The sequence below is a fragment of the Ailuropoda melanoleuca genome, chromosome 15 (assembly GCF_002007445.2).
Source record: "Ailuropoda melanoleuca isolate Jingjing chromosome 15, ASM200744v2, whole genome shotgun sequence".
Lineage (NCBI taxonomy): Eukaryota > Metazoa > Chordata > Mammalia > Carnivora > Ursidae > Ailuropoda > Ailuropoda melanoleuca.
The window spans coordinates 70,835,439-70,963,219 of NC_048232.1; the positions used below are offsets into that span (position 1 = coordinate 70,835,439).

General features: G+C 38.6%; 3 protein-coding genes across 8 annotated transcripts; 1 reads left to right on the plus strand and 2 right to left on the minus strand.

Moving 5' to 3' along the window:
* The first annotated feature begins 7,008 nt into the window (after positions 1–7,008).
* CHPT1 (choline phosphotransferase 1) lies at positions 7,009–27,661 on the plus strand. The gene is made up of 9 exons (XM_019808208.2): positions 7,009–7,110; positions 11,576–11,723; positions 12,007–12,148; positions 16,052–16,136; positions 18,682–18,813; positions 21,712–21,870; positions 22,319–22,444; positions 24,679–24,878; positions 27,492–27,661. Exons 1-8 carry the CDS (start codon positions 7,009–7,011, stop codon positions 24,808–24,810), a joined length of 1,026 nt encoding a protein of 341 aa, XP_019663767.1. The 3' UTR covers positions 24,811–24,878; positions 27,492–27,661.
* SYCP3 (synaptonemal complex protein 3) lies at positions 27,215–38,682 on the minus strand. Of its 6 annotated transcripts, none has more exons than XM_019808212.2 (10): positions 38,594–38,680; positions 38,438–38,503; positions 37,603–37,752; positions 37,007–37,073; positions 36,824–36,858; positions 34,264–34,381; positions 33,340–33,439; positions 30,003–30,101; positions 27,699–27,803; positions 27,215–27,571 (listed from the first exon to the last, which is right to left on the minus strand). In XM_019808212.2, exons 3-10 carry the CDS (start codon positions 37,733–37,735, stop codon positions 27,518–27,520), a joined length of 711 nt encoding a protein of 236 aa, XP_019663771.1. In that variant the 5' UTR covers positions 37,736–37,752; positions 38,438–38,503; positions 38,594–38,680; the 3' UTR covers positions 27,215–27,517. The 6 variants fall into 6 exon arrangements, with proteins under 6 accessions (XP_019663771.1, XP_019663770.1, XP_019663769.1 ...); XM_019808211.2 differs by having other exon boundaries at positions 37,603–37,777; XM_019808210.2 differs by having other exon boundaries at positions 37,603–37,780.
* Positions 38,683–51,222: 12,540 nt separating this feature from the next.
* GNPTAB (N-acetylglucosamine-1-phosphate transferase subunits alpha and beta) lies at positions 51,223–117,961 on the minus strand. Its single transcript, XM_034644297.1, has 21 exons — positions 117,923–117,961; positions 104,403–104,488; positions 97,063–97,182; positions 95,946–95,987; positions 93,667–93,872; positions 81,260–81,324; positions 80,893–81,027; positions 73,218–73,379; positions 72,651–72,830; positions 72,268–72,438; positions 70,659–70,782; positions 69,340–69,543; positions 67,583–68,688; positions 65,206–65,405; positions 64,738–64,957; positions 63,962–64,075; positions 62,694–62,779; positions 62,345–62,443; positions 57,668–57,835; positions 54,644–54,734; positions 51,223–52,668 (listed from the first exon to the last, which is right to left on the minus strand). The coding sequence occupies exons 1-21, from the start codon at positions 117,944–117,946 to the stop codon at positions 52,591–52,593; spliced, it is 3,681 nt and encodes a 1,226-aa protein (XP_034500188.1). The 5' UTR covers positions 117,947–117,961; the 3' UTR covers positions 51,223–52,590.
* Positions 117,962–127,781: the final 9,820 nt, after the last annotated feature.

Consider the following 127,781-nt stretch of genomic DNA (forward strand, 5'->3'; position numbering starts at 1 on the left):
GGGGGGGGGCAGGAATCTCAGACACTTAAAAAAAAAAAAGTGAAAAAATCAGAATGGCCCCAAAAGGTGGAATAAGAGTTAAACTAATAAGATGAAACTGAGAAGAATTTCTGAAATGTATGTCATTAGATGCGCCTGCACATGGTTCTAAGTAGCTGAAGCAGTGAGGGGACAAGCCATTACAGGATTCATAGTGCCTGTTTGATAAAATCGCAGCAACTGCAGGAAAGAAGTGTGGCAGTTCAAGCTCCTTTGCTTTCAGGTCACAGAGCTAGTAAATGACAGGACCCGACAGGACTCAGATCTAAGTCGGTCTGACCCCAAAGCCTGTGTGTGTGTGTACAGCACATCACCACCTTCTGGTCCAGAGTTCCTGCCTTTGTCTATGTTGTATGCAGGAAAAATTCCTTGTGTTTTAAAAGATTTATTGGGTATGTAAAGTGCTTTCACATCCATTGTTGCCTTTGTGTTTTATATCCACGCAAGGAGGTTGGCAAGTTTTTTCCCTTCCTAGAATGGCCTTTCTACCATTTTAGTATTTCTTCTATCCATCCGTCCTGAAGTAATAGTAGTATATATGTTTTTATTAAAAGGAAATTGAGGCACGGAGGTTAAGTGACTTTAACCTGGATTGGAATGTGTTTTCTGATTCTTAGACTTAAGAATTCTTAGTGCTTTTTCAAACTTGACAGATTGCTTCCAGAAAGGGTTAGGAAGAATACAAAAGGTTGCATAAGGTTTTTGAATTTAGATGTTTAGGCTTGTGTACCCATATAGGATGTAATCCTACCCATATAGGATTACATATATGCAATCCTGACTATATATCTATATGAATAATAACACGATCTATTTTTTTAACTACTATGTAACTTCTAGGATATAAATGGGGATGATGGGAAGTTAATAGAAAAAAATCAAATGATTTATATTAAGTTCTACAATGGGTGTGTTCCTTTTTTTTTTTTTTTCTTTTTCTTTTTTTCTACAATGGTGTTCTGAACTGCATGTCATGCTACCGTTTCTGTTAGGGAAATTTCCACTCCAGCCAAATTGAACTACTTGCTATAGCAAGGATTTCTTTTTGTCCCTCTCTTTTCTCCTTCCCCTTCCTTTGTCCTGTCCTGCTTCCATCTCTCAATGCCCAGTTCTAACATGACTTCCTTATATAATTTTTCTTCCTTCTCCAGTGTCAGTCCTCTAAACTCCAGTAAAAAATAACAATATCAACCAACATTTACTGGGTAGTAACTATGTACCAGGCATTATTTTAAGGTGCTTTAGCCTATTGTCACGTTTAATATTCTCAACAACTTTATGAGGTGGTATTATTATTATCCCCTTTTTATAGATTAGGAAACTGAAGAGAAATTAACCTCTTCCAGGGTCCATAGCTTTAAATGGAGACCAGGATTCCAAGCCAGGACACTATGCTTCAGGCATGGGGCTTTGTAGGTCTCCTGTGGAACTCCTCCATTTTATTTTGGTTACGTGTGTCCTTACTGAGCAGGACAACCTACCAACTCTTCAGTTCAGACAGAGATTGCCCATTTGTACATTCGGGTACTGCGCAGCGCCTTGCATAACACAGGCTTAGTAAATATTTACTGAATTATTGCCTGCATGAATGAAATGTCATCTTGGGAGATGATGTTTTTCCACCCTTACTCAGTTTAAGCTGGTCTTGAATTAAATATTTATTGGTTGGTTGGCCTGGGAATTTTAACAAGAGTAAGCAAGTGTTAGGGCTACTAGAGAAAAGAGGAACTGAGTTGCCCTCCCCCTCCCCTGGAAGAAGCGGTTCTCTCTGAATGCTACTGCGTGTGGAGTCGTAGGCACCGCATTCCCTGCTGCCTAATCGTGAAGTAGAATCACAGACTTCTACAGTTTGAAGGACTTTAGAGCTTATTTAACGCAATTCCTAAATTTGTGTACGAGAAAACCCAATGATTCGATTCTAATTCTTTAGCGTCCAGCCTAAAGACATCCTCAGTGACACATCAGTGTCATTGATTATAGCAAATAGGCACCTGGCATAGGGTCAGGTCAGAGGGCATTAACATTTTTATTTTGTTAATGATGATAGAAAGTTGAACCAAAAAGGAGGTTTTTCTGAGGAAGTCAGAAAGACCTTAAGAAATGGTTTGTTCCCTGTCGAAATAATTCAGATTATAGTTGCCTTTGCACTATGAAGTAAAGGGTTATTTGTTGGGGAATAATAAGAAAAGGCAATAATCTTTAGATTCCTACTCAGATTGTTTTCCTTTGGATGGTTTCTTCAAAATATTGTATTTCCGTTTTTATTACCTATCTCCGTCTTTTTTTTCTTTTAACCAGCTCAGTAATTTATCAAGCATCGTTTATTAAGGTAGGACTCTTGTAAGGGAGTAGCCTCTCTTAATGAAACAAAATATAAACTCCCAACTCCATTCCAGAGGTGAAAATTCTAGAAAGCGGGGCAGGGAAGGCACTAAAGTGAGGCAACCAGGCACTCAGCCCTCAGGACTTGAGGCACATGCAGGACGCTGACCCTGAGGGTAAATGCAGCCTCATCATCATCTTCTTCTTTTTTTTTTTTTAATTATGATATGTCAGTCACCGTACAGTACATCATTAATTTTTGATGTAGTGTTCCATGATTCACTGTTTGTATATGACACCCAGTGTTCCATGGAATACGTGCCCTCCTTAATACCCATCACTGGCCTAGCCCATCCCCCCACTCCCCTCCCCTCTGAAACCGTCAGTTTGTTTCCCAGAGTCCACAGTCTCTCGTGGTTCATTTCCCCTTCTGTTTACCCCCGTTCATTTTTCCCTTCCTTCTACGGATATCCCTGCTATTCCTTATGTTCCACAAATGAGTGAAACCATATGATAATTGTCTTTCAATGTTATTTTACTTAGCATAATCTCCAATTCCATCCATGTTGATGCAAATGTTGGGTAATCGTTCTTTCTGATGGCTGAGTAATATTGCATTGTGTATATACGGACCACATCTTCTTTATCCATTCATCGGTTGAAGGGTGCCTCGGCTCCTTCCACAGTTTGGCTATTGTGGATAATGCTGCTATGAACATTGGGGTGCATATGGCCCTTCTCTTCACTACGTCTGTATCTTTGGGGTAAATACCCAGTAGTGCAATTGCTGGGTCATAGGGTAGTTCTATTTTTAACTTTTTTTTTTTAAAGATTTTATTTATTTATTTGACAGAGAGACAGCCGGCGAGAGAGGAAACACAAGCAGAGGGAGTGGGAGAGGAAGAAGCAGGCTCCCAGTGGAGAAACCTGATGTGGGGCTCGATCCCAGAACGCCAGGATCACGCCCTGAGCCAAAGGCAGATGCTTAATGACTGAGCTACCCAGGCGCCCCTATTTTTAACTTTTTGAGGGACCTCCACACTGTTTTCCAAAGTGGCTCTACCAACTTGCATTCCCACCAACAGTGTAAGAGGGTTCCCCTTTCTCCACATCCTCTCCACCATTTGTTGTTGCAGCTTCAGCTTCTGAAGCCGAGGTGCTCACTGGCCTCACCGCAGTCCCAGGCCTGTCTGGAAGGAGCTTCTGCACTAACTGCTGTGGGGCTTGTCCCTTTGGTTCCTATGGTTTTCCTATACTTTACTGTATAGGCTGTTCCTCCTTAGACTTTTGACCCAGGCCTAGGCTCTGACCACTTGGGTTTTGCAACATTAAAGAGCAGAGCAGATGTGAAAGCACCCAGTACAGTTGACGTTGATGATGGAACTGGCCCAGGGATTCTCTTAGTAGCCCTCTCCCTTCTTGTTCCCTTGAGCACAGTGAGAGACTGGCATTTTCAACAAGAAATCTAGTAAGTACTAAAAAAGGTTTGGGGGGGGGGAAGGACTATTCCCCAAAATATAAAAAGAAAGAAAGCCACCTTTCAAAGTACAGATTTCTAAAGTCAAGAGAGAGCCCTATTGGTCCTGAATTGCCGGTCAAACTGCATTTGTATAAACTGCGCGCTTTCCTTCCCCCAGCGGCTTGTAACCTGCTTCATTTCGTGGAAATGGGTTTGCTCTTCTCGAGTGCTGGCCGGTAACCAGAGCTGAAGCCTGAAGGTCCTAGTTGAAACCAGTAAGCCGCTAGGCCCCTTCCTGATTGGTGACTGAGAATGACCTTACCCTTCCTGACCACCAACTGCTCTTGGAGCCTTCCAGGCCTCTGGTGGGAACCCTCCCTCTGCAAACAAGGAAGTGCCCTATCAGCCTCAGGCGCACAACCTCTTAATTATACCACAGGGCTAGACCAGTGTCAGATTTGTTGTTGATTAAAAACGCCGTGAATTTTCTTTTAAAAATCCACTTTTTAACACCACATAGCATTAGTTTTTCACATAGGCAGGATCCGTCTTCTAATTTTCTTTCTTCCTATCTCTTGTAAATGCACTTCCTGTTTTTAGGGAGAAAGAAGTCAATTGCTGTTTTGATAATTGAAATCTCCCTGTTAGCAGCTGACCCAGTTGTTACTGGTTATATAATACCTTTTGCATATGTGTCAGCTCACACCTAAGGCCATTTAAAGCAGAGATAATTTTTTTAAGTATAAAAATTTATATAAATAGGCATTATACAGTTCCAGTATTTCCTAGATTTTAATTTGGGGAGATTTTTTTTTAAAAGATTTTATTTATTTATTTGACAGAGACAGCCAGCGAGAGAGGGAACACAAGCAGGGGGAGTGGGAGAGGAAGAAGCAGGCTCCCAGCGGACGAGCCTGATATGGGGCTTGATCCCAGAATGCTGGGATCACGCCCTGAGCGGAAGGCAGACGCTTAACGACTGCACCACCCAGGCGCCCCTGGGGAGATTTTTACTTTTGTGTATTACCTATATATACACACTATTTTTTATTTACTATTTTTCTTTATATTAGCTTTAAATCTCTTCCTTTTTAAGGATGTGGACTCAGGGACACCTGGGTGGCGTTTGCCTTCAGCTCAGTTCATGATCTCAGGACCCTGGGATTGAGTCCCATATCTGGCTCCTTGCTCAGCAGGGAGCCTGCTTCTCCCTCTGCCTGCCACTCCCCCTGCTTGTGCTCTCTCTCTCTGACAAATAAATAAATAAAATCTTAAAAAATAAAGATGTGGACTCTTTCTCAGCCTTAATATCTATAAAGTCATAGATGTGATAGCTATGCTAGCTTTTTTTATGCTAGCTCTTTTGTAAATATGTTAAAATATTTCCAAAATATATTAAAATAAAGACATAATTATTAAAATGAAAAGTTGACCCATGAATCATCTAAAATTGTCCTTGTGGTTTCAGTAATAACAATAACAATAACTAAAACTGAGCTCCTTCCACATGCTGGGCACTTTTCTCAACACTTTCTGTGTAATACTTTGAATTTCACAGTGAGACAGGAACAGTGATTATTTTCATGTTTGGTAAAAGGAGACTGTGGCACTGGGAGGTTAAGTAACTCATCCATACTCAGCTAGTGAAGAAAGCAAGGATCCAAGGATCTGGGAGCAGATAGAGTCCAGATTGCACACTTTTTTTTTTTTTAAGATTTTATTTATTTATTCATGAGAGACAGAGAAGCAGAGGGAGCCCAATGCAGGACTCAATCCCAGGACCTTGAGACCACAACCTGAGCTGAAGGCAGACCCTTAACCAGCTGAGTCACCCAGGCGTCCCAGACGGCACAATTCTAACCTCTCTGCAGGAACAACCCAGGGCATGAATTCTTCCCTTTGGAAACCATTTTACCTGATAAGGTAATTAGATCATCTAGTAATTTAGCTTCTGTGGTATGTACATTTTAAAAACAGACAACATGTCTCATACCCTTGAGAGAATTATATTCTAATATGAAAGATGGGACCTTGGAGACTATCTAGTCTAGCATTTTCATTTACAGAAGACCTAAGTATGTGTTCCAGAAAATTGAGTATTTTAAGGTCCAAGCTTGTAAATGAAGTTTGTCCAGTGAGCAGAAATGTGCTCACTGATCATTTTCTAAGTCTTTTCTTCCTTTTCCTGATGTATGTGTGCTCATTCAGACCCACGTATAAAAAAGAGGATAAATAATTTGTTTATATGTGAGTGTTTTCTCTGACCCAGAGTTACTTTTAATCAGAACAATTGCCATATGGTCTGGTTCAGAATTCTGGTTACCTATAATTCAAGTAACCAAAAAAGAAAAATTTCCACAAAACTTACTTTTATACAGCTCTTTTTTAATGGTGTAACTGAAAAGCAATTTAAATTTATTCGTGTTTTTTTTAAATGACTAGGGGTTATGATTGATTCTTAGTAATAATTTTGTTTTCTAGAATAAACTTACATAATAATTTTTCAAGAAGAAATGCAAGATTCATCATTAGTGAAGTTACTACTTAATTGTGATATAGCCACATAATTGAATACTGTGTCATCATTTAAAAGATTGGTGGTTGTCCTGGAAAGCGTCCTATGACTTATTCTTAAATTCTGATTCTAAAAGATACAGTAGATATTACGAAGATTATGTGAATTAAAACTTTAACTGTTAGGAATCTGATATTACGTGGAGAAGTTCTACTTTTTGGATTAGGTTCCTTCTGTAGTAGTATTTTGATAAATTGCTTATGACTTTGTAATGCATAATCCAAGCCTGACTGTTCCATGCTTATGTTTACAATATTTGAAAATAAGTTCACATGAGAAGATGAAATGGGTTGGGGTGGCTTTTGTAGATCCTTCTTCTACCCGGAGTCTCTTCTGTAATTACCCCTGTTTTGAGAAGACTCCTGGAAGGAAGGCTCCTGTGGTTCCTGGCTGGTGGATCTCCAACCTGGAGCCGGTTTTGCAGAGATGTAGGATAGAAAAAGAAGATGACAATTTTCAGGCTACTGAATAGCTTTCAGGAGGGGGTAGAGGTGATGACAGCAGGGAAAAGAAGAGATAGGTTTGGCCCCTGTGGCCTTGGGAAGACTGGGAAGGAGTGAACTGGGTTCTGGGGACCCGTGGGCCTTCCTGGGTGTAAAAGGAAGTAAGCATCATGTGGCTCACGGCCATTTCTTCAGGCTCACTACACTTGAAATTGGACTGTGTGAGCAGGAGAGGGCTTCTCAGCAGGTTTGAAGGAAAAGCAGTCTGTGAAGTAAGAATCCAGGTCTCTGCAGCCTGTGGCATGATGGATCCCTTTTCCTAGGGCAGGGCAGAAGACCTGGGTCTGATTACCTTGCCCGGTCTAGCCACTAGTCTCAATGGGATGTCATCACCCCTTCTTTAAGTTTTACTTTCAACTTTAATAAAAAGAACATGATAACTGCCCTGTCTCTGTGGATTGCCATAACAAATAAAATAATGCTGAAAAATGCCCTTTGTTGTACTGTTTAGGATAATGTTATTACCTTTACAGTCTGATCTCTGTAATTGCCTGTTAATCTTCAGTTCCTGAAACAGGGATCTGGTCACTGACTCATGAATAAACCTTGCATTTTCCAGGCCTCAGCCTTCATTTTGGCCGAGACCTCCTCTCTGTTTTTCTCGTTCAAATTCCCTGCACTCTTTAGCTATTTAAGCTCTAAATCTTAGCTCCTCTAGTATCCTAATGAAGTAGTTTTAAACTAGTGAACCAGTCTTCCTTTCCTTTTTCCAAACCCACAACGGTGGTGTCCAGGAGTGACCTGATTTATTTCAGTATGGATTTCCATTAACACCTTGACCTTTCAACTTGCCTGCAGCCAGTCTCCCAAATCAGAGGTCAGAATTAAGCTTTTAACATGGACCTTGGCTCCAGTGTCTCAGTATAAGAAGGTTCTGTGCATGGAAAGGAGAAACGGAATACCTGTCAGATAGATGTAGTTTTAGAAGTCTGTCATGTAGAGGGAAGATACTTGATGGAAAATAGATAAGAAAAGTGACTTTATAACATTCCAGAAATTTTAATAACTTCAATTTCCAATTTTACATAGTTTGAAATACAGCTTTGCTCTTCTTTAGTTATCAAAATTAAAACAATATGGTTTTTCATATTAGGAAAAAATGGGTAAGAACTTACTAGTTTGAAAAGAGTCACGGGAATTGTTCTCTGCAAAACACTTTGGTATTCTTTCAAAAAAGATTTGTTTTGTTTTGTTCTGCTTTTTCGACTTTTGTACTGTCATAATAATTATCAATTCTGTTTTTTAGTCCCCTCTTGTTTCATAGTTTGCAGATAAGCCTTTAAAAACATGCTAATCAGATTTGAATGTGACATTTAAGTTTTTCATTTTTTATTAAGTTTTTTATTTTAATTGCAACATACAGTCTTATATTAGTTTCAGGTGTACAATATAATGATTCAGCCATTCTATACCTTACCCAGTGCTCATCACAAGTGCACTCCTTCATCCCTATCACCTATTTCACCCATCCCCTCAACCCCCTCCCCTCTGGTAACCCTCTGTTTGCTCTCCACAGTTAAGAGTCCATTTTTGGGGTTGTCTCTTTTCCCCCCTTGTTCATTTATTTTGATTCTTAAATTCCACATATGAGTGAAATCATATGGTGTTTGTCTTTCTCAGATTATTTCACTTAGCATTGTACTCTCTAGCTCCATCCATGTTGTTGCAAATGGCAAGATTTCATTCTTTATATGGCTGAATAATATTCCCTTGTATATGAGCCACATCTTCATTCATTCATTCATCTACCAGTGGACACTTGAGCTGCTTCCATAATTTGGCTATTGTAAATAATGCTGCAAGAAACATACAGGTGCATATATATTTTAAAATTAGTGTTTTCATATTCTTTGGGTAAATACCCATAGTGTGTTTACTGGATCGTGTAGGGTAGTTCTATTTTTAATTTTCTGAGGAACCTCCAGACTGTTTTCCACAGTGGCTGCACCAGTTTGCATTCCTACCCACAGTGCACGAGTGTTCCTTCTTCCCCACATCCTCACCAACACTTATTGTTTCTTCGACTATGTGCATATTCATAACTCAGGTTGCTTCTGTTCTTCAATTATTTCTAACTTATACTGCTTGTCTTTTAACTGGAAGAGACTCAATAAGTCCTTTTAAGCAATTAGTAACCTAATCATTAATACTGGGCATCTAATATTAAAAAATGATGAAACTTTTATTAAAGTTCGTTCAGAGTAAACGTCTATTTACTTAGAAAAGTTGAGGAACAAGATAGCAGATTGATTGGATATTTGTAGAATTCCCCCATAAACCATACATAGATTGGTATTTTAAAAATGATATTTGCCTGAAAATATACAAAACAATTTAGTGAGAATAGCTAGCCTTTACTGAGCGCTTACTGTGCGCCAGGCTCTGTGTAAAGAACTAAGAATCTTCATCTGATACAACTATAAGTATTTATATCTTACAGGTGAGTAACCACAGTTTAGAGAGGTTAAGTGACTTGCCCAAGGTCCCTTGGCTATTAAATGACAGAGCCAAGGACTCAAACACAGATCTAATTTCAAAACCCTACTTCTTAATAATTTTGCTGTACTTCCTCTCTATGACATAGAAATCTGGGTCGACCATTCCTATTATCACATAGGTGAGGAAGAAGAGTATATTTACAAAGTGCTTAAAGAAAAGAATGATCATTTTAAAATCTTTTTCTCTCTCTTGTTCAAATTGCATCATTTCTATTCACCTGTCTTCAAGTTTACAGACTCTTTCCTCTGTCAGTATTATCTACACTTCTGTATATAATGTTTCTCTTTTCTTCTGGCTTCTGATTATGATGTGCCTTGGTGGGTTTTTTAAAAATATTTATTTTGTTTGGTGTTTGTTGAGCTTCTTGGATATGTGAGTTTATAAATTTCATCAAATTTGGAAATCGTTCAGCTATTATTTCTAATATTTTTCTCTTCTCTCGCCTGAGACTCCAATAAAAATGTTAGACTGCTTCTGTTGTCCCACCAGTCACTGATACCCAGATCAATTATCAGTAGTCTTTTTTCTTTCTGGGCAGCATTTTAGTTTCCATCAGTAGTCTGCATGTTTGTTGATCTTTTCTTCTGCGTTGTCCAATTTCATCTAGAATATTTTACATTTCAAGTACTGTTTTTTAATATCTGTGGGTTTCACTTTAGTCTTTCATGTTTTCCTTCACCTTCTTGAACATGTGAAGCATATTTATAATAACTTTGAATGGCCTCATCTAATTCCATCTAATTCCATTTTTTCCTGTCATTCCTGGGTCTGATTGTATTGATTGATTTTACTTCTAGTTGTAGATCATATTCTGCCTCTTTGCATGACTGGTAATTTTTTATTAGATGCCACACATTGTGAATTTTATATCTTAGGGTACTAGATTTTTTTTTTAAATCCCTTTAGGATATCGTAGTTTGGGGGCGCCTGGGTGGCACAGCGGTTAAGCGTCTGCCTTCGGCTCAGGGCGTGATCCCGGTGTTATGGGATCAAGCCCCACATCAGGCTCTTCCGCTATGAGCCTGCTTCTTCCTCTCCCACTCCCCCTGCTTGTGTTCCCTCTCTCGATGGCTGTCTGTATCTCTGTCGAATAAATAAATAAAATCTTTAAAAAAAAAAAAAAGGATATCGTAGTTTGTGTTGGCTATAGTTGAGTTAAGTAGGATCAGTTGGGTTCTTTTGAGGCTGGACTTTATGTCTGTTAGGACTCTTTCAAGAGGGCTTTAGTCTCAGGCTATTTTCTCCCCACTGCTAAGGCAATACATTTCTGAGAACTCTACCCAGTGTCCTAGGTATTACAAAGTCTTTCTGCTATGCCTAGTGGGAACATGAAAAATTCCTAGCTTTGTGTGGCCTTCAAGAATTACGTGGCCTTGTGCTGTTCAGTGTTTCTTTCCCTGGCCTTGGTTAATAGTTTTAGCTCATTCAGGCACAGGTCACTTCTCAGTCAAAGACTCAAAGGTACCCTTCCATAAATCTTGTGTCCTCTTTTCTCTGGTCCTGTGCTCCACAAATTCTAGGTGCTTTGACCTTCCTGAATTCTGCTACGTTTCTCCTCAACATAGGAAGATGACTGGGCTCTGTTCAGGTTCCCCATTCCTATACTGTGGTCTGAAAACTGCCTGTAGGTATAAAGCTGTACTAGTTATAGGGCTCACCTCATTTGTTTCCCTCTGTCAGGGATCACAGTGCTGCACTGCCTGCAATGTCTGAAAACTTGTTTCATTGATTTTATTGCTTTTCTGGTTATATAAGGTGGGAAAATAGAGCCAGTCCCCTGATACTCCATCATGAATGGAAGCAGAGGTCTGTGATTTGTCTCTAAGATCTTTTTTCATTGCAAATTCTAACTGAATAATTTCAAAGCTAGTGCCATATGTAAATAATATATTGAAAGAGCTGTGGATTAGGAACTAAAATCATGATCCTAATCCTTGCTCATTTAATTTTGTGCTTCTCACAATATGGACCTCTTTGTCCCTCTACCCAGATGACTTAGAATGGTTCATTTGATTTCTCAGTTTAGTTCTCATCTGTAAAAGGAGGGTTAGGTGTAACACTCTGAGGTGATACAAGGTGAGAACACAAGAAAATATGTCAATTGGCTTGGGTTGAACTATTTTAAAACAAGCTAGTTGTTGTCATTTAACAGTATTTATTATTTACACTTATTTTTAGGCACCATACTGGACATACCTTTTATGTGCACTGGGACTCTTTATCTACCAGTCACTGGATGCTATTGATGGGAAACAAGCCAGAAGAACAAATTCTTGCTCTCCTTTAGGGGAACTTTTTGACCATGGTTGTGACTCTCTTTCAACAGGTAAGTTAGTGAAAGTTTTTTTTCTTTCTGTCTTTTTTTTTTCTGATGGCTCAAAAACTAAAATGAACCGAGCTGTTTGAATGGTCAATTTTTTGGGTAGGTGTACATTGGGAGCAAATTTGCATGATATGTTTTGAAAGTATGTTCAAAAATTAATTTTGTTTAGTGTACCTTGTTGTAATGCCAAGATTATGTACTTTAAAACTATTTCTAAACAGTACATGGCAATTATTTCATTAATTATTTTTAATTCTTAATGGCTCTTAAACCTGGTTTCTTTCAGTATTTATGGCAGTTGGAGCTTCAATTGCTGTGCGCTTAGGAACTCATCCTGACTGGTTGTTCTTCTGCTCTTTTATTGGGATGTTCATGTTTTATTGTGCTCATTGGCAGACTTACGTTTCAGGCGTGTTGAGGTTTGGAAAGTAAGTATGTTTTTTAAGTTGTACATTTTAAAATATAATTCGGTTTATTTTCACAATCTTTTGTATTTTATTTCTCCCTAAGGAGCACAAAGCTTCAATCAGGAATTTAAATTATCTTTTAATTTATTGGAGCATCCATAAATGCTACACCTTAAGTCTTATAGGTATTCTGTATGTTATAAATAGCTACATATTTGATAATAATTTTTTCTCCCTTTCTCCACTTTTGAATAGCTTACTAACCCAGGCTTACATTATACAGGAGAAAGAGAAATAAGGGACCTGAATAATATAGAAAAAGAATGTGCAGTACTTAAGAAAACAGCATTTGATTTATATAATAAAATAATGAAATAAAGAATCTAAAGGTCCTTTTTGGTCAAATCTTCATGTGCCCAAAAAAGGGTACCCATTACATCAGGCACCAAAAATAGGTAATTTTGAGACTCTTCAGTTGTGGTAGGCAATTGGTGAGATAATGTAAAAGCACCTTGAAAATGTTAAAGCTAAACATTAGATGATATATATCTTAAATTCAACATATGAGTGAAACTCTATGGTATTTGTCTTTCTCTGACTCACCTCTCACTTAGCATTTTACCCTCTAGCTCTATCCATGTTGTTGCAAATGTCAAGATTTTGTTCTTTTTTATGGCTGAGTAATATTCCTATGTGTGTGTGTCTCTCATATCTTCTTTATTTGTTCATCTGTCGAGAGGCTTAATTTTTATAGTATTTATATTATTGGAATACAGAAGAGAAATAGAAATACTATTCTCTTTTACTTGTGGATATTTTCATTGTTATATGTTTTATCTTTTGAAAATAATGTGGATTTCAGTGCAAATATGAATTTGTTACCTTGAATTAGATCATTTAAACTATAAAATATTAATAAGTATTTTTATTTTTATTATTTTTTATTTTTTTATTTTTATTTTTTTTAAAGATTTTATTTATTTATTCGACAGAGATAGAGACAGCCAGCGAGAGAGGGCACAAGCAGGGGGAGTGGGAGAGGAAGAAGCAGGCTCATAGCGGAAGAGCCTGATGTGGGGCTCGATCCCATAACGCCGGGATCACGCCCTGAGCCGAAGGCAGACGCTTAACCGCCGTGCCACCCAGGCGCCCCTAATAAGTATTTTTAACTACAATTTTCAACTGTTAAAGATTTTTTTTAGTTAATCAGTGACACATTAATTAATATTTTCCTTAGCACGGTATAGGATTACAGTTAAAATCTGTCTCTATATTACTGTTTGTCATGTGAGATAAGGCATATCTTATTTATAGCATGTTTGCTCTCCTGTAGCAAGTACCTTGTGCAATTCTATAAAGCAGTGCTTAAAGCTTAATCTTAAAACCTAAACCAAGGCCAATGTTTACTTGTATTATATGCTATTTTGTTACTTATGTGTGAACATTTAGACTTGGCGTTAATTTTCTTTTATTTCAAAAGCATGAGAATTTCCATATGGTATTAGGTTCATTTCTCAAAAAACATTATGATAAAGGACTAGTTTCTGCCCCTACCCTCAATCCATGGTGGACTAATAATTTGCAGTTTAAAAATAAAAAACAAAAACCAACTGACAAAATACAGTCCTCAGTATTTAATACAACAAATACAAAATTACTCTGTCACATTACCATAAAAATTTGAAATGCTTACTCTCAATTTCTGTACCTATCTCATTGCAAACTGGTTACAAACCTTGTACCACATTTTGAACAACACTGTTGTAGATCGTCCTCCATAATAACAGTTTGGGGATTAAGGATATACTTGCACAATATCCCCAGTACCCTTTAAAATCTTTTTTGGATCCGAACTTTAAAAACTTGGACCCATTATTGAGTTCTCTAAGTTTGTAAATTGTTATACAGAATATTCTTTTATTTGTCTAATATATTTTTCAAGCTTCAGCTGTTTCTTCACAGTTCAGATGTTTAAGTATTTGGTGAGTGATTGTATTTTTTTTATCATATTCTTTCAGCTTTTTTTTTTCCAGAGTCAAGAATTGTCATTTATTTAGTTTATCCTTAAAAGGCAGAGAGGGAGAATGAAGCTTTGATTAATTTAAAATCTGTGGTATGAATGATGCATATGTGAAACCAAGGTTCCTAGCTCAGTCCTCATTTGGATCATTTAGTTCATTGAAAGAGAGCTTGTTCTGTAATCCCTACCAGCCTTCCTAGTTGCTTCTGGTCACTAGTCATAACCTAGGAAAATTATGGATAATTTAATGTAATTCTACTCTTGTTACTGTAAAAAGAGCACAAAACTTTGATAATGACTCATAAGTGTAGTAGGAAGAGTGCTGGCTCTGAGTCATTTTCCTGTGGCAATATTCAGCTGTTCCACTATAGGCATGGAAAAATCATTTCAGTTTCCCTTTCCAAAAAATAATTTATTGGGATAATTTATAGCTAATAAGATTCATAATAGATGCTCAGTAAATGTTAGTACCTTTCTTCCTTTTTCTGTACAAAGTATTACATGTTACTTTATTGTATTTACCTTTTTCAACTAACTTGCAGCCTGGAGGCCTCGGTTTGCCTGCCACTGATCTTACAAATACTGGATATCATTTTTTGTATTTTCCTTCTATTTGTGGGTTAATATTCAGTTCACCTTCTCCTACTAACTGCCCCCAGAGCAACTTAGTCTGTAAGTCTTTTCTTCCCTGTCTGGTTTTATTTTGTCATATAATTGCTACATATCTTATATTTGCAGAGCAGTAAGTATTCCTCTAGCATCTGAAGACTCCAGGGCATCCAAGCAGAGGTGTCAAATGGATGTAAAAATCTGGAGCTCAGCAGAAAAAAAAAGATGTGGATTTGGAGATAGGGATTTTGAGGTCCTTAGCCTGTAGATGGTAATTTAAGTACGGATATAGTTGTTCAGAAAATCTAAAAGGAGAGAAAATGGAATTCTGGAAATAGGAGCATTTAAGATGTGGAAGAAGCAGCAGTCTAGGAAGGAGCCTGAGAAGAGCTTCCAGCAAGGTAGAATCAGGAGAGAGCATGGAATAAATAAGAACATAGCAAAACATTTTACAAAAGAGGGAATGATCAGCATTTTAAATATTGCAGAGAAGTTACCTGAGGTATTAACTGAAATGTATCCCTTAGATTTGATAAGTTGAAAGTCATAGTTTACCTTAAACAATTTTAGTAGAATGGGGCCAAAGACCAGACTGCAGTGGATTAAGTAGCAAACATGAGAGGAGGAAATTACAAATATAGACTGCTTTTCAGTTAGCCTGTCTATGGAGCAAAGGAGAAGAGTCATAGCTTCAGGGAGTGCAGACTAGAGACTGATGTTGGTTGGTTTAGTGGGTTTTTTTTAAAAAGAAACTTAAGCATGTTCATATATTAGGGGGAAAATGTCTGTGGAAACCAAAAACTGTAGTGACTGTTAGTAACCTGATAAGGAAAGCTGCTTGAATTTTCCCTACTTTTTAAGTGAAATTCACTTGGGAGTATTTAAGAATTTGTCTTAAGTCATCTGGTTATTTTTATATTATTATAATTTCTCCTCATCACAAGAGTAATACATGATTATTATTTAAAAATTCAAACTTTAAAGAAGTACATAAAGTAGAAAGTAAAATCCTTCTGTAATCTCAATGATAACTGCTCTCAGCAATTTTATACATGCTATACAAGCTTTTCCCCCCCGTGCATATCCTAATGTTTACCTATGTGTGAGCACATGTTGTTCAGTGGGCTTTTCGCTTAATGTGTAAATTGATAATTCAGTGATGGAACTAAAGGTCAATATAAGCTAAGCCTATAAAGATTCTTACATCATTGATATTTAACATGTGGTTAACTGACTTTCACATTCAGGAATTTTATTTACAAATAACTTTTCTATTCTTTGTCCTTTCTCTTTAGAGTGGATGTAACTGAAATTCAGTTAGCTTTAGTGATGGTCTTTGTGTTGTCTACATTTGGAGGAGCAACAATGTGGGACTATACGGTAAAGGCGAATATTTAAATTTATATTTAAGTACTTTACCAATATTTAGAATTGGCATTGTATTTAATAGTCATACCACTTCTTAACCTTTTTTCTTCATTTTAAAATTTTACTATCCTATATACCTTATTTTGGCATTTTCCCCTATGCATGAATGTATTACTGCATAGAAGAAAATGACCCCATTACCCTAATACAAAATTTAAACACACTATTGAACTACCTTTTCCAGACTAAAATTTATCTCATAAAATAGATATATAAAATAGTAAATTCAGTAAAATATTTTATGTTTAAAACTTGTCACTCAATATAGGGAAGAAAAGTTAATAATTTGTATTTTTTTATAATCTGCTATGAGGTAAAGTTTCCCATATTAGGGAGTTTTTATTTTCTGCTTGATTGGCCTCAGTATTCTGAAAAAAGTTAACTCTCAGGAGGCCACTGTCACAAATCCATGCTTTGCATAGAAAGAGAATTTATGAAGAAATAAATTACTCTGTCTCTACAACCCAAGTCCATAACACTGGCTGACTCACAACCTTATGCCCATAGGGTTAAGAATTATAAGGATAATATCAACAGCCAACAACTAACATTTATTGAACACCTTATGTTCCAACAATTTACTATCACTGTTTTATCTGACCCTCAGACCCTATGAAATAGATACTATCATTATTCTGTTTTATAAGTAAGTCTTAGAATAATTAAGTAATTTGTCCAAGAACACATAGCTAGTAAGTACTGGAATTAAGAAGACTGATTCCAAACTCTATGTTTTTAATCACTCAGATATATACCTCCAGTAAAAATAGTAAGAGATACAAAGCTAAACATACTCTTACCATAGGATCCAGCGACCGTGCTCCTTGATATTTACCTAAATAAGCGGAAAACTTATGTCCACACAAAAACCTGAACTCGGATGTTTACAGCGGCTTTATTCATAATTGCCAAAACTTGGAAGCAACCAAGATGTCCTTCAGTAGGTGAATGGATAAATTATGGTACATGCAGGCAATGGAATATTATTCAGTGTTAAAAAGAAAGCACTATCAAGACATGAAAAGACATGGAGGGACCTTAAATGCATATTACTTAGTGAAAGAAACCAATTTGAAAAGGCGGCTACATATTGTATGATTTCAACTATACGACATTCTAGAAAAGGCAAAATAATGGAGACAGTGAAAAGATCAGCAGTGCCAGAGGTTACGGGGGAAGGGGATAATAGAGAAAGCCCAGGGGATTTTTAGGGCAGTGAATCTATTCTGTATGATACTACAGTGGATATTTGTCATTATGCATTTGTCCAAACTCATAGAATGTATATATCACCAAGAGTAAACTGTAATGTAAACTATGGCTTTCGGGTGATAATGATGTATTAGTGTAGGTTCATGTAGTATAACGAATATAACTCTCTGGTGGGAAATGTTGATAGCAGGGAGTATATGGGGACTTTATGTATTTTCCATATAATTTTGTCATGAATCTAAAATTGTTCTAAAAATTAAGTCTACTAAAAAATAGTAAAATTTCTCTGGCATTAGTTTCAGAATTGCCAATTACAGTCCATATCACTGGCTGAGACTTGGAGTATATTGTTAAGTAGTAGTACATTTCCTGAGCCATTCATATTCCTTCTCATCCTGGAAGAATAACAGAATCAAAGATACGCTACTGCGGGCCTCTAAAATGTACTAGAGAGATGTGATGTGTCTTCTATGTTAGCTGCTCAGCTGGTTCCCATAAAAAGGTGAATGTTGACCTAGAGGCAGTTAGGTTTTATTAAGTTAGATGTGGTGGTCTTAAATTTAGTTATAATGGGGAAGAATTCAATTTAATCTTAAAATCATTTCATTCAGTGTTTTGGCAATACCATAGGAAGAAAGCACACCTGCTTATTCTTACCAACAAGAATACTTATTTTAGATGTAGATTTTCTAAATTTGTTAATCTGTAGTTTCCACAAATGTTGGTACAATATTTCAAAGTCTATTTTCAAAACACATTAGCCTATAGCTTTTGGCAATTTATTGTTACTGTTTTTTAACTCCTTTGCTGCCTTTGGAAGTTTTCTTGAACAGCAAATTGACCAACAGGTAAATATACTGCTAGAAATTTAATCCTGGATATTAACTACACAAAATTCTTGCATGCACACACATTGTGATACTTGTCACATTCATGATGCAGATCATGGTGTCTGACTTTTCCTGTGATGCTGCCTTTTAGAGGTACTAAATTCAAGTGAACTATCCTTTTTCATGTTTAAGTCAGATGAAGTCTTGTGAGATTAAATATTTCATCCCAGTTATGTAAGTAGACTTCACTGAATTTGGTGGATTCATTTTTCACTTAATGAATAAAACCATTAAAAGAAAAATTGCCACTATAGGCTATATCCAGGAGTTAAGGTTTGATTATAAGAAAAAGGATAGCTTATCATATAGGGTCATATCATAATGTTTCTTTACTATTTAATAGGAAAAGAAATTCTATTTTCTTAATGATTTGTTTCTTTCCTCTACCCCTAAAGATACCCATTCTAGAAATAAAATTGAAGATCTTTCCAGTTCTCGGAGTAGTAGGTGGAGCAATATTTTCCTGTTCAAATTATTTCCATGTTATCCTCCATGGTGGTGTTGGCAAGAATGGATCCACTATAGCAGTAAGACATTAATTTCATCATCTAGTTTTAATATTATCATAAGTTTTATTATTATGAGATAGAGATACTAAAAATATGCCAATGTTCCAAGAACGGGGAAGGGAACCAAATACCTTTTTAGGCATGTAATACAAAAAGTATTTTAAAAAGTTGTTACTGGGGGTGTCTGGGTGGCTCAGTTGGTTAAACGGCTGCCTTCAGCTCAGGTCATGATCCCGGGGTCCTGGGATTGAGCCCCATATTGGGTTCCCTGCTCACTAGGGAGTCTGCTTCTCCCTCTTCCTCTGCTGCTCCCCCTGCTTGTGCTCTCTCCCTTGCACACTTTCAAATAAATAAAATCTTAAAAAAAAAGTTTTGACTGATAAAGCATTTTTCCTCTTTCTTTGGCCTTTGTCGTAGTAGACTTTTCTGACATCCTATTTAATAATCCACTGTCTCATTACTGTACATAGTTGAGTTGCCATTTGTTTTCTTGCATATTATGCCTTACGCTAATGGGGGAGAGGATGAGAAGGAAATGAGTTCCTGATTTAATAGCAGGAAAGTTTGCCAAAGGTCATGGTTTCGCATATAGGGCAATTTATTACTCATGAAGTAAATTTTATTGAAATTTCACTGGAATATATTTTAAAAATTATTCTTATAATTTTAAAAGGTAAAATTTTAAACCTTAATTCTTAGTTGAATAGGTACACCTTGTGTTTTTGGTTTTTTTTACTGTGCTCATGCTGTAATTTTTTTTGTATTTATTCATATTTATTTTTTTAAAACTTCTTCAGTACTTTTATGTGGGAAAGAGTCATAATTCCTTCCAACTTTTATACAAATATCTATGTTTTTAAAAACCGTATTGTCATCTTTAAGATGAACATAAGAAGATAAGTACTTAGTCCAGTGATGTCATTTCTTACCAAAACACTATTGGGGGTGCCTGGGTGGCTCAGTTGGTTGAGCATCCCAACTCAGGTCTTGATCTCAGGGTGGTGAGATCAAGCCCCATGTTGGGCTCCATGCCCCGGAGCCCACTTAAAAAGAAAAACAAAATTTAAAACATTGTTGGAATGTCTTTTTAAAAATCATCTGGGCTATGGCTTACTCTCTTGATTTCTTTGGTGCTGTGGTTCAAAATTTCTGTTCTTTAATAGTAGATTTGAAAAATCCAAAGTCATATGGAGCCAGGTTGAATAAAAGTAATAAACATGAAATATGGCATTTTTAGTAAAAAAAAAAAAAAGGCTTATTCTCTTAAATGACATAAATTGGCTCTCAAGACAGTTTCAAAGGAATCCACGTAATTCATAAATTATCAGTCCTTCTGAATATATTTTTTATACATAATTCTAAAGCAAAGTGTAAAACTTATTTAGATACAGAAGCCCTGATATATTTGGAAAAATTAGTCATTTTCTGAGGTGTTTTGTCAGTTGACCTCGGTATAGTACTATGCATGAGGTACTTGGGAATACTTCTTGCTTGACCATGGATGATAAACCAGAGTACCGGGAACATGAATTTTACTAAAGAAAATAAGACTTAGTGAGGATCAGTATCCACTTTAGAGAATATTTTATTAAGAAATAATGGATAAATGTTTGAAGGAAGACAAAAAAATCAAACACTATGGTTAAGAAGTAGTTTATTTCTACTCTTAAACTGGTGATTTTCCAATGATTTTAGCAGCAGATTTTTTTAAAAGATTTTATTTACTTGAGAGAGAGAAAGCAAGCGAGAGAGAGAGGGCACAAGCAGGGGAGAGGGGCAAAGTGAGGGAGAAGCAGATTCCCTGCTGAGCAGGGAGCCCGATGCAGGGCTTGATCCCAGGACCCTAGGACCATGACTTGAGCCAAAGGCAGATGCTCAGCCAACTGAGCCACTCGGGCACCCCAGCTTGAATAAAATCTGCAGAACCATAATACCAATAAAAGCACTATTTTATTTGTCTAAATTTTTATAACTTATTAATATATATTATACATATTTTATTATATATATAATACATACATTTATTATATACATATGTATACTATATATGTATTACACATATTTTATTATGCATACAGTATGTATAATAGTATTTATAATATTACTATAATTTTATAGTAAATTCTAACTGAAAACATATAAACAATAAACAGGAATAATGGTGTTTTAATGAATATATTAAAATTGGTAGTTATGGATTTAGTAAACCTTAATACCAAATTTATTTCAATATTTTGTTTAGGATAAGCAGTACTGAGAGAATCCTGATTCACATAGATAAAAATGTAATGAATTGGATTTAGTGAGAGCATCTGCAGTCAAAACTCAAAAAAAGGCAGGGGTGGAGGGTGTTGGTATATAGAGAGACCAGGGCAGAATTAAACTTTTCCTAATCAGTGGTTAAGATATTTTATAAAATTGGCAGGTTGGGTTGCCTGGCTGGCTTAGTCGATAGAGCATGTGACTCTTGATTTTGGGGGTTATAAATTCAAGCCCCATGTTGGGTGTAGAGATTAAAAATAAAATTTTAAAAAATAAGTAGAAAATAAAATAAAATTGGCAGGTTAAGCTTTATCTGCACAAAAATATGTTAACTTGGCAATTGAATGTTGATGGCCTTTAGCATAGTAAAATTCAGTGTAGAATAAATCATATTTTTTAGTGGTAGTTTGAAATGTGTGTATTTATAAAATTGAAATCACACATCTGTGGCACTGTATTACCTCTGTGTAGCCCTAGGGTTCTGTGGAAGTTTGAAGGCATGGTTAAGGTCTACATACTCCTTTAGGCCATATACTACATTATATTCTTCTTTAGGTGTTTAGTTCCTGACACATAATAGATGTTCAGAAAATGTTTGCACTGTGATAAATGCAATGTTAAAATATGATGCTGATTTTCTGATTTATCCCTTAGGGCACTAGTGTCTTGTCACCTGGACTCCACATAGGAATAATTATTATATTGGCAATAATGATCTATAAAAAGTCAGCAACTAATGTGTTTGAAAAGCATCCTTGTCTTTATACCCTTATGTTTGGATGTGTCTTTGCTAAAGTTTCACAAAAATTGGTGGTAAGAAATTCTTTTACTTATTTTTCATGGTATAAATAATGTACTTGGTCCTCAAATACAAGGCTGGAAATTATTTCATACAATGGGTAGGTTTTTAATGGCGTTATCATTATAATAAATAGTTAGCTATTTGTGCTCCAAGTAGAACTGTGAATGGGTTAATGTTATATTCAGGGAGATAGTTTCCTTTCTGTATGCTAAGTTCTTTTAATCATCTGTTTAGCTATAGTTATCAACTTTCTGATATCAAGGAATTTAAATATCAGGAACTTTAATGAGCTACCTGTCATGAATTTGAGAAGTTTTAGAATTAGTATTTCCATATTAAATGTGAGGTAAATGGTCTCTTTGTCTTAGTAGTGAATTAAAGTTGTAGTTCTTTCCTGAAAAATAAAAGCTAAAATATTTAAAATTTAATAGTGAAATTATTTTGTTTACTTTTTTATAGATAGCTCACATGACCAAAAGTGAACTGTATCTTCAAGACACTGTCTTTTTTGGCCCAGGTCTTTTATTTTTAGACCAGTACTTTAATAATTTTGTAGACGAATATATTGTTCTCTGGATAGCAATGGTAAGTTCTTTTCTGCTAAGATTTTTATTTATTTTTAATAGACGTCAGAGAACCCTATGCTGAAGAGTCATTTCAGTGAGATAGCAGATAGTCTTACTATCTAGTCTACACTGTAAATGTTTCTGAATATTTAAAATTAACTCCTTTTAAGCTGTGAATCGTGTTTTGTGTGTGTTGTGTGTGTGTATAGAAATGGCCCAGATTATCTGCAGATCTGGCTTCCAACAACTTAAATCCTTAAAACCCAATTGTGTACCTTAAAAATATAGCTTTCTCCCCCACCAAAAACAATACAAAGATCTCAAAAATCACTTCACTCTGCCCAGAGAAATGCAAATACTTATTAGAAGTCTTTTACTTAATCAAGCTTGTTAGAATTATTCCGAGCTGATAGCAGGTAACAGGTAAATTAGATGGAATTAATGTTAGAACATGTGGGCACGTACTGCATCAAGAACCATCAGCTAATATTGAAGAAATGAAACAAAAGATAGTACAACCAAGTACAGGATTCTGGGACCATTTTGTGCTAGAAGCAAGCAACATGTAATGTATCTGTTTGGCTCTTGAGGACAGTACATAACTTATATCAATAATGATGACTCATCAAGCAAAGATTAAATTCTCATTAACTATGTCCTACTTAAGAAAGTGGTATAGAAAATACATGTATTAGTTTCTATTCAAAATGATAATAAAACAAAATTATGTGCTTAAGAGAGCTCTAGCCATCTGAGGAAAAGAAAATCAGTTAGTAACAGATTAATCACAAATACGGATAAAGGGAGCATTATTCAATTTTTATTTTATTGAGACATTATCTTTATGGTCTTCAATTAATGGTGGTTCTGAACAGCTTTGCTCTGTTTTCCCCTCCTTTAGACCTCAATGGCTTTCACCTGATTGTTAGTGATATATAAACACATATTAAAGTTGCTAAAAGAAATCCTTCAGTGAATCTCTTGATAATTTGAATAATCTACCCTATTTGTTAGACTTAGGCATTAAAATATATCTGTTTGATGTACAGACTACAGGAGTACATCTGATGATTCCTTATTCTAGTTTCTATATTATTATTCTTTTTCTGGAGTAAATAGCTTAATATCCATTCGTTGCCTATTCAAAAGTCTGCCATTCTTCAAATGGTGGTGAGATGTAAATCTAAATCCCTGGAAGTTTTTCAGACAATAGTCTAAAAATTAATGTTTGAAAATCAGAATAATTTCCTTTAATTTGCTGTCCAGTATACATATTTTTAGGGTTCCAAAACAATCTAAGAAATAGGGGGTGATTATTCAAAATACCTAACAATTCAGTGTAGGGTTTCTTTTACTAAGCTTGCATCTATATTACCAAATGGAATTGTTTAACATCATTAAAACACCAGGTGTTAAAAATTCAAGCACCTATTTTGTAGTGAGTGAGTTGGCCTGGTTTATGTCAGTGGTAGAGATTATGGTGAGGAAGGCATAGCGTTTTCTCTAAAACGCTATGTGGACCACAATTTAAAACAATAGAAAACACTTATGTAGACCAAACAGTACATATGTGCCCTTTAGCATTCTTATAGAAAAGCTTCTTACTTCAGAGAGAAAAGGGTCAGATAGAGCTTTTCAAGTAAATGATATGGGAGATTTTCCCCTCATGGGTGAGAATTCCCTCTCCACTGGCAGAACTGTGAGCCTCCGTCTCTGAAAGGAAGCATTTGCTCCTGGTCTTTGGTAAACTAATAGAGTGTGCCTTCCTCCTTAATTTCGTAGTCAACACAATTTTGTATATGCCTCCCCTCAACTAAGGTGTCTTTTCCAGGCCTTTACTTTCTTAAAACCATCTCAAAGGAAAAAGAAATGTATATGATGGAATGATTTTATTAGTAGTGACTGGTAGCCCTTCTAATAGAAAATGTATGCCTTTGTTGCATAGCAAAAATTGAAAGAATATGGAGTCAGAAGACCAATTCTGTTAACTTCCAGCTTTTGTATTTTTGTCTAGGACTTTTACCACTCTGAGCCTCAGTTCTTATAACTGTGAAATACCTTGCATGTTCCAGAGGATTATAGTGAGGTCCAAATATGAAATGTATGAAAGTACTCTAAAATATAGTATTTTCATTGAAGAATTTTTAGGTTAAGGTTTGAGATCTAGGGGGAGGGGAAGGGAACAGGAGAGAAAAATATCTGCTGCTTCAGAAAAGGCAGACCGTAATACATTTTTATTTTTTGCTTCCAAAGGTCATTTCTTCATTTGATATGATGATGTACTTTAGTGCTTTGTGCCTGCAAATTTCAAGACACCTTCATCTAAATATCTTCAAGACTTCATATCATGAAGCACCTGAACAGGTTCACAAGCATATTGACTAATAGCCCAAGGAAAAGAGGAGAAGCAGTTAGGGGAACCTATGAGTGAAGGAAATTCCCCTTTGCAGGAGGCTAGTATACAATAAATAAGGTTATATTTGAATATAAAACATTAAGTCCTGTAGATTCCATTGTATATTTCAGTTGTGAAGCCCTCATTGTGTATCAACATTTTGATCACAGGTATTATCAGAGTATTACAATCTATACATTAGTTAGAAACAAAATGAAAGAAAGAAATTTCAATTTTTTGAGGACAAGAAAGTAAACTACTGTAGTTCCAAAGGTCAGTCTCTTTGTCTTAAAAATCTTTATCAGGTACTCGGGGTTTTCATTGCTAAAGGATTACATAAAAATTCAGGGCTTAAAGGATTTTAGCCATCATAAGGGTAATGCTTACTTCAATTGCAAAAAATTGACAAATGAGTTCATAATACTGCATAAGTGCATGGATTGTAATACTGTAATTACTGAGTTAAATGATGTCATAAGAAATGATATTTTTTAATTAGCCATTTTTCAAGAGTTACGTTAATTGTCGTATAAAAGGAAATACTTGCTTGCAACTAGAATTTAAAAGGGCTACCAGAATTGTCTATAATTTGTTTAGTAAAAGGAATTTGTCTTACCAATTCAGAAAAACAAATGAATCTTTATACATCATTCCTTGATATTCTGAGTTAAAATTTCATTGTCACAAAAAAAGTGGACATTAAAGATTCCCTTTTAGAAACATAAAAAAGTAGCTAAAGCAAGGTTGATATAAGAAAATTAGTAATTTATTGGGCCCCTGGGTGGGTCAGTTGGGCATATGCCTTCAGCTCAGGTCAGGATCCCAGAGTCCTGGGATCAGCCCCGTGTTCCCTGCTCAGCGTGGAGCCTGCTTCTCCCTCTCCCTCTTCTCCCCCCCCACCCTCACCACCTCATGCTCTCTCTCTCTCGCCCACTCTCTCAAATAAAATCTTTTAAAAAATCTTTTAAAAATCGTGAAAAAAAAAAGGAAATTAGTAATTTATGACAACATGGCGAAAAAATCTTCCCTTTAGAATATCAGCCAAAGTTAGATAGACAACTCATAAGGGGGATAAATATAAATATCAGTCATCCCATCACCAAATACATTATGTACGGTTTCTTCACTTAAAAGTATTTATGTTGCTCATTATGCGTATTAGAACTATTATAAGGATCGGACTCCCTATCTTACCTTATTTTTAATTTTGTCCAACAGTTCTGTAGACCATAAGCCATATGATGAAATAATGAAAAAATAAAGGAGTAATGAACACATAGTATATCTTAAGCAATAAAAAGGCATATTGAAAAAATAGTGAAAGTTGATATTCCTTAAAAGGAAAAAATATGTGTATTAAGTACACAGAAACCACTCTGGAGTACTTATTTTGCTTCCAACTATTGGTAAAAAATAGGACTTTTTTAGGTGTTTGAATAGTACTTAAGATTTATATTACAACGTAAACTTTGGCTTAAAAGAAGTCCTTTACAAAATTTAGTTACTAGCTCCTTAATATTAGATAATTGTTAATTTCTTCCTGTATATGTTATCACAGTTAAAAAAAAAATCAGTATGGACTTGCTTTTTAAAACTTGGAAAACCTTAAAACTAAGGTAAAGGTGAGTTATAGAGGCAAAAATTAGAATTTAAAACATGAAAAAAACAGGAGAAAATCAATCCTCTCCTCCTAATAGGGATATTTTGGTTTTGAATGATTCAATGAAAGCAATTTCAGCAAAAAATAGTAAGTTTAGCTGACATATTTCAAACAAATGCTGAAACAATTTAATATTTATTAAATCTATTGTTTCATATGTTATTCTGTGTTTAAAAAATGCAAATTTTTAGTGACAAGGTATAAAGGTAACTGTTCAAGTTTGGAAATGAATGTAATCAAACTTCCATATATTTACTGAATATTAAAACTGAAAAACAAAATATTTTCTAGGTAATTTAAAGACAGATGTGAAGTATTTAAACTATAAGTAATTAGGTATGTTAATGATATGCTTTTAATCATCACTAAGGGCATGTGTCATTTAACTGTGGACCAAGCCCAATTAAAGGGCATTTTGATGTCTTTGTGGAAATGACATATTCACAAATCCATAACTGATATTTATATATCTTGTTTAGTTTTCTTAATAGTTTTTAGCGGTTTAATTTATTTCAGAACACAAACTTGGGTTGCTTTTAATAAATTATAGAAGTCAATAGAATAATTTTCTTTTGAAATCTTTTCATTAGAATTGGCTGTGTAACAAGTATATACAGTAGAATATACATATAACATAGATTTTGTATATTTTTTCTTAAAGAAGAACAATGTGACCTTCTATACTTGTGCTTTCTGCCTTTTGGGGCTAATACAAATACACTGAAGCCAAAACCTGAAATTAAATAATCTTTATTGCTAAAAGTTAATTGAGAAGTGTTAAAGAGAAAAATTCACTATTACTATGAAAGAATTGGAAGCTTGGTATATATAATTTAGGAATTGCTACTACTCACATAATTGTTCAGCTTTATGTGAAGGTTAACAGAAGGAGGGGTCTTGCACTTAAGCTAACAATTAACACGATGTATTATTTTAAACTAGAATTTTTAAACCACTCTAAAAGAATTACATGCCTCTTAGCTAATGTTATAATTGTATCATATTACTTAGGTTCAAGTTCTTCCTTCAAAGAGTCATCAGAATAACATGGATTGAAGAGACTTTCGAACACTTGCCATCTCTTGCTGCTGCTGTTACATGAAAGGAAACATTAAACATCTGTTTAATTTTTAGATAAGTGTTTTACATATTTCAGCAAATAAAATATTTCAATGCTTGCATTACTTATTTTTTTCAATTTAAAATAAAATGACTTACAGTTTCCATCATAATTTTTTTTTGCAACATAGCCATTTCTTTTCTAAGTTCATTTTGTGCACTAGCAAGTAGATTATCATGATTCTTCTCCAAGTCCTCCATACTCTAAAACACAAAAGGCTAGTTGTTACAAACTACCACTTTTCATCTCAGATTCTAAACTTGTAGAATTAATTTTCAAAAGTAGGAACTTTTTAGTATTCAAATAATGTGCATTATTTATTGCAAATGAAAATATTCTAAGTAACGGTGGAAACCAAAATACCCACTAAAGGAATAAAAGCTTCAGACTTGGATCAAATATTATTATAGGAGGTATAAGAGTAGTGTATTTTGCTCAAAATAATGGATTAATGAGCTGCTAAGGTCAAAATAGGACAAAAAAAAGAATACCATAATTTTTTAAATTTCTAGCAAGCTTTCTAAATATCATGTAGTTATTATGTTATGACTGATAGTCAATGTGATGTGAATTCATAAGAAGGAATAAAATGATCTATAATATGCCTCTTTTTTCAATTTATGAAAAACAAATTACAATTTAAATCTTTATTTTTCATCTAAAAAATAGTGATCCTAACTCCTACTATATAAAAAGTATTATATTAAGTGTTGTGGAGAAATTAAAAAATATTAATACATGATCCTCCCTTATTCCAGTAAGAAGAAACATATAAACAGAAATAATGCAAAATTTTATAGTAGGAATGGAAATGCAACTTGTGGCAACAAAGTAGAAAACGGATTAATTCTGATTTAGTTGGCAAAAGAGTAAGATTTCAATAGAGAAAGAAAAAGTAAAGTATTTTAGAGCAAGAGCATAAATAAAAGCAGGGAAGTACACAGTCAGTGAGTTTAGAGAAAGCAATTATCTGGGAGGGGTAGGAGTTACTGGACAAATGTAACTGAACCATAAAGAGAAAGAATCACATTATGGGAGGGAACTTGAATACCTAAGAACTGAAAATGAGAAACTACTGACTTTTTCAGAGGGAAGAGATGTTTTAGGAAAATAATGATAGACCTATGAAGGGTAGTTTGGAGAACAGAAAAAAATCAGTTGAGGTTTAATAGTATAAGCAAAGAAGGTTGTAAACTAGGATAATAGCTCTGGGAATTAAAAAAAAGGAACCACTGCAGAAGAAAAAATTACAGGACCTACTGGATATGAAGAATAAGGGAGATGGACAAGTCAAATATACTAAAGTTCCCAGCCTAAGTGGTAACATTTAGTGATCAGATTTAAAAGAAATCTTTTTTAGTACTTTATCAATCTTCACACCAATTAAATGGTTTTTAGGGAGCATTAGAGCAAGCTGATTGGAAGCACTTTTAAAACTAACTTTGGAATACATATTAAAGTTCTTTAAAAGTCTACTAGTTTAGGGGCGCCAGGATGGCACAGCAGTTAAGCGTCTGCCTTCGGCTCAGGACGTGATCCCGGCGTTATGGGATTGAGCCCCACATCGGGCTCCTCCGCTATGAGCCTGCTTCTTCCTCTCCCACTCCCCCTGCTTGTGTTCCCTCTCTAGCTGGCTGTCTCTATCTCTGTCAAATAAATAAATAAAATCTTAAAAAAAAAAAGTCTACTAGTTTACTCAGAGCATCCCGATTCCTTGAAAAGGGTGACATTTTAACATTTGAACAAGATTATCTAAAAGAATCCCCACATCAAAAAAAAAAGTATGTGTAGGATTCCAATGAACTCCTATGAACTAAAAGAGGTCAATGCCACAAACCACAATTTGCTAATATGCATATGTGTCAGATAATTCTCAATCCACAAGTTTTTAATCATCTGGCTTTTTCATTCTATGTCTGGGCCATCTCTTAACGATTATAACATGGCATACAAAGCCATTTTTAATCACTAACAATCCTAAAAGGAAATATGCCATAAAATACGTACATAGTACGTTAGAAAATACAAAATATTCCTCATTTTCAATTGGGTACTTTCTATTTAGCAAACACTGGAGATACAAAGACAAGTAAAAGACTACTTACAAATGACCTATATGGACTATTTCAGTTAAGATAGAACTATTAAAGTATGAATTTTATGCACATTATGTACATTTAGGTAAAATTCCCAATTTACCATTTCCTGTTTTAAAGAATCCCCACAAAAACATTAGAATCATAAAGTAAAAATATATTTAACAAATTAAAATGGAAGGTAGTTAAGAATTTAAAATATTTAAGCAAAATGTTTTTTCCCTTAAACTCAGAAGGAAGAAATTACCTTCTACTTCCAAATATAATGTTATATAAGAATCTATTACATAACCAAAAACAACAGACCTTTATGAAGTGCTCATATAACTGTCTAATTGTTCTCAGTCTCTGGCTCTGAACAATTCTAGATTGTTGAAAAACCTTTTGTTGCTGTCGAAACATGTTCTACAAATGTAAAAGAAAAAAATTATAACAATTTGGGTAAAATTTAGCAAAAAATAATTCTACATTAAACTTGAATGGTTGTTTTTAAATCAACAGTTTTAACTATTATGACCAAGTTCACCACTAATATACAACAATAATCCTACCAATCTTTGAGTAGGAACATTTAACAATACTCAAAATATGTTCTGTTTTTGTTTTTGAATGTAGGCTTCATGTCCAATGTGGAGCCCAATGCAGGGCTTGAACTCAGCCCTGAAATCAAGAATTGGATGCCTAGAGACGCCTCAGTGGCTCAGTTGGTTACATATCTGCCTTCGCTCAGGTCATGATCCCAGGGTCCTGGGATAGACTCCCGTATCAGGCTCCTTGCTCAGCGGGGAGCCTGCTTCTCCCTCTGCCTGCCTCTCCCCTGCTTGTGCTTTCTCTCTCTCTGAGAAGTAAATAAAATTTAAAAAGGAGAGAGATGCTTACCTGACTGAGACACCCTGGCACCCCCCAAATACTCAAAATATGTTTTAATTGGTGCTTTCCATATCAACACATATGATCCTTCCAAAAATGCTGATCTTTCAGTTCCTTGGTCTACTTTCCACGAATGGTTTTTGTCCCCCACCCTGCTTTAGCCATTCACGTACATGCTCATATCCTAGATTTTGTCATTGCCAATAACAATAACTACAACTTCTACATAGTATTAACAATAGAAAATCATACTCAAACAATAGAAAGTCATACTCTGTGTAGATTGCACTCTAAGCTTTTTAAATAAACATATTTTTAAATAAACATTATGTATGAACTCATTTAATCCTCAAAACAACTCTATGAGATAGGTATTATTACTCCCCTTTCATAGATAAGGAAACCGAGGCATAAAGATAATTTTTCCAGTTTCACAGCTAGCATTTGGTCATACCAGGATGTGATTCCAAAGAGTATGTTTCCAGAATCCAGGTCTAACCATTCATTATTCATGCTGTTTCTCCATATAGCCCACTATTCAACTACTACCTGCCTACCATTCTAGCTCACTCTTAGTACTACAACTCAATCTCTACCAATACCTAAAATCCACTCATCCTATACCTAGTTTTCATTGTCCCCTATCCCTATCCCCATGTTCTCACTTCCTCCTTCCCAGCTTAAATTCTATGATCAATCACAGTTACTCCTTTCATATATATCCTGCCCAATTTTTACTCTGTCACACTTCTTTGGCTAAACACCAATCCTGGAAAATTCAACTCTCTAGTACTCTGCCTACATCCCTGCAGCTGGTCAGACTGGAGAAAACCCCACAATTATGCCAATAGGTCTCACTTTAAATTATGATCACAAGCTTAAATTCGATCCTTAATGCTACTTGGAAATTATATTTCCCTAGTCTATTCACTGATCCACTCATGAAAGATCCACTCATTTGACCTCAAAAGGCAACATGTTTTCTATCATCCAAGGACCTTAATTACTCCACTAAAGAAACATAAGTAATCCAAAAAGAACTTTGAGTCCCCATCACAATTTCTATCTACACATCTACATCTGTGCTCACATACTCTACCTTCTTCCCTGTTTTTAAGGACAACTATCTTTGTTCTCTGCTACCACCAATTTCTTCACATGTTCCAACCATTCTTAAGAATTCAACAACTGTCCTCCTCTTCCCATTACTTTTTATTTTCCCCTCAAGATTATTCTTGTCAGTACAAAAACATGTTGCTCTTTCGCCATTCTTTTTTTTTTTTTTAATATTTTATTTATTTATTCGACAGAGATAGAGACAGCCAGCGAGAAAGGGAACACAAGCAGGGGGAGTGGGAGAGGAAGAAGCAGGCTCATAGCAGAGGAGCCTGATGTGGGGCTCGATCCCATAACGCCGGGATCACGCCCTGAGCCGAAGGCAGACGCTTAACCGCTGTGCCACCCAGGCGCCCCGCTCTTTCGCCATTCTTAAACAAAAACCACACACTATTTCTTTTCTACTCAGACCACCACCCTATTTGTCTTTCCTATTCTCTCTTACACTCATTCTAATCAAGTTTTTGCACTCCCTTTTCTATCAAAATCATTCTGTTCAAGAATACCAACAACCTTCAGATTGCCAAATCCACCCTATTTCATCCTTAAGCAGCATATGACAAAGTTAATCCTCTCTCCCTTTTAAAAGGCTTTCTTGACTTCACTTGCAAGTCATTTTTTCCTACCTATTAGGTCACTCATTCTTAGCCTCTTTTACCGGTTCTCTCTCTTCTTCTTGAACTCTAAACACTGAAGTATTTATTCCAGAGCTCAGTCCTTAGACCTCCCTTTTACATTTACAATCACTCCGTTGGTGATCTCATCTAATCTCATGGCTTAAATGCTGTCTTTATGTTGAAAATTCCCAACTTTGTATGTTCAACTCATATCTCTTTCCAGAACTCCAGACTCCTATACCAATGGCCTACTCAACACATCCCCTTGGATGTTTCATATTAACATTTACAAAAACTGAACTGATCAACCAATGCCTAAAATTATTTAATATTAATAGTACCTAAGCTCTTAAGAAATGTGTGATAATTTTATAAATGAAAGAATGAAATAAAAGGATAGTTAATGTAGTTATGTAATATATGGGTGGGGCTCACTTCCTTCTCCCATAGAGATGAGCATGTAACCCAAGTCTGGACATTAAGAGTAAACCATGTTTTGACCATAATGACTGGTTCAGGAATGGGCAAATGATCCAAACTAGATCAGTGATAATCCTCCAGAGGACTTCCTTTCTGCTGGTTATTGAGAAAAACCCAGTCCACTGGGGTTACTAAACGTGTAGTAAGTTTAAATTGCAAGAAGCTATCTTGCTTACTACACTGAAAGAGCCTATTAAGAATTGGAGACAGAGCCCAAATGACACTATAAGCAATCCTTCCTTACACCCATCCAGCTATGCCTAAAGCTAAACTACCCCTGGACTTCTTTTATATAAACTAATCCTTCTGTTGTACTTTGACAATTTCTGTCACTTGGAACTGCAAGACTCACAACCAATATAGGAAGCAAAGGCCAACAGCTTTTATAAGTATGGTATGTGCCTCTAATTATCTGGTTTACCATTCAGCAGGACCAAAACACATAGCCAGCATGGGAAATGGAACCCAGCTGAGTGTCAGAGATCTACTACACAGCTAGGCTCTCCATTCCTACTTGACACTTGGTTATAATTAATTATAAAATTAAGCGTGTTACTAACAGCTAGTTTTTCTTCTTGTTCCTCAACTTTCTGCAAATCTATATCCCACTGCTGAAACAAAGTCAGAAACTGCTGAGAGTATTCTTGGTTAAGCTTCTGCCTGTAAAACATAACAATGAATATTTTCATATTTTATACCAAAATATTCAAAACAAAATTTGACATACGTTATAAATACTAAAGAAGGAAATAATGGCATCTTAAATTTTCAAATATGAAACCAAAAAGTAAATTATGATTTATGCTGATTTTGGAAGTACTTCTTTTCCTAACCAGCTAACAGAAAAGCCTTCTCACATGCTTTAATTTTTAAAAACTATGGAAGTTTTATTATATATAAATTTTCCAGGAAAGTCCATTTCAGCTCCAAGTAGTTTTTTTCTCCAACCAAATATAGGTTCTGATATGATAAATAGATTCAGTGAAGTTATTATGTTTATCATTTAAGATTTCCAAATAGAAATATTCCACTTAATTTTTCCCCATTTTGGTACAACAGTGATTTTGTAAAAAAGAACAATTAAGTCAATTTAGCTAAAACACACAGATGTAATATTTACAGTAAGACTGATCTTTTTCTGCATTGTTAAACAGGTAACTATCAGAAGGCTAATAATTTATGACATTTAATTTTTATTCAGTTGGTGTGTTTCTAGAATGAATATGAATAACCCTTAGAGTAAAAAACTCAATTGGTATTTAAATGGAGAAAAAGATAATCTGCATTGATTTTTAAGAAATATATCTCAAGTCTATGAAGAAGTAAGGTTATAGAACTAATGGACTTAAAGAAAAATCAAGCCAAATATACATTTTACTAGAGACCCCGATAAACAGAAAATGATAGCATTTTTCATAATTTGCAGCAATGAATACTAAGAAATGATACAAAAGTCGTAGCTGTGAAAAAACCAACAACCTTACCTTTGCTCTTGTTGGGTTCTCCAAACATGTTCAATTTTCTGGTTACTAGTTTTGAGAGAAGCCTTGGTATACAATTCTAGTCTTTTTCTCTTGGCAAGAAGAGTCTTGTTAATGTCAGCTTTATTGAAAATAAATATTCATTAAAACTTAATGTTGAAAATTATTTTGTTCCCACATATTCAAATTAAATAGGGATATAACTGGTTCAAGAGTTTTGGAAAGACATTTAAAAATAAATCTTGGGGACGCCTGGGTGGCTCTGTTGGTTAAACCTCTGTCTTCGGCTCAGGTCATGATCCTGGGAACAAGTCCCGCATCTGGGCACCTTGCTCAGGGGGGAGCCTGTTTCTCCCTCTGCCTGCTGCTCCCCAGCTTGTGCTCTCTCTCTCTCTCTCAATCTCTTTCTCTGACAAATAAACAAAATCTTTCAAAAATTAAATTAAATCTTAAAGTAGGTATAATATTAGAAAGGAAGATTATTTGCTTTTTTTTCTAAGAAAACTTTCAGCTATTAGTATCCCTATTTTGATTTTCCTAACTAGAGTTAATTTTTTAGTTTAGAGATGATTGAAAAAGCTAAACATGAAAAAAGGGGAGTTTCAAAGACAGACCCTTTAACTCCCTTGTGAGAAAACACTTATAATAAAGGCAAAATTTTTCTAAATTTGGAAAATACTCTCCAACTGAAAGAACTCACTTAGATGAGTTATTGCTAGAAAGCATCGTATGAAACACACAAAATTATTTTTAAAAAGAACCCAAAAGCAGCAGTGGCTCAGTCGCTTAAGTGTCTGCCTTGGGCTTAGGTAATGATCCCAGTCTCCTGGGATGGAGTCCTGCATCAGAGCTCCCTGCTCAGTGGGGAGTCTGCTTCTCCCTCTGCCTGCCACCCTCCCCTCCCCTCCTGCTCTCTCTCTCTCACAAAAATAAATAATCTAAAAAGAATCCAAAAAGGAGAAAAATAGTTAAATAAGAAAATTATTTTTAAAAAATACAGTCTGTTTTTAAATATAATTTTTACCAAAAGAGAGAAAAAACAAGCATAGAAATGTCTTAAGTAAGTATCTTGATATATTCATTCAAGAACCCTTCTAAATATTTTTATGGAACTTTTTTTTTTCTTGGACTTAAAGAAAAATTTTTTCTTACTGAAGTATAGTTGATACACAATGTTATACATTAGCTTCAGGTGTATAGCAATGATTTCTGGAGCTTTTTATAGGACATGTTTACTCATAAGTACTGTATTTCATAAAACTTTTAATACCTCAAAAATGCTGTGCTAAACACATGCATATGAATCTACCATCAATAATTATTTTTCAGTAATCATGATGGATCTGTACTTCTATACAAATATTTTATATTTCCAATATGCACCTACAATAAATTTAGAAGACAGAGTACAAAACAAACATTTTTTCCACTACCAAATAAAGCTTTCAAAAAAGACTTGACTGGGGCGCCTGGGTGGCACAGCAGTTAAGCGTTTGCCTTCGGCTCAGGGCGTGATCCTGGCGCTATGGGATCGAGCCCCACATCAGGCTCCTCTGCTATGAGCCTGCTTCTTCCTCTCCCACTCCCCCTGCTTGTGTTCCCTCTCTCGCTGGCTGTCTCTATCTCTGTCAAATAAACAAAAAAATCTTAAAAAAAAAAAAAAAGACTTGACTGAATAAATAATCCATAGAGAGGAGCCAAATACTGACTCTTTTTAAAGAATACTATCCCCTGAGGCACCTGGGTGGCTCAGGTGGTTAAGTGGTATCCCCCTTTGGCTCAGGTCAAGATCCTCAGGTCATGGGATCTAGCCCCACATTGTGTTGGGCTCCCTGCTCGGCGGGGAGTCTGCTTCTCTCTCTCCCTCTCCCTCTGCCCCTCCCCTGGCTCATGCATGCTCTCTCTCTCAAAGAAATAAATAAAATCTTAAAAAAAAAAAAAAGAATACTATCCCCTAACAATTAATGTAACTAATATTAAATATACCATTTAAGGTTTATAAACTTTTTATCTGATTATATATTTCTTACCAGCTAGTAGGGTTTTCTTTCTAAAATACTTAGTTTAGTAATGTAAAAAATAACAATAGAGAAGTATTTTAAAGGTTTCAATTTATACTGCCTCGAAGAAAAGAACACAGGAATGTCCTAGAAAATAACTAAATTGAGAAAATGAAAAGCTGATATATATACAGATATGTGTGTTTTTAACACGATCTGTGAGTTTGTGAAAAGTTCATACAAACAGGGGTAGAGACCTTCCCCTTTCATTTTTGTTCTAAAATTGCACAATCCATTAAATTCACACATATATAAAATAAAAATACCATTCTTACCTCACCATTGTTAACACCATTCTTACTCTTCACATCGACAACTGAAGAAGATTAAGTAAGGAAATCTATGTAGTTGAATCACACATACTTAGACAAAATCTTACATATGAGGACAAGGCACTAGGTAACAGTCTTATAGTCCACTGATTAACATTTTCTATTATACAAGTTATGTGTTACAGGGTTTTAAATAATTATCTTAAAAGACAAATATCTCCTAAAACATACCTCCAAATCTTTCCAGCATATTTTGTACTTCACCCCTGTGAAATTACATTAAAAAAATTTTTAATTAAGGATTGAAATATCACACATACAATGTATTTTACATACAATACTCATTGGACAACCAAAGTAGATTTTTCTTATAGTACTTTATGTAACAGGCAAAAATTATTTTGAGCACATCACCCCACATCTTCAAATATTGCTGCAGAAGTCCTTTTCTTCCCATGCTTCTCAATTACTGGAGTCTTCCCTACATTGACAATAAAAAAGAAAAATATTTTTGAAACTAAGTATTCCATTTTGGTAATTTTTAGTGGTGCAAAATCTTAATTTTGAGGCCCTGTAGGCTTTTTTGCCAACATAACTTTTTAAAGCAGACATATAAATACAGTACTTGCTCTGCAGTTAAATGGAATTAAATCAGGATCCAGGACCATTTTATAGGAACAATTTTGCAAGCCTTCCTGTGTTAATGTCATAGTAAGCCAGGTTTTTATTTATCTTTATATATTATATATATTTACTCTATATATTTTATTTATTTATTTATTTATTTATTTATTTATTTTATTTATTTAATTTATGAAGCAGACATCTGGAGAATAATGACTGTAAAGGTAACAGATGCTGTGTAAACTTTTTGAATGCCAAATGAGAAACACGAAGTACATGAAAATGCTTTACAAATAAAGTTTTATTAGAGTCTAAAAATATAATGCATCCCAAACGAATGAACTACAGGACATGGTCACAGCCCAAAAATATTAGATATACCGTACCTTCAGTAACATCTTCCTCTGAACCACTCAGACCTTTTTTATCTTCTTTCTCAAAGCCATAGGCTCTTATAACCTGATCCTCCACTGATGTCTTCCCAGATTTCCCTGTACGTTTTCTTCCAGAGGGCACCATATTTAGATGTCTTCTGACTTTTAAAAAATAAATCTCTGAAACCTTCTGAATCCAAAGACATCATTTAAGTAAACTGGTAAATTTCAAAATTAGCGATATCAAATAAAGATTATCTTAGTTGAATAACAACTTATTTTGTTGGCCCAAAATTAACAAAGAAGATAATGACAGCATCGACCCTGATTTCAGGTGTGCGGCGATGGAGAGCTGGTATCTGAGAGCTATGAGATCTGAATTTTAGTTCCGCTTGTGTCAGATTCTGGCTAAATTCGGGCTAGATTCTAGTTTGTGCATTTCCGTCACAAAATGAAATTGTAGTTGTTGACAGGTTCGATCCTGTGAGCATGCCCCAAAATAAGTTTACAGCAAAATAAATATAAAATAAAACGTTCTGCAATGTATGCCTCTAGAAATAACGATTCCGCGTAAGATTTTCACAACATAGGCATCGAAGACAAAGGAAGAGAAGCCCTTAGTTCATTCTGTTTCTGACAGGTTTGGGGCGCGCACGAGGGAGAGACGCGCAGACAGACGAAGGCCCACCCTGCCCCCCGGGATATGAACTTGCCCAGCCTGTCGCGACCCGTCAGACCCCTGTTCAGCCCGCGGCTTTCCACCCGCCCCTCGCCTGGCCCCGCCCTCAGTGAAGTTCACCGACTTCATCTTCCTGTCAGAGGCCCCAAGTAAATCGGAAAGATTTACCTCACAGATCACGAGTAGCCTCTGGCTCGGTCTCCCGCGCTAGAAAAAGGGCTCCCCTCCTCACGCCTGAAAAAAACCCCAAAGGTCAAAGACCACATGAAAAGGTCTCCAGACAAGTGTCCCGCCACTCCAGCCTAGACTGCCCCAGCCGCTCACCCGAGGCGTCCGCTTCGCTAGCACGACGATCCTCTGAGGGAACTCAGAATTCACGCGGAAGAAAAGCCAGGATCGCCTCGCCTGAGGGCTTCGCTGATTGGCTGGTGGCTGCGCGCGTGCATATAGAAAGCCACAGGCTCCGCCCCCACGGGCAACTGGCCAGGAGACTGCTGACCCAGAACGTCTTGCGGGCCGCGGCCTGCCGAGACTAGCGTTCTTGGGGTATGTTCCTGTCTAGTTTTCTTTTTTAACTTAAGTTTAAATTTTTTATAATATTTGAAAATTGCAGAATATATAAGTTACAAAACATGAATACACGACCCAATTTGTGAAGTAGAATTTTACCAGAACTCTTGGGGTTTCCTCAGGAAAGACCTTCCATCCCATCCCCGCCCCTCATGCGCCTTTCAGAGGTATTTTTTTAATTAACCCTGAATTCTGTGTAAATGTCTTCCCTCCCATTTTCCAAGTTTTGTTACCACACATAAATGCCCTTAACCTTGCTTGGTTTTGTGTTTGAGTGGTACGAAAAAAAAAATTCCATATTTTTTGTAATATTCTACCACTTACTTTTTACTTGATATTATGTCATTAAGAATCTTTATTATTTGGTGTAGCCATAGTTCTTTCATTTTCACTGCTGTATAATATTGTGACTCACTTCCACAATTTATTCATTGATTTTCTTGGCCGTGCACATGTGGACTGCTTTCAGAGCATAACCTATATAAACAATGCCACTATGAAATTCTGATCTCATGCATATATGCTAAAGTTTTTGTAGAGAATCTAGGTATGAAGTCACTGGGTCATAAACTGGATGATATTCAGTAATGCTGAACTGGTTTCCAATTTATGACCCCACCAGCAGAGTGAGTTCCCATTGTTCAGTATACTCACCACTTGGTATAGTCAGATTTCTTAATTTTGCCATTCTTAGCAGGTATAAAATGATACTACTTAAACTGAGGGCTTTGGGGGGAGGTTTGTGGGGGAATGGGATAGACTGGTGATGGGTAATAAGGAGGGCACATATTGCATGGCGCACTGGGTGTTATACGCAACTAATGAATCATTGAACTTGACATCAGAAACCAGGGATGTACTGTATGGTGACTAACATAATATAATAAAAAAACATTAAAATAAAAAAAATGATACTACTTTGAGGTCCGCTTTATATTTCTCCAGTCACTCATAAGATTAAACTCTTGTTATGCTTATTCGCTGTTTGGGTTTCCTTTTCATCAAAATATTTATTTGGGTTCTTTTGTTGATTTTTAAGCCTTTATATATGCTGGATATTAATCTTTATGACTTTTTCTGAATCTTTTCAAAGAAACATCTTTATCCTGAAGTTTTTATAAATGTTTTAAGGTTTTATTTTTTAGTTTTTAAGTCTTTGGTCATCTAGAATCGATTTTTGTGCCTGGTGTCAAGGTAGGATCCAATTACTTTTTTTGCCCCATGTGGAACCCAATTTATTGAATACTGCATGTTTTCCCTATAACAGCTATGTTCTTTCGTATGATAAGTTTCTACATGTTTTTGAGTTTGCTGCTTTAACCTGTTCCGCTGGCCAGTCTGTCTATCCCTGTGCCAAAACCACAGTTTTCATCATTCTAGCCTTATTATAATTTTGGTGGGGTTTTTTTTTTGTTTGTTTGTTTTGGTGTGCAGCAAAGCAAGGTTTATTGAGCTATAGCAAAGTGATCATACAAAACTCCCAAGGAGGGAGGGGACCCAAAGGGGTTGCCCTATCTTTGGTATCTAATAGGGCAAGTCTCGTACCTGATTTTCTTCAGGAGTATTCTGTGTGTTCTTGAGCTTTTGCTTTTCATGTGAATTTTGGAATCCACTTTCCAAGTTCCTTGAAAAAAAAAAAAAAACCTGTTGGATTTTCATTGGAATTGCATTGAATCTAGAGCTCATTTTGAGGAAATGGAGTCTTCCTATTCTTGCATATAGCATATTTTCCATTTATTTAGAATTTCTTTAATATCAATCAATAAAGTTAGTACTTTTTTTTTCTCTGTACAGGGTTTGCACTTATTAGATTTATTTATACGTTACAAGGTTATTTTATTGATTTCTGATATTGATCTTATTCTTATATCCAGCTGGATATAATAATTTGTAGAGGCTGAGATTGTATAATCATATCATCTGTGAATAATGACATTTTTGTTTCTAATTCTTTGGTTTTTTTTCTTTCTTTTCTGACTGTACTTGCTAGAATGTTTAGTATAAAGATGAATAGAAGCATTAATACTGAACATTCTTCCTATTTTAAAGGTCATGTTTCTAAGGTTTCTACTAACAATAATGATGCTGTATGTAGGTAGTTGCTCTTTTTGCAAGTGTAGTTTCTATTTGTAGTTCAGTAAATTTTTTGTTTGCTTGTTTTGTCATTCTGTTTTAAATCATGAATGAGTGCTGCCTTTTATTTATTTTTATATCTATTGAAATGATCTTTTCTCTTTATTTTGTTAATGTGGTGAATAAGATTTATATGTTTTTCTAATGTTAAACCAAGCCTACATTCCTGTGATAAACCCAAGTTGATCATGATATATTAACTTTTTAAGCACGTTGCTATGTTTGTTTTATACAGCATTTTGTGTCCATTTCCATGACTGAGGTTGGCTTGTAATTTTCTGTTCTTACCTAATTTGGAATGAAGTCTATGTACATGGCTTGCTCCGTTTTAACAAGTCTTTGTTCAAATGCTAGTATTCATATCATTGAGGCCTTTTCTGCCCCTACTATTAGATATTGTAAATGCAAACTCTGCACTTTATTTCTTCTCTTTCCCTATTCCCCTTCCCCATATACCTTTCTCCTAGCACTTACCATTTTTTATTATAAATGTAGTTTATTTACTTTATTGTCTCCCCCAACCCCCTTTAGAATGTGAACTCTGAAGGGCAGATGGAATTGTGTATAGTGTGAGGAACAAATCTGATTTCATCTTTTTCCAAATATCTATCCAATTATCCCAACATCATTTACTAAAACGTCAACCTTTGCCCCCCCAACCCTGATTCGAAATACTACCTTTATTATACACTAGATTTCCATAAGGAGTTGGGTCAACATCTGGTTTTTTACACTCCACTGACATTCATGTACCAGTACCACACTGAATTATAGACACTTATGAGTGTGTGTGCGCACATGTGTATAAAAGATTTACTTATTTATTTTAGGGAGAGAAAGCACTCGTGCATGAGCAAGTGCACAGAGCAGAAGGGGCACAGAGAGAGAGAGAATTTCATTGTAGGGTTTTGTGGGGTTTTTTAAAGATTTTATTTATTTATTTGAGCGAGAGCATGAGCTGGGGGGGCGGCGCAGATCTTCCAACCCATGAGCACGGAATGTTTTTCTGTTTCTTTGTGTTGTCTTCAATTTCTTTCATCAGTGTTTTATAGTTTTCAGAGTGTACAGGTCTTTCACCTCTTTGATTAGGTATATTCCTAGGTATCTTACTGTTTTGATGCAATTGTAAATGGGATTCCTTAATTTCTCTTTCTACTGCTTCATTATTCATGTGTAGAAATGCAATAGATACCTTTTTTTGAGATTTTATTTATTTATTTTGAGAGAGATTCTTTTAATGTACTGTTGGATTAAGTTTGCTAGTATTTTATTGAGAATTCTTGCATCCATGTTCATCAGGGATTTGGCCTGTAGTTCTCTTTTTTCGTGGAGTCTTTATCTGGTTTTGGTATAGGGTAATGCTGACCTCAGAGAATGAATTTGGAAGTTTTCCTCCCTTTTCTATTTTTTGAAATAGTTTGAGAAGAATTTACCCTTCTTTAAATGTATGGTAGAATTCACCTGTGAATGGTCACCAGACATCTGGTGCTGGGCTTTTGTTGGGACTTTTTTGATTGCTGATTCAATTTCTTTCCTTGTTATTGGTCTGTTCAAGTTTTCTATTCCTGTTTCAGAAAAACCTTGACTTTTTATTGGGATCTCATTAAATTTATAAATTTACTTAGGAAAAAATGACAATGATGTTAAAATGTTCCAACAAAGAACAAGGGGTATCTTTCCACTAGTTCCAGCATATTTTTGTGTCTTTAAGATTTTTTTTTTTTTAATTAGAGAGAGTGAGAGAGAGCGTGGGTGCGTGCGAGAGCACGACTAGGGGGAGGGGGAGAGGGAGAGGGAGAAGCGGACTCCCTGCTGAGCAGGAAGTCCAACGCAAGTCTTGATCCCAGGACCCGGAGATCAATGACCCAAGCTGAAGGTAGGTGCTTAACCGACTGAGCCACCCAGGTGCCCCTAAAATGCTTCTTAACGACACAAAAGTGGGGCGCCTGGGTGCTGCAAGCCTGTGGGTGCAGCGATGGCACAAACTCTGTTGGAATTTGTTGTTTCTCTTAAGAGGAGTTCATTGTATTCTCTGTCTCCTGGTAATGCTGAAGGTATGGGTTATGTATGATTTTATTTTCGCTTTTGTTATTTTATTGTTCTTAGAATGTGTGGAGAGATTCAGATTCAGGGGGATCACCGTTAACCTCCATATGCCAGATTTCCCCCCAAGTCTTTCCTTGTTTTTTAAACATCACCAGGGGCGCCTGGGTGGCACAGCAGTTGGGCGTCTGCCTTCAGCTCAGGGCGTGATCCCGGCGTTGGGGGATCGGGCCCCACATCAGGCTCTTCCGCTATGAGCCTGCTTCTTCCTCTCCCACTCCCCCTGCTTGTGTTCCCTCTCTCCCTGGCTGTCTCTATCTCTGTCGAATAAAAAAAAAAAAATCTTTAAAAAAAATTTTTAAAAAAAATCATCAGAGGTGTATCTTTGCTATTAGCCTTTTTAAAAAATAACTTTTATAATTGACTGATCTTTTCTATTAAATCTTAGTTTTCTCTTCCATTAATTTTTGCTATTTATTATTTCCTTCTATTCACTTTTGTTCTTTTTCTAACTTTTTATGTTGGATCATTAACTTGTTTATTTTCAGTATTTTTTCTTTTCCAGGATATTAGTTTGAGATGATAAATTTCTGTGTACCCTTTAACTGAATCCCACAAGTTGTGATATGCAATGTTTTCATTACCATCAAGTTCTAAGTATTTTAAATTTCCATTATGAGTTCTTCTTTGACTCCTGAATTAATATGTTTTTAGACTTTAAAACAAGTGTAGTTCAATTTGATCTTTTTAATTAAAATATTCTAATTTGATACCCTGTAATCTGGATCATACCTGTGATATTAAATGTTATTACTTGCTTTATGATTTAGCACAAGGGCCATTTCAAAAAATTATTCTATGTGTTCTTAATAAGAATGTGTAAGCTCTGATTGGGAGGTGTTCAGTTCTAGATATGTCCGTCTAATTAAGTTTTCTAATTGTATCATCAGATCTTTTCAGACTTTACTGATATCTGTCTCCTTGGCCTGGGAATAACTGAGGAGTTATTGGTTATTTGTTAAAGTCTTCTACTCTGATAGTGGATTTTTAAGTGTTCCCTTATAGTGCTATCAGTTTTTTATTTTTGTATTTTGAAACTAGTTAGGTACATACAAGTTTTGAATTTATTCATCTTTCTGTCCGTTGAGAACTCTAATCATTGTATATTGACCTTAATAATGCTTTTTGTCTTAAATTCTATTTTTTATGGTAATAACACTATCCTGTGTTTCTTTTGTTTAGTATTTATCTGGGATATCTTTTCTCATGTGTTTACTTTTAAACTTCCTACATCCTTTTATACTTCATGTGTATCCCGTGGTGTATATCCAGTTTTGTTTTATGTTATCATATTTGGGGGCATGTGGGCTGTTAGCTGGGGTGTTTCAGTTTTCCTCCAAGTGGGTTCTCCAGGAAGCTACTTAAAGCCCATCCACATCATGGTTTCTGGGTTCCAGCTGAAGCCAAAGAGAACAAGCCCCAAAGCACATTTTCAAACCTCTGCATTTGTCCCATGTGCCAAAGTTATTCAAATGGCGAAGCCTAGCTTGAAGAAACAAATTCTACCTCTTTTTTTTTTTTTTAAAGATTTTATTCATTTATTAGAGAAAGCACGAACAGGAGGAGGGGCAGAGGAAGAAGCAGGGAGCCCGATGTGGGGCTTGATCCCAGGACTCTGGGATCAAGACCTGACCAAAGGCCAATGCTTAACAGACTGAGTCACCCAGGTGCCCCAAATTCTACCTCCTGATGGGCAGAACAGCATAAGTCTGTACATACAGAGACAGGGAAATTATTGTAGTTATCTCTGCAAATAAGTTATCTCAAACCTCTTTTATATTTTGCACCTCCCTGTATCTCTGCTACAGTGTGGGCAATTATATTTGGTTAAGTTACTGTGTGAAATGCAACCAAATACAATTGTGAATGATACAGAAGTGCATAACTGAAATTTTTCTTACCCAGTTTGCCTTAGCTAGGGTAGACTATTACTGCAACAAATAAAACCAAGCATGTATAATGACTCAAAAAAAAAAAAGTTTATTTCTCCTATAACAGTACTGAGAAAGTAAATAGGTCCTCAGGGAACTTTTGGTGTGCAGTCATTTAGGGACCCAAGCTAATGGAAACTCTGCCATCTTCACCTTGTGGATTCCAAAGTTGCCAAAGAAGTGGTCTCTGTCCCAGCCAGCTAGATGGGAAAAGAATATGGAGGAGCATTGGGTAGGAGGTTCAATGGGCTAGACCTGGAAGTGACGCACATTATTTCTGCTCACATTTTATCACCTAGCAGCTCAGTCACGTGTTGACACCTAACAGCAAGTACAGTGTTATTCAAGGAGAAGCTCATAAAAATGATTTAAAACATGACATGAAAATTTAGAACAAAATTAAATTAGGCTCTGCCATCAATTAACTGTGAGACCTTGGGCAAATTATTTGACTTTACTAAGCCTCTGTTTCTTTCTTCACTAATGCAAGGGGGATAATAGTATTTCTCTCATAGAAATTTGGATTTTAAAAAGTGAAATATGGCATAAAAACTCCTAGTAGGCACTCAATAGTAGATAGCAAGTACTCAGTAAACATAAGTTATCAATATTACTAATATTATAATGGGTATTTGTTGAGTCACTGGTATACCGTTTCCTGAATATCAAACATGAATGCTACCAGTGCCAGACATATTAAATAATATAGAAATTTTAAATTTTATAGTAAAAATTAGAGTTAATATTTTATTAACAAATGCAGATTTAACAGGGAGCTCTTTCCTTCCAAGTCCCCATAAGAGAGCCTCATGGCAGCTGCCAGTTCTCTCCCACTACCTCTCTTGCTTGCTTCCCCAGTACACCTCTTACCTATTTTTCCTTTTTCCTGTTGCCCTGGATCTTCCCTTTTGGGTCACTTTATTACTTTCTTTTGTAAACAACACAACTTTCTCATGCTTCTGTTGTATCCACCCTGTAATTCCACTCACCAAAACAAAAAAGCTGCCTTGGGAGGTTTGAAAGGGACAGGATTATACATGACTAGTTGATATTTTTGCAATCACAGTTAGAAAAAAAAAAAACCATAATCTAGAAAGTTAATTTTCTAGGCAGATGTCCCAGGCATCCTTAACATCTCCTTCTTGGTCTCCCCTGTTCATTTACTGAACACAATGGAATTTGGCACAGTCTTCTCACCCCAACTCTTGCCCTCATCTTTTGACCTCTCGGTTTCTTAAGGTCCTCATCTAAAATGACCTGCTTGTGCACTCCATTTAAAGTCCCCCACCTCTTATGGCCACACCTGAAGCTGCTCCACCCTCACAATTCCCATCAGATATCCTACTCAAATCAATGTGTCCCACCTTTCCAGTCCACTTAGTCTCTGTTCACACTATAACCACATGCCAATCTCATCCAGACTTTCAATCCATTACCATTTTACTTTTCCTTGTTCCATGAGCCCCTCGCTTGTCTTTGATTCAAATTCCATCATTTCAGTCAGCCTCATGCTAATAACAACCTGTACTTTCTCTGCATTTGTCTGGCAAAATGTTATTTCTGCAAACACTCAGCTATCTTGGTCTGTGCTACCTACCCTCGCTCTGGTGCGTCTGGAGAAAACTACCCAAAGGAACAAATTTGTAGCACTTTTATTTTTAGGGCCTCAGTTGGGCCCTCAACTTTGCCCTAAATTCTCCCATTTCCCAGTGGCAACTCATTGTCCCCAGCCTTTTCTACTCTATTCAACCTTGAACAGTAACATTTCCCTTTCACACTTAGTATTTAACAGTCCTATTGTTTTTTCCTGAGGGAGTAGTTCACACTGAAACCCCCCAAACTTCTGCCATCAGAGCTACAGCCTACCTGAATCTGAGTCCATTCTTTCCTCCTCTTAGCCTAGGGAAGATGTCCCTCCTCCTGTGTTCTGAGTTCCACAGCCTCTTGTCTTCTAAGAATCTTATATTATCCATTCTTTCTCTGCTCTATCCCACCCATTAACATTTACAAATATTCTAATATCACATAACTTAAAAAATTCTGGGCCTTAATTCCAAACAAACTATTACTCCCCTATGTCTTCCTCTTAGCCATCAAAATTCTAGAAATAATTATCTAAGCTTGTTGCCTCGAATTCCTTTTCTTCCATATACTCTTTAAACCACCCTAAATCACCTTTGTTCCTTTCTACTTTAAAATGGTGCTCACTCTGAAGTGACCAGTGACCTCCAAGTTGCTAAATCAGATAAATGCATGTTCTCTGCTCCTCATCTCATTCGACTCTCATTAAGTCAAAACTGTTAAACCATTTTTTCCCCTCCCTCATTCTGTCTTCCTTTAGCTTCTATAGCTACACATTCTCTTGCTATCCTCTTATTCTGGCAGTTTCTCAGTATCTTTGTTAACTCTTCCTTCTTCAGTGGACCCTCAGCTGTCGGAGTTCCCCAGGACTTGGTTTTACTTAGTTCTCAATTTGTACTTTCTCTAAATGTTTTCGCATATACACAGCTTCAAATACAAGAGTTTCTCAAAGTGTGGTTCATGAGCCAGTCTGAAGATGAGCCGGAGCAGATGATGAAGTGGGGAAATGTGGTGGTTGAGGGTAGGGGAAAGGGGTGTTAAAATGCAGACTCCTAGGCCCCATGTTAGGTCTACCAAATTAATTCTGTGGGTGCGAACTGGGAATCTGCATTTTATTTTTGTTTTTTATTTTTTTTAAAGATTTTATTTATTTATTCGACAGAGATAGAGACAGCCAGTGAGGGAGGGAACACAAGCAGGGAGAGTGGGAGAGGAAGAAGCAGGCTTCTAGAGGAGGAGCCTGATGTGGGGCTCGATACCGTAACGCCGGTATCACGCCCTGAGCTTGAAGGCAGACGCTTAACCGCTGTGCCACCCAGGCGTCCCAGGGAATCTGCATTTTAAATAATTCTCCGCATCATGCTCAGACTAACTTGATTTGCTCCATTAACAAGAACAGTGCAACATCTCCATCTGGTGACAAACCAACATCAATGCCTTATTTTCTCAAATGTTAGGAAACTTAAAAACGTGAAAAGCAGGGGTGCCTGGGTGGCACAGCGGTTAAGCGTCTGCCTTCAGCTCAGGATGTGATCCTGGTGTGCTGGGATCGAGCCCCACCTCAGGGGCTCTTCCACTATGAGCCTGCTTCCTCCTTTCCCACTCCCCCTGCCTGTGTTCCCTCTCTCACTGGCTGTCTCTATCTCTGTCGAATAAATAAATAAAATCTTTAAAAAAAAAATGTGAAAAGCAGAAAGGAAATAAGAAACAAAAGATACGAATGAATGATCTGCCCCGTGAATAGTCAAGATTAGATTATGTCACCTTTTGGCTTTTCTAGCTCCAAATGAGAACTCATCTTTATTCATAAGTTTCAAATTTTAATCCTTACTCAAGTAAATAAAAACACAAGAATTGAAATGACTATTTCATCACACGACGTCTCTTAAAATGGAACCAAAGACATTTAATGGATTTTCAGAGTTAGCTTTCCCTTGGTTAGCTAATAAAAAGCATTCTACTTTCCACTAAAAATTTAATATGGGACATTAAAATTTTACCTAAAATTTAAATTGTTATCTTAAAGTAATAAATATTCATTGTAAAACAACTTGTAGAAGATAATTTATGAAGGAAATTACTCATAATCTCACTACTAAGAGATAATACAGTTAAATTTGAGGTATTATTTCATTTTTTTCCATCCATGAATGGATTTTCCACTGGATAATTTGAAAATATTGTTTGACTTTGTACCTGCCTTAATTTGTTACCAGCTCTGCAATTCTTTTCTTGCAGGGCTCAATTTCACAACCCTGAGGATCGTGACCTGAGCCAAAATCAAGAGTCAGATGCTTACCCGACTGAGCTACCCAGGTGCCCCAATTTTTTTTCTATTTTTAATATGTTTTACTACTTGTATCTAAGGTTTAGCAAACAAAGGCCTCAGGGTTTTATTTACTTTGATCACACTTTGATTGCTTAAAGTCTCAGATAAAATTGGTATATAATGTTAGTTTCAGATGTATAACATAATTTAGATATTTACATATACTACAAAGTGGTCGACACAATAAGTCTAGTTACTGTCACCATATAATTGATTCCTTTCACCCTTTTCACACACCCAACCCACTTCCTCTCTAATAACCACCAGTCTGTTCTCTGTACCTATGAGGGCTTTTTTCCACATTCAACATATAAATAACATATGGTATTTGTGTTTCTCTGACTTATCTCACTTAGCCTAATACTGGTGAGGTCCGTCCATGCTCTCATAAATGCCAAGATTTCCTCCTTTTTATGGCTGAGTAGTATTCCATTGTATAAATATACCACACCATCAAAACAGTATGGAGATTCCTCATAAAGTTAAAAATAGAACTACCCTATGACCCAGCAATTGCACTAAGTATTTATACAAAAATACAGACTCAAAGGAATTCATGCACCTTGATGTTTACAGCAGCATTATCAACAATAGCCAAACTGTGGAAGGAGCCCAAGTGTCCATTGACTGATGAATGGATAAAGATGTGTGTGTGTGTGTGTGAACAGATGGAAGTTGTTGTGTTAGACTCTTAAATTTTTTATAATCTTTTTTGAAGAAAGGTTCACTGAGATTATCATGCAGTTTCTCTTTTCAGTCCTGCTGATGTAAATTGCATTGATTTTCAAATGTTGGGTCAACCTTGCATTCTTGGAGTAGACTCAGTTTGATCAATAAAGAGTTGTTCCTTTGAAGAAGATACCGGAATCTGGCTTGTTAGTTTTCATATAGGATTCTTGAGATAGTTGGCCTATGGTTTTCCTCCCCTATGGTAACTGTGCCAACCTCTGGTATGGGGCTGTGTTTACCTCAACGGATGAGTTAGATGGTGTTTTCCTGTTTTCTACACTCTGGAGGAATTTTTGTGTGATTGGTGCTGTTTCTTCCTTAAGTGATTTGACCTCAGTTATAATTACACTTTCCTTTTAAATCCTTGAGCTGTTATTCATTAGGCTTTGTATACTTTTTTGTATTATGTAGGAATAATTTTAAAAATAAATACTTTCAAAGAGCTAAAGTAGGCAAAAAGCCATTTTTTTAAAAAAATGAGACTATGTATAACTTTCTTAGCTAAGGGCAATGTAATCATTTCATCCTAATGACTACACTAAAACCCTCACCCCTGGTCTGGATAGCAATCCTTTACATACAGACTTTCTTTCATCACTATGTCATCATCACCACAAGGCAGGAATAATTTCCCAGGCACTGTGCTAAATGTATTACATATGTCATTTCCTTTAATCACCATAAGCCTATTGCCTCTCACGTTTTAGGAGAAAGCCAAATTATAGCAAACAATGTCCAGGATCCCGGACTCAAACCCCAGAACTCTGACTGCAGAGAGTATGTTCTTCACCTGCTCATGCCTGTAAGTCATGGAGAGGCAGCACGGCCTGGTGGGGATGGGAAAAGAGACATAATCAGGGCTCCAACCTACCTCTGCGTCTAACTGGCTGTGAGACCTTGGACAAATCACGTAATTTTCCTGGCCCAGGTGTCCTTGATAAAATGCAGGGCATAGTCCAGGGAGTTATTTTGAAACTCCGCCTGTCAGGCCTGGGAGTTTGGAGGCATCCTCTGGGTCAAGCAGGACAAGGAGCATTCCTTCTTTTATATTACATACTGGCCTTCGATAGGATTTCATTTGAACTAATGGTTCTGAGGCTTCAAAAAATTTGAAAACATCTGACTAACTTCTGAGATTCTTCCATTCCAGTGAATTCTACAGAATCACTATAGAATCATTTAGATGAATGATTCTATAAATATTCTATGATTCTATTTTCTATCCTATTACCTATTAAGCTCTAAATTAGATATGGACTATATTCATTTAACCAAACAAATGTTCAACACACCCAAATGTTAATTTCTCTATAACTTTTCTATAATAAATTCTTCACATTTAGAATGATACTCAGATACCTCAATTTCTACCATATGATAAATCCCATTTAGAACTTATTTCCCCCCTATAATATGACATTCTCCAGTATATTATAGGACTACCCTCTCCTTACATTACTTTCCATTTATGTGCAGTTGTGTTCAGCACAGATGCTGATACACTGTACAAGCCCTCAAGTGACTGCGGAATATGGATAACAATAAACTTATTCCTCAAAGATTTAAAAATCAAAGCATCACACAAAATGTAAGTTTTTATGAGACTACACATTTTGAAATACATAACTCTTATAGCACAAACACAGTATTTACATTACAAGTTCTTTTTACAAAATATGTGTTAAAAGAATACTGTTGAGATCATGATCTTAAAATACCTGTTAGGATTCAAAAAGGACTTACAGAATCTAATCTAAACAATCCACGATATAATGATATAAATAAAACATAGCTGAACATCAGGGCTTACTCATACATAAAAATATGAATTCTCTATCCCAGTGGTCAGCAAACAGTGGCATGTGGGCCAAATCCAGCTGGTGGCCTGTTTTTGTACAGCTGCAAGCTAAACATGGTTTTTGACATTTTTAAAGGTTAAAAAAAAAAAAACCCACTAAAACTAACAACAAGGAATATGCAACAGAGACACATGTGGCCTGCAAATATTTACTACGTGGCTTTTCACAGAAAGTTTGCTGACCCCTGTATTATATGAAACCAGTTGAAAGAGCTAGCTACTAGAATATACTGAATATTAAAAAAGACACCACTGTAATGTGCCAGTACCATCAGCACTACTCATTTCTAAAATGAGGCACTTCTGTTTGAATATGTACATTTCCAAAACATAATTACATCTGGAAGGTAGCTCTGCTACTTAACTCTAGCCCTTTGTAATTAGGCCTCTGCATGAAATCACATTCTTAGGGGCTGAAGTAAATAAGCACAAAGTACTTCCGATGTCAGTCATTGATCTCATCAGTAGTTTGACCACTCATGGTCTTAAATGTTAATAAAATCCATAATTTAGGTATTGCCAATAGGAGGTGATATTGTTGCATTATTTAAATAACATGTATAAAAACATATTTAGATATCCCAATTCATTATTTTCAGAAGTAAGGGTAATCTAGTTAACTTAGTAGCTACTTATTTTAAAAATGGGAAATGGAAAAAACAAAAACAAAAAAACCAAAAATGTACAACCGCAGCAAATGGCTTTGGAATGCAAAGACTGGGGTCTCTTAGCAATGGCTCCCAAGGTGCCTAGGCTTCTTATGTGAAAGTTAGTTGGCAATGGTTGCTATGGGAACTTCGCAGTTCTCTCTTGTCAGATTTTTCATTTAAAGAAAGATGGGTCCATAAGCAAATACTTTAAAAGTAAAACCAGGTCAGAGCTGCTCAACACACAAGTTTTCTGTGCCTTGGTTAAACAATTCCTGGCCAGTAGGCTATATTCACACCACAAAACAAGTATTGTACTGGATGCTTTTCCTTCTTCAGGCCAGGCTGGCTAAGCATCACATCATGAAGACATCTCTATGATGCTGAGTTTTAAAATGTTCAGTGAATGCTGAGGTAGATGATTTTCAAATGAAGATCTTCTATACCCTGATTCGATCGGGACTAGCTTCTTTCTGTATCCTCCTCCTGGGAAATATCTTCCGTTTAAGTGCAATTAACTAGATAATGAAAGAAAATAAATTTTAATTCTCCATATTGACAAACTTTACACTTTGAGTCCTATGACTTTAATCACTTCCACAGCAATCAAGTCTCCCTCATTCCGCCCCAAAACAAAACCAACCACTACTTTTGTAATAGGGTCAATATGCCTAGATATTTGCCCACAAATATTTAAACCCATAAGGATTAAAATTATTTTCACCCATGCTTCACTTTTTTAAAGACCTATAACTACAGATTTTTACTCAGTGATTACCAAGCATATTTATTTTCAAGATACCTATTTGTCAGGTCTTTCTTTTGAAGGAAACTGGCTTTGTTTAGCTATTAAAATACTGCCCTCAATTTGAAAATGACTACATATGTAAGACAGAACTTAAAAAAAAAAACAAACCCTGTATTAACATCCTGTCACCACTTTTCCCCTATATTTAAACATAGCAGTAAATCATTTGAAAATACAGGTAATACCTAGTTTATGAAATGGGTTGTCAGGCAAAAAATTCGTAATTACTAGCGTAGAACCTGGACAAACACTTCTTTCTCATAGAAAGGGTTTATCCATGACACATCTGAAATAGGAAACATGACTGCCATTATAATAAAGCGTCAGTGAGAAAAACAAATGTGTTCTTTATGGTTTCAATTTGGGATCATACTGTCTGTCCATCTCAGGGTGAAGGCAGGGCTTTGCCCAAGTACAGGCCACCATGGTTTGAGTGATGAGCTGGGACTCTGGGGCAGAGGAAGAGGCAGTGTTGGCTGGTTTGTTGCAAGAATGGTAGAGGTTAAGGAATTTGATTCAAATATGTAAGGAGCAACGGGACAGAGAGAAGAGAGAATTTATTCTTTCCTTCTTTTCTCCCTCCTTGCCTTTCTGGTTCCCTGTTCTCTACTGGTATAAATGACACAGAGAAAAGACTGGCCCTCCCGTTCCTTCCCACTGCCACCAGATGCTCCTTTCAGCCAGTGTGCCTTTTCTCCACATTGTAGGCCAGCACACAGCTGACTCCTAGTTCCTCAGTGGATCCTCTGTTCTAGGGCAGGGACAGTTTTAACTGCCAGGAATAAAGGCAGCAAGAACAAGACTGATACTCGCTGGGAAGTGGATGAAGATTAAATTGCAGTCCTGCCCACCTGCCCATTCTCCCATTTTCTTTCCTTCCATTTATGGCAGGAACTTTAGTCTAAAGTTCTCAATACTTCAGCCTCTTACTCCTTCTCAGTTTAAGTAAACTCACTGCAAGTTTCCCATACTGACAGCTAGAAAGGCTCCACTCAACAGTCACCTCAGATGGAGGCTGAGGTGAAGTTTGCTTGCCCCAGTAGGTCAGGTCAGCCCAGACACAGTTCCCTTTCTTCTTTAATCCTTTCTCTTCAGACCATTTCATGCCTACACCAAATAAGGATTCTCTAACCCTTTTCTTTTTATCTCACAAACCTTCCTTCTACTTCTGGGACTTCACCTGAAGGAGGTTGTGTATATGTGCCTGCAGGAGAGAAATTCCAGCAGTTCAAAGGAAATGTAATGGGGAGAAAGGTGAGCACAACAGGCACTGTCCACATAGAGTAGGAGGTCTGAAGATAAGCCACTGCAGTCACTTTTAGAAAGGTTACAAGAGAAGAAAAATTGGAAACCCATACAAAATCAGTATCAGATAAGGATTCTAGGTGGGTTTTCTGTTTAGAAATACTTGGAGGTTTTCAGTTTCAGTTTGATGTCTACAGGTTAATCTACTGAGTTCTAGGTAGAAAGAATACCAGTAGTGCATGTAGAAGATTAATGAATAAAAGGCTATTATGTTTGCTGCCTGAATATTATGAAATATGTTTGACATATTGATACCCAAGTTAGAAGCCAAAAGAAGAAATTAAAATTTTCTTGTGAATTTATATCACTTTCTAAAAGAATGAGATACTCTTATACTAAAAAATAATATTTGATCCCCACGTAAAATATTTAAGGCTTACCTGTTCAGCAAAAAATGAGAATATAGTAAACATAATCAATGTTGCCAGTACACAGTGAGTCCAAAACTTCAATTTGTCTCGATATGCTCTCCTATTCAGAGAAAGAAGCAAATATGTAGTTCTGTGCATAGTCCACTATATTAGAATTCTTTATATACTAGTTTAGCAAAAAGTCGTGAAATACAAAACCATTGTCTGGAGGCAATTTGAAAATGTTAATACAGTGTACATTTCCAACATGAGATCAGATTTTTCATTATGTCCTAGTAAATATTATATTTGAATTGTAAAAGTTACCCAGGCAGAGGAGAGGACTTCAAAAGAAATTTAAACAAAAGTACACTTTCATTCATATCCATTTCTTCACAGTCACTTAATCAACACTTTCTGTGGATACAGACAGATGAACAAGAAGTTCTTGCTCTAAAGTGTTTATAAGCCTGGGGAGTCACTGACATACAGATGACTAGCCATCACACAAGATGGACCAAAAAATGTACTATCAAAAGCAAAGTCTTGTGGAAAAACAGAGAAATACGGAAAGCATCTCAGATTTGGTGACATTTCATTTAAGCGCTGAAGTGGGTGGGGGACCTTAAATGAAAGCATTTAGCTGAGTAAGGCAGTGAGCATCATCGAAGAGTCAGAGGAGCAAGCTGAGTCCTGCAGAACTGAATGAAGTCTGGCCTAGGGGCATCAGGGAGAGAGCTAAAGCCATGGCAAGGCAGGTGGGCATCAACTGCAGGTATTCCGGAAAAACATGCAGTGGGGTTTGGACACAATACTGTAGTGGGAAAGTGTATGAAAGTGGGTATGTGTGTGGCAACGGGGTAAAAATGGTGGCCATCTGAAGGATGCATGTCAGGTGACCAGAGGTGACCAGGCAGGCAGTCGTGTTAGTCTGGGTATGAAAACATAATGAAGGCCAGTGAAAATGAAAGAAAACAAGCAACAGAAGAGATAATCTAAGAGTAGATCAACTGGACTTGAAGTTAGGATATTGGGGTTAGAGGCAGTAGAGCAGTTTCCTCATCTGTAATATGTAAATAATTTATTATGAAGACTATATGCTTAACATGAGGCTTGGAAGATATTTTAATAACTATCAATTCAGGCCTCTGGGCTGACTTCCAGATTCTCATTTACAGCTTGTCTTGTAGTGGATGTCTCTACTTCAAGTCCCATATGGATGATGGTACCTCTGTTTTCCCTCCTGAATTTCCTATGTCTCTTAATAGGATCACAACCAGGGCAGTTAATTCTAATTTCTATGGTGTCATTTAGAATCGATACGTAATTTAAAGAGCTAAGAAGTCACAGACTGTAATACAGCTAAGTTGTCCCAGGACCCAGAGAAACTTAAAATAGCTGGAGGTTTCCTCAGCCATTCATTCATCCACTGGGCACCTACTATGTGCTAGAAAGGCACTGCAGACTCAGAGAAAAGTAAGACACCATCTCTGCTGTTGAAGAGGGCTTTACAGTCTGTCAGGAGAGACAAGCACACCAGACAGACTGCTGTACAGTGTAGAAAGTGTTACACCCAAGGAAGGGGAACAGGAAGAAAGCCTATTGGGAAATCAGAGAAAGGTGACAGGGGACTTGAGCACAATGTCATGAAAGGAAAGAGAAAAAGTAAAGTTTCTAGAAGGTAGGGTGGTGGTGGTGGCTCAACAGTGAGAGAGGACACAGAAGCTGAGCAGGATGAAGAAAATAAAGCCGCCCAGCTCAGGGAATTACACCTGATTCATCTTATTTGTGTAACACAGAAATCAAAGTCCTCTCAAACTACTCTTAAGCCCACTCCTTTCTTATTCAATTGGGCCCTTGAAGATAAATTTAGTCACAAACTGGATGTGGGGAGTTAGTTAACACTTGAAACTATCCAGAGATCTTTTTCCTCTGAGCTAAAGGAAAGTGAAAATGATGAGAAACCATTCCTAGAAGACAAGACCCACAATTTAGTAATAACTTCTCCTTCTGAAAATAAAAATACATAGCTATTAGCAATATACATACTAACTGGCTCACTTACCCAACTCCAAGACACCAAAGAGTTCTAGTTGCCAGGGTTGCTAATTTCCTCTCTACAATCTCTCCCAATGCTGTCTACTGCTTTCCCTTTATTCCCTGAGCTGTGTCCTTGGTTCACACCCTGTTTCAGAGCTACTGAAATGCTTAGTACTTGTCTCCCTGCCTCCAGTTTCCAGACAACACTGCCTCACCAGTCCAACTCCATACTGTTAGTTATCTTTCCAAATCATGAAGTCTGATCACTACAAACATCTAAAAAAAATTTCTCTTGGGGAGCCCCATTCTCTAAAGAAAAAAGTCTAATTCAGATACAGCCCTTCACAATCTCTCCTTTCTCTTTCCACGCACTCTCTTTTACACCCCTGTGCCTTGTACATGCCATTTCTTCTACCAGGAATGCTCTTTCCCACCTGGAAAAGTCCTTTTCATAATTCAAAACCAAGTCCAAATGTTGCCCTCCACTAACAGAATTAGCTGTTCCCTCATTCATACTCCAGTAGCATTGAACCCTCCCTGCCAGAGCGCTTGATATCACAACTGTCTGCCTGCAGCCTGTCTCCCTGAAGGGACTGTGAGCACCTCAGAGCCTTGTACCATACTCCTTTCATCTATGTATTCCCAGTACCTGACATGGGGTAAATAGTAGTAAAATAAGACATAAAGGAAATATTATAAAGCAGCTTTGGATTACAGTGGAACATATGGAAGACTGGAAATCAGGCTGGATTTACCACTTATCAGCTACTTCACCTTAAGCAAATCATGTAGCTTCTGTTACCATATTCTCCTGCCATAAATATAGCAGGTACTCAAGAATCAAGGTAGCTATTGTGGTGGCAGTGAATGAGATTCAGTGGATGTGCTTAGCAAATAAGCTCAACAAAAAATTTTAAGTGTATTTTTTACAAAGTAATTATAGATCAGATAACACATTCAAGGAATTTCATCACTTTTAAACACATACACACATGCATGAACATGAGACCTTACCACTCCTGCAGCTCATGCATGTGAAGGAACCGGTTTCGATATTCTCTGGGCAACTCAAACTGGGATGGTATGGGGAACATGGATTCATAGAAATCCCTGAGAACAGCTTTCACTGTCTGGGCATCTTTATGATTATGGTCTATGTTGTCATTCAGGCAAACAAACTTCCTAGAAAATAGAGATCCAGGGTTATTTGTTATCGTGAGAATGATCTCGACACAATAAAACAAGAAATGGAGATTCCAAATACATTTTAAATGGGCTCATGTTCCAAGTTGTTAAATGTGCTGAAACGCTTCTCTGGGGGAAAAATGTTCTATAAAATTTTTCTTTGGATATTCCTCACCTATAAAACAAAGAGAACTAGGGAAGATAATCTTAAAAGTGCCTTCTAGCTGTTGGAATAAATTAATGATTTCTGTTTAGCGTGTCCCCAATTAAGTGTTTAGTAAATACAGTTTGCTGACTAAAGCATTTTGTTGGCAGCCAGGGGAGAAACTGGTAAACACCAAAACCAAGTTCTACTATAGTTATATTACTGAGAATAATGATGTAGATAATTGAGATAAAGATGGTGCCTTACAGCTATAGATTATACGAGTTCGATGACTTTTTCTTAATATGTCTACAACCAAGGTGCTAGAGTTCTGGCAAAAAACAGATGACAGTCATGCTTCCCTACTGTCTCAAGTTCCCTTAAAGGCAAAGTTACTAAACTGAGGGCCCGTTAAAACAGTAGGCAGGGATAATACCACTTTTGAAGTACAAGTGCTAAAATTTAAAACAGACAAAAAAAAAACCTCACCAAACTTAAATCTAATAAAGCCCTCAGATCTATCAATTTATAGTAAATAGACATGGGAACATGTTAAACAACTGAGACACAAAGTAATCCAGAGTATAGGGAATATAGAGAATATATATTGAATTTCTTCATATACACATACAATATTATATGGTAAAAAAGGGAGATTGTGGGAAAAACCTATAGACAGACTTAATTTCAGTGAATTTAGTTGATACCACTTCAAACCAATAAACTTAACATAAATGCTTAGAAAAGACAACTGGGGAAATGTGTACACTGGCCAGAGGGTTTATCATATAAATAATGATATGGTGGTGACTTTGAAAGAATCATTATAATTTAGAGAAATATATTTTAAAAATCTAGAGAGAATATAATGTCTGAGGTTTACATAAAAATAATCAGGAAGTGGTAGTAAAGGAGTGGATGTGTTTAGATGAAAGAAGAACCATAAATCACTTCTTATTGAAGATGAGTGACAGGTGAAAATTCATTATCCTATCTACTCTCTAAAGTTGGGGACTGCTTTAAATTAAAGGATACTAAAGAGATGTATCAACCAAATACAATGCACGAGTCTTGATTGTATCCTGCATTTAAAAAAAAAAACAACTATAAAGGGCATTTGGAGGCAACTAGGGAAATTTGAATATAAATTATCTATTAGGTGGTATTACTTAGTTAAGGTTCTCAGATATGTGTTAATTGTCTTTAGTATAAAGGAGAATGATTTGTTTTAGAAGATATGTATGAGAATAATTAGGGGTAAAATGTATGGATGTCTGAAACTAATTTTCAAATGGTTCAGCAAACAACAACAAAATAAAAACAAAACTGTGTGTGTGTGTAGATAAAAAGAGATCAAGCAAATATGAAAAATGCTGACATTTTAAAATGTGGGTTAAATATTTATAGGATTTATTGTACTATTTTTTCAATTTTTTATCTTCAAAATTTTTCATAATGTTGGGAAAAATTAAAGAAGAAAATATATGCATGAGACAAAGAGTGTGTGTGGACAATAGCTAAATTAGACCCTGCTGGATACCTAACATCGTCCCCTTTCTTCAAACAGAATTTGCATTTTGCTCAGTACTTCTCTCCCCATGAGCTGACTCAATGGAAGGCAAGCCCACTCCACCCCAGAGACAGCTCCTGACTGTGTATGTGAATCCTCTTCACAGTGACTGATGTAAGAATGAGGGGAGTGGGGCGCCTGGGTGGCTCAGTTGGTTAAGTGTCCGCCTCTTGATTTCTGCTCAGGTCATGATCTCAGGGTCATGGGATGAAGGCCCACATCGCGTTGGGGGGGGGGGGTCCGTGCTCAGTGGGGAGTCTACTTGTCCCTCTGCACCCCCCACCCCTGCTCATGCGTGCTCTCTCTTCTGTCTCTCAGATAAATAAAATCTTAAAAAAAAGGAAGAGGAAAGAAGGAAGGAAGCGAGGGAGGGAGGGAGGGAGAGAGGGAGGGAGGCAGGGAGGAAGGAAGGAAGGGGGACAGCACACCTTACATACAAAGGGGCGATCCCTTTGTCTCAGAACATTGCTCCGTCTGCAGGGACATCTAGGACTGCTGTGGCTGCCCTATCTCCAGCCTGAAGATTAAGCCAACAAAAGCAGGTGGGGAGCAGAGAGGAACAAGCCTGAGGGAAAAGCAAAGCCTGGATTCTGCCTAGCCCAGACTCCTTGTTATAGGGGGCAAAACTGTCCTTAAAGCTTCAGTCATTTAGAACACTGACTTAAAATGAGCACCCATAATGTAAAAAAATTAAGAGTTAAAAATAAGATCTGTTCAAGGAAGTATCTGGGTCTGGCAAGCCTGGCTTTTGGTAGATCCTTGTCCATTTAAGTACCATGAAGGCCTATGAATTCTCTCACCCCAAAACTTTCAAACTGGCACAAACACATAAAGGTATAAGGTACAACTAACTGAAAACTACAAATTCTCGCACGATATTCCTAAATATAACAAAATGCCTGGGAGGGCACATTAACAAAATGGGGGAAGCAAAAAGCAAGTATTGAAATTGGTCTTTAAAGTTATTTTAAAAAATTAGGGCAGGGCATTCCAGTCAGAGGGAACAACAGGTACAGAGAGCTATAAGCTGAGTGATTATTAATCATAATGGCTGGGACGCCTGGGTGGCTCAATCGGTTAAGCATCTGCCTTCAGCTCAGGTCATGATTCCAGGGTCCTGGGATGGAGTCCAAACATTGGGCTCCTTCCCCGGCAGAGAGGCTGCTTCTCCCTCTGTCTGCTCTGCCTGCCACTCCCCCTGCTTGTGCATATGCTGTCTCTCTCTGACAAATAAATACATAAAATCTTAAAAAAAAAAAAAGTTAATCATAATGGCTTATTGTTTACTTGGCTTGCGGGAAATACTTGTTATTTTATAGGAAATAAAGTGTTTTACCGAATACACTTAATAAGCATTAAAGATGTTTCCATTTATCTTAAATTTCTAATTTGTCTCCCCCCCGCCCAAAACAGGAATGAGATTTTTAGGAAAAAATACCATGGCTTTACCTGTCTAGAAATTTTACATCTCTGATCATTTATAATTAAAATCATAATTTAAATGAGGTGAAACTGAAGACTTACAAAAGCATTTAAAAGACTCAAATGAGGGGCACTTAGGTGGCTCAGTCGGTTAAGCATCAGCCTTCGGCTCAGGTCATGATCCCAGAGTCCCGGGAATAGAGCCCCACACGGGTTCCCTGCTCAGCAGGGAATCTGCTTCTCCCTCTGGCCCTCATCCTGCCATGCTCTCTCTCTCTCTCTCTCAAATAAAAAAAAGTCTTTAAAAGACTGATGAAATCATTCAATTTTTATATGCCAGGGTGTTTTTTTCCAGGAAACTGATAACTATTTCCCACTAAAGTTCAAAACTCAAAAATGAAGATTTTAACTAATTTTATCAAACTATCCAAGGCAACTGTTAGGGGACCAGGCTGGAAATTTTCAAGGCTTATGTAAACCTGAACATTTATTCAGCTCCAAGGAATGGCTGTAGTTTGCTGGATTAATTTTCACATTTATGAGAGCATTTCTTTTTCCTCAGAAGCTAATCTGAACTTTATTTTATTTTATTTTTTAAAGATTTTATTTATTTATTTGACAGAGAGGAGACAGCCAGCGAGAGAGGGAACACAAGCAGGGGGAGTGGGAGAGGAGGAAGCAGGCTTCCCAGTGGAGCAGGGAGCCTGATGCAGGGCTCGATCCCAGCATTCTGGGATCAACGCCCTGAGCCAAAGGCAGACACTTAACAACTGAGCCACCCATGCGCCCCTGAACTTTATTTTAAATTGCAAAGACTAACCACCAAAACTTTTCTGGAAGCATCTTCTTAGAAATGCTGTGACAGTCCCAGCTGTCTGGCCCCACTCCCCATGATGGAGTCCACCCCTGGGCCTCACTGAACAGCTCATGTCACCAGATTCTCAGAAGTCTGTGCTAGTCCCCGTTCATAGGGGAACCCTATCTGAACTCACAACTCCTATCTCTAGCTCAAATACTACCTCACCATTAGATTTCACCTGCTCCAAACAAAATAAGCCACTTCCTTGAGTCCTACTGCCTTTTTTCATGTTTATTTGCATGATGAAAGATCATTTTTTGGGGTGCCTGGGTGGCTCAGTTGGTTAAGCGTCTGCCTTTAGCTCAGGTCATGATCCCGGGGCCTTGGGATCAAGCGGCCTCTTCCCCCTCCCCCACTTGGCTTGTGCACTCTCTCTCTCTCTCAAATAAATAAATAAAATATTTTAAAAAAAAAGATCATTTTTTAAAGTTATAGGAATTTTCTGTTCAATTTTGCTGTGAACCTAAAAGTACTCAAAAAAGTAAAGTTTATTGGTTAAGAAAAAAGTACCTGGGGTTTTTTCTTATATCATCCAACTGGCCAACCACATGAGAAACATTGGTACGAATCATTTTAAAAGCAATTTCTTCTTCTCCCATGATTTCAAACCTAATTATCAAAACATATTTAAAGAGTGTAAAATATTTATGTGGAAATAAAAACAATTTCAATAAGAAAAGTATTTTATAAAACTTTAACAGTCAATATCCTGAGAATGGCTTACTCTTTTGGTATTACTAAAGAAAACAATCGCACATAAATTTTAAAAGAAGGCTTAAGAGAGAAACTACTGTAAAATTATGACAATGCCAGACTCCCACAATTATTCTTAAACAGAGAAAATGTATGTACTACTTACCTATATTTGTTTTTGTCCTTATATGCTTTGTGGATTTTATCAGTTACTGGTTTACAGTTGGTAACTAGACTCTTAGTGACTGGTGGCTATGAGAAAATACAAACATTGCATCAGGCCAAGACTAAGGTGGCAAAGGTGAAGCGCTGACCTCCATGTAAAATTTAAGGGGGGACCAAAGACTCCGTAATCAATACAAATACTTTAATGCAGTTATTTGAAAAAAATCAAATTGGCATGGTATAGCCTACAGGCTAATTGCCTGTTGTAAATTTTATTTTAATCACACATTACTATACACTGTTAAAACAGTCTTGTAAGTTACTGGTAGAATTTTTTTCAGAAAGAAAATAAATTTCTAACATAAATTGTAATGAACTGGTCTATGTCATACTCCTAAGCTAACTTTTCATTCTTAATTCTTAATCTAATTAGGAAATGCTTTATCCTAGGTATAATCACAGTTAATTACAGTAATGAAGCCAACACCTTGCTAAGAGTTCACTTGAGTAATGTTAACTAATGTTGTTAGTATAACTAGTACTCATGCTCCAAGTAGTTTATTTGCATGAGCCTTAAGAATAACTTATTACCATTAGCAAAGCAGCCTTTACTTACTTAATTCTTAACAAAGGATATTTGCTGATTCTAAATCTCATGCCACAAAGCTGGCAATACTAAAATACTCTGCTAATGAAGGAAAATGTATGTGTTTCAAGAGAAAACTAAAATCTCAATAATCTTTCATCATGCCTATAACAGGGGAAGAAGAATAACTTTTCTATGTGTAAATCACCTTCCTTAGGAAAGAACACACTTCTGCAAGTTCTATGTAAATGGAGGGGCTTGGTAACTGTAAAGTCTTACTAAGAACCCAAAGTTTGTAAGAGAAAGATAGAAAGGGAGAGGAGAAAAGACAGTGAAGGACAGATATGGAAGTACAGGTGGGAGAAAGAGAAGTCTTGAGTGAGAGTGAACACAGGCTGTGCCACCATCAAAACTCTCTGAAGTATTCTCATTGGCTATCTTCTGCGATCCTTGGTGAACAGATGTCTGGTTATAGAATATTAGCAACTAATATCAATATTAGCTTAACAGCTACTAGATAAGAGAAAAATATAAATGATTATGGATTATCTGGAATTCTGCTGTCTACCAAAAATAAAATATATAGCCTGCTTCTACTGACTGAAGTGCTATACAAAACTGGAATAAATAGCACCTGATAAGGATATACTTCCTTTTTACACAAAAGAACTCATGCCACTTACCAGATTAGGATCATAGTATGCTTCCTGAGTTGGTGGAACACTGTTTAGCTGAGTGATATTAGCAGGGAGCATTTTCGAGCAATTTATTAGCATATGTTCCAGACCTGTTAAATCCTAACAAAGCAAAATTAAAGGATAGACCTTATATGTACAAGTAATAACTATGGTTTTAAAAACAGAAGTTATATAAAAGTCTCCAAAATTTCTTTAAATGCTGTTTTCAAAGGGAGTTTGAGTATATGATTCTTAAGATAAAAACACCCCAAAAAGAACAGAATGAGATAATACAAACACAAATATTTCATCTTCATCTCAAAGTAGAACATACTGGACTATGAGGCACTATTTTACACAGGATGGTCAGGGGGATCCCCAGATGGTAGGTCCTGCAGTTAAATTCACCTTGGCACTCTCCATTAACGAGTCTCCTACTCCTGGGACTAGAGGTTGCTGTGACCGATGGGACTGTGCAACAATCCAGGCCTGGCTGAGACACAGCTCCAGTGGGCCACGCCTAAGCTCCTGAATGAACTTGTCACGAGAATCTTACAGGCAGGGATTGTCTGGCTCTTCTCCAGAAAATATAATAGCAACACATGCTTAAAGCCTAAAAATGTAATCTCATAAAATATGAACCTCAAATTCGGTTTTAATTCTGGCACTAAAAATGGACTAGTTGTGAATACCTCCATTAGGTATTAAGAATTACATTTACTTGTGTTACAATCAAATATGTGAAATAAAATAGAAGGTTTAGGAGAAAAAAAATACAACACCTGCAAACTTAAAGGCAGGTCGTGAATTCTAGTAGCCAGTGTTCGGATTTCTCTGTCAGATAAGACACCAGATTGGTCTGTATCAACTTCATCAAAAACTTGAGATATATTCAGTGGCTGAACGGCACTCATGAGATAATAAAAATATGAAAAGGCAAACTGCATATCCTCAGAATGGCGCACTTTGTGAAATGACGTCTTGTCAAATTCTTCAGGGAACCTGTCCAAACATAACATACAGTGAGCTCTGGATATTTAAAAAATATATATAGACATTAATCTACACTGAAATATATTCCAACATTTGTGGAGTTAGAATCTTTTCTTTGCCCACTGATTTAGCTGATACCTTCAACATATCAGTTGTCAAGTGTTAAGAGCCCTACATCAAGCACAGCAAACATGTCGATTTTAAGCAGACTTAGCTCTGAGCATGTGCAGGCAACTCAAACAATAAGCAAGACTTACATATCTTGAAGTTCTTGCATAACAATTCGGTCAATCATGTGAGGCATGTGTGCAGGGACTTTCCGAGATGTGAATCCAAACTTGCTGTTTAGAATTTTATTTACATATCGAAGGGAATCTGCAAATGTATCTTTCAGTTGCCTTCCAGTGTGTTTGCTATCGGTGTAGTATGCCAGCTGTGTCTTCAATGACTCTTCTTCCTGAAAAGAGAATTCCATGTAACACAGCATTATGTTTAGTGCTCAAGTGTATTTTGTTAACAAGAGATAAGCACTATTTTATATAACCAGCCACTAACTGGCAAATTAAATGAGCACTAACAGGTCACTTTAAGAATCCTAAGAACAGGACTAAACTGGATACTGAAAGTATCACCAGTATTGGCTTGTGAACAACAATTGTGTGATGGAGGTCTATTTATAGGGTATTCTTCAAGGACTAGTCACCGAGCATGAAATTTCATAGCCAATTCAATGCAATATTTAGAAAATTTGTTTAAAAATAAGTTTGATAGAGGGGCGCCTGGGTGGCTCAGTTGGTTGAACATCTGACTCTTGATCTTGGCTCAGGTCTTGATCTCCGGGTTGTAAGTTCAGGCCCCACACAAATAAAAATAAATAATTAATTAATTTGATAGCACTTTCAATATCAAGTTATTTCTACTGGTGACATCAAAGGAGTAAGCACTTGAGTTCTGAACAGAAGGACCAAAAAAAAAAAAAAAAAGGACTGTTTCACCATGTAATGGTGTTAATATTATAAAATGTAAAGAACCCTGTCAAAACGAGTAAGAGGCAAAACTGAATGAATGGGCAAAGAATATTAGCAGAATATATGAACACACTTTACAAAGACGAAATATTTTTGCTTCTCAATCTGGTGAAAAAATGCAGATTGAGACTAACTATTGTTGGTTAGTCTGTGGAGAAACAAGCACTCATGTACACTGTGGAAGTATGAAGTGGTACGGCATTCTAGAAGGACAGAGTTAAATTTAACTTTAACCTAGCAATTCTACCTACAGAAGTAAAAACTTCCTCAAGAGTAAGCTATATGTACAAGAATATTTATTGCAACACTATTTGTAATTGCAAAACAAACACAGCTCTTAAAAAACACAACGATACTAGCATGGGTTTGCTCTCATACTACTAGATCAAGAGGCAACTGCAGAGCAGTATGTATTTCACTGTTGCAAAACACATATTTATATAATTTGTATGTTCGCATATCTATATAAAAATACTGGAAAATACCCACCAAACTATTCATAGTGATTATATCAAGTAGGAATATGAAGGAAGGAAGGAGGGAGAGCTTTCCCTTTTTTACTGTATATTTTTTGTATTACTTGCAATTTTTACCACTAGTCCATAATACTGTCATAATTTAAAGTAAGTAATGAAAGGGGGAAGTGAGGAAATCATCAAAGGCAAGAACTTTGCAGTCCCTCACTCAACAATCAGTAAAACAACTACTGTATCAAGGATAAGATACTTTCTGAAGACAATGAGGTACTAAGTTCCCCTCTTCAGCCTCTTTTTTCCCAGCCTGACACCTGTTCATGGCCGTGCTCTGTTCATGATCCAGCCTTGACCACAGCGTTTTTCTTGGTCTGTCAACTCCCACACACCCTTCAAAAGTCAGCTCACAGGATACTTCCTCATGGATGACTTCCCCAGTACCCCTAGGCAAAGTTAAGGAATTTTCCTTTTGGACTCCTTGCCCATACCTCAGGAGACACCTGTCATGTTGCTACAGTTATTTACCCACAAGTCTGTCCTCCCAGCTTGCCCTTTTGAGTCTCCATGAGCTGTGTTCTAATAGTCTTGCATTCCCCTGTAGTGAACACAGTGATAGCACTTGGCAGATGTACAGATGACACCACGGCACCATGGAGACTGCAGTACAGGAGGGTGAGCACTTGAACCTTGAGGCTTGGCTCACACTGGAAGCTAATTAATTTATTTGCACCTTAGGGTTTTTTTTCATCAGTAAAACTGGAAAAATAATCCGATCTGACTCGTACAGCATATGCAAAAGTATTTTTTGAAATCACCATATACCAAGTGAAGATAAGATACCATCCCTGTTCTACTGCTTACTTGGGGCATGCCTCTGGCTAACTCCCCTACTCATTCACATTAAGGCTGTTTCTTGAACTGTGACATGGGGACCATGACAGTAGATAACCTTATAAGGTATTTTTATTGTTAGGGGTACTGGAACAATGAAACCATGTAAGAAAAAGCATTTAGTTTAATGACTGACACAAGAAGTCCTGAATAAATGGTACCTGATTATTATATAATTATCACTTACAAGGTTATCTATTTTTCCTGCGCATGGGAAGGAATAAAGCTGGATGTTAACTTACATCAAGAAGATCTTGGAAATACTTATTTTTCTCCCATGGCAAAAAGCCCAGGTAACTGTCTGTATAATGCTGCAGTTTTCTTGCAGGTAGTACTTCATTAACATTTATGTAGTTGTTCGCATTTTCTTCCATTCTGTTTTTCTCTTGTTCTTTCCCTGTGATTTTCTTTTCTTTTATAATCTGCTTTTCCAGTGGAACAATCCGAGATGAGAGTTTTTCTGCTGACACACTTTCATCTCTTACTTTTTGTGTCAAAATTTCAGATTTAAATTTTCCTTCGATTTCTAAGTCCGGGGGTGGATTCTGACTCTGGTAGTGACCATTCACTTTCATTGTCACTGCTGGAAAAGTCGACCTCTGTAATCTTTCAGATGTTCCCAAGCTATTCGGCAAGATGCTTTTGTGAACCTGTTTTTCCAGTGGGGCCTCTACACTGTCATTTCTTTCATCTGTTACTAGAGCTTGATTTATTTTTACTTCAGCATCTGGTAAGTTCCTCAGAAATGATCTCAGCAAGGCTGACTTAGAAAGGTTGTATCCTTTCACAGTGATGTCTCCACGTTCTAGTTGCAAATCCAAGTTACTGAGACTCAACTGGGCCTCTTTGGGAAGGAGTGAAATATTTACCAGGGGAATTTTCACCTCCACTTGGAATCTTCCTGTTGTGTTAACATCATGTCTCTTGGACTTTGGAAAGCGTTTTTCTTCAGGAATATCCTCAAACAGTATTTCCGCCTCTGGAAGAAGTGTTGTGGGGCTAACCAAATTTTGGTAAGACTTCTGGGTCGTAGAATTCACTTTGGGTTCCTCTCTTGTGTCAACTTCTACTGTTATCTGGATTTTGAACTCTTCATCATTGGTATTTTGAAATGTGAGATTAAAATGTATTGTGGTCGCGTTCATGCCATTGTGCATTATGAGGTGGATGGTCTTCCACTTATTGGCAATAGAAGCATGTCGAATTATTGGGTTGTCACTATAGGCGCCTTCGATTCCTCTTTTGGCTATTTCTGCAAAGCTGAAATAAGGCAGGCATTCACCTTTTGGAATAACATAGTGAGTCTGGTTTGGAAGAAGAGTTACTTTATACAATTCATGAAAATGATCTAGAGGAAAAAACACAAACGTGACTTTAAAAACGAGGCATTTTCCCCTCCTTCTCATTTAATTCTTAGGGTTTGAGTTTTCACTTTCTAAGAATGACTTTAAATTGACTTCAGAAAAATCAAACATTCTAACACAAGAGCTGCTGGCATGGGGCTGATTTTATTATCTGAAGCAATCACTGTTATCAACATGGAATGCTGAATCTAACTCACTACAGAGATATGGCAGATTCCACTGATGAGCTCTCATCTTTGCCTCCGTTTGAAAAAATACAGCCTTCTGCCAAAATGACCTCCAGAGACAAGCTATCAACAACATACAGCTTTCAAACCATTCTTACTTAGTGTATCATTGGTCTCTTTTTGTTGTTTCTAAATTAAACCTTTGCCACATATTTTTACGAAGGTATATCTGCTCAGTACAAAATAAGTCAGACTGGAGCAGTAACTGGAGCAGAAAAGATGCAGCCCTAGTGTCTACTGCTTTTTAATGATTTGTGTCCTTTCTTTTCACTTACAGCTAGTCTGGATGCAAGGATGGGCGATGGATTCATAGAGAATAATTACTTTAAGTAACAATACAAACCTCCCTCTACTTATCAAGGATTTTGATCCCCTTATTCTAAACATCTTTTTACATGATAAGTATACCTTGCCCACAGTCACCAGCATCAAATCCACAGGACAAGACATTGCAAGCTTGGTCACAGAACTTATCAGCAAGCCAGGAATTCGCACATCCTTGATTACAGTAAGAGACGCTATTTAGTCCTCCGCCAAACTGCCAGGGCTGTCCAATTCCAATACTGCCAGTACCCCCGCCAACTGCAGCATAGCGACTCCCACCACTGTTACCTGTAGAGGGAAGAGGAAGACAGAATCTTGCTGTGCTTATCATCTTAGAAAAAGGATAGTTCCTTCTTTCTCAGTAGTGCTGTCAAGATTGATGCCTGCATTTCAGTCGGAAAAGGTTCACCCCATTCTTTAGCAGAAAATTTCATGTACCTTAAGAAGAAAACAAAACTGAAAAGGGAACATCACTTGACAGGGGACTGGGCATGGGATGACCAGGCCTTAGCACTTATTAGCTGTGCAGCCCTGAAGTACAAACTTGCCCACAGGGGCATGTGGCAGTGTGTGTGGAGCAGCAGGGAAACTGGAAAGGATTATTCTGAAGACTGACTGTTAGAACTGCCAAAACATGTCCTAATGTGGGGTGCCAACCTCATCATCAAATGTTAATGTTCTATTAGAGGCTGAGGTCACTGGACTGCATGGATCTTCTTGGCATGTGTGTTCTCTCACTGAGGCTTACACTTTTCAAAAGTGCATCAGACAGAACATAACTTAAAGCTTTGTTTCTTCTAATACTCTGCACTTTTTCAAATCTGTTTCTGTATATGGAAAATGGGGATGATGGTATCTTTGCACATACTGTCTCCTCCTTAGGTGACTAAGAAATTCAAGTGGATAATGCTTTATAAATTTAAATGCTTTATAAACTGAAAGGCAATCAAAAAATGTAAAAACATGCTATTATCAACAAATGCAGATATAACCATGTATGTAAGAGAGAAGATGCTGAAGAGATAAGATCTTTATTTCTCTTTACTCATGGACAGCAAGCTGCTGCTGAAAGCTACCAGCCGTGAGCTCCCAGAAGAACCAGTTAGAGTGATTCTTGCTCTTGAGTCTGCATAATTAAAGATATTCCTGATTTTCATATTTTAAATAATAAAAGGCATTTTCAAGTGCAGGGCCAGCCTGGGAATATGTCCTCAACAAGGGAGAATATGAAAGAACTGAGCTACATGGGGACGCTAGTCATTACCTCCAGAATCTATGAATTACTGTATGTATTGTTTTCATACCTGAAGAATGTTTAAGTCAGTGTACATATTCAGTGATGATTAAGAATGAAAAAAAAAAGTCCATAAATATGAATAAATTACTTGTGAGCACATCCTTACCAGTGCAGTCACCGCCATCCCAATCACAGGCTGAATTATTACAAGCCTTGTCACAGTAGCCATCTTTAATCCAGGAACCCGGGCAGCCCTCAGCACAGTTGGGCACAGGCCATGTCAGATAAACCTATGACAGAGCCAGAAAGAAAATAAAATGGACACTTTTTAATCTCAAATTAGGATTCCTTTTAAAAAAAGAAAGAAACTGAGCCTCCAGTAAAGGTTACAATTCTCCTCGGGCTGGCTGCATCCACGTGGCATATTTTACATGGTTTACTACAGCAGTTTACAGAGTCCTGCTCTGTCAATGATTCTTACTGAGCACATTTACTCTTTTTCTTTACTGAAGGAAAGCAGACAAGGACTCAACCCACAGATTAGTTTATAATCTATTTTGAAAAAGAACAGCAACACATCAGACTTAAAGGTAAGTACAAAAGCGTGCCAAAGCAGGTAGAAAGTATACCACACATTCACTGCTTTTCTGTGACAACTGTCATTAATTCCTGAATGTATTTACCCATAATCTTGTCTCACAGCTGAGAAAAACAGCAGATGAACTCTCAAAATCCTTATCTCTGTGCATAAGGTCCTGTGATAAATTATTAGCACAGTGTTCTAAGTTGTGAACTCGCCTGCTTTCAAAATGAGTGACATAGTACATGGTAACTTTTTAAATTAAATTCATTAAAAAAAAATACACTCCATGCCTCTGCATGCTCCATCTATTTGGAAAGTCTTTCTTCATCTAGTTAAATCTTACTTGTTCTTCAAAGTTCACTTCGATTCAGATGGGAATTCTTCTCTAGCCCTGTCTAATTTTAACTTCCTGGGCCCCCATGCCTTCCCACCGAGGGCACACCTAGCTGGCACAGAAATCACTGTCCCTAGTTACTGATTTGTGTGCCTCCCCTGTCAAGCCAAAGCTCACCCTGGCAGCCCTACAAACACAGAGGAGGCAACTGAATAGGGGAAGGAGAGAATGAACACACTGGGGTGGCATAAACAGCAAGAGGAAAAGTAGCTTTGTGCAATTGGCATTTCCAGTTGCAGGGTTATGTAACTTAAAAGTTTATGGTGGTAATTCTCCAATTTTTCACTAAATCCTTTTAACAAGGCCACAGGGATATTCACAGCTTCCCCAGTATGCAGACAGGAAACACACATCAAATCACTGCCTAGGACCATCCTCAACCGTTGGCTGCTAGGTCTGTGCTCATAACCACTTCTCCATCATGCCTCTCAAAGCCACAGTGAGACTGCTGCCTTCCATGAAATTTCATTCATGTCTATAAGCAGAAAGTTGAGCTCACTTTTTATCTTGGCCATTTTGCCAATGTCCTAACCACGATTTTGTGTCTCATAGTGATTTTGCTTTCTCCGCTACTGTCATAGTAGAAAATATAGAAGGTGGGTTCTGGGTGTCTGACAATGTAGGGAAGCAAAAAACTACTAAGGAGCAGTTTTCGTCCTCCTAAATTGTTAACTCTCCTGTGTTTAGCACTCAAAAATGCTTATTTGACCAAAACTGTATATATAGTAGTATGTATACTTTTTTATCTAACTTCTAAGTGACTTCTAAGCTAGGCATCCCTTCCTCTTAGGCACTCACCTTCTGACCTTTGGAGTGACTATAAAAATCATCTGGCCAGACATCCTTCCCAAACATGACATCATCGTTCAGGTAAATAAACTTCTGGGACAGCCCTTCAATGCGATGAATGTGACTTTCAATAGCAGGTGAACTAAAGGTAGGCAAGTGGCTCAAATTTCGAAAAACATCCTTTTAAGCGAACAACAACAAAGGCAAGAGAGAAAGAGGGTGGATGAGAATTATTTCATTTTGTTTCTGTAAGGAAGGAAGGAAGATGAGTAGAAGAATCAAATCAAAGTGGGTGGAGGTGGTGAGGGGTGAGGGAAAGGGGAGTGAAATGAGGGATAGATGAAGGGCAGAAAAGGAAACCACAGCCTTGTGATACATGGAAAGTCATGGACCTGGTGTGTGACTATTGTCACTCGAGGATTATCAAGGTTCAGCCAAGATGGAATCTGCCCATTGGTGACAATGAAAATATTCCGAACCCATGGAGCATGCCTCTCAATGGATCGTAGTGAATATCTCAGTTCTTCATTATCTTCAAAACGGCTGGCGGAAACATCTTCGTCCTGCTTAGACTGGGAAGAACATTTCACACATGAAAATGTAAAATAGTCCACATAAGTCACACCTTTCCTCCTGGCTGTCCCCTCTGTCCGATCTGCTCTCAGGGTGCTCTGGAAGACATCTAAAGACCAAGTCCTACATTTGAACATTACAAAAAATGCAAAACACTCAGCATATTTAAAACAACATAAATACCCAACATTTCTTTTGTACTTTTTTAGAGAGAAGGTTCCTGGTCACTTCAGTTAATATTAACCAGTGGCAATGACTGGAAAATTAGAAAAGTTCCAATCAACTCATCTTTCTGTAAGTCCTCTTCCATCTAATATGATGACTTATAAATCCTTAAAAATCTAAACCCTTGATCGGGGTTTAGAAAGAATCTCTGCATCTCTTACCTGGCTAATGGCACTCAGGTCCCATAATAAATATGCAGGACTTATAGTCAGTTCTTTTCCATCAATGGTCATGTTCTTCTTAGTCTGCTTATTCAGTTCTTGGAAATCTTTGGGGTTATTCAGTTTTAGAAGTGCTACACTGGCCTCTGAATATAACTGTAACTGTAAAAAAACAAAAGGGTTACATGTAGAAAAATTGAGCCTCAAAGAAGAGACACCTCTAAATTCCCAGTCTGATCATTAATCTTTAAATGTGTATAATGTATAATACATACTTAAATATTATGTATGTTTAAAGATTAATTATCGCTCTCTATATAGATTATGAACTGGTAAGGCTATGATCACCAAAAGAAGATGTAAACAGTTCCCAAATGAATGGAAGAACCCAGGTATATGACAGAGGGAATGGTGGAGTTGTGGCAAATGGGACATGTCAGGCCTCATCCAAAAGCCACTACTCAATATCAACAACTGCAGCCAGATCTCCTAAGAGGCCAGAATCCCCAGATGCTCTATGAAATCTCCCTCTTTTCAGTGCTGACTCAAATGTTTTCAATTGTCCTGCTTTCAAACAAAACATAACTGGTCACCAATTGTGACCTTTGTTCTACAGAATTACCAAGTTGCTTATACTGGGGGAAACCCCGCAATGTAACATTGGTGGGACTGGTAAAAAGCAAGCCTGCTAGCAGGGCCTCCAAACGGTTCTCGTGCCCCACATCTAACAGGAGTATCTTTGACAAGGCTGCCTGAACAGCTCCCATAGGAAAAGCACCTTTTGGGGCAAAGTTTTCAAAGAAATCATCAGTCTAAGATGATCACAAACATCAACATGTTCTGCGAACCTTCCCACCACCACCAGATCTGTTTCATGTTCTAACGCTGTATCATTCAATTTCTTATGAAAAGAGGCTTTCATAGCTTAAAAAGGTGGGGGAGAGGACTGAAAACTTCTAATCTAGGACAGCAAACCCCTTCTGCCGAACTGACTCTCCTAACAGGGCCAGTTTCTTAACTTATAATGCAGAGCAAATGCAAATTATCATGGGCTCATTCTAAGCTCTTGTATATGCTACCTGACTATATTTAGCATATCTTTCAAAGTTTCCTGAGTTTATGCCAAAAATTAGAGGTTCAAGCTTGAGTTTCATATATATTTTTCCCCTTCTTACCACAAACTGCATCTGGGTGTATGGGTGCATACATGCACAGGTGTGTACTGTCTTCCTCATTATTTCATCCTGACAGCGCCTGGCATATAATGAGCATGAGCACTCACCGAAGGTCAGATCTCACTACTGCTGTCATCCTGCCTCAGTATGTGGGGAGACAGGTGGAAGGCAGGGCCGATATTCTTCTATCTGGCTATCTACTGAGTCTCACTGCCCAACCCAGCCTCCCCTGCTCCATCCCTCCCTCCCATACTGGCTCCCACAGCATCTCTGAGGGCTCCCTGAAATACAAAAATCACTAAATTTTTATAAATATAGTACTTTAGTACTCTAATTCAAATTTTACTGGGCAAGGGTTCCTGGGTGGCTCATTCGTTAAGTGTCTGCCTTCAGCTCAGGTCATGATCCCAGGGTCCTAGGATCGAGTCCCACAACGGGCTCCCTGCTCAGTGGGAAGCCTAATTCTCTCTCTCCCACTCCCCCTGCTTGTGTTCCCTCTCTTGCTGTCTCTCTCTCTGTCAAATAAATAAAATCTTAAATAAAATAAGTTCTATTGGGCAAATACCCTTATCTTAATCTCTTCTATCAAACTGCTTTTCTTCTGGAAAACTATTTTGAAATTTCACATACATTTTCCTGACTAGAGAGATGAAAAGTAAAGAGCTTAAGGGAATCTTTATACATTGAAAAAGCTTTTCTGCCACCATAATCAACCACGTTTTAAGCGGTGAAATGGGTGGGGAGAAGTATCTTCTGCTAGCCACTAGGTGGCACCCTAATCCTGGACACCTTCTGCAGGATGAGCGACAGGAGGTGGTAAGGAAAAGTGGGTGTAGTAAGTGCTGAATCAGGCTGGATTAGCTTGGGCAGCTGCTTCCATATATAGCTTCTTACCTGAAATTATAAGTTTATCTAAATTTTAAGTTTCTCAAAGAGAGAACAACTTCTACATCCACTCACTGCGGGCCCACGACAGACAGGTAACATGACTGAGAAATACAGGTATGCTACTTTAAAGCCAGAGATTTTGGGGTATTTGTTACTAAAGCATTATCTAGAATAATGGACTGATACACCTATACATGGTAGCATACGGTTAGGGAAAAAACCTGCCCACTAATACAACTGAAAAACTCATTAGTAATCTGACAACTCAAGAAAACTTCAGTTTTCTAAAACTTCAATCAGTTCCAGAATTGCTTTAATCTACAGAAGTGTCTATTTTAGGAATAAAACCAAAACAAAGGGTACCATACTTTAAAAGAGCAGGTGCATAAGATAGTTTCAGGGAAGTCACTAAAAGGGGCATTAATACAGTTATTACTACAATTTACTGTTACCTTGAATGTGCTCTAAACAGAGGTTTGAGGTGACAAAGTTCAGGTAGGACAATATGCTGTTCCCATCCCACTCGCACTGTCCCTGCTGGAGCAAACACCCTGCTCAGCCTTCCAAGATCTGTGCAGCCTCTTCCTCTTTGGAAAGTTCTCTGATCCACACAGACCTTTCCTGCCTCTAAATGCCAACTTGGAGGTCTGTACTCTCCTTGTTAACTCATACTATCTTATTTTGCTACTTGAATACTTTACATGACACATAATGCCTCCAAAACGTGATTCTAAGTAGCTTGAGGACAAGCCCATGTCCTCTCTTTCTTTTGCACAGCCACTGAGCAACCAGTAGTACTGAATTAAACCAAATGTGAGAATGTACTTGAGGGCTTTGGGAAGATTTTTCCACGTGCTCTAACATATGTTAAAGAAGTAAACAAAAACAAAAATATTAAAAAAATGAAAACCCCATTATGAATGAAAATGTCTGAAAATACAGAATGATTTAGATTGAGCTAAAAATAAAGACCAATGGATAATGTGATATCTCAAAAGGTGAATTCTGTGTCCATCATGCACAGCAATTCTGTGAATTAAAGGGTTATTAATCAGATCAAACTAGAAAGCTTTCAACAGAAGACTGTTTGATTTGTAAGACTATAGTCCACAAAAAAGTGTTTATGAATTCAAATCTATTATTTTGCAAACGAAACTATTTTCAACCCCCCCACTTCCCCTCCTGGAGGGTGAGGGGATTCTAGTTTTGCCCTAAACAGAATGATAAATGCACAATTGTAGTATATATGTGACCATGGTACCAAAAACCAAAATGACTTCTTAGAATAATCACTCAAACACTGCTTTTATATTCCAGGACACGGTACATAGCAGGTATGTTCAGTCACAGCCTTTCTTCTTGCTCATGCCTTCCATAAGCATTTCTTGAGTGGCCCCCTAAGTGCCAGGCCCTGCAGTAATCACTAGGGGTACACAGGTGACAGGCAGTATCTGTCCTGGGTTGCCCATATCCAGGCAGGGTCTCCAGGGCAGAACTGAGCAGTGGGTGGCTCGGAGGCCACAGGCCTAGGCCAAGGCCACCTGGAGGACCCTGAGAAGGCAAAACAGTCTAGCCAGTTCAGGTCCTGAAGCCCAGTGTCTAATAACCCTTTTCTCCCACATGCTACAAAGCACCTCTAACAACACACCCCAAACTGACCTCTGAGTTTCCTTCCCAAAAAACTTGCTTCTCCTACTGAGGCTCCAAATGTAGTTAAAGCCATCACTTCCATCTTCGCTAGTAACATCCACTTCCCCTTTCATTTTTCCTTCCTTCTCCCCAAGAGCTAATAAGTCACAGGGTCATGCTATTTCTCGCAGATGTTTCTGGAACCATTCTCATTACTGGCACCACTGCCAAGACAGTTGTTGAACCTGAACATCTTGCTGGACTATGGCTGCAGTGGCTGAACTGGTTTTATGCCCAGCCTCCTCTTGCTTAATCTCTACCACCGTACCTTCACCTACTATGTTCCCTAGAAACAGATCAAGCGCTCCTCCTAAGGACGCCCCTTGCCTCCAGGATAAAGTCCAGGCTTCTTACCAGAAGATCTTTCTCAATCTGGCCTGTCTCTCTTCCCAATCAGCACCAGCAAAAACCCTGCCTGGTTGCTGTCTTCCAGGAAGAGCTGCCTTGGTTTTCTGGAAACCATTGACTTGCAACCCTCCAGCCCTTTCCTCCGGCTGTTCCCTCTTGTTGGAATGGTCTTTCCCACTCCCTTCTCTGCTGGGAGGATGGCTGCTCTGTTCAGGGCCCAGCTCAAATGCCTTCTATTCTCCAAAACCTTTCTTGAGCCAGTACACCTAAAGCCCAGGTGTTCTTACAACACTTTGTATAAACACTTACTTGGAAGAGATCATGCCCAAAACTTATTAGATGCTTCATTCACTCAGTGATCTTTAGCACAGTCCCTGGCATACAGCAGACATTTACTAAAAGCTCACACTCTAAATTGACTGGGAATCCAGTAACAGGAAACTTCATTCTCAAGGCATTCATAATAAAACCAGGAAGAGGAACCTACAGAAAGACAGTCACTTGAAGAATTAGCTTCAAATGCTGATCCCCCCCTTCCCTTCTTCCCTTTTCTCATTTTCTCTCTAACCTCCAAAAACCAGAAGTTCTAATCCCTGAAGTTGACTGCACATGTTGGCATCATGGAAATGACCTGCAATGAATGTTATGGATAATTAGCTTGACCCTCTGAGGAGGTGCTAGCCTCCATGAAGACAAGTCTGGGAATCCAAAAAATCTCCAGCCGGCTGAATGAACAGTAGAAGGGAGTATCATTGCGCACAGAGCCTGTTGGTGCTCCTTGTCCAAATCAAGTTATCACCCCACCCTAGGTCTACCTGCATATACCACACTCCATACCACCCAAAGATAGTTTGCTGAAGGGTCAACCACTACTCGGATTGGCATTCTTTGGCAGCACACACCCATCCACCAACAGATGCACCAAAAGCAATCAGCATTGGTGAGCAGCTGCAGCAGGCAAAGAACAAACCTGACTGGAGAACACAGATGTGTCATGAACCTTCTTTCCTTTAAAAACAATTTAGCTGGAATCATATAAGTAGATTCAAGAATGTCATTCTTGGGACACCTGGGGAGCTCAGAGAAGCGGCTGCCTTTGGCTCGGGTTATGACCCCAGAGTCCTGGGATCAAATCCCGCATTGGGCTCCCTGCTCAGAGGGGGGGCCTGCTTCTCCCTCTGCCTGCTGCTCCCCGTTTGTGTGCTCTGACAAATAAATAAAAATCTTTAAAGAAAAAAAAAAAAAAGAATGTCATTCTTCCTGCATAAGAATTTCAGCTAACAAAGTTCAGACACACATGTCTAATTCTAGAACCAATAGCTTGGAAGCCAAGAAGCTAAATAAACATTGGCTGTAAAGAAAATGGAACCCTTGTACAATACTGGGGGGGGATGTAAATTGGTCCAACCACTATGGAAAACAATAAGAGGTTCCTCAAAAAATTACAAATAAATCTACCATACATTCCAGCAATTCTACTTCTGAATATATACCCAAAGGAAATGAAAACAGGATTTCGAAGTGATATCTGCACTCCCATGTTTACTACAGCATTATTCCCGATAGCCAAGATACGGTAACAACCTATGCCCATCAACAGATAAACAGATAAAAAAGATGTCTCTCATATATATATATATATTATATATATATATATATATATATATATATACACACACACACACACACACACACACACACAATGGAATATTATTCAGCCATGAGAAAGGAGGATATCCTATCATTTGCTACAACATAGATCGATCTTTTGCTTAGCACATCACACTAAGTGAGATAAGTCAGACACAGAAAGACAAATACTGTATATCACTCACATGTGGAATCCAAAAAAGTCAAACTTATAAAAAACAAAGTAAAATGGTATTTACCAGGGGATGGGAGTTGGGGAATAAGACTGAGGTTTTATTTTTTTTATATTTATTTTTTTTTAAAGATTTTATTTATTTATTTGACAGAGATAGAGACAGCCAGTGAGAGAGGGAACACAAGCAGGGGGAGTGGGAGAGGAAGAAGCAGGCTCATAGCAGAGGAGCCTGATGTGGGGCTCGACCCCATAATGCCGGGATCATGCCCTGGGCTGAAGGCAGACGCTTAACCGCTGTGCCACCCAGGTGCCCCAAGACTGAGGTTTTAAAAACGCGAACTTTGCAATGAGTACTAAGTAAGCCAGAGAGATCTAATGCACAGTATAATGAATATAAATAATACTGTACTATATTATGTAATATGATAAATATTGCTATAATGGCAATCATATTACAATACATAAATGTATTTAAAGTAACACATTGTATACCGTAAATTTACAGTGTTGTATGTCAAATTTTTTCAATTCCTCTTCCTTAGAGAAAGGAGGAATATCTATTTTTAAATAAACAAAGATAAATAATTCAACCCTAATCTAGCTGTGTACACTATATTTCCAAGTACCATAAAAAAACTTAGGAAAATATGAAAAAAAAGAAATGTCATTCATATTACCATCATACTTAACAAAGGTCACACAGTGTATCTTAAAACAGTGAAACATTTATGGAAAGAAACAAGTTAAAAGGAATGATGGGGGTGGAGCAGGGTATTAAAAAACATGGTCAAGACAGGAACTAAATAAGAACTCCCCAAACACTGCTTTCCCCCTCCACTGCCTCCCCATCTCCATTCCTTCACCTCCAAATTGTTAAATGACACCAACAGAGGGAAGGAAGAGTCAGGAACCTAAACACTGTGGCAGAACTTAAAGAACATTACCTTATAAAATCAAGAAAACCAGACCCTAAAAAATTCTGAGCCCAGAACTTTATGCCTTCTGTTCTAAGGGAAAAGTATTCACGTTTTATAACCTGGAATGTTTCTGACAGAACCACAGGTATCTTGACATAATGTCAAAAGGAAAGAACACTCATAATAGGGTAAGTGGGTCTGAAAACAATAAATGTTAAGGAAAAGGCATGTCTCATGGCAGCTTCCAAAGTCAACTCTAACAAATGGCATCAAAGCGTGAAGAGTTAATAGGTATAAATCCCCAAATCCATTAGTGGCTCAATTAGCTATTTATGAATAAAGGTTTCACATCATCAACCATTCCAAATATCTGAAGTATACTCCCTTTATGAGTGAAGGCTCTTAATAAATATGCAGGTTGCAGTCTGTGTTTACTTACTATATGTATAACTTCCCACTCCCTCCTTCTGTGCTTCCATTTCCTCTCACTGTAAGTACCATTCAGGGCTTTTGTCTGTTTTGTCCACTGCTATATTCTCAGCAGGTATAACAGCACCTGACACAGGGTAGGAGCTCATTTGTTAAACAAATGAACCATGTTTCTGTCTGGGAAACCAACAAACCAAATAAGACTCTTAGGTTTTTGCCCAAATAAAAAGTAAAGAGTAAGGATCTTCTGTAAAGAAAGAGCCACCTTCACAACAACACTATGGCAGAACAGAGACCCTCTTTGCTTATGACTGTCAGCTCTAGTATAATGAAATGGACCACAAGAAAAGAGTCATGCATTAAATGAAATGTGCTATACTCATTGCTGTTTCCTATGCTCTTACCAGTTTTATTTTAGAAGAAAGATTTTCTGGCAGTTTTGTTTTTAGTTGATTTGTTTCCTTGAATGTCAGTGGAAATCCACTCAGGAAAGCCAAATCTTGCATTAGCACTAACCCAGGGACTTCTTTATCTGTGGTCTAAGATTAGAGCAGGAAAAACATAACTCACTTTCCACATCATAAGGCTGGTGAAAACTTACAGCTTCAAAATCAGAATGTTAAGATTACTTAAATCAGCATTCATTAATACTTGTAAGCTAGGCTTAGAGAAAAAGTATACATTAAAAAGCCTCTCAAGGTAAAACAGCTTTATTACCTATATTTTTATACTAGTCTACTGAATAAATACGATTAATTTAAAATAACATACCAAATAGCCCCTCCAAATTGTCTGTTTGCTGTTTCCTTTAAACATTCCACTCTGGGCATCTTCAACTACAATAAAGAATACAATAAACAAGCATGTTTTTAATGAATACTTATCTGCCAAAACACTACAAAGCATTTTGAGAGCTGTTATAGCAGTATAATACATGGTCTCAAAAACAAGTAGTTGGGGGAGACAAGTAGTTGGGGGAGACAAATTTAACCCATCCAACAAAAGGGGAATGATGTAATGCCAGTGTACAATTAAATGTTAAATTTTGCAGTACTGAAGGACAGATTCATTCAGCCTGCAGAAACATGAAAATGACAGACTGACAGAATCACAGATGTCAGAGCAAACGTCAACATATTTAATACAAAAAAAACCTGTTTGCCTAGAGTAAAACATTTGGGAGCTGTGGGCACAAGAAGGGTACCAGAAGGGGGCCCCTGACAGCTAGGCCAATGGCATCTAGATTAACAGCAGGGAGCCGCTGTAGATCCTAGGGTTCCCCAAGGGTCACAGCGAATTCCTAAAATTCATCAGGTAAATCTGAATAGAGCCGATTAAGTTAGGGGTGGAGAGGGGCGATGACACAGTCCAACTGGGAGAGAGTTCTAAAGTGAGGGGGACAAATGAAATCAGCAACTTGATCTCGACATCTGGGGATCCCAGGACCATGGAAAACAGGAGACAGGTCAGAAGGCTGAAATCTGCAAAATGGTCACAGAAAGCAGGGAGCAGCCTGGCAAGATGGCTGTCAGTTCTGGGCAAGAGTCTCAGACGTACCATAAAAACAGAATTGGTGAGCAATGAAAAAATGAAAGCCTTTGCGGTACACTGTTAATCTTTAAAGGAAGCACTGAGCACTAAGAGTAAAAGTTCATTATGAATAAATTTATCAGATATGCACCTCTGTCTGTCTGTCTGTCTGTCTGTCTTCTTCCCTTTGACACAGGAGGTTCTTCACTGGGAGACCAAAAAACTCTAACAGGTGTGGTGTAGCTATTTGTACCTTTGTCTCAACAAAGGTAACTAAAGACATCTCATGTCATCTTTATGGATATAACAGAGACTGAGCCTAGATCTCAAGTTTGGTGGAGTATAACCAATTCTGACTAAAGAATGAAATTATAAAGCGACTGTCAACCTAAAGAGAGGTTAAGAGGTCTTCCATAGATTCTGTCTTGTTCAACAATCCATTAAGGTTTTGCCTGCAGAATGTGTGGATTTACACAAAGCAGACAGAAAAGTGATTATCCTGAATAACATACTAGGGGTTCCCCAACGTTCCTACTATTTGGAGCAATGGGTCAAACCTAGCAAAATGAAATCTCCTACAAACAAAGGTTAAGACCTTTAACTTGGCACCAAAAACCAACTATGCAAGCATAAATTAAGAAGTATTTGAGCATTAGCATGTATTCTTTTTTTTTTTTTTTTTAAGTAGGTCTCCTTGCCCATCGTGGGGCTTGAACTCACCACTTCAGGACTGACAGTTACATGCTCTACCAACTGAGCCAACCAGGCACCCCTATATTAAGTTTCTTTAAAAAGACTTAGGAGTTTTAGTCCAGGGCGAGTTCAGTATGTCAACAATGTGCTGTGGCCATACTGAATTTCCACCGTAATTCTGTGCTTTTAAACAGGAGTGCTTAGGATAAGAAAAGTGATATTCCCCAACACCAACCCATCAGTAAATCCTGTTGGGTTGACCTTCAGAATGTCCAGAATCGAACTTCTCCTCACCACCGCTCTGATCCAAGCCACCTTCCCCCCCCCCTTGCCTGAATTGTTATGACCTTTGCTCCTCCTCAGTTTGTTCCCATCACAGTAGCCAGACGGATCCTTTTGGAACATTAGTCAAATCACATCACTCCTGTACTCAAAACCCTCCAATAACTGCTTACTGCATTTTTAAAAAAGATTTTATTTATTTATTTGACAGAGAGAGAAGAGAGAGGGAGAGCACACAAGCAGGGGGAGCAGCAGAGGGAAAGAGAGAAGCAGACTCTATGCTGAACAGGGAGCCCCATGTGGGGCTTGATTCCAGATCATGACCTGAGCTGAAGGCAGACGCTTAACTAACTGAGCCACCCAGGGGCCCCTGCTTATTGCATTCTGAGTTAAAGCCAAAGTCCTTGTCATTGCTGCCAGGGCCGACCCCATCCATCCCCCCATTACTTCTCTAGGCTCATCTCTTGCCCCCTCCCTTGTTCACTCTATTCCAACCACACCGGCCACCCTGCTCTTCTTCAAATATGTCAGACACACTCCTGCCTCAGGGTCTTTGCACTGGCTAGTCCACTTAACTGAATCACTCCCTTCCCATATATTCATGTTGTTGGCCCTCTTACGTTCTTGAAACGTTCACTCAGAAGTCACCTTATTGGTGAGTGTGAGTGTGCCTTTATCATCCAATTTCCCCTGCTCAATTTTTCTCTACACCACTTGTCTTCTACAAACTATATAATTTGCCTGTATGCTGTATTTATTGTCTGTCTCCCTCTGCCAAGATGTAAACTCAATGAGGGCAAAGATTTTTGCCCATCTCTTCACTACCGCACCTTCAGCACTAACAGTACCCGGTACATAGTATACACTCAATGAATACTTATAGTCCTGCTCTCTTTGCAAATGAACCACCTGAAAAAAATGTTCTGTTCTAGCTGACACACTTTCAAAGTAACAGAAACCAACCACGGGGTGCCTGGGTGGTGCAGCTGGTTGAGCGTCTGACTCTTGGTTTCGGCTCAGGTTGTGATCTCAGGGTCATGACATGGAGCCCCCCATCAGGCTCCTTGCTCAGTGTGGAGTCTGCTTGAGACTCTCTCTCTCTCCCTGTGCCCCTCCCCTGTGCTCACTCTCTCTCCTTCTCTAAAACAAATCTTTTAAAATAAAAAATAAATAAAAGCAACCGAAGCCAAAGCTCATTCTGAGAAGAACAAACTAGGACACAGACAAGCCCCTAAGAGACAGCTTAAAGAACAGGAATGAAAAGAAACATCACATGGGAAAGAGATTATATTATATTAGTTCTGGAAGATCCCAACGGGTACAAATTTAACCAGTGTGAGAAAGCTGTAAGGAAGCACTTCATAATTCCTTATAAAGGTCAATGTAGACCAGAGGTAAAATGAATTATCACAGGAGAAAATTCATTTCCTACAGAGCAAAGGGGATAAGCTTGACTGGAAAAACCACTTTGCTGAGCAATCCAGGCCCGGGCTGCAGGGCTGGACTGAGCGACTGCTGAAGTACTGTCCACTCACAGAGCCTAGACTACAAGTGCAGCAGCAGAGCGTCAGGGGCAGAAACGACACGTTTCAGAGGAGAAAAAAGTCAACAGCTCTTGATGATGAACTTGAAAGAGGTTAAATGAGATAAATGGAACAGCAAATGAGGATACAAATTTTTTTCTAGATCAGGGGTTGGCATTCTATGGCCAAAATTTAGACACCGCCTGTTTTAGTATGGCCCCAAGTTAAGAACAGTTTTGACATGTTAAAATGGCTAAATGTTACATACTTATATAAAATACCTACATATCCTCCATGTTGCCTCGGCCCACAAAGCCTAAAATATTTGTTATCTGGTCCTTTAAAGAATTGGGCAATCCCTGATCTAGACAGCTGAGGAGGATAAAGAGTGAGTCTGTGGCCCACTAGAAAGGTGAGCTCTATTATGGCAGAGATGCTTCTTTTTTGTTCTCTGCTATTTCCCGTTACTTGGAACAACAACCAGCACAGAGCAGTGCTTCAACAAACTTTTACTGAACAAATGAATAAGGAGGGCAGTCAAACAGAACCCCGAATGGGAATTCAAAAACAGTGTTTAGAAGACTATAGTTTAATATAAATTTATGTCAAAACTTACGACCTCTTAAGTCTTTACTATGTTATAAAATTAGCAGAAGAAAAATCCAAGATTCTCTCCATAGATGTTATCACTGAGTTATAATTCTTAACATAATGTCATTCCTTTTTCTCTTCAGGTAAAACATTATCAGAGTACCTTAACTAAATTAAAAAACAAAGCTAAATTTAGCAAAACAAGAAATCAAGATAATTTGTTATAATTTGTCAAAGGTTATCCCTTTACTTTTCCTATGTATTTAAACTATAACAAATACAAAAATGTTATTTACACAAAATAATTCGGAAACAAATCTATAGCGTAAAAGTGGCGATATCTATACTTAGGAAAGTTATAATTTTCTTTCAAATTACAAATAACTTAAGTGCCAGAAGATAGCACGATGTTAGGGACTGTTCAGGACACAAACTGGTGAGTGATAAGGGCTCTGCTCGATTAAGAAATTATGAGGACACCATAAACTCCCGCAAAATCAAAACCTAAGTTGTGGGGCGCGTGTCTGGCGTAGTCAGTTAAGCATCCGACTCTTGGTTTTGCCTCAGGTCATGATCTCAGGCTCATGAGGTCAAGAGCCCCACATCGGGCTCCGCACTCAGCATAGAGTCTGCTTGGACTCTCTCTCTGCCCACCCCCCTCTAAAAAATAAATAAATTTAAAAAAAAAACGAAAAAAACTAAGTTGTGAGTCAGATTACAAGTACTACGGGGATACAGAAAAGTAAAAATAATTAGAATCACTGTGAATGTACTGTCCTGGATCCTCACGGAGACAAAGGTGGGGCTGGAAAGAACAGGAGGCAGGCTGGGAGAGGAAGAGGGCCAGGAGAGCAGCACCGCACGTGTGAAGACACTAGCAGCCTCGAGGAGATGCAGGAGGGCAGGGATGCGAGGAACAGAGGGCAGAATCAAGGCTGAGTCCTGAACACCGGGAAGAGGAATTTGTATCCATGTGGAAAACAAATCCATACTATTTTATTACTGTCTTCAAAAAGGAAGCAAACCAATAAAATCAGAGATTGTGTGTCAGACAGACTGGAGAGGAACTTCACAGGCAGACAGAGCAGCTAGGCAGCTCTCACCAGAGCCTGTGTGAAGGAATTCGGTCTGGTGCAGAGGAAGTGAGCTGAGTAAGAAAGGGGAGAATCATTTGCAAAAAACAAAAGCAAGTAATAGGGTGAGGTTGATCTATTAGTGACGGAGGTAAAAAGTAAGAAAACATCAAAGATATTTCCAAAGATTTAAGCTGGGAGGTATGACACTGAAAGAATGGGAACTTGAGAAAAGGACTCAATGTTGTAAATGGAACATGACAGTTTTCATTTTACACAAGTGAAACACAGGCAGCCTCCAAGGAGAGAGGCTCGGCGCAGAGGAAGCATGAGAGACAAGAGGCCAGAGGAGACTCAGACATGGGGCTCGGCAGCTCAGCTGGCCAAGTGGGAGGATGTGATCTCTAGATGCGGTATTATTCTATTTTAGAAATTACAATTTCAGGTTTGAGGTTAAGATGGCGGAGGAGTAGGGGACCCCTTTTTCAGCCGGTCCCCTGAGTTGAGCTGGATAGGTACCAGACCAGCAGGAATATCCACGGAATCAGCCTGAGACGCAGGAAGATACATCTGGATCTCTACAAATGAACATCTCCAGCGCTGAGTATCGAGGTACGAAGCGGGGAGCCGTGAAACCGCGCACAGATATCGGAAGCTAAACAGAAGGGGGAGGGAGCCGCCGTGTCAGGGCGCCGGGAAGCGGTAGCCACCTGCAAGGGGGAGCGGACAGACCGCGGACCCGCACGCTTGAGACAGCAGGCTGAGAAGGGAGCTCCGGGAGCGCACGCGGGACGGCTGGCGGTTGGCGGGCCACCTGCACGGGGGAGCAGGCGGACTCGCGGACGGCACCCGCGAGACAACAGACTTAGAACGCGAGCTCCAGGAGCGCGCGCGCAGGGCGGCTGGCGGGCCACCTGCACCGGGGAGCGGGCGGACCGCGGACCCGCACTCTGGAAACGGCAGACTGAGTCCGTGAGCCGGGAGCGTGCACCACCAAGCATCTCACGGAGCTCCGGAGCTCCGGTGTGCTCACTGGATCGAGGCTGAGACCGGGAGCTCCGGGAGCGTCCGCGGGGCGGCTGGCGGCTGGAGGGCCACCTGCACGGGGGAGCAGGCGGACTCGCGGTCAGCACCCGTGAGACACCAGACTGAGACGGGGAGCTCCGGGAGCCCGCGCGGGGCGGCTGGCGGCGGGCGGGGTTGGAAACACAAAGGACAGAGACGTGCCGGCCCTGGAAGTGAGGGCTGGGACGCCGGGTGTGGGGCGCACAGCCCGGGATGCTGCAGGGTTGAGCAGCACCAACAGAAACAGAGTTAAAGTGGCCAGAACATCAGTGGAGAACGATCCGCGATCCCTCTGTTCTGAGACAGAGGCTGAATTTCAGCCGCTGCTGCTCTCTCAGAAGAGGCATAGCAAACCGCCAGGGAAAGCCGCCAGAGAACAAAAGCCCGGAAATACCGGCTCACAGGGTGCCCATCCCCATCCCCCCTCGCAAGGGACACAGAGACTCTACCCAAACAGGGTTTTCTGAGTACCGGCAGGCAGGCCCCTCCCCCAGAAGGCAGGCTGAAAAATCAAGAAGCCCACAACCCGGAGCGCCTGAGTGGCGCAGTCACCAAGCACCTGTCTTCGGATTAGGGTGTGTTTACAACGTTCCGGAAAGGAGTCCCTCATCGGGCTTCTCCACCGGGAACCTGCTTCTTCCTCTCCCACTCCTCTGCTTGGGTTCCCTTTCTTGCTGACTGTCTCTCTCTCTCTCAAATAAATAAATAAACTCTTTAAGGAAGAAGCCCACATCCCTAAGATCTCTATAAAACAAGGGCGCACGGCCTGGGTCCCAGTCAACACTTGGGCTCTGGACAACCCTGCAATCTCTCTTCATCAGAATGACGAGAAGGAGAAGTCCCCCCCAGCAAAGAAAAGATAATGAGTCTGTGGCCTCTGCCACAGAATTGGCCTCGGCCACAGAATTAATACATATGGATGTATCCCAATTATCAGAAATGGAATTCAGAGCAACAATGGTCAAGATGATGAGTAAACTTGAAAAAAGCATCAGAGAAAGCGTTGCTGAGAATATAGAATCCCTAAGGGCAGAAATGAGAGCGAATCTGACAGAAATTAAAAATTCTATGGGCCAAATACAGTCAAAACTAGAGGCTCTGACGGCCAGGGTCACCGAGGCAGAGGAACGCGTTAGCGAATTGGAGGATGGGTTAGTAGAAGAAAAAACGAAAATAGAAGCTGGTCTTAAAAAAATCCACGCCCACGAATGTAGATTACGGGAGATTACTGACTCTATGAAACGATCCAATGTCAGAATCATCGGCATCCCTGAAGGGGTGGAGAAAAACAGAGGTCTAGAAGAGATATTTGAACAAATTGTAGCTGAAAACTTCCCTAATCTAGCAAGGGAAACAAGCATTCGTGTCCAAGAGGCAGAGAGGACCCCATCCAAGCTCAACCAGGACAAACCTACGCCACGGCATGTCATAGTGCAATTCGCAAATATTAGATCCAAGGATACAGTATTGAAAGCGGCCAGGGCAAAGAAATTTCTCACGTACCAAGGCAAAGGTATCAGGATTACGTCAGACCTGTCTACAGAGACCTGGAATGAGAGAAAGGCTTGGGGGGGCATTTTTAAAGCTCTTTCAGAGAAAAACATGCAGCCAAGGATCCTTTATCCAGCAAAGCTGTCATTCAGAATTGATGGAGAAATAAAGACGTTCCAAAATCGCCAATCATTAACCAATTTCGTAACCACGAAACCAGCCCTACAGGAGATATTAAGGGGGGCTCTATAAAGGTAAAAAGGCCCCAAGAGTGATACAGAGCAGCAAGTCACAACCGATACAAAGACTTTAAAGAGAAATGGCATCATTAAAATCATATCTGTCAATAATCTCTATCAATCTAAATGGCTTAAACTCTCCCATAAAACGCCACAGGGTTGCAGATTGGATAAAAAGACATGACCCATCCATTTGCTGTCTACAAGAGACTCATTTTGAACCCAAAGATGCATTCAGACTTAGAGTAAGGGGATGGAGTACCATCTTCCACGCAAATGGACCTCAAAAGAAAGCTGGAGTAGCAATTCTCATATCAGATAGACTGGATTTTAAACTAGAGGCCATAGAGAGAGATACAGAAGGGCACTATATTATTCTTAAAGGAAGTATTCAACAAGTGGATATGACAATTATTAATATATATGCCCCCAACAGGGGAGCAGCAAGATACACAAGCCAACTCTTAACCAAAATAAAGAGACATATAGATAAGAACACAGTAATAGTAGGGGACCTCAACACCCCACTATCAGAAATAGACAGAACACCCTGGCAAAAACTAAGCAAAGAATCAAAGGCTTTGAATGCCATACTCGACGAGTTGGACCTCATAGATATATATAGAACACTACACCCCAGAACCAAAGAATACTCATTCTATTCAAATGCCCATGGAACATTCTCAAGAATAGATCATGCTCTGGGACACAAAACAGGTCTCAGCCAATACCAAAAGATTGAAATTATCCCCTGCATATTCTCAGACCACAACGCTCTGAAATTGGAACTCAACCACAAGGAAAAACCTGGAAGAAACTCAAACACTTGGAGGCTAAGAACCATCCTGCTCAAGAATGACTCGATAAACCAGGAAATCAAAAAACAAATTAAACAATTTATGGAGACCAACGAGAATGAATACACAACGGTCCAAAACCTATGGGATACTGCAAAGGCAGTCCTAAGGGGGAAATACATAGCCATCCAAGCCTCACTCAAAAGAATAGAAAAATCTAAAATGCAGTTTCTATATTCTCACCTCAAGAAACTGGAACAGCAACAGAGGGACAGGCCTAACCCACTGACAAGGAAGGAGTTGACCAAGATTAGAGCAGAAATCAATGAATTAGAGACCAGAACCACAGTAGAGCAGATCAACAGGACTAGAAGCTGGTTCTTTGAGAGAATCCATAAAATTGATAGACCACTGGCAAAACTTGTCCAAAAACAAAGAGAAAGGACTGAGATTATTAAAATTATGACTGAAAAGGGAGAGGTCACGACCAGCACCATTGAAATTGCAAGGATTATTAGAAACTTTTATCAACAGCTATATGCCAAAAAACTAAACAATCTGGAAGAGATGGAGGCCTTCCTGGAAACCTATAAACTACCAAGACTGAAACAGGAAGAAATAGATTTCTTAAATAGGCCAATTAACTATGAAGAAATTGAGTCAGTGATAAACAACCTTCCAAATAATAAAACTCCAGGCCCAGACGGTTTTCCTGGGGAATTCTACCAAACATTCAAAGAAGAAATAATACCTATTCTCCTAAAGCTATTTCAAAAAATAGAAACAGAAGGAAAGCTACCAAACTCATTCTATGAGGCTAATATTACCTTGATCCCCAAACCAGGCAAAGACCCCCTCAAAAAGGAGAATTACAGACCGATTTCTCTAATGAATATGGATGCCAAAATCCTCAACAAGATCCTTGCTAATAGAATCCAACAGTACATTAAAAGGATTATCCATCATGACCAAGTGGGATTCATACCTGGGATGCAAGCATGGTTCAACACTCGCAAATCAATCAATGTGATACATCATATCAACAAGAAAAGACTCAAGAACCATATGATCCTCTCAATTGATGCAGAAAAAGCATTTGACAAAATACAGCATCCTTTCCTGATTAAAACCCTTCAGAGTGTAGGAATAGAGGGTACATTTCTCAATCTCATAAAAGCCATCTATGAAAAGCCTACTGCAAGCATTATTCTCAATGGGGAAAAGCTGGAAGCCTTTCCCTTAAGATCAGGAACACGACAAGGATGCCCACTCTCGCCACTATTATTCAACATAGTACTAGAAGTCCTTGCAACAGCAATCAGAAGACAAAAAGGGATCAAAGGTATCCAAATCGGCAAAGAAGAAGTCAAACTGTCTCTCTTTGCAGATGACATGATACTCTATATGGAAAACCCAAAGGAATCCACTCCCAAACTATTAGAAGTTATAGAACAATTCAGTAAGGTGGCAGGATACAAAATCAATGCCCAGAAATCAGTTGCATTTCTATACACGAATAACGAGACTGAAGAAAGAGAAATTAGGGAATCCATCCCATTTACAATAACACCAAAAACCATGCGTTACCTTGGAATTAACTTAACCAGAGACGTAAAGGACCTATATGCTAGAAACTATAGATCACTTTTGAAAGATATTGAGGAAGACATAAAAAGATGGAAAAATATTCCATGCTCATGGATTGGAAGAATTAACATAGTTAAAATGTCCATACTACCCAGAGCAATCTACACTTTCAATGCTATCCCGATCAAAATACCGAGGACATTTTTCAAAGAACTGGAACAAATAGTCCTTAAATTTGTATGGAACCAGAAAAGGCCCCGAATCTCCAAGGAACTGTTGAAAAGGAAAAACAAAGCTGGGGGCATCACAATGCCGGATTTCGAGCTGTACTACAAAGCTGTGATCACAAAGACAGCATGGTACTGGCACAAAAACAGACACATCGACCAATGGAACAGAATAGAGAACCCAGAAATGGACCCTCGGCTCTTTGGGCAACTAATCTTTGATAAAGCAGGAAAAAACATCCGGTGGAAAAAAGACAGTCTCTTCAATAAATGGTGCTGGGAAAATTGGACAGCTACATGCAAAAGAATGAAACTTGACCACTCTCTCACACCATACACAAAAATAAACTCCAAATGGATGAAAGACCTCAATGTGAGACAGGAATCCATCAAAATTCTAGAGGAGAACATAGGCAACAACTTCTATGACATCGGCCAGAGCAACCTTTTTCACGACACATCTCCAAAGGCAAGAGAAATAAAAGATAAAATGAACTTATGGGACTTTATCAGGATAAAGAGCTTCTGCACAGCCAAGGAAACAGTCAAAAAAACTAAGAGACAGCCCACGGAATGGGAGAATATATTTGCAAAGGACACCACAGATAAAGGACTGGTATCCAAGATCTACAAAGAACTTCTCAAACTCAATACACGAGAAACAAATAAACAAATCATAAAATGGGCAGAAGATATGAACAGACACTTTTCCAATGAAGACATACAAATGGCTAACAGACACATGAAAAAATGTTCAAAATCATTAGCCATCAGGGAAATTCAAATCAAAACCACACTGAGATACCACCTTACGCCAGTTAGAATGGCAAAGATAGACAAGGCAAGAAACAACAATTGTTGGAGAGGATGTGGAGAAAGGGGATCCCTCCTACATTGTTGGTGGGAATGCAAGTTGGTACAGCCACTCTGGAAAACAGTGTGGAGGTCCCTTAAAAAGTTAAAAATTGAACTACCCTATGACCCAGCCATTGCACTACTGGGTGTTTACCCCAAAGATACAGACGTAGTAAAGAGAAGGGCCATATGCACCCCAATGTTCATAGCTGCATTGTCCACAATAGCCAAATCATGGAAGGAGCCGAGATGCCCTTCAACAGATGACTGGATTAAGAAGCTGTGGTCCATATATACAATGGAATATTACTCAGCTATCAGAAAGAACGAATTCTCAACATTTGCTGCAACATGGACGGCACTGGAGGAGATAATGCTAAGTGAAATAAGTCAAGCAGAGAAAGACAATTATCATATGATTTCTCTCATCTATGGAACATAAGAACTAGGAGGATCGGTAGGGGAAGAAAGGGATAAAGAAAAGGGGGGTAATCAGAGGGGGGAATGAAACATGAGAGACTATGGACTGTGAGAGGCAAACTGAGGACTTCAGAGGGGAGGGGGTGGGGGAAGGGGATAGCCTGGTGATGGGTAGTAGGGAGGGCACGTATTGCATGGTGCACTGGGTGTTATACGCAACTAATGAAGCATCAAACTTTACATCGCAATCTGGGGATGTACTGTATGGTGATTAACACAATATAATAAAATAAAATTAAAAAATAAAATAAAATAAAATAAAATAAAATAAAATAAAGCCTGTTTAAAAAAAAAAAAAAAGAAAGAAATTACAATTTCAGTTCTATTATCTGGCCAAATCAACTGTATTATCAGATAATTCAGAATGTAAAGTAAGAATGTTCCAGCTATGTTCTGTTCAAACTGTAGAAAACAAACTTGCTGAATAGTTATATGATTAAAAAAATAATAATAGTAATAAGCCTCCAAAATAACTCAGAGCAAAGAGAGTAAGGTACATGGAAGTATCAAATTTAAGGTCCTGCCCACAGCACAGAAAGGCAAGTGTATTACACGGAGTAAGATCTCTGCAATCCCTTTCTGAAGTTAGGGCTGAAATACAGTGGCAGCTCTTTTGCTTCTCTTTTTATGTTTCCAGTTTATCAGGTACTTCTTTAAAACTGAATCATGTCTGTTCCATTCAAAATTTTGTTATTCAAACAACCAATGATGACATGATTTTAAAATACCCATAAGGAGATCTTACCATTCTTAGCATTGTCGAAAACAACAACTGAGACATTAGTGGAAGGGTTTTTTGGTTTTGCAACGTTGAATATGTCACTGGCAGAATGAAACGACGGGTAAAGCGATGGCAGGTCCTTCAGTGTGATGCTGGCCGGCAGGGCTGGGTCCAGGATGAGCATCGGCACCTTGATGCAATGTGTCAGCAAACACTCCAGCTGCTTCTCACTGGGAACGGACACCAACACGCTCAAAAACATTCTTGAAAAATTAATCAACACTGAAAAGCTTATTGGTACTACTAAATTTTCTACATATTTTTCTATATCTTATAAAAATCATATTTAATAAACAAGAAATCATCTCAAGAATATAAAAAGATAGCACGTATGGTATAAAATTATTTTAAACAAGTACAGCTCTAAAGAAAGCACTTTCAAAATCCTATGATTGCCACCAAAATCTACTCACTCTAAGGTGCACAAGAATTTAAGCATTTCATTACTACCATTTTAAAGATTTTTTTCATAATTCCAATGAAGTCTATCATTAGGCAGATTAGGAACTAGATAAATTCTGTTTACAGAGCATCAGCCTACCAGATACAATTTACCAATTCACAATTAAATACGCTGGAAAGACACACACCGATGTAAACAAAAGCAAATGTGACAAGGTTCTAAGATGAATATATGAGCTATTTCTTCTTAAACATAGGAATACCTAGAATAAACATATTACCTAAATAAACAATGGACAAAACACGGCTGGAGAACTCACAAAGTGGGAGCTACGACTAGTTAATATATAAAATTGTCCAACCTTACTAATATTTACAGAAATGCAAAAGAAAACAATGAGGTATCACATTTTGTTTACTAAATTAGCATCCCTCAAAAAATGGGCTCAATGTTATGGCAAGCACAGTACACCCACACCTCTTGAACAGTGCTCATGTCACTGCAGGTGGGTATTCCCCACTTCCTCTCTGGAGAAGCAGTTTTATAGCATATGCATGTGTCCTTATTCAGACCCATAAAAACTTATACATATGCTTCTTCCTCAGTAGTTTACTTCCAGGAATCTAGTCCAAGCAGGAGAAGAGAAACAAAACAGGAAAAACAAATCCACACACAGAAAATGTGACAGACAAAATATAAGATCACAAAATATTTACAACACTGAAAATACAGAAGTGCCCAAACATTTAGTAAATTATAGTACAGTTACTTTATGGAGTATTATACCACTATTAAACCTGAGAAGTAGGAAGCATGAAGATAATTTATCAACACAGATGTGTAGATTATATAAAATTTTAAAAGGATACAAAATTGTAAATAGACTATAAATTACAAAAAAATTATAAACTACAACTATAAATACATGCATGAAAAGGGAATAAAAAAATGATCACAGTTGTTGAATGAGGCCCATAGAATTATATGAGCCTGTTCTTTTCACTGTCCTCTCAACATTTCTCTTTCTATAACATGGCATCATTACTTTGAATAATTTAAACATTCGTTTATGTTACTTAAAAATAACAGTAGTAAAAAAATAAAAATATTAACACTGGTATTAACAATAGTATATTTACATTAGTACTGAAAAGTATTAACAGCAGTATATTTATAAATATACATATATAACATGAAGAGGTGATTCAGAGGGCACTTCTAGAGCTCAAAACTCCTCAGGAACATTTCTATAAAATAACTCTGTTAAGTCTAATGGTGAAGTAGAGGGGTGCAATTAACAGAGACTTCGGATGGTCAGTGACGTCGTCTTGTTTTAAGGGCCTATCAGTCAGTTATGATTTAAATCACGATAGGCACATCTGATTCTTGGAATTGGGTTAAATTCCTTCCTAAGTCCTTAAATATAAGACATAGAACTATGACAGCTTTTTAAAGGAAATATATTATGAACACACAATTGAATGATGGATATAAATTCTAAAAATGAAAACACTGGGTATAAGTCATACTTTAACTGGAGAACAGAACACCAAAACAGATTAATGAAAACGACAGAGAAGAAAAAAACCTTACCATCCAGAAACCTAAAGCTTTAGTTAGGTACAACCTGAATAAGAGTTCTCAATCAACTATGCCTTTGGCACGGCAAGATTTTCCATTTCATGGAGGCACTTAATTTGGGGGTCAAAAACTAGCAGAGGAGGGATTGAAGAGGAACAATAAATACAAAATACTGTATCCAACAAAAACAAGTGAGAACCTGGAAGTTTCACTTCAATACTTCGACTTGTATTCCTGAAAGGAGAATCGAAACACTTACCTCTTCTTAGTTGGTTCTGTTGTGTTCTTCCCAAGGATTTCTCTAAAGAAAGCAAATATATTTCATTTTATCTGCATGGGCTAGTACTAGCCCTAAATGTGAACAAGAGGTAACTGACAACACTGATTTTCTTAGTTACTCCCCTGGAACTAACCAGTAGGTTAAGAAATATAATGACTCCAACATTTAAGATGCATAATAAATTTTAAGTTTCAATAAAATATGCTCAAGTTATTATCATCACATACCTCCCACAGTAGCCAAAAAAGCTGACTTAAAATCTAAGCTTTTACATTTTACTAGTAAAACATGGTACCAGCTGCCAAAGTCATTTTCATGTACTGGGAAGATATAATCTCTAACACAAAGAGAAAGAGACAATTTGTTGCAGTATAACTTGGCCAGTGACCTGCAACTGGGGAGCACCCATTAACATTTACAAAGAAATGAATGGAGAAATTCTCAACAAATACTGCTAAGGAATCAGAGAGGAAGTTACATCAGCCAGATCCCTAGCTCTAAAGGCTCTCCATTCAAGGGCGTTGTACCTTTCTCAGATAAAAGAAATAAAATGATCAAAATTCCATATATAAAAAAATTAGCAAAGTTTCTAATTCTGTATTGTATGATTTGATATTAAAAAGGATAAAAGGAATATACTTTGTCTTTATCAAATGGAAAAAAGTTAAGCCTGTAGGCCTGCTTTGTTTTTCAAGGGAATAATGGGTCTTCCCATGAAGCTATGTTGAATAACAAACACCTTATTTCATGAAGATATCACACCTGGGACTCAGCATGAGTAAGCAGGCAGTCTAGGGCTTTCTTGGGAGGCTCCTGTCCCTTTAGGGCCATTGGAGAGCAAGGCATCACTAGAGTGGCACAGTCATAAAATGGCCATCTTACAAAGTGAGGCCAGGATGTCACTAAAGTGTCTGAGTTCTCCTTGGGCACCAAGAAACAAGGGTTGGACACATGACAGACAACATTTTCTAATGGCACAAATTTGAGATGCAGATTGTTTGGACAGCATTGTGAACATCACCCTCCCCTTCTGAAATGCACTGTTACTTGTACTCATTGAACTGTGTGTGTTTTGTTTTTAAAGAATTAGTTTTACCTCATTGCTTTCTGCTCCTCCTCCATCTGTTCTCTGACTTGCTGCAGTTCCTTCAGTAGTTCAAGATCTGTGCCATTCACCCAGGTATAAACCACGTCGATCGGCATGGGCAGACAGAGCCTAGGGCAAACCCAAAGGTCTTCCAGCTTACATGCATTTTTCCAATACATTTGGGAATAAGAGTACAGGGTTCAAACTCAAAGGTTATGAAAAAAACCAATGAAAAGGAATCCAACCAGCCAACCATATCACAGAATTGCATGTTTTCAAACTGGTGTTGGGAGACTATTTGTTGAGAACTTTCTCTGCAAGATGCATGCAGATCTTTATGCAGCTCTGCACCATTTACTCCTCACAACCACCCTGTAAAGAGGCTGCCATCACTCCACTTTTGAGATTGTCAGGAGATCTTGGAAGCTCAGTTTACACTCCTACATGATCAGTTTAGCAAACAAGGGTGCTGTGATGCAAATGTAGCCAAACATAGAAAAAAATTAGAAGCTAAACAAAATTACCAAAAAGGAGTTATCCAACAGTCCCTCATGAAGACCCAGCCCTATTTAATGTTGCAACCTTCCTTATTATTCCCTGCTGCCCCAAGTCCAGCCCCTCCCTACCCTCCTTTCCCTGCCCTGCTTTTTCCTGTCTTCATCGCACTTACCACATTTCTAACATATTAAATAATTAATTAGTTATCTACATTGGTAACTGTATATGTCCCTCCCCCAGAATGTAAGCTCCAAGAAGGCAGGAAGCTTTCCTGTTTTGTTCCCTAAAGTACCCAACCAATTAGAAAAGTGCCCAGTGCACAGGAGCTCAGTATTTGTTAAATGAGTCAATGAAGTTGCTCGATTTTTTCCTTATTATCTTTTCCTCAAAATAAGGAATCAGGCAGGCATCTAATTCTTGAGTATCTCGCCTAAGTCTCATGTTAGTGTTTCAGGTTTTATCCCTGCTGAAAGCCCTCTTCCCCTTTCTTTTACCAACTTAACCAAAATCTACCCTACCCCCCACCCCCGCCAATCTTTCAGGTCTACTTCGGACCTATGATGTAGGAGTTCATCATGACTCACAGGCAAGTGGCATTTCAGCGAAGATGTGAAGAAGTGAGGAAGCAAGCCATGTGGGTAACTGGGGGGAGAAAGGTTCAGAGAATGGGAACACCACATGCAAATGCTCTGAAGCAGACACCTAACTGGCATGGTCAAGGAGCTAGAGGCCAGTGTGGCAGAGACAAGGGAAAAAAAGGGAAGAGCATAAGAGAAGAAGAAGGTCAAAGAGGAACAGGGACCCAGACCTTCATGGGGAAAATGAGGAATCACCTAATACTCACACATATGTGAAAGCTGAACATCCACCAACCCTCTTGACAATGTTCACCACTGTCTGCAGAATAACATCTAAACCGTGTCATAATCTGCACCTTCGAGACACACTGGTCGCTTACCCCAACAGAGTAAGACTTGCAAGCTTTTGTGCTTTTGAACATGCCTCTCCCTCTGCCTAAAATATCCTTTTTTCCATGCTTGTTGAACCACTTCCTCCTTCCCCCATCGCCCTCTTCCCTCACCTCCCACGAAGAGAATGTACTGCTTACCATGCAGCTTCCATTGTACTCTGTACTCAAAGCAATCCTTAGCACACTACACTGCACTAGTTTTATGCATGTCTGTCTTCCACTAGATGGACTATCTATCTCTAGGGCAGATGTGGTACCATACATTCTGTGCCCTGCTGCATTAATGACTTCCTCTCTTTCCCGTATCTTCAGGTTCTCTCTCCTCACCATAACAGTATGTGAAAGCTCTCCCAGGTAGGTCTTTTATGCATTTATTATACCAATGGCTCTCAAACATTAGCAGGCATCAGAATCACCTTATGACTTGTAAAATAGATTGCTGGGCTCCATCCCCAGAGTTTCTGACTCATTAGGTCTGGAGTGGGGCCCCAGAACTTGTATTTCTAAGAAGTTCCCAGGTATGGCATTGCTGCCGGTCCAGAAATTCACACTGAGAACTAATGATTTATATACAGGTTGTAGTTCACATGCTTAAGTTAAAAAAAAAAAAAAAGCTTCCGCCACTAAAATGTCAATTCTGTATGAGGTCACTGAGTTCCTCTTGGTCATCACAAGATGCCTAGGAATAGGGCCTGGTACCTGAGTAGGTTTTAACATATACTTGTTGGCTAAATTAACTCTAAGTTCATTCCCACAACATATATATCAGTCTTTTCCATTAAAAAGAAATGTCTTGCATTGCCCATACCTAAATTATCCAAGATCGTTTCACTCCTAATAGCTCAGACCAAAAAACAATTTTAAAAAACTGCTTAGGCGACATATTTAAAAAAAATTTTTTAAGATTTAAAAAAAAGAACTGCACATTCCAAAGCTATCCTTTACAAGTAATTACCTGCTATTAGAAATGTTTTAATAGAATGAGGAGTTATCTCTACACGTTTAATTGGGGAAAATATTAAGTATATAATGGATTTATGTACTGGCTCTTCTAATAAGGTTGTGTTATATGATCAATTTAATTCTCTGGTGTTAAACTAACAAATTAAGGAGATCGTGTGATCTGCCCCAGGTCAGTGAGTCAGTTGTTTTTCTATTAGACATGGCCACAGTGTGTTTGAGTCTTTCTTTCTAACCACGAGACCACTATATCTTAGTTTCCAGATGAGAAGAAAGGCTTTCTCTTAGCGCTGAAGACTAAATAAGTCACCTATGACTCAGAACCAAAGCCACAGTGACAGTAACACAGCTTTTATTTTAATCAGTTTAGTTTAAGTGAATATACAGGCACTATGACATATAAAGGACACTATGAATGTAGTCCCTTGTTTCTACATTCTATAAAATAAGTAAGAAAAAAATGGTGGGGTGCCTGGGTGGCTTAGTCGTTAAGTGTCTGCCTTTGGCTCAGGGCGTGATCCCGGCGTTCTGGGATCGAGCCCCACATCAGGCTCCTCTGTTGGCAGCCTGCTTCTTCCTCTCCCACTCCCCCTGCCTGTGTTCCCTCTCTCACTGGCTGTCTCTTGCTCTGTCAAATAAATAAATAAAATCTTTAAAAAAAAAAGAAAAGAAAGAAAAGAAAAGAAAAGAAAACTTAAATGGTATCTTAGATCCAAAGAGTTGGAAGAGATTTTACACTTAATTAATTTAATATCTACATTTTAGAGATAAGACTAGTCCCCAGACTGACTTAATGCCTCACGATTAGTAGCAGTAGATAATTTACATATTCACTTCTTAATGACATACAGAACTTTGTTTTAAACATTTCAAATAACATTAAAAAGGCTTGCAGAGAAACAAGCAAAATAATGAAAACTTCCTATAAATATTATGGTATTATAAAACTTATCAGAACATGTGATGTTAAATATGATCCATTTACTTGTCATCTTCAAAATTAGGCAATGTTGAAATATCCCTATATAAACATTGAACTATATTTTAATGCAATCTAAAATTAGGAGAAGAAATATTTAACACACATACACAAAATTTTTCAGAAAAAGAACAAGAATGTTTGATTAAAACTGCTGACCTCCAAATCTGGATTTCTAAAGCTACTTTTCCTTCTACAGTTCCGAAGCTCCTTCGGGCAGGGATTTCTGCAAGCGTGCACCGTCAGCACGGCACAGCGGAAGGCACAGCAGGTTGAGGAGGTGCTAGATAGATACTTGATTAAGAAAAGGCAATCCATTTTGAGCTTTCCTTAGGAAAACTGGCTATAATGAATATGAAGTAGGAAAACTATGTTTCATTAAAAATCCGTTAACGAATTACTCTCCAAGTACAGTCACTGGACCAGCAGCTTCAGTGTCACCCAGTGAACTTGTTAGGAATGAAAACTCTGTGAGCCCCTCTGAGACATCAAGACTCAGAAACTCTGGGGGTGGGGGGAAAATGCACTTTCTCAAGGCTTCCATGGGATTCTGCAGCACAATAAGGTTTTGAGAACTGCTGTGTTAAAGAAATGGTTCTTACCAACTTTATACTCCAGACCCTTCACACTTAATAATTATTAAGAACCCCAAAAAGCTTTTATTTATAGGTTATAACTATGCACATTTGCCATATTTGAAAATAAAACACGTTAAAAATATTATAATTTTCATTTTAAACAAAAAACTTCTTCACATGTTAACATGAGTAACTTTTTAAAAATAACAATATTTTTTAAAACGACAAAATAATTTAGTGAGAAGAGAGGCATTGTTTGACATTTGACTTAGTAGAAGAGAGCAAGCACCTCAGATCTTCGTGTTCAATCTATTCCCACGTGTTGTTTTGGTTGAACTATATAAAGAAAACCCAGGTTCATCAATATTCAGTTGGAAAGGAGAGTTGTATTTTAATAGTCTTTTCAGGGGGCCCCTTGGGTGGCTCAGTCAGTTAAGCGTCTACCTTTGGCTCAGGTCATGATCCCGGGGTCCTGGGATTAAGCCCCATGTGGGGCTCCCCGCTAAGTGGGGAGCCTGTTTCTCCCTCTCCCTCTGCCCCATCCCCCCAGTCGTGGTTTCTTTTCTCTCAAATAAATAAATAAAATCTTAAAAAAAAAATGATGGTAGCCTTTTCAGGTAATAGGGGGTTTTCATCTCTGATCCTACACCAAAGTAACTGGGAGTTGCTTAAAAATTAGTTGGAGTGTGGAATATAAAGCCCCATTAATGAACTTTTCGTGCTTTTCCACTGAAATCCATTGGTCCTTCTTGCACTTTGGCTTTTTTACCCCCGCAAGATTCTGTAACATCTGTAACAATGATCCTGGAACAATGCATTGGTTATCTGGAAAATAATAGCTTACTGAGTTAATGCAGCTCTGCCAAATGGTGCCACATGTCTTTCACTTTCTTATATAATATTAACGAATGTGATTTTTTGGACAAAGCCACAGATCTAAACAGAGAAGTCTTTAGGTACTGTGGAGCTGTTAAGCCCACAGTTGATAGAAACAAGGTTTCCCAAACTCTTATTTTCACCTGAATGCTCAAATTTTATCACTGGCAATGAATACTATTATCTTTTTTCCCTTCAAGAAATAGAATTGCTTTGTTTGCTGTCAAGAAACATCTGCCAAATGACCAAGTCTGAGTAATAATACTGTCATCTGTCCTTTCAAGTTATGACAATGTTGTTCCATGAAACGGAAGGGCTAATCTAGGTTGCAACTCAAACAATTACCCAGGGCTTTTCCTCAAGACAATCACCATACAGGCAGGTGTATTTCATAGCACAGAACATTAAAAAGATGTATGGTCAAAGGGTCAAGATATAATCAAATTAATAATTTTTACTGCTTCATCATGAACATTTTTAAGTGAAAACTAGCTTTTATCTTACCCCTGCAAATATGGGGTAGTGAAGAATATAATGACTCATGCTAAGGTGTGGCAGTTTTACCCATGTTTTTACACCATCAATGCAAATGTCAACACAGTAAAAAAGGCAAATAACACCTTAGTATTGTTATAAAAAATAGTTTTGATTTCATAGATCCCTAAAGTCTTTGAAAACTGTTTTTAAGAGATCCTAAGAGGGTTGCCTGGGTGGCTCCAATGGTTAAGCATCTGCCTTCGGCTCAGGTCATGATCTCCAGGTCCTGGGGTCAAGCCCTGTGTCAGACTCCCTACTCAGTGGGGAGTCTGCTTCTCCCTCTCCCTCTGCCTCTCCCCCCTCCCCCGCCATGCTCTCTCTCTCAAGTGAATACATAAAATCTTTAAAAAAAAAAAGAGAGAGAGAGAGAGAGAGAGATCCTAAGAGGAAAGCCTAGAGTTTCCCCACTACACGAATTATTTGCTTACATGCTATTCTCCCTACTAGACTACACGATTCTTTACCACAGAGTTGTATCTCAGTGTCTAAAACAGATAAAGACTCAAAGATTCATTCTTTGTTGAAGAAGCAAAGTCAGGGATGTCATTCACACATAAGGCACGAAGCAAAGAGTAAAGCCTTACGTCAAAGAATCCCTTAGCCCTTCCTCCCCAAGATGTTCATGACTGTTACAGTGCATACATCCAATTAGCAAAGTAATTTAAAAAACTGCTTATTTGATAGAAACCACATAGGCACTCATAAAAAGTGAACAGAGGGACAAGGAAGTGCTTCTAAGCAGGGAGCAAGGGCTCCAGAGCACTTGGTGATGTAGTCGAGAGGTTCTCAGGAAACTGTCAAGGTGTGCCAACTGACACCAACTGTAGTTACTTGTAGTTTCATTATGTTTTCTGGTTCAGTGAGAGAAGAGGCAAAGATTTATGAGAACTATCCTCAGGGGTAAATAGGATTAAGGGAGAGTTTTGGTTATGGCCTCTGACATTCAGACTTTTGTGGGGTTAACTACCCTTGTTAGCTGCCCCACATTTGTTCTGGTCACCTGCTGCTCCGTGCCCTGTAATGATTCACTGTGCACTGTTACAATGGAAAAGAGTCAAAAAATACTGCATAAAATGAAAAAATAAAAAAGGTGAGAACTCCATTTATTTTTTAAAGTTAGAATGATGATTACCAGAAGAATCTAAAACAAAAACTCATTAATAATGCTTCCTCTTGATGAGGGGAAATTCAAAATGGTACAGATAGAGGCATAATTTTTTATTTTTTCTGAATAATTTGAACTGTTTTCAACCACAGACATAAACTGCTTTTATGATATAAAAAAATATATTAATTTTATAGACAAAAATAGAGACTGCAGTTCATTTTAGCTGCAGGAAGAAAAGGAGGATGTGGGAAAAGATTGATTCCACTCTGAGGTCCATCTGATGAGGGGGGAAAAATCTCCAAGGAAGAGAAAGGTTGAAGGTAGCATCCCAGAGTGGCTGCACCAAGAAGTTCGGCCTTAAAGAGAAAAAGACCCCACCTGTGAGGTTGTTTGCTCCTCCTCACAGTGAGGCAGCAAGATGTGGTGACCACAGGGGTGGGTGGGGGGTCAGTCTGGTGGCTTCTATGGGACTGGCCCTGGTTAACAGAGTGATGTCAACAGAAGAATATGGGCCAGGGCTTAGAAAACAATACTGGCCAGGTAGCCACCCAGGTTCGTCATCCTACAGGGGGATGGAATTACCTTTACCTCACACAACTGGGGCACTGAGAAAATGAGATCATGTGACTCTGCAAGGCAGGATTACTCTTTGGGAATCAGATTTTTCCATCATACAATGTGAGGAGGGACTACAGATTCCTTCAGATAGGAGTGGTCTTGAATACGTAAACCTTATCTACACTTGGAAAAATCCCTTCAGCTTCAACTGTTACATCAAGGGTGATCTCATGAGTCATCATTTAAGTCCAAATAAGCTACTCTCCAAAACTGATCTCTTCTTACCGATTCTGAAAGGACTTTCCAGCAATATTATCTCTGTAGGAATCAAACAAAACGTGGTATTGATCCCGGCTCCATTCCAGAACCACCTAGGAAAAAAAGAAAAAAAAAAAAAGGAAAAAAACGTTTACCCTGTGTCAAATACTAAGGGTATAGAACTTTAATTTCATTTTTTAAATTTCATTAAGAATCACTAAAGGAACAGGAAAAGAAATCAAAATTCATCCATTCACCCAGTGCCTACCATATATATACCCAACACTGTGCTCAGTCCAGATAAAAAAAAACAACAACAGGATATACAAATAAAAGCTATAGTTACTGGCCTGTGGATGGAGGGGAAGCAAAGAGATTTAAAAGGAAGCAATGAGAATTAGGTCTTAGAGAATGAGTTCACAAGGTAGGGAACCACAAGGACATGTTCAAAGGCTGAGAAGCAGCAAGGGTGAGTGGTTTCAGGGCAACAGTACAGTTGGCTTTGGTGGGAGCACAGCTAGAAAGTGGAGAGAATGGGGCTGGGAAGGGAAGCTGGGTCTTGACTGTTGTGCCCTGTGTACCATGGGAAGCAGAGGCACTAAAGGATTTTCAGGCAGCTACATGATCCATCCAAAAGGTGGGAGACTCTCCTCACAGCATAGAACAAAGCTTTAACAGAAGAGACTGATAAGATACGAGGGTGATGGCCTTACTGTCTATGAAGTTTCAGGTGATGACCTCGCTAAATATTTCAGGAGAGAATGGAAAGCTTCAGACAGGAGCTCCCTCATGTCTGCACCCCAAATCTATAAACCCACCCACACATGTGCCCCATTTTCTTCTTCACTCCCTTCACCATAGAGGAAGTGTCCTTCTTCCTTGCAAACACCCCCTCTCTGTCCACTTGCTCTGGATCTCATCAACTTGGTCTACTTGCTCCGGATCTCATCAACTTGTCTCAAGACCTTGTCTGTTCTCTCTTTCCTCTCAATAGGATTATTTCCATCAGCCTATTCCAGTAATCTCAGGAAACCCTTCCTTCAAACCACGCCCTCTGCCAGTTGTTCCCTCCATTCCAAATTCTCCCTTTCAAGGGCAAGCATCTTTAGAGGGTACTCTTCTACGCTCTATTTACCCTTCAGCCACTCCAATACCACTTCTGCCCTTACCACATCAGTGGTCTTACCAAGGCCTCCATGCTGTGGAATCCAGTAACATTTTCCCCATCTCTATCTTACTCAACTGATAGCAGCTACCCAGTTCCTCCTCACTGAACCACTTTCCTAGCTTTCCTCCCATCACTCTGGTAACTCCTTTTCAGTCTGCTTTGACAGGTCATCTTCTTCTATCTGACCTTTAAATATGTCCTTTCATTCCATTCCTCTTCCTGGAATGCCCTCCTTCCTGCCAAGGCTGCTTTTAGCTTCCTACTGTGCAATCCCTAGGATGTGTGGCACTGCTACATTCAGATGACCATGGGAGCCCCCATTATTTAGGTTTCATTCCAGCCAGCAGAAAGGAGAGATAGGGAATGATATGCCCCTCCATTAAGGAAACTTCTTGGAAGGGGCACCTACCACTTCTGTTTTTGCTGGCCAGAATGCAGTCACATGATGACATGTGGCTACAGGGGAGCTGTGTGGACCCATGTGTCCAGCTTTAACTGCTCATTTATTTACACGGTATTCAGGTTTTCAATATCTGACCTCTGCCTATCTTGACAATCTTACTTCATTGGGATGCTTCATAAACACCACAAATCCAACTAATAATCCTCCCATCACTCAATGTACTGATTAAAAAACTGAGGGTCTAATATACCTTGTACTGGATTTACAAAGAGAAACAAGGTAAGTTCCCTGACTTGAAGGAACTATATAGCCAAGGATTAATAGAGAAGTTTATTGCCAGCTACAACTGCACTGAGGAAAGAGCACCTCTTTCTAGGAAGACACTTAAAGACTTCCCTGAAGAAGCAATGTTAACAGTCTTAAAGAATGAACAGGAGTCTGGTGGCAGTAAAGTTGGGGTACAGAGGGTGTGTTAGAGGGATCTGCTACCAGACTGGATGAGGGAGTGAAGAAGGGAAGACAAGCAAGGTGATTGCTAGGTTTCCAGTATTTCTAGTATGAGTGACTGAAGAGACAGTGGGGCCACTGAATGACATAGGAGGAACAGGTGTAGTAGGGATGAGCACTGGTGAGATTCCCATTTTAGTCATGGTAGATCTGAGGCTGTATATGCATACGACTCACCTCTCCAACTGGACTGGAAATTCCAAAAGGAGGGGGAATGAGCTCTACAATAGTATCACACATAACACCAAACCCAATGGCAAGCATATAGCTATAAAATACTATTGCTGCTAAATACAGAATATATATTTTTAATAACATAATTGTATTGATTTGGATCAACTGAGCTCAAACAGAAGTGATTCTCCGTCAATATCCCTATGTAACTGCAAAAGGACAACTAGTACATTATTTTTATAAAACAAGCCACAAAAAATAAAGCTCAATATCATTGTTCTTGGCTCGTAGTGCTACCCAGAAAATGGGAAGATAATATCAGAGAGGGCATACTTCACAAATAGCTGAGAAATGCTGACATACTGTATGTTGACACAACGTGCCTTCCTTCATCAGATAAATTAATCTCACCATCTCCGAATCACTTTGCTGTATTAAAAAGAACAGCAGCAGCAAAGGGTCTTTATCTATCACATTTAGGAATGTTCTCCTCTCCTATCCGGCGAGAGTTCTGCATACTTCAGGGAAGGTAGTAGGAATGCAGTTTCATCCCAGCTCTGTCACTTTTATGAGACCTTATGCAAGTTCTCTTTTTAGGCTGTTTCTCCATCTGTTTTACATTTTATGAAGGGGGTATGACCAAATTGTCCTTGAAATCCCTTCCAGCCCTAAGAGTGTATGACAGAAGGAGGTACAGGGATGTGCGGCTGGCACCATGACTGGCACGGTTTCTTCCCTGCACCCACATGTCAACTCCATTGGGACACCATGTCTCTTCTCTTCCTGTCTTCAGCCTCCTAGGGATCTCTTATCCCTGGTCCTAACCCATCATCACTGAAACATGATCCTCTTCTGTCATAACCATTTCCCTTTTCTGCTTACTCCCAACTGTCAACTACACCCTATTATGGAAATCTTGCCAAACTCTTTAAGTAAATGAGTTACATATGCTATACCATGGATCAAAAAGGAACCTTGTAAATCAAATAAAAAATCATCTGAGCACTGGTGTCAGGCCATTTTCTTACACTATCAAGGATAGTATAGAAAAGAGTAGAAATTTGAATGGGCAATTATGAAATTATTTATTCTGGGGTAAACTATACATATAAACACCTTTCAAACAACAACGAAGCCAAAATAGAACTAAGCTTGCAATTAGATCTTGTTTTCAGTCATTATTAGCAATAAACAAAAGACCAGAGGAGAAGGTTAGAGAAACACTAACTACTATAAAATCAAGTCTCTTTTCATCCACAAAGCCTTTCCATATTCTTCAGCCTGACCTGAACATTTCCTCCTCAGAACTTTAACTTTCATCTCTACTGCTTATTTGGAAATCAACTACTCATGGCCGTCTAACATCTCTTGCCTTGCATCCCTTAGTTTTCTTTTTTTTTTTTTTTAAGATTTTATTTATTGGACAGAGAGAGACACAGCAAGAGAGGGAACACAAGCAGAGGGAGAGGGAGAAGCAGGCTTCTCGCTGAGCAGGAAGCCCACGCGGGGCTCCATCCCAGGACCCTGGGGTCATGACCTGAGCCAAAGGCAGACGCTTAACGACTGAACCACCCAGGCGCCCCTCTCCCTTAGTTTTTTTAATCATTATTTACCTTCCCCCTCATGGAAGCATCTTGTCAGACCAATTAAGTTATAAACTGCTTGTGGGTATAGAACTACTTCCAATTCTACTTATCATCAACTCATACCCAGCACGATTCATTATATACCATCTTCTTGTTCATAAATATTATCTGGTTACGGCAGGAGTAGCTTAAGACTAGATTTGGGGTGGGGGTCTCCTGGGTGGCTCAGCTGGTTAAGCATCTTGCCTTTGGCTTAGGTCATGATCCCAGGGTACTGGAATCGAGCCTGCATCCTCTGGGCTCCCTTGCTCAGCAGGGAATCTGCCTCTCCCTTTCCCTCTGCCCCTCTCCCTGTTCATGCATGCACTTTGTCTCTCTCCTCCAAATAAATAAACAAAATCTTAAAAAAAGACTGGGTTTGGGGACTTGGGACACGGGACACCTCCAGGGGGAGAACCTCCCAATTCTTCTATTTAGTAGCTGTGTAACCATGGGTACTAATTTCCTCAACTATGAACTAAGTACAAAATGTATTTCATCAGTCTGTTGTGTTGCTGCAGTAGGACAGTGATTCTCGCTTGACATGCATAAATAAAAGGTCTGAGGAAGGTACCAGGCATGTTAGAAGTCGGGTACACAAAGCATATCTTCCTGAACCATCATTTATAATGGAAAGACATTTAAAATATTATATTGATAGTAATGCAAAATTTTTATGGAGAAAAACAGAAAACTGACGTGATTTTTAAAGACACAACGCTGGCCTTTAAAAGATTTCCTACTTGCCATTTTGTGCTCTCCCTCACCCCCTTCACACACACACCTCTCTACACTATTCTCTCTACTTTTTTCTGCCATTAAAAGTAGTTTGTCGGTAAAATTTAAGACACAATGAACTAAAATACTATTTATTAAAATACTGTATGAACTCTGAAATACCACATGAGCAATGTATTATTAATAAAGAATTGTAAAAATCATCTAGGGACGCCTGGGTGGCTCAGTCGGTTAAGCATCTGCCTTCAGCTCAGGTCATGATCCCAGGCACCTTGCTCAGCAGGAAGAGTGTGTCTCCTTCTGCTTGTGCTCACGCTCTCTCTCTCTCTCTCTGACAAATAAGTATAAATTATCTAAAGGTAGTTTATTCTACTAGCTTAAAATATTTATCACTTTTAAGACTCCATTTTAATAATCATGGCATTCAAAGTACTCAAGATCAATTGTCAGTCATTTTTCACAAATTGCAGCCAGTCAGTCTTAATGTGTTGATCACAGAGAAGGGGCACGTTCCCACATTCACCAAGCACCACCATGCCAGGTGCTCCTCTCCTCCCCACTGAATCCCTGTGACAAGGTACTAGCTGTGAGGCAGGCATTTCACTGGGTCATTTCCCAAAAGAAGCCTCAGGTCACACAGCCCTGTGTAATGGGGCTGAGATGTGAATCAAACTAACTCCAGAGCCCTTGTTCCTGTTTAGCTTCGCCCAGGCTCTCTCAGCCTCAGCAGGCTGTGTCCCCCAATGCTTACTTACCCAGAGCTAGCTTTGTCAACCATACATTTATAAATGTAGTCATTCAACCAATTCCGAAACTGGTTATGTTTATCATTCTTAATTCAACGACCCAGATGTTTTCCTAGCGTGTTTATAAATGACCACAGTCCATAATAAATTTGTTTTGCCCCCAGTATTTAGTCCTTTAACTGGCTTGTGCACACAAATACTAAAATTTTTGAACGATAATCTTTTTAAAGTTATAAAACCGGTAGGTGCCTTGGTTGAAGATTTTTATAATGCTAGAGCAAGTTCAATGCATGCCTGTAGAAGAATAATAGTTATTGAGACAGAAGCTTTATAATCCTTTTATAAGAAGAATTCCCCAGTTAAGGAAAAGAGGAAGGTAATTATCCAGAAGAGAACTGGTAAACTGTGCAATGATCTTAAGATTTACAATCAGAAGACATGAGTTGCAATCCGACACTGATCAATAAATGATCTAGGGCATTTGCCTATTCTCAATTTCTTCTCTTGTAGACTGAAGGTATGAATGCCACCTATTTCACACGATTGTTCTGATGAGTAAATGAGATGTGCAAATCATACAGGGCTGTACAATACTTCCATGCAAGCTGTTCACATGTTCATCCTGCAATATATTTACCTGTTTAAATATCTGTCTAAACCTCTGTGAGCAACTCAAAGCCAAGAACTTGATCTCTTTTTAATTTTTATTCCCAAACCTTGCACAGTCCCTAGCACAAAACCAATAAACATTCTAGAATGAATAAATATGGCTACTAGTTTTACAATGCAAACATTTTGGAACAGCTTACACAACATGGTTTCCCTCCAGGACTTTCTGCTTTCCGATTCATTCCAGGATACTCAAGGTAAAAGCTAAAGGCCAGAGTTAATAAACAGACAATGGCAGGCTAGGCACACAAGGGTATAAAACTCTCTGGAAAAGCAAACGTCCCTTTCTCAATTTTTCAAGCGTAGAAATGTGACATGCAGGATACCTGGGTGGCTCAGTTGGTTAAGTGACTGACTCCATCTCAGCTCAGGTCTTGATCTCAAGGTTGTGAGTTCAAGCCCCCATGGTGGGCTCCACACTAAGCGTGGAGCTTACTTAAAAAAAAAAAAATCAGGGGGTGCCTGGGTGGCACAGCGGTTAAGCGTCTGCCTTCGGCTCAGGGCGTGATCCCGGCGTTATGGGATCGAGCCCCACATCAGGCTCCTCCGCTATGAGGCTGCTTCTTCCTCTCCCACTCCCCCTGCTTGTGTTCCCTCTCTCGCTGGCTGTCTCTATCTCTGTCGAATAAATAAATAAAATCTTTAAAAAAAAATAAAAGATTCTACCTTTAAAAAAAAAAAATCAGGGGCGCCTGGGTGGCACAGCAGTTAGGCATCTGCCTTCGGCTCAGGGCGTGATCCCGGCGTTATGGGATCGAGCCCCACATCAGGCTCCTCCGCTATGAGGCTGCTTCTTCCTCTCCCACTCCCCCTGCTTGTGTTCCCTCTCTCGCTGGCTGTCTCTATCTCTGTCGAATAAATAAATAAAATCTTTAAAAAAAAATAAAAGATTCTACCTTTAAAAAAAAAAAATCAGGGNGGAAAAAAAATTAGATTAAAAAAAAAAAAGAAATGCGACATGAGTACCCTGTACTGTTTTACAGGGTACTGTAAAACTTAAGATGTTGGGGCTCTCCAGCCTCAAGCAGTAAGAACCCTAAGTAGCAATGACAGAGCTTTTCACACACTGATAATGATATTTGAAGTTTATAATATTCCAAAAAAAAAGTTTAAAATATTCCTAGATTACAACATGTTCTTCACACTTTCTGAAAACAAAATTTATTTTTCATCAAGAGGCATTACAAGAGAGACCAAGATATCTTTAAGATTCTACTCTAAGCATTACCTTTTCTACTAACTCTCCTCTTCCTTGATACCAATCAGGAAGTCAATCTGCTCATTACCACCGGGCTGCTCTGACAAAATATCACAGACTGGGTAGCTTGTAAACAACAGAAATGTATTTCTCACAATTCTGGAAACTGGAAAGACTAAGATCAAGGCACCAGCAGACTGGGTGTCTGCTGAGAGCCTACTTTCCGGTTCAGACTGCCTTCTTCTGTCACCTTACATGGCAGGAGGGGTGAGGAAGCTCTCTGGGTCTCTTTATAAGAGCATTTTTTCCACCCTCACCACCTAATCCCCCCGCCAAAGGCCCCACCTGCTAACACTATCACGTTGGAGATAAGGTTTCAACATAAAAATTTTGAGAGGACACAACCATTCCGTTTACATGTTCCAATGCAAAGTGACTAAAATAAAAGATCAACCCATTTCTTATTAGGAGTTGAATGGTTATTAAAACTGGGTGATTTCCCCCATTTCACATAAAGGAAATGATCCAAACCCAAGATGCATGACCACTATTTACTCAAACATTAATTAAACTCAAAAACACTTTTCTAGACCATTTCTACTTTCTTTGAATCCTTCACAGAATTAGACACACATCATGTATTTGTTGAACATTTTAAGGAGCACAAAATGGTAATCAGGCCTCTGTCCTCAAGGAGCTAACACCCCTGTTAAGGACTACTTACTAGCATAAAATGATTAAGGAATATTTACTGTTCAGCTTTTAAATGAGTACAGATTGAAACAGAATACTGACAGGAAAAATAATAATCAAGAATGGGGTTAATCATGACAGCTTAACAAAATCTCTCTCCTTTTCCCAGGACAGAAAACTGAGATTTTTGAGGAAATAAGGAGGAGAGAGGGGGAGGACTGTTTGCCATAGGGATGGAGGTGTGGGAGCAAAATAATGAAGGAAATCATATTAAAAAGTGGAATTAAGGGGGCACCTAGGTGGCACAGCGGTTAAGCGTCTGCCTTTGGCTCAGGGTGTGATCCCGGCGTTGTGGGATCAAGCCCCACATCAGGCTCCTCCGGTATGAGCCTGCTTCTTCCTCTCCCACTCCCCCTGCTTGTGTTCCCTCTCTCGCTGGCTGTCTCTATCTCTGTCAAATAAATAAATAAAATCTTAAAAAAAAAAAAGTGGAATTAAAAACATTAAACTTTTGACAGTTCATTGTAAAAAAATTATATTTAAAGGGGGAAAAAAACCCCTCCTGCAACCACACTTAAATAAAAAGAAAAGTATAAAAAAAACCTATCAAAGATATTTTCAAAATGTATTCAAATGGACTTTCTGGGTATACGCAGATTTAACTTGTTTTACTGGTCAGAGTTTATAGAATCACAGAATTGTATAGGATGGACTTTAAACCCAGTGCTCTACTCTGCAAGCCAATGTCTGAGTCTCTGCTGTAATGTCCTGGCAAACAGTTACTCTCTACCTATGAGTTAGACCTGCACTGTCTAAAATGGTATACACTAGGCACATAAGGTTATCTAAATTAAGACTAAATAAAATTAAATAAAAAGCTCAGTACCTTAGTCACACCAGCCACATTTCAAGCCCTCATAGGCTTAGTGGCTACTGTACGGGACAGCTCAGAATTACAGGATACTTTCATCACTGTACAAACTTCCACTGGACAGTGTTGTGGTTACTCAATCCTTAAAGTTAAGCAAGAGTCACACAAGGAAGCCCCAGTTTTGTGATTTTAGACAAGTCACTTAAACCTAATGCCCACTGTAAAATTTAAGTAAATACTTTATCCTACAAGGGGTTGTTACAAAAAACAAGTGATATATATACTGACAACTACAAAGTACAATAGAAAATATAAGATATTAAGACTATGAAAACACACTGAACTTATTTAGCCCCTCAAGGGGCTCACAGTCTGCTGGGGAAACAAATATGAGACAAATAATTACAATATTATCATGTGAAAAATGTAACTGTAATATGAATGAAAATGTAGTTGAACCTGCTAAATATTTCCATTATAACTATTAAACCAGGAACCAAAACTAGTCAAATTAAGATTTCTTTTTTTTTACTTTATTTTGGCAAAATTTAATTAAACAAAAATTTAATTTAAATAAAAAAGTTTAGTGAAATGAGATAAAGTTTTACAAAATATCTGCTTGTGACACTGCACTCACTTCCATCAACAAACAAATTTTATCTCATACTATTTGCTAGTTAAAAACTTTTTTTAGGGGCGCCTGGGTGGCGCAGTCGTTGGGCGTCTGCCTTCAGCTCAGGGCGTGATCCCGGCATTGAGGGATCGAGCCCCACATTGGGCTCCTCCGCTGGAGGCCTGCTTCTTCCTCTCCCACTCCCCCTGCTTGTGTTCTCTCTCGCTGGCCGTCTGTCTCTGTCAAATAAATAAATAAAATCTTAAAAAAAAAAAACAACAACATTTTTTTAAAACACACCAAGAAAAGATCCCTTTTTATGAGTTGCAAGTGCATAAAAATCATAAATTAGTTGAAAAGTATGTTACAGATTTTTAAATAGCTGCAAGGCCATTTTAAAAAATCACCCCTTTCCTGAAAGGCAATTAGCATTATGTATCAAAGGACCAAACAAAATACCTTTTGTTCTGGCTAACTCTACTTCTAGATATATACATGCCAAGGAAATGATCACAGATGTAACCCAAGACCTGCATAAATACGATAATAGCCATTATTACTTATAAAAATAAAACCTGAAAATAGTATCTAATAATTAAACAATAGGTGATCAGGAAAACAGATTACAGTCAAACGAAGTATTATGAAGCTATTAAAAAAAAATCTTATTTTCAGGGCACCTGGGTGGCTCAGTCGGTTAAGCGTCTTTCTTCAGCTCAGGCATCGATCCCAGGGTCCTGGGGATTAAGCCCCATATCAGGCTCCTTGCTCAGCAGGCAGCCTACTTCTCCCCTCCCTTTGCCTGCTGCTTCCCGTGCCTGTGCTCTCTCTCTTTGTCCAATAAATAAGTAAGATCTTTAAAAAAAAATCTTATTTTCAAATAATTATTAAAAATTAGTAACTTGATTCAGTCACTTAACAAGTACTACGTGGTACCATTCTAGACTCTGAGGACATAGCAATGGCCAAAACAAAGTATCTTCCTTTGTGGAGCATACAAAATAGTCAAAGGATAAAGTGTTTGATAAAATATTATGTGAAAAAAGCAATAATCAAAACTTATCAGTCTGAAGCAAAATGGCAGAGCAAGCAACTCCAAACTCTCATCCCCCCACCCGCTCCAGAAACACAAAAACAAGCAGAAACTGCCAGAACAAGTAAAGAAATATTATATGAAATGTCCATGATATAAAATATTCAGAATGGGCAAATCTGTACAGACAGAAATTAGAGGTTACCAGGTCCCGAGGGGTGAATGGAGTTATTGCTTAATGGTTACAGAGTTTCTGTTTACGGTGATAAAAAAGTTTTGGAAATAGACAGTGGTAATGGTTGCACAACAATGAAAATGTAATTAATGCCACTGAGTTGCACACTTCAAAATTCTTAAAATGGTAAAATTTATGTTATTTGTGTTTTACAATAACTCAAAAGAGGAGTAAGTCACTACAATACTCCTCCCAAAAGAGTAATAAAGGAACATTATGAACAACTCTAAGACTACAGATCTGACAGCTTAAATGAAATGGACCAATTCCTTGGGAGACACAATCTACCAAAGCTCAAATGAGAAACAGATAACCTGAATAGGTGTATATCTATTAAGAATTTGACTCAATAATTAATTACTTTCCAAACAGAAAGCACCAGCCCCAGGTGGGTTCACTCATGATTTCTACCAAACATCTGAGGAAGAAATAATACAAATTCTCTACAATCTCTTCCAGAAAACAGAATTCCTCATTCATTTTATGAAGAAAGTATTACAAACAATATTCCTCATCAACATAGATGTAGAAGTCCTCAATAAAATGCTATTAAATCAAATCCAACAATGTACACGAGAATCATATACCACAACCAAGTGGGAGATATTCTAGATACGAATTTCTGAATCCTGGTTCAACATTCCAAAATCAGTTAATGTAACCCATCACAGCAATAGGCAAAAAATCAATCAATCAATCAAGCATGTGATTATAATAGGTGCATTAAAAAAGCATCTGACAAAATCCAACACCCATTTCTGATTAAAAAAAAACTGTCAGCAAACTAGGAATACAAAGAAACTTCCTCAACCTAAAAATAATATTTACAAAAAACCTATAGTTAACATTACACTTGATGCTGAGAAACTCTAAGCTTTCCCACTAAGCTCAGAAAAAGGCAAGGATATCGCCTCTCACTACTGCTTTTCAACAACATATTGAAGTCCTAATTAATGTAATAACACCAAAAAAAGGAAATAAAAGGTATATAGATTGGTAAGGAAAAAGTAAAACTATCTCTGTTGACAGATGACATGACTATGGAGAAAATTCCACAGAATCGACCAAAAAAGCAAAAAACAAAACAAAACAAAAAAACAAAACTAAGAAACAATTAGTTGCAGGATACAAGATTGCAGGATACAAGACTGCAGCACACAAAAGAAAGATACGAAAGTCAACTGCTTTCCTATACACCAGCAATGAACTATATGACATTTTGGAAAAAGCATAACTAAATACACAGTTAAAAAAAAAAAAATCAAGGGCACATGGGTGGCTCAGTCAGTTAAGTGTCTGACTCTTAGCTAAGGTCTTTGATCTCAGGGTCATGAGTTCAAGCCCCGCATTGGGCTCCACACTGAGCGTGGAACCTACTTAATAAAAAAATAAAAATACCCCAAATCACTGACTGCCAGTGGGGAGGAAAGCAAGCATGAGGCGTGGCACAGGGCAAGGGTTTTTATGAGGGCAATGAAACTATTCTGTGTGATAGTGTAATGGCAGATACATGATATAACAGTATGCATTTGTCAAATTTCATAGCACTGTATAGCACAAAAAATGAATCCTAATGGTCAATATATTCTTAGTTAATAAAAATGTACCAATATTAGTTCATCAGTTATAAAAATGTACCACACTGATGCAAAACGTTAAAAATAGGGGAAAGTATGCTGGCAGAGAGGAGGTATATGCAAAATCTATGTACTTTCCATGCAATTTTTTCCACAAACTTAAAGTTGCTATAAAATAAAACCTATTAAATTTTTATGATGGTTAATTTTATGTGTCAAACTGACTAAGCCAGGGGAGTGTCCAGATATTTGATCAAACATTATTTTGGGTGTGTCATTGAGGGTGTTTCTGGATAAATTAACATTTGAATAAGCAGACCGGGTAAAGCGTTTGTCCTTCTATTGTGGATGGGTCTCAACACATCAGTTGAAGGCCTAAATAAAATGAAAAGGCTGAGTAAGAGAGAACTGCTTCTGACCTGACTGCCTTGAGCTGGAACATCAGTCTTTCCTCCCTTTGGATTCCAACTGAAACATCAGCTCTTCCTGGCTCTTAAGTCTGCCAATTTTAAGACAGGACTATACGAAGCTTTTCTGAGTTTCAGGCCTTTAGACTTAGATTAGAACTACACCATGGGCTCTCCTAGGTCTCTAGCCTTGTTAATGAAATCTTGGAGACCTGTAAGCCTCCATAATCACGTCAGCCAATTCTATATAATAAATGTATTTCCACACACACACAGATACACATCCTATTGGTTCCGTTTCTCTGAAGAACCCTAATATAATTACATATGTATATCAACTAAACCTATCTACTTTCTATTAAGGTTGAATTTAGAAACTGATCACTGCAGGTGACCTTTCTCTATTTAGATACTAGAACAAAGTATGTCTGCGCTCAACTTCTTGGTGCCAGGCTCTATTCTAGAGGCTGAGGATACAGTGGTGAATAAGACAGAAAGGCTGGATAAGACAGAAATCCTGTTCCCAGAGCTTACATTGTGGTGGAGAGAGAGAAGACATTAAATATGTATACACACACAGATTTTCAGACTAAGTACTATTAAAAAAAGAAGAAAAAGAGGACTATAACAAGGAATGGCCTGATGAAAGAGGCTACTTTAGGTTGGGTGGTGGGGAAAGCCCATCTGAAAAGAAGTTACTGAGCTGAGACCAGTTAAGACAAGAAGGAGCCCATCACATGATGGTCTGGAGACAGCAGTCTCTAGGCTGATGGGACTGATAATGCAAAGCTCCTAAGGCAGAAACAAATTTGATGGCTCAGGGAATACAAAAACAGTGAATACACCAGTTCTAAGTATAAACCTCAGAACCTGGTTTTTTGTGCCTTTACCACTGTCTTGAGAAGAACATGCATAGGCTGGCCCACTGGTCCCAGGAGGATGAAAGACAAGTGTAGCAGAGCCAACCAAATTCCACCCAGATGAGTGAGCTCCCATGTGTCCTGCACATCAAAGAAATAAAGGTCATTTTAAAAAAGATTTTATTTATTTATTTGAAAGAGAGAGAGAGAGCACCAGCAAGGGGAGGGGCAAAGGGAGAGGGAGAAGCTAGTCCAACGCAAGGCTCAATCCCAGGACCCTGGGATCATGACCTGAGCCGAGGCAGACACTGAACTGAGCCACCCAGGTTTCCCAGAATAAATGTAATTTTAAGCCAGGGGATCGACAAATTCTATTCTGTAAAGGCCCCAAAATAGTAATCATCTGAACGGTCTCTAATTTCTTCAGGATGAATCCAAATTCTTTCATATCATTCAACAGCCAAGACCTAAACTGGCTACTACGTGGCTCTCCAGCTTCAATCCCCAGTGTGCTGCAGCCCTTCAGAAACACTTTTGTTCCTGAAAAGTGGTAATGCCTCTCAAACCCATGCCTTTACACCTACGGCATCCTTCCCTATTGAAAAGGGGTGGTGGGGGGGGTTCCCCTTCCTTCCCTTGGGCCATTTATCCTATTGCCTTCAAGATCAAGTTCAAATGTCACTCTTATGTCTGAGAAGCACCCATGCCTAGTTCTTCAACTTAATTTATCACAATGCATTTTGTCTATATGCTTGTTCATCTCCCTGTCTAGAGTAAGCTCCTCAAGAGCAGAAAGAAACCGAACCATCTGTGTGTCTCCAGTAGGCAGCAGAGTACCTGGCCCAGAGCAAGCACCTCTATAAATCTGTCAAATAAACAGCTTCTGAAAATTTGGTAAAGAAGTTTTATCCAATTTGGAATTAATCAGAGACAGAAATGAAGCTAACAGGGGCGCCTGGGTGGCTCAGCTGGTTGAGCATCTGCCTTCAGCTTAAGTCATGATCTCAGGTTCCTGGGATTGAGCCCCACGTCAGGCTCTCTGCTCAGCAGGTAGTCTGCTTCTCCTTCTCACTCTCCCTCTGTGCTTGCTCTCTCTCTCAAATAAATAAAATCTTTAAAGAAAAAAAAAAGAAAGGTAGTTAATGGAATGAGGTAGTGAAGGGGGAATAAAAGGTATACGGGGAGGAGGGGAGAGATAAACTAGAACCTAAATGAAGAAACAATTTTAGGAAGCAATTTTAAAGTGGGCAATATGGTTTTTAGTCTGATGGCAGAATGCAATTGGCTCTCGCTGCACAAGTGTGACTTAGTCTGTAACATTTTTCAAAATGATCACTTTTTTTTTCTCTGCTTAATTTAGTGCAAGCATGAATCACACACAAGCTGACTAATCACCTGCTAAAGATACTGCATGTAGATCACAAGACTGGAACAATCAATCTAAAGGACAGTAAGAGATACTACAAGATATATCGTGAAATATGCAGAACTTATTACAGCTACACTTGTTACATTTTAGAAGGAACTAGAATAACATACATTATTGTAAAGCACAGCCTGTATTAAATTAATGCACTTACTGCCTCTGTTTTCATATCAACCATAATAAAGCACACTCAGGCAAAGAAATCACTGCAAACCTTTCAGCTCTGTCTCTAAGGAAAGATTAATATACTCTTCAATGTGACCTTGGACACCAGACCAGAAGGCTGGTCTCCTGCTGCTCCCTTCATTGAGCATCCTGACCAAGGGAAGAACAGTCCTGGGATGGGACACGTGGCATTTATTTAGCATTTACTGAACACCTTGCACCAGGCACTATGCAAGGTGCCTTGCACTCATTAGGCATGTCATTTAAATCATCTTTCCTCACTAAGGCTCGATCACAATCAGTGAATAAAAATAATTTTTGTAAGTATTCATTCAACAAAGCACCTATTCATCACTTAACGTCTATAGTTAGCAGCTGGCAGAGCAAATGAACTTGTCTATCTTGCTCACTCTTGTATCCCAAGATGACAGCGGAGTGTCTGGCACATAATGGAACATAAAGACCAGATGATTTTGCCTCCTAAATCTCTCAGGTCTGTCTACTTCTCTTAACATTCCCCGCCACCAGCCTAGTCCAAGGCTCCTAAGTGCCAGCAGACATTTTTGCTCTCCCTCTAATTCAGGTTTTTCCACTTCGGCACTACTGATATTTAATACCTGAAAACACGTTGTTGTGGGGACTGTCCTGTGCACTATAGAAAGCTCGTCAGCATCCCTGGCCTCCACTCACTAAAAGACAGTACATAATAACCTTGAATGGCATCCCGTTGTTCTCAGGACAAACACCCAAATCCTGAACACCTAACTACCAAGTGCTGGGAAGCGGGTACCACCAGCTGCACCAGTCTCTCCTAGATCCTCACTTTCTCTTGTTCTCCAGCCTCCAGCCACATGGGCCTGTGTTCACCTTCTCAAATGTAGCCCAACTTCAAAACCTTCACACTGGTTCCAGAGTCTGAGCACTATTGATATTTGGGGCTGGATAATCTTTGCTGTGGAGCCTGTCCTGTGCATTGTGGGATGTTTAGCAGATCTCCGGCCTCCACCCACTAAATGCCAGTAGCACCAACCCCACCCCGTGCCCCAGCTGTGACAACCTAAAATGTCTCCAGACATTGCCAAATGCCTCTGGTCGCAAAACGGCCCCTGGCTGAGAACCAATGGCCTAAACTGCCCCTGGTTGAGAACCAATGGCCTAGAGAGCACAATTGCCCTGTTCTGTCCTCTGCCTCAGCAATTCTGACCCTTCAAAGTTGAGCCCCAGTTACACCAAGAAAGCCCTTCCTGACCCAGGCACCAGACAGGACACTGCTGGTCTCTCCCACAACACCTTCTCCTTCTTTGTAGCATTTCTCACAACTGTGATTAAGAAGCATTTACTGTCTGACTGTTCAAGCAAAATATAAACCCCTCCTCCACAGGAACGGCCTGCTTTGCTCTCTGCTCTCTGCCCAGGGGCCCGGCACTGTGCTCAAAGAATGTGCTGTCAAAAGAATGATTCTGGTGTTCTGCTGGGCGCAGGGACCCCAAGATAAGAAAGCAATGTCTTTGTGCCCAGGATGCTGAGTACAGAAATGGCAAATGGGTTTCATCTCCTGGGCAAACTCAATTAACTGCACCGAGAAAACGTGCATGTAGAAGTAAGTTTCTTCTGAGGCACCAAAAGACCAGATGTCACATTTCAAAGTAAAGAGTTGAAACAAGAGGCAAAGTTTCCTCAGGAGATGGCTAAAAACTCATCCAAATCATGGTAGAAAGGTTCAGGGGAGGGTTTAGGAAGCTGCTGGCATTTTGCAAAAACACTTGACCTCATCCAAAGGGGAGGGTGGAAATCTCTTTCCATTCTCCTCAAGCCAGGAAAAGGGCTCAGTGGGACCACCAGGACAGCCCACTATAGGTCCATGAAGCTGGGTGGATGCCACCTCCATCTCACACCCAAGAAACAGAAGGGCGGGCTGGCTAAATGCTCTGAGGTCAAAGAAGATGTTGCTGCTATGCTGGAATCAGCCCACGCTTCCCCACTTTGAGCTGAAAGGGTTCGGGATATGCTACCCCAAAATATAGCACCTTGATTTACTGAGTATCTTGGCTTACTGAGTATTTCAAGCTGAAGAAAGTTGAGAAACAGCAGCTGTAGGAAGAATTTCCTGACCTTCCCCTGAAGCAGGTCATGAGACTCTGTGAGAGGTGCCCTCCCTACACCAGGAAGAAAGGAGCATCCTTATCTCCCAAGACCAAGTATTGTCAAAGGAATCTGAATGAACAGGCCTTGTGTTTCCCCAGCTTAACACTTAGCTCACTGTCTTTTTTACCTATCACAATTTTCCCGAACTCTCCACTCTTCATCAAACCTTCAATAAAAATACTCAGGTTTAACTACTTTTTTGGGTATTTCCTTATGAAGGCTCCCACATCATGTAAAACTTATATTAAATAAATATGTATGCTTTTCTCGTATCAGTCTGTCTTTTGTTACAGGGGCCCTAGCCAAGAACTTAGAAGAGTAGAAGAAAAAGATAAACTTCTCTCCTACAAAGCAAAGCACGTCGGTCTCCCATGCACCAGATGTGTGCCATGCACGAGAGAATACCTACAGAGGGTCATACTGGATCAGGTCCAGGGCCCCCCCAAAAGAAAAGCAAAGAGACCGACATGAGAGGCTCATGGTATCATCAGATCCCCGGGAACCAAGGAAGGAGCAAGCAACCAGCCTAAATGAAGAGGCATGTGCTCTCATCAGAGCTAAAGTAAGTCATGGCTCTCAGGGTGTGGTCTCTGAAGAAGGCCCTTCGAAAGCACTCAAGAGAGAACAAGCTTTGACACCTGCAAAGATACATAATGAATCATTGCTGAAAGATGTAAGGGCACATCAAACGCATAGTAACACTGCCAACTAAGCAAACAAACAAACAAACAAAACAACACCCAACTAAGAATACAAGTTTCACAGAATAATTCATAAGATATCCAAAATGGAAATAACTTTTACATCTTTCAAAAGAAGGTAAAGGGCTAACAGCTATCACAGTCACAATCTCAACATTAAGGCCTAGGAAAGGAAATGGGTTTTGGTTCAAGGCAGTTGTCTGGGCCATCTGTTGCTCTGGCCCTTCTCTTGATAACAGCCTCGTGATTTCCCTCTGGGGAACCCCCCAGTTCATGTGGTTGAGACTGACAGCACCACCCACAATCCTAGCTCTGGGGATGGTCCAGGCAGTTAACAAGGACACAGCAAGGGCACTCAATCCGTGGCTGGGCAGGCCACCCTGGGTCTAGCTGGCACTAATGAGAAAGAAACTCTTTTTGCTAGAGTTACTCAACTGACAAAACTAGAAGCTGGAGTTGCTGGCAGCAATCTCCTCCCATATGGGCAGCTCTTGCCTGAGTACTAAACCAACAGAGCTGGAGAACACGGACAAAAAGAGATTCCTGATGACATCATTTGAGAACCTCTATCCAACCTATGAGAAGCTTCACCCTGTTTTTCAACTACAGGAGTCAAAAAACTACCTTTTTGTTAAGGCAGGTCTGAGTTGGATTCTGTCACTTGCAACGAAGTGCTGCTGATACCCGCAGCAATTTTAAACCTCTAACAGTTCAAAAGCAAAAGTTCCTGCCTCTGTGTAAAAATCTCAACTTCCTCTAGGATGTTTCAACCCGTAATTTTCTTCCTTTCCTCTAATCTTTTTTTTTTTTTTTTAAAGATTTTATTTATTTATTTGAAAGAGAGAGAGACAGCCAGCGAGAGAGGGAACACAAGCAGGGGGAGTGGGAGAGGAAGAAGCAGGCTCCCAGTAGAAGAGCCCGATGTGGGGCTCAATCCCAGAACACTGGGATCACGCCCTGAGCCGAAGGCAGCCGCTTAACGACTGAGCCACCCAGGCGCCCCTCCTCTGATCTTCTAAGCAATTACTGTGTACCCACTCATTCAATTACTTACTTCCTTGTATTGTTACTCATATATATAGCATGGTCTCACCTCAACTACACAAAGATGGCCAAAGACGAGCTGTAATTCTTCGTATATCTGCTAACACCTTTTTCACCATACAAAGTACGATCAGACCAATAGTGTCTGAGAAATCAAAGGTAGCTAGAGACGGGTCTGCATCTGGGTAGAAATCTTAGCTTTTTTTTTGGGAAAATGAGCTTGTAGGGATGTTTATTAAGATCTCCCCAGTTAGGGGGCGCCTGGGTGGCACAGCGGTTAAGCGTCTGCCTTCGGCTCAGGGTGTGATCCCGGCGTTATGGGATCGAGCCACATCAGGCTCTTCCTCTATGAGCCTGCTTCTTCCTCTCCCACTCCCCCTGCTTGTGTCCCCTCTCTCGCTGGCTGTCTCTATCTCTGTTGAATAAAGAAATTAAAAAGTCTAAAAAAAAAAAAATGTATTCCCCTTTAAAAAAAAAAAAAAAGATCTCCCCAATTAACCAATGCACTCACCTATCCATATCAAGTATTATTTGGCACCAACTGGGTACCAGGCACTTCCTAGGTGCTAAGAACACAGCGGGGATTAAGACAAGGTCCCTGCTTTGACAGGTAGCAGGGCTGTGTATCTTTCCCAAACCCCACAAAAGAAAGAGACCATTTAAAAAGGCTCTGTGTGGTCACTGACATTTTCTCCCTAGTGCAAACGACATTAAAATATTGTTCATGCTTTCTTATATGAAGCACTCAAAAAATATATATTCACAGAACATTAAAGCTAAAATGGGGGTCTTAGAAATCTCAACTTTTTAAAACATTATTTTTAATAATGAAAGTTTTCCTCACCCCCAAAAGAAATCTACACGAGATAAGAGATAAGAGTGGCTGCCCCAAACCAGGAGGCAGCTGGGAGTAGTAACCCAGCATGGAAAGCACTGAAGGTCACAGTTTATGCTGGAACTAGAACCAGGCCAGAGGCTGTCTCCCAATTCTCAGGCCAGGTCCCTTGGACTCCCACCTAATCGTTGCCTTTGACAAAGAACACCCTCAAAATATACCTTGTTTAATGAGTGAACTAATCAAATACAAACACAGTAACTAATTTCTTTCTTCAAATTGAGCCAAGATGAGAAACTGGTCACCAAGGCCGAGCATGACTTTGGCTGAATTCAGTTTTCGACCTTCTTTTTCACTGAACAATAATATCTCATTAATCCAAAATGGCAGAAGGCAGGCAAGCAAAAGGGAGCAGGGAGGCTGGGGGAAAGTTACTATCCAGTATGGGTAGATTCTACCTAAATCTGCTTTCTCATGGAATTTAATTTGGGGGTATTTACTTGTTTCCAAACATGCAGATACACACATATACACCTAGCAGTGATATGCAATCCTGAAACCCAGAAAGTTATCAACACTGAAGACCTTTTTGTACCTTATTTGACAACAAAACCTGGCCACCTAAATTCATTTGGTGGCAAAACTTGGCCTACAACTGACCGGAAACTACTTATAGTCTTTATTTTCCTAACTGAGAATACCCCTATATTTCACTGTAAAAGATACTGATGTTTAATTATAAGGTTAATTCAGTAGAATTTTCATATAAGGGATTGTGGATTTGCATACAAAATGGTTCAACTAAGTAATGATGGCCCTGAAGTAATAAAATTTTACTTCAAAAGCACATGTTCTAAAGTCTGTATAGGGGCGCCTGGGTGGCGTAGTCGTTAAGCGTCTGCCTTCGGCTCAGGGCGTGATCCCGGGTGTTCTGGGATCAAGCCCCACATCAGGCTCCTCCGCTAGGGGCCTGCTTCTTCCTCTCCCACTCCCCCTGCTTGTGTTCCCTCTCTCGCTGGCTGTCTCTCTCTGTCAAATTAATAAATAAAATCTTTAAAAAAAATTAAAAAAAAATAAAGTCTGTATAATATCAACCAACAGAGGACAAATATTTAACATCAGAAGTTTCTGAGCTAAAAATGATCTTAGGAGCATAGTAATCTAGTGCCCTCATTTGCAGAAGTGGGAACTGAGGCGCCCAGAGGCCACAGGATTTGTCCAATCAACTAGTTTACATTAGATAAGCTCCTTTCTGCTACCCTCCCCCCAAGGCGGTATACTGGTATACTTCCGCGGCTATTAGAACCCATCCTGAGGACTTTCCCTGCGGGTTTGGATCCAGCTCTGCTTTTGTTTGATCAGAATTCCCAAGTGTTCTCCAGAAACCACCTCAACTTAAAGGGAAATTTTAAAAAATACTACCTGTTAATACTTCCCTCCCTCAATTACATTTTTCTTCCTCAAAATTTGGATGAGTGTACAAAGGGCTTATCAAAAAGTGGCAGCCAATACTGCTTACATTGAATGGGGGGAAAATATTAATGAATTCACAGTTAACAAGGACCAAAGACCTTTTTAGTCCTTTTATCCACTGCAATTAGTGAAGTTAATAACAAGTTGGTAACATTACCTGTATGATGGGAGTATTCTACTTCAAGGGTTTATTTCAAAAAAAGGACTAAGGACATAAAATAGTTGATGATAATACAACAGCAGTACCTACGACCATTCAATGAAAGTCTATCGTGTGCCAGGAACCTTGAACAGTGCCTTGCATGAAGAGGTCTTATTTAATCCTAACAGCCCTGCAAAGAAGATATTCTTATCTCAATTTCAAAGATAAGGAAGCTGGGGTTCCAAAAGGTTAAGTATCTTTTCCAAGATCACACAAAGGACAACCCAGATTGTGTGAGAGACCATGAAAATACGTGCTTAAGAGCAATACAGCTCTGGAACCATACAGTGCCTTGGTTGAAAGCCCAGCTCTGCTATGAACTAGCTGGATTAATTTGTGCAAGTGCTCCAGTTTCATCACCTATAAAGTGGGTATAATAATAGTACCCATCTCACAGGGGTGCTGTCATGAAGATTAAATGAATTAATATATGTAAAAGCAGTTAAGAGAGTGCCTAGTGTCTGGTAAGCCCTATATATTAGCTATTACCATTAATACTGGCACCAGCAGTCAAACCCCGATCTGCCCAATCCCATTGCTCCTCTTTTCCACTGTGCTGCAGAAATCGTACTAGAGGGGGTGCCTGGCTGCGTCAGTCAGTGGACTGTGCAACTCTCAGACCCCAGGTCATCAGTTCAAGCCCTATGTTGGGTGTGAAGGAAGGAAGGAAGGAAGGAAGGAAGGAAGGAAGGAAGGGAAGGAAGGAAGGGAAGGAAGGAAGGGAAGGAAGGAAGGAAGGAAGGAAGGAAGGAAGGAAGGAAGGGAAGGAAGGAAGGAAAGGAAGAAAGGAAGGAAAGGAAGAAAGGAAGGAAAGGAAGGAAGGAAAGGAAGGAAGGAAGGAAGGAAGGAAAGGAAGGAAGGAAAGGAAGGAAGGAAGGAAAGAAAGAAAAGAAAGGAAAGAAAGAAAGAAAGAAAGAAAGAAAGAAAGAAAGAAAGAAAGAAAGAAAGAAATGGTACTACATGCAATATATTAGTGGCACTGAGCCAGCTGTCTCCACCTCCCATGCCATGTGTTGACATTCTTCTCCTATTATTTTTGTCTGTTTCAAACTTTAAGATTTATGGTCTGTTTTAAAGCTGACAAATGTCTTCCTTGGTAAATAAATCACCAGGCATGTAATATATAAAATGAAAAATTCTAGCAACTGATGCCTTTAAGTCACCTTCACACTGCAGAGGTGTTAGTAAACAGCTACTTAAAATTACTCAGGGCCAAAATAAAATCTTCTATCAAGAATAAGACACTTAACTGTGCATAGATACATTCACTGTATCAAATTGCAGTACAAGAAACAAAGACAGAACAGCAGCAGTATAGGGGCACCTGGGTGGCGCAGTCGTTAAGTGTCTGCCTTTGGCTCAGGGCATGATCCCAGCGATCTGGGATCGGAGCCCCACATCAGGCTCTTCCACTGGGAGCCTGGTTCCTCCTCTCCTCCCCCTGCTTGTGTTCCCTCTCTCACTGGCTGTCTCTCTGTCAAATAAATAAAAAAAATCTTAAAAAAAAAAAAAAAAAAGGAAAGTTGCCCTTCAAATATCTGAAGAGTCAATATGCAAATGANTATTCCACACGCGTCTGGGGCACTTTCTCACCCTGACTTGTAAGACTTACTTTCATTTGCCTCTAAAACAAGAACTATTAAAAGTGTACACTTGGAAAGCATGCCACATAATTAATTCATTCATGCATTAAACAAATATTTAGACTGCCTATGCTGGCAGACCATGGCACAGTGCTTGGGTCAGGATTACAGTGGTTAAACACACAGCACCCTCTCTTACAAAGCTTACAATCCAGCATGGGTACAGACTTTAAGCAAATGTAAACTGTGGCATTTCTAAAAACCATTCTCTTAATTTTAAAACCTTCTGCAACCTCCTTCCAAAAAAAAAAAAAA

Coding starts and splice junctions, on each gene's coding strand:
- CHPT1 (XM_019808208.2), top strand. CDS start 7,009: ATGTGGCTCACGGCCATTTCTTCAGGCTCACTACACTTGAAATTGGAC. Junction 11,724..12,006: donor TTGTGACTCTCTTTCAACAG/GTAAGTTAGTGA, acceptor GGTTTCTTTCAG/TATTTATGGCAGTTGGAGCT. Junction 18,814..21,711: donor AGAATGGATCCACTATAGCA/GTAAGACATTAA, acceptor TTTATCCCTTAG/GGCACTAGTGTCTTGTCACC.
- SYCP3 (XM_019808212.2), bottom strand. CDS start 37,735: ATGGTGCCCTCTGGAAGAAAACGTACAGGGAAATCTGGGAAGACATCA. Junction 37,074..37,602: donor AGAGGAAGATGTTACTGAAG/GTACGGTATATC, acceptor TTGTCAATGTAG/GGAAGACTCCAGTAATTGAG. Junction 27,804..30,002: donor TATATGAGCACTTCATAAAG/GTCTGTTGTTTT, acceptor TTTGTGTTTTAG/AGTATGGAGGACTTGGAGAA.
- GNPTAB (XM_034644297.1), bottom strand. CDS start 117,946: ATGCATGTTCTTCTCAAGACAGTG. Junction 81,028..81,259: donor CAATTTGGAGGGGCTATTTG/GTATGTTATTTT, acceptor CTCTAATCTTAG/ACCACAGATAAAGAAGTCCC. Junction 70,783..72,267: donor GTCACTCCAAAGGTCAGAAG/GTGAGTGCCTAA, acceptor GCTCTGTCATAG/GTTTATCTGACATGGCCTGT.